Here is a 144,179-nt window from a genome sequence, read left to right as displayed (position 1 = left end):
CAGAGGGAAGCTGAGTCAAAATCGATGTTTAAGGGTTTTTATCTCATATATCTGTATGCTGACGTTGTGTAGGTATTGTTATTGGTATTGTAGAGTTGGTTTTTTCCTGGAAACACTTTTATTGGAATGCCGATGTATAAAGAGCAAACTGTTGCTAAAGGACTGGGCCCTACATGTTTTATGGAGAAACTCAGGATATCTTTAATTGCTGCTAAGGCAGTTTGCTAACCAGCCTCTCAGTGTACTAGCAGATTGTTGCTAAATTAACCAATATCTGCAGCTAAATGTAGCTGCCGTTGGCATTCCTTAGCTGCACAGCTGGCTATCCATTTGCTGGCTCAGCCACACAATTTGACAAGAAAACCACCTTGGTACTGTATTCCTTGTTGCCAAACTGGCCTTCATTTTCTCTGAGGATGTGTTATTTCATCCCGGTTCGACTATGTTAACTGGGAGCCACTAATAATGCACATTCAGGGCTATTCGCTAATGCACCAATTCATATGCAACAAGCCCCTCCCTAGCTCCCTAGTTTTTACAGGAAAAACATAATTTCCCTTAGCAAATAGCACACAACTAGCCATTTAGGATTACCTGGTTTCCATCACCATCTGAAAATACCATTTTCGGCCTGTTGGTTGGCTAGGTTGTTGCAGGAAGTAACCCATGACTGTAATCATGGTACAATTTTTGATCGTGGCAGCCAGACACCAGACTTAGTCTGCAGTCAGAGGCATAAAAACTGACTTAAAAGGAGTCAAAATGTGTCTTGGTGAACGCATTTGTTGACAACAAGTGTATCGGATACCTCTCCCCTTAGCCTCACATACTGGGGTTTAGAAGCGATGTAGTCTATAACTTAAGCAATAGTGATGACATTAATGTTACACAACCTGAGCCCTCTCAGCTGAGAGCCAACCTCATTAGAGGTGACTGTTATTGCGGGGCTGGGGATACTATTAGACCCCTTCAGGGAGAGACTTCAAGCTCAGCAGAGAAAAATCGTGTTCTTCAAACCAGACAAAGAAGTAGTTAGCTTCATTAGCACTGAAAGGCCCTTCCTGTAACCTAGCAATGGAAGAGTCATACAGTATCTGTGATTAGCTTCATGCCATTCCACAAATGAAGATCTCTCAGTGACGAACTATGCGACCTTCGTTGAGACTTTACCTGCCCAGCGGATACAGATGTTTCTTTTCCACACTCTGAATTCAAATTTCAGCATTTTTCTTATGATGATATTCTCCTTAGTGTCTCTCACCAGAGAAACAAATGAGTCTTCTGTATATTGTAACATTATTTCAATGTTGTTTAAAAGAAATCATGTTTTTCTGGTCTGCATAGCAGATGGCTGTAAATGCTACAGTCCCCTCGGATCTTTCTTTTACCATGCGATGCAAATTCAGTTTACAGTAGGTGTTGCAGTTGGGCCCAGAACTCGCCTAAAATTTAGTCCAGATCAGTGCTATAAATAGTGTACACTTAAGCTTTTAGCTGTCATTGATGATGTACGTAACAGAAATGTAAGCTCGGTCTCTGAATGTCTCTTGTCAAAATGCACCTTGTGAATCGTAGTTGTCTTCCTCCTGTCCTTTTTTATGTACACTTACTGTACTTCCAACATTTCTCAAAGGACCATATATTTTCTAATGCTGTCACTTATTGTTTTTCTTTCATTCATCATTAAGGATGCAATGTGTAAGAATTTCAGTCGAAGAAATAAAAAAAAACAAAATAACTTGAATTTGACAAAATAACAGAGATATCTACTGAAATTAGCATGATAACAGCTAGCCCCGGCCCATCCCAGTCCAAAGCTCCTGCGCTAGAGGTGTAAACACTCCCCTGGTTCCCAAGACCCTTCTGAAATGCCAGCTTCATGGCTAACGGAGCAAATTAGCCAAAGGTAGCTAGAGTTAGCAGCAGTTAGAGATTACTCATGATGTGCTGCCACCAATTTGTTTTGAGTATGAATTCAACAGATGGCCAATTCTTACATAGTGCACCTTTAAAATCTGGAGCTTTTCATCCACTCCAACTATCAGGCTCAGACTATACTCTATGTATAAACTGACTGAGTCTTCCTTACATAACCAGGAGGGCTCTAAATCACCAAATTCACCAAATGTATAGCTACTGTGACTGCCATCATCATGATGGGGGTATCAGGTAGATTATAGCAGCAACCCATGCCTGACTGCTTCATCGTGTGAGCAAAAAAAAAAACACTCGTGCCCATTACATCGTACTTCCTCGCAATACTGGAGGAGATTGGGGGAGGGAGTTGATAATATCACATCTGTGGTAAAGACCTTGTAAACCAGAGGTAGACTCTCAGATAAATCAGCACCTAAATGTCAATACGGCCTTTGGAATACAGTATTTATAGCTCGGCCACGTCACCAAACGCACTCTTACTCACTCTGTTCACTTCTAGTGGGCACCATCAATTGAAAGCCCAAGGTTTTTGTGTTTGAGAGGCATAATGTGCCTGCAAGCAAACACTTAATTCAAAGAATGCTGTACCTTAAGCCTTTCTCTCACAGCCATTCCATTTATTTTTCCAATTTACTGAACATCATATTTTCTCAATCTGATGAACCTCTCATAATCTTGAATCTGTTGAGTGGAACAAGCACCAATACACTGCTTGTTTTCCATTTCTATTTTATTAAAAAATGGAGGCCTTGAGCAGCAACGATGCTTATATCATTTCTCCCGTCTTCAGCTTGGATTAACAATTTCTTGCTTCGTTTTCCTAGTCATGTTGTTTGTGTATTCAGGGAAGCTTTAACCTTTTTCAGATGTATAGGTCTTTTCACATGTTGCTCACATAGTTCTAGCTATGAACTAATGCCTGAAGACCACATTCTGTGATAACTGAGACTTCTCACAGTCAGATCTGTATGACTAGAGATATGGAGCCTAAAGCTTTACATAAAATTATGGAGCCTATGGTTGCTCCTGCTGAGTTACTTGATAACTTGTGTTGTGTACATCTCTTGCTCATTTTAGGAGGTGAATTTGACTTTGTCAAAGTGTGGATGTGCTATTAGTATTAGTATTAGTAACAGCAGCTGGCTTTGCCCGGATGAGCCTACGGCTTTAATCCCTGCCTCCAAATAGATGTAAAGGTTGATAAAGGTCGTGTCCATGAGGAAGCTCTCTGTACTGAAAACAAATTATGGTTTAACCTCAATCTTTGACCTCTTTTCTGAACTTCCCTACACTTAATGATTGTAGCTGCCGTTAGCTAGTTAGCCTGGTTAACCATGTAGCTAGTGGTCCAGACAGGGTAGTGTTGGTGTTTTGTCCAGGAGCTTTGGGATGGGCCAGAGGTAGCTGGTTAGCATCCTAACTTCAGCAGATATCTCCACAACACAAAACATAAATGTTCTTTTTTTTAAAACTTAAACTCTTACATATTGCACCCATAATATTAAAAGTAGTTAATGGCAAAGACGTATTTAACAACCTGACCAATCTGTTTGATGTTGTTTAATCTGTCTGATCAACCATACTACAAGCTTAAATTTCTATCTTGCTTCTCCCAGAGCTTTAAAAAAAAAAAAATATGAGATTATGCAATGAACCACTGCTTTGAAATATCTGGGATCAGGTCCAACTTGGTACGGACATGATGAAGGAACATGAGGTGCGGACAGTTTGAGGACGTGATGTGTTCACCTCAGCCAACACTGCGTAAGTATCTGTGTGCTGGAGGAGCCTTGGCCAGTCCAAACAGACCTGAAGGCCAACAGAAGTGTCCCCAGATGGGTTGCCTGAGGCAGAGGAAGGAGAGAGTTGCAGCCTTGGCCAGGCTGACCGCAAAAGCAAGTGAGGAGATTCATCATGCTTATGTGATCAACATGATAAGTGAGGCAAAGTGTCAACCCCGCTACCGAAAATGGAAAAAAAGTCACAGGGGTGTGACTCTGTTAAATAGAAATAAGTTGCTGTATTATGAGTCACTGGTGGCTTGTCTGGGAGTAAATCTTACATTGATGAATGTTCACATACTTTATTTTGGCTGGTGCATTCACCTGGAAAGGGGAATGGAAGTTACTGTATATTGGCCAGTAATGCAAAAGAAGTAAAACTCTTGGGTTTTATTTATTTAAAAAGAAATTTAACCTTTGAGATAAATCTATAAAACACAAGCTTGTTCGAAAGGCAACAACACGCAAAGGCAAATAGTAGTGAAAGAGAGGAAACAGTTATAAAGCAGATGAAAGGGACATTAAAAATAGACAGGAATCAAACCAGATGCATTCATGGTTTACTGTAAGTTCTGCTTTTAATAACATATAATTAGTCGGATCAATTCTAAAGGCATTAGACTACAGAAAGGAAGATGGAGATGGAAAAAGAGCAAGAGTAAGTGGTTATGAGGGAACGGGATGAGAGGATGTTGAGAATATTGACTAAACAACAGGACATCACAATAAAAGCTTAATCAGATGGCTGAAATTGCCTGTCAGAAGCAACAGTGTGATAACATTGAGACGGGGGCATCTGTCATTTCAAACCTTTAGCACCCGAAGCTATGGGATAAATCATTTTGAATGCATGCCATCAGTATTCGCTCAAGTTAAACAGGACTCTTGTGAGGAGGCTTTTTCTCTAGTGGAGACGTATTAATATTCAGACAAGTGCACTTCTGTGGATAAAGCCATATGTTTCTATGTGTTGGGGGAGAGGATGGAGCATCTGCTGACACTCTGGCTCGCCGGTTAAGATGACACAGGAAATTAGCTTTTGTTAAATAATCTGTGAAGTTTGAACTGTGGGAAACTTGAGAAAGAAAGATGAACTAAAACATTCACATGTACGACAGATTGTTTTTCAGTGTTGGGAAAATTCCTTGAAAAAATGCAATGAATCACTGAATAAATGAAACATTTCTTAAAAAATACTAAGCCTTCACACCCTTGTGTTACATAGTCTGTGTGCAACAAGTGTGAAAGCAGAAAACAATACATTGTGGTTGGACACACAGCCAGCCTTCATTTTGTATGTACTGTATTTAGGCTACTAACCATCAAAAGCTAGATAAATGCTAAGGTTACCCCCAGTGACTCCACGTAGCAGCACTTGGTTTAAACATTATCCAACTAAACCAGCTAAATTTTCAATTATGGTTTAGTTTTTGGGAAACAGCAGCTAGCTAAGAGCACAATGATATAAAAAAAACAAGAACTTTGGATATACCAGGAGACACATTTGTCCTCTTTTTGATCGAGGCTAGCTGCTTCCCTGCGACATACTTGCCATCGCCAGGAGTGCTAGAATTGGTAGCTAACCCTGTTTCTCCTTGCCGTTAACGAGAGGTTCCTCTCTCTAAACGTTCCCCGAGCAGACAGGACCATCACTTTATGGAGGGAGGTGGAGAGACGTGGGCTACCGACCAAACATAAACGAAGAGAGAGCTATTTAACATGTGTTCTAATAGGCAAAATACTTATCGTAACTTTAACCTTTAAATGTACATATGCATCAAGGGATCGTACATTACCAACAAAAAGCTACGTGCAGGCTACATTGGGTACATCATAGCTGGCATATGCTGGTGTTAAAATGTAACAACTAATGTGCCGTGGCCCCTGAGTTATGCTCCCAGGCCCACAACAACTATGATTGGCTGATTGGTGATTGTGAAGCCAACAATAAGAAATGTTTTCAAAAACGTTACGCAAACACGCATCTAGGTAAACCATATTGCCAGCAAGTTGCCTGTTCATGATGATCTCGGCTCCATCTTTGTCTCTTAGATGTAATTCCAGTTGTATATGCGTGCAAAGTCTACAAGTCTATGTAGTAAAGTGAGATGAGTAGTGTGGGGAATACGGTTCAAGCACATCACAGCCTGATCACGTATGATAGCCCTACTAAACAGCCACCCAGTGTAATTGTTGACACGGATCTATAAATCAAAACCTTTGCCGCTCATATCCATGACAGGACCACGTTACCCCTTTGCCTCAGACATTAATCAGGCTTACTCATTATGTAACACTTAACACATTTCTTCAAAACTGTGTATTTTTCTCCCTGTCTTTCTGTCCTTGCCTTTGACTGCCCTTCCCTCCTGGTATTCTTTGTTCTGCCATTTCTATCTCACGGTGTTTGCTATTTTTCTCCTGTAATCAGACACACAGATTCATCTCTGTCGCCCTCAGACACCACCTAAATCAATTTCCCAGCACTCTCCCATCTTGGAGGGCCGCTGTCAGGGTTGGCACCTTGCAGCTTGGAACACACCTATACGTGAACGCACACACACTTTCTCTTTCATTCACCCACACAGTCACTAAAGCACACAGACAGGCACATATAAAACACACACAGTCGCGCACACACACACACACACTCATACCGGTGATTCACAACATCACTGTTCTCTAATGTCTTACTTGCTTCATCTTTGCAACATCCATTTGTCACCGCTGACAGGTCCTGGCAGCAGCATCTATCCATCCTACCTTTATCCTCACTCTGTCAGCCCACACTCTGTTTCCCTCAACAATGACCTCCTCCCCCAGCAAGGTCTCTTTCTGAACTTTGGAGGAAAAAAGTGAGGATGGTACACAAATGGTAACTACATTGATGCAGGGCCATGTCTTCAGGAGGCACACGGCTTGATGCCAGCATGTTCCAATCCCAACATGGGGCTTTGGGTTGAGCAGTCAGCCAACCAGCCAGTCAGCCGTGATCGGTGGTGTCAAGGAGAGCATGTGATGCATTGGCAACGAGGACTCAGCTCAGGCTCGCATCTGGGGGAGAATCACTTAGACATGGTGTCATGGCTTGTACGTACGTGAGTGTGGTTGATATGTGGCTGTTGTGGACAAAACATTTTTTCAGAGCCACACACATATCAAACTAAAAGAAACCACTTGTAAACTAATAAAATGAATGTAATTGATTGATCCTAAGTGCTGCCCGCTTGGTCAGACAAGCTTGACAGTAACACACAATGTTAATGCTGTTGCGTTGAGGCCGAGGATGACCAGATTATCATTCAGCATTGATCCTTTTCCCCTTCTTGGGATCAATAAAGTACTCTATATATTTATTCCTGACTACAGAGTAGTGCAACATGTTGCTGATGATGACGTTACGTTTGCTAGCCTTGGTGTTCATGTTCAGCTGTTGGTGAGGTCTTACGGCATTATCCACTCTATTTTAGCCCAGTTTTTCAAACCCAGGAACATCCTTTCAACATCTCTTCTTGTTCATTTACATAAAAACAAACTTAATCACATAGCGCAAAATTTACCAAGTTTCGTCCGGGTACCAAGCATGCACAGCTGTTCAGGGTCAGTAGGGTTTTCCATTCACTGTCAGTAAACTCTAGATTTAAGCTTGGAAAAGCAATACTGGTTGGCTGGTTCACCACTCTGGTCTTGACTGAAATATCTCAACAACTTATGGATGCATTTGCATAACATTTAAGACATTCAAGCTCCTCATAAGATGGATCCTACCAACTCTGATGATCATTTGGGTTTTCCTCTGGCGCCACCATGAGCTTGGCATTCTTTTGAGCGAAAGAGGTTGACAACTTTCGAATGGATTGCCATTAAATTTGGTTGGCAAATTCATCCCCAACTATTTAATTTGTCCAAATGGTCTTCTTTGATTTATGGCTAAATACAAAACAATGCAAAACTAATGACATTCTGCTCTACCTTAGCTGAAGTCTCTGGTTATTATTTAGCAAATGTTAGCATGCTGAACTGAAACAGTAAATGCGGAAAACATTATACTGTGGAGGACATATGCATGTTCGCTTTGTCAGTGTGAGGATTTTAGCATGCCTATGTTAGCATTAAGCTCAAAGCCACTGGGCCTCACAAAGCCGCTAGTTTGGCTATAGTAATGTGTCCTTTGGTATAATGTTATCCGAGAGGTATTTCTGTCTGTTTGTGTGCTTGTAGCTACATTTTTTGAGTGTTACAACTCAAGCATACTTGGTACTTAAAAGTAGAAAAACCCCTACTGACTGATCCATTTTTGGCACACCTTTATGAATAAATATGCATCTTAATGAGTATAAAATGGTTTTCTTGAAATTACTTTTAATGCTTTACAACACCAAGTTCAATTTAATAGAGACCGTGTTTTGTGTGAAGTCATTAAAGAATTTGTTAATTAATGCAGTGTATGGCTTAATGAATGACCTTATTAGCGTAGCTGGTTGGGTGTAATATATCATGCTGATTATACCCATGCATTAGATGGTTCGGTGCCCCCTTAAATGTGCTCGATCCTGGAAAACATACCCAAAGCACAAAGGGAACCTGTAAAAGGGTCATTTAGAAGGAGAGGAATACAAAATGAAAGAGTTATCTCCAGTCCTGACCATAAGAGCAATCCTGCTCTGCCGGCTCATCCATCTCTTCCTGGTTCATCCATTGTTTGCACAACTCTGCCCCACATGTGTATCTGAGTGTGTGTGTGTGTGTCCACAGATGTGGCTAGCCTTGTCCTAATCAAATATTGATTTGTAGCTCAAAGACGGGAAAAATATTGTTTACAAGGTTTTTTTTTAAATTATTATTCTTATTTTGTATAGACAAGTCCTGATTCAGGTTAAATGTCTCTCATGGGTCTCTGGATCCTCTCTTATCTGAAGCCCTTTGCATTCCTGATGACAGCTGCTTTGTCTACTATGATGCCAAAGTCCTTTGAAAATAACAAATACACAGAGGCAGTGTTGTAGTTATATTTTCATCCCCTTTGAACTGCTTGGGGTGCGTGGCATCAGAAGCCACTTCACTGAGGCTGTGAGTCATCAGTGTGTGCTGAATGAAATCTGTCTACTAGGCTTTTCAATTCTGCTCACGGTCATAATACTTGTCAGCACTGAGGCATTTAACAAAGGAGCCTTGCCTTCTCTTAACTGTTGGAGCAACAACAGGATAGCATCTAGTCTTTCAGAGCACTCTGCCCGCTTGCCACGCAAATTAAATATGATACAATTTTTTTTGTGTTTGATCCAGCCTCTTTTGAAACGCATGGCATGAGTTTTCCTTTTTTGTCTCAATCATATTCTATACCGTAAAGAAAGAAAAAAAAACATGGATTTAACCTGAAGGGGGAAAAGCCACGTGCAATGCAATGTAGTGGCCTGTAATTGTGTTGACAGTGATTAATAGTGATGTGTTGAGGCAAAAAGGATCGTAAATCATATGTGACAGCAGTCATGGAGCGTGTCTAGAAAACACGCGAGCATGCCGGCATCTTACAACCTTAGATTTTGTTGTTGGCCAGCACTTGTTGTTTGTTCTCCGTTTTGGCAACAATTGATCCAGAACCCACTGAAGCTTTATGGCACCGTTCTGCTGGGGTCTCAATGATTTTCTACCGTTTATCGTGCAAACAAGTGATCTTGCCATATCTCCTGCTTTATGGATTGGTTAAAGGACAGATATGCGTTTTTTCAAGTCTTGTCTGTTAATACAACACTCAAATGGCCACGAGAAGAGATGCCTTCGTGGGATGATTACAGTCTAGGAAGCGGGGATGAGATGCACAGTGCTCCTTCTATGCAAAAAATGAATTTCCCTCTCAGCAAATATGAGGCTGCACCAGTGTGATATATTCAAATTGAGTCTTCCATAGTCATGGTCCTTATAACAGGAAATAGCCATTTTGTATCAGTGATGATTGCATTTTGGTTTGTTGCCAGTCTTGTTTCAAAGTCAAAAGTTTCTTTGTCAAATTTGTTTTTTCAGAGTGGGCTTTTTGCAGTTCTGCTCTCCCTGGTAGGGGTTAAGCTTTAGATTAAGTCATGTTAGAGTAATAACTTCTTGGGAATTCATTGTTTTGGTTACCTTTGGGGGTTCATGCAAGAAGCCACTTCATCCAGTGTAGTAAAAATGTTGTTTTAAAGCAGCAATATGTAAAAATTGGCACCCTGTCAATGTTACACTCTGCTGGGGAATTGTTGGTGTTGTTTATTGTCTGACTATAACCTCTTGAGTTTTGGTAGGTAAAAGGGGTTTACTTGTTAGCATGCTCAATTCAGTACGTATCTCTACAATACCTAAACATCTTTGCCATGAGGCCAAGACTTTTCTTTCTTGATTTTCTGGTAATAATCCTAATTACTGAACATTATAAACTAAAATTCTTACATTTTGCACCTCTAGTCATCACAGAGGAAGACATTTGTTACAATGTAGTCGCTTCATGAAGGCACTTACTACATTAATATGAAAGTAAAACATAAATCTTCAGTGGTGAAAAATTATGATTTGAGAGTCAAACCAGAGACAACATGAATGTCTGAATGAGATCATTTTTTGTCTCTATCTTTCAAATTTATTTTAATGTCAGCCATACGCTTTGAAGCAAGGTAATCCTACTATCTCAGTGTTTGGCGCGCCTTTCTGGCAGTGCGGTTGGCAATTCAAATAAGCATATATTTGTCCTTGTTATTTATGTTTACAAGCCTCAGATTGTTGGCAGATATATTTCTGTGTGTGTGCGTGTGTGTAGGGTCTCTTGTGTGGGAGAATGACACACTTGTTCTTAAACTAGCAACACAATTATCCAGGAGCATTTTAATGTACTTACTGTAATGCTCAGGCTGTTGAAGCAGTACGTTGTCCCACATGTGCTTTAAGACAAAACACCTACCAAAATTCCTCTGGCTCATGGTCCAGACAATGCTCTCCAAGGATTGAGAGCTGCGAAAGTTAAGACATCTTCGTTCATTATCAGGAGTGCTGGTCTGAGCAGTTTTGAGATCAACTTTCGTACTTTTCACTCCTAGCGAAAGAACACAACAGAGGGACAAAGACTTACTGGATTTATTGGCACTGTAAAGACTGTAAAAACTTAGTCAGCTTTTGTGCCAACCTTTGGAGCTCGTTATAAATTTCCGGAGGTGACCTTGATGCAGTCTGATGTTTAAGTGTTGTGACCAGAATCTTTTTTAAAAGTCTGCAAAAAGTTTTCACTGCCTTAACCTGCCAGTGACTCATGAGACTTTGCCTCAAAACTGGATAATGTGGAAAGGCCGCCTCTTTTATTCTCAGTTCCTCTTTTCACGGAATGGGCCTTGTGTGCCTCATTGTGATGCGGAGCAATAGACGTTCATGGGTAATTTCACACACTCATAAAAATGTTAATCTGCAATGATAATACTGCAAATGGAGTTCAATAATTTGATCTGGCATGGTAAAACATCTTTGTCTGCTCAGGCTTCCTCGCCCTCAGCCTGTCTCTGCGTTATTGCTGCCCCTGTCTGTCTGCCTTCTTCCTGCCTTTTTTCCACATGTGGAGCCCAGTATAAATTCGGCTGCAGAGACCACTGTCGTGCATGAAATTGCATTAGTCATAGCTTTGCCTTCCTTGCTGCAGCCACGCTTCATAGTCGTCTAATAGAGGCTTTTATGCAGGGTTACTTTCAAATGGTCAGCTCAGGTCACAGGGTCTGCGAGACTGACTGTAACGCAGAGGTCAATGTGCAGGTGTCGTCCAGCTTCCATCACCATTAAGTTTACACAGCCAGGTCACACAAGGTAGAAGACTAGACTCACAATGGTGATTATATAAACACTAGGCACAAGGGTCATCAATGATTACATTTTGACTGAGGTAAGATTTTAAGAAAAATGTGTACAGTGATCCATGCAGTTCTGAGGTTGAATTAACAGCTTGTAATCACATGGATTAAGGATGACAATAGGCCCTAATTGCTTACTGCCTGCCTACCTTGAGTTTGCTGGCCATCATCCAAAAGGGGTGTAATCAGCCTTAGCTACAAAAAGTTCTCAAATCTGCTTGTACCCATGAATTGATGCTTTAGCACATCACCCTGCCTCATGTCTAAAGCAGAATGGTGTGAGTTCATCAAGCCATGGCAGTCACTATTGGATGGATTTTCATCGGATAAATAGACATTCAGGATTTCCGAACCATGAATGCTACCGATGTGAAGCCCTCACCTTCCTTCTGCAACATGAGGTCTGCATGTTTGGGTGTCATTAAAATATCTAAAAACTGTTGGATGGATTGCCATTAAGTTACTTAATCATAATAACTTTGATCTCCTGACTTTAGCTCTTGTGCCGTCTTCAGGTTAAACGTGTGACTTTTCAACACAAATGTAGAACTAATGATGTTACTGTCAGCTTTACCTGTGATCTTTTGTTAGTGCATACTGACACACAAAGAAGAAACATATTCATTGTCCCCATTATTATAATAATGTTGGCGATCTCCTGACTGTAGATTTTTTTCCATCCTTGAATGGCAAGCTATTGACATCGCCATCAGCTTTGGCTATAATTTGTCTTTTGTGCTAATTAGCAAGTATTAGCATGCTAACACAAGAAACTTATTTTGTGAACATGGTAGCACTCTACGTTTCACAAAACATCAGGGTGTTAGCATTGTCTTTGTGTGCATGCTAATATGCTGATGTTAGCATCACAGGGACTATGAACAGCTCTGCTAGCATTTTGTTTAACATGGTTTGCTGAGCTTGCATGCTAAACAAGCTCTGGCAAGTTAAAATATTAACTGAAAAAGTGACTACTGTATGCACTTGTGGTGCAGTTATGTAGTGCTTTTATCATATCGTGAATTATGACCATAGTTTACATATGTTGAACTTCCGGCCCAAGATGCTCTGACCTTTGTAAATGCAATTAGCTGTAGGTAATTTCTGCAGTTCCAAATGCTGTTTGTGTCTTTGGTGATCTAACGGCTGCCTTCTTTCCAAAAGACCTTCGTTTTTAACTCAGTTCGCTCAATCTCCAACCAAAACCCTTGTTTTTGTGTGTGTGTGTGTGTGTGTGTGTGAACACTGCTCGATCACACACATCTGACTCAGAGGTGAAGCGAGGCCAGTGGTTCAGTTCTGAATGTATAAGTAAACACTAACTGTTTCGGACTACGCTAATGGCAATACTGTTATAGGCATTGCAGGTGATGGTGTAATTATGGATGATTGGTTTCCTGCAGTAAGTAAATTAATTGCAGCTATCCGGCAAAGGCATCTAAGTGAATAAAGTGAACAGCTCCTGTATTGATTTACTTCCACAGGACAGCTTGACAAAACTGAGTTACTTAAGAGAATCAGTCCTACCATAGGTACGTATTAGGGAGCACAGTGGTTTATGTGTAGCACAGGGACAGCACAAGACAGCAACACATTATGTCTCCTAATAGTCATTGAATTGGATCACCAGCCACAGTCATTATCAGCTGTGTGTGTGTGTGTGTGTGTGTGTGTGTGTGTGTGTGTGTGTGTGTGTGTTTTAAGGGTATAACAAAACACACAAAGTGCTGGAGGAAGGCAGAGTAGTAGAGGAAGCTGTCCACACAGAACACCCAATTAATATCATATTGCTTCTAGTCGGTAAGCAGAACAACAGAGGTAAACACAGTTTCTTTGAGTTACACAGAAAGCAGTTAACTCGGCGCTCTTCCAAACGCCATAGATCTCACTCCGGCATCGTCAGTGATAAGCACAGATTAATTCTGATGACATCTCTGCCGTAGTCAGTAAATGTAAATGGGGGGGGGGAGGAGTGCTCTGTGGTCCATACATGATAAATGAGCATATAAAAACAGTCCAGAATCAGAGCTACCCTGGAGATGAAAACAGAAAAGGATGCATCATGGGTGATTTGGACTGGTGTGTTAGATCACTGATTCATGCTCAGCTTGAGGAATGGTTGCAAGTCAATTACATTATCTCAGTGATATGTCACCAGCCCCTCATATTCAATAATAAAAAGCCCGAGGTGAGAATTATGGTAATCAGAGGGAAAAAAGAACATGCCACTATTATGGTTTCATATTGTGGAACATTTATTAGTAGGTCGATGGACCCTTGAACTCTCGCTAATGTGGTGCTTTTTTACCAGAGACAATAAAGGGAGACAGCTGATTTGTGAATTTGACTCCGGTTTCAATTAAGACTAGAGCATGTGATATATTTTCTATTCTCCAAAGACATACGATTTCGCTATTCTTAGATCACAGGAAGAAAGAGATGGACATGGACTTGAAGCCTGGACGAAAGTGTTGGTAACTTATAACCTTTGGACATGACGGTTTTGTCATACAGCACGTCAGGGAATTGCCAAATGAATCAGAATTCGTCCTCTTGAATCCATTAGGCTATGGTCACACATACACAGACCCAAATTGGGTTCCCATGTAGCAAAACTGTACCAGACACCCTGATTCGGCCTGTAAACCGTGTGGATGGGCGGTCCACTCCTGTTTGCCAGATCTGAGCCACAAGCAGGCCATAGCATGGTCACATGTCAGCCCAGAGTGAACTGAATAAAGCCATCATTTTGTGGGGTATTTGGGCCGGATGAACGTGTGTGGGGTGGGCCAGATCTGGGCCGCAATGCCGCAACACCGCAAAGATCACAGCCGACGGCCAACAAGGTTGTATGTTCTGTGCCTGCCTGAAAGGAAGCACCTTTCTGCGGATAAACAAACCACTGTTATGACTGACACCTGTAGCCTGGCCACTATCTTCGAAGATATCTTTCTTTGGATCAAGTGCCAAATGTCCTGCTACAAGAAACTTTAGAGAATTTCTGCCGCAAAGAGTTGTCAGATTTATCATGTGTAGCTTTTCAAAGTTCCCTGCTGTACTGGGGTTGAGCTTTCAAGTCTGAACGCAACTGAATTGAAACCCTTTCAGCTGACCAAATATTGTTTGACGGACTTAGATTGGCTATGAGTCACCAAGCTGTCTTTCTTCCTGAGAGGTTGAGCTGCAGTCGCTTAATGAAAGCTTCTCCAGAACTCCACTGGCTTGAGCGGCAGCATGACTTTGAGTCATGGCAGTGCGACGCTACGGGGCGGTGTGCAGTCAAGTACACCTGACTAATACATTTGGGTTTCAAATGGAAATAATTCAGCCTCATTGTCATTAGGCAAATCAGGAGAAGAATAGAGGGGAAAGTCTGGAAATGGTACGTCTGATGTGATTGATGAGAGGTGGGATGAATGGTGGTTGAGGACAGACAATATGAATTTTACCTCCTCCAGCCAAACGCCAGCAGCTTGCAGCAGAGAAGCAGAGCTGCTGGGTTAAAGAGGTGAGAAGTCTCCCATCGTGACAGGAGTGCGGCCATTATCACGCAAAAGCCATGGGTATTAAACTGAGTTATTTCTGCAACGTCCAGCTGCCAGCTGGAGATAAGCGCTGTTTGGCTGAACCTGTGAACCCAGCAGCATCTCTTGGAACCTGTCCTCACTACATTAATTGATGTAAGCACCTTCAGCACCGTTGCCTCATATTAACACAACAAAAATACTGTAGCCGGGATAAGTGGATTGCTAGAATTTGATTTCAAGTCGAACTGAATTATTGTACTGTACGGGCGATGCATGTGAAGAGGCTCTGAGCACCTACCTCCAGAATACTGATACAGGAAAAACATAGAGCTTCCAAATCGCTCGGGCTCATTTTTGGTGTCATTAAGATTCAACATAATTGAAGGGGCTTTTTTTTGTATTACTCTGAGAAAATACACGTCATGTTTATTTACTCAGGCATAAATATGACAGGTCCCAGGTGGGAGGACTGTGTACACTGCAGATGTACCTGCAGAAATAGGATAACTAAAGAGGATGAAAACAGGAATCTGTGTTTTTAGGTGTTATGAATCTGTTTAGGGATTTTACCTCCGCTCAAGCAGATAAAATGTACCCATGATAATGTGAATAATTTGCCGTAAAATTACACTAAATTACAGCACGTTCACTTTTCAGTCAGTTCCTACGTGCCAGTGTAGAAGGTGTGTTCACCATGGTTATGCTGAAACTACAGGATTGTTGCACTGAAACATTGTCAGATTGATAGAAGTCCAATGTTGGATGACAGATTTTATAAGGTTTACATTTAAAATGTATGGTCAGTGTAACCCCAAGTGGGTAATCAGGAGCACAGGTGACTGTTTAAATGTCACTTAATTATCTCTGCCGAGGGGGTTGTGTGTTCAGCTGCATCCATTTGTTTTGTCATTTGGTTGGTTTGTCAGTAGGATTACACAAAAACTACTGAACGGATGTGCAGGATGGGTCTCGTCCCAGAATAAACCCTAGTAATTTCTGTTGATCCAGACAAAGGGATGCAGGACTTTTTTCTCAGTTTCTGATTGAAAGACAACGTTTTTTCTTTTTTTCCTTTTTCTAAATTGTCGATAATTTCCCAGAGAGTAATGGACCTTGATGGGAAAACAGATTCATCACTTTGAAGTGGTAATCATATATCTTAAATTACAGTATACAGCTCAGATGAGTGGTTTCCAAACTTGTTTCTGTCATTCCTCCCTCTGGAAGGGAAAAAAACTCTCCACCCCATTTTATTTCAGTTGAATCTGTCAGTGGGGAATAATTAAACACTAAAACAAAAACGGTAAAGGGGAAAGCTGTAACAAAGGTCTGGCCTCTTCCAGATCTTGCTACAATAGCCTCAATCTTGATAGGAGTCCAGACCTGCTCAGTTTGGGAAGTGTCATGAGATGTTCATTGTCATTGTTGTGAATTGGTATTATCCAAATATTGACTGATTAATTGATTGCTTTGCTAGCATCAGAGCCCTCCTGTTTCTTTATCAACCTTTTTCAGAGAGGCACAGGTGGAAATATTTACAATAATTATATCTCCTCTCCAGCAATTATTGCATCGCAATGCAGCAAATACGATATAATTAGCTACACCTGTAAAAACTTTAGTTTCAATCTATCCATTCCACCGCAGACATTTTGACTTGTCATAGGGTGCAAAACACAGGTGGAATTTATAAGATTAACGATGGCTGCATTCTGTTTAGGTGATCTAGTTCCAGGGTTCTGGTATTGTGCGTGCTCACAAACTGACATGGCTTACTGGTACACTTTATATCATGGAGCTATTGCTGACATGGACATCACCCCTGTGCTATTTCCTGCTATGGCAAGTCAAAATGTCTGCTGTGAGAAGGCTCTTCTCTGCCCTGTCAGTGTGTGCCTCCTGTAGAATGGGGTGTCCGCTCCCCAGTTTGGGAACCACTGTTAGACTGATGAACTTTTAGCCTAACATCGACACAGAGTTGAGTCTAACAAACTGAAAGCCTGAAAAGTATACTAAAGTAAACTTTTGACCTTTAGACCACTTCAGAGAGGATGAGCCCTTTTGATTTCAGTAGCAACACAGCCTTTTCCCTGACTCCACTCCCAAAGGTAATAGTGTTACTAAAGATAAAACAGTTGCCTCTCCAATCTATATCCATCCACCAGTCTTTGTTTTCTGGTGTGTAGCGAGCCTTACAGCTCCCTTCACTTGGATCCACTGAATACAGTATACTCGCAGTGTTGCCCTCCTTTGATTTCAGCCCAAGTGTTTTGTAACTGTCTGTCTGTCAAGCTCCCAATTCTCAGGGTTCGTGACCCGTAGCAAGCAATTTGGACTGACTGGACCCTGACGCTTGACAAACGTAAGTCCTCTGTAGACTCACCAAACTCCAGCTTCCTGCGACCTTATACAGGATAAGCAGTTACAGATGATGGATGGAAGGATGGATGGATTATAAAGTTAGTGAATAAACTGTATAATCTGCAATTAAGCAGCCCGTTGTCACTCCCAAGGCGCCAAATACAGAAGCCTGGTCAGTGGCTCCATGCTTCTAGGTTTGACACCGTAGTCACTTGTTGAAGCGTCCCTCTAGTGCAGTAGTACAGAGCGGTAAAAGGTTGGATGAGTTATACAATGGACTTTTTCTCTGGAATTAACGGTCCTGTTTATGACCAAAGAATTTGTTATATAAGTAAGGTAACGTAGGTGAATAATGTAACTTATGTGAGAGACATACTTACGTCACTTACGTTACATGACTTGAGTTATAACACTTCCTACCAGAACATAGTCATTTTATCCCCTTGTGTGATCTTTTCCTAAACCTTACTGAGTAGTTTTTGTACCTCAACCTCATCAAACTGCAACCATTACATTAAAAAAACAGTCCAAAAGTCATAATATGTTTATGTGAACTGTTAATCAGCAAGCTTTATCAGGAAGTTTAACTGGACGTTGCATATCATGCATTTTTGCGATCTTGACTGCAGAGCTCTTCGCTTGCTAAACTGCAGCTAGAGGAGTAAGTAGAGTGTCATAGTTTGAAGCCTGTTTGTATTTGACGGAGAGTGAGAACACGTCGGGGTTAAAAAATGCTCTACGATGTCTGAAGTTCGTGGTAGGTGACATTATGGACAGCTTGTTATGAGCAGTTCGCCCCTCTTCCATCCAAGACAAAGGAGCTTGATGGGTGCACATGCCCAAAAACAGCATTTATCTGACTGCAGCTGATTGTCCCACAACCAACCTCTCGGTGGCAATGGACAGCGAGTGGCTTGTGGTGTCATAAAATCTGCCAGAATGAATATACGGTCAATTGATACTAGGCGGCAGTGTTGTTTAGCGGGAGCTTGGCGAGTAAAGCTGCACACTGGGCTCCGCTAGAAAACTACATGTGTGTTGTTGGTCTTTTAACAAGGTTTTGAATTGTACTGGTGCTGTGCTGTGCAGAAAAGTCGGCAACATTTATTGAACTTGGACATTGATAAAGTAGTGTTTATATATTGTCATTATATAATGTTTTTTGATTTATTGTAATGTTTGCTTAAATCCATCCATCAGATTTCTTTCACACTTATCAAGGTACTTTATCTAACAAATTGTTGTATACAAGATAATTCAGTTTATTATAAAAAAGAAAAGCGTTTGTTCAGATCTGCAAAAACAAAGAAAGGGCTGTGCTTCCATACTTACTGTATGTCTGCTTGATGTTTGGTGTAGCCGCCCCTGGAAGAACCAGCTGCCACTGCATTTGTAAATTAGTGCATCAGTATTAGGGGGTTCGCTGCTGCTTCTAGCCTTAGGGTACTCATGGTAAGACATGGAAATACAGTAGATTTATTAATTAGAAGTAATTAAGTGTGTGACATTGAGAGTATTAATCGTGATGACGACAGAGATGATGATGATGATGATGATGATGATGATGAAAATTTCAGTAATGCCTCTAACATACAAATGACATCAATTATCTCATGGTGACACAGTAAGAGCATTATTTATTTTTAAATCAATCACCTCAGTCGCAGACTCTGACCTCCAACTGAACAAATACCCTTGGGTTTATGCTTCTTCAAAGGCTGTACTGCATTTTAAAATGTAATGAGGTGTTTATCTCTTCTGTCCTGATTGGTGTAATATTTCCTATTTATGTTCCTCTTGATTTTTAAAGAGCCTCTTGTTCAGAGACTGCGCTCATTGGGTTTTAACCTTCACACCCTGTTGTCAGGCTAAGAAGACAGACATCAAAGAAACTGTTTTGTTTTTAATTTCCATTACATTAACCACCCTGTTGATTGGCTCTGTTTAAACCAGCAATTATAGCCATGGCTTCAAATGCCATTAACTGTTTCATGCTCAGCTCAACCACACTGACTGGGGAGTAGTAGAAATACACTCGGTGAGCAAAATGTTCTGGGTTTCACACATGCTTTGTATGTTTTTTGATGGAGATGAGGAAGACTGTTGCTTTTGATATTTTAGTCCAGGCCAAGGCTAAGCCTTGGGTTAGGCTCTTGTAAAAACAGACAAAGCCAAGTCAAGGTTGAGGATTTGCTTGGGAGCAGGCATAGCTACAAGGTTAGCTTGCGAGGCCAATAGCTCTAGAACGGAGGGATTAGGGGCTGGAGATTAGACTGTAATGATCCTCAGGTCTGTGTGGAGCTTCAGCACAAGGAACATTAAACTTACTCATGGCCTGTCATCAAAAACAGTAAAGGGCTTAACAAGCTTCGCCAGTGAATTCCAGCCCACAGGCTTGTTTCCTCGCCTTCCTCTTCACGAGGATAATATGCTGATAAAATGCTTTAAGTGTTGCAAAGCACTCTCTTGACCTTGATAAGGCAACCAGCCATGATGAAGGGCTTGGGGGGAATTTATACATCAGCTTATCTAAACAGCTGATTGCTGAAGGTTGACGCACAGAGAAAGGAAGCAAAGACAGAAAGGAAAACAAAGAAAAGTAAACAGAGAAGGAAAGAAGGACGGAGAGAGATACATAAAATTAGTAAGATTTGATGGAAGAAAGTGAAAAGATGCTACCTTTGTTTCTTTTTGAAGAGTTTCTCTTCCTCTTAACAAACACTGTATTCATACACGCTGGTTGACAGTATATAAACCATTGCTGGCTCTGAGGAATGAAAGCATTTTAATTTTCCCAAGTGGAACAAATTTAGAGGGCGGTGAAAATCGCACCCCAGACGTTGATCATTACAAGAACAAACAGGATGTGCAGCCGACCTTTCCCAAGTAAAATCTGTAAGAACAAGGATGCAGAACCAAGAGAGAATCCCACTGGAACATCTCTTGTCTCCATGGACCACTTATGGAAGCCCAACTAGTTTTTGTTGTTCAATCGTGGACATCACCCGCTTACCTGGAGTAAGTTGTACCACTGCACATGACGATATACAAAAATTAAAAAAGTTTCCCTGTAATGATCCAAGAGTTAAAACACTGTTTCAGGCTGCATAATGTATCAGTGCTTTCTGATAACCCTCTCTAGTTTTGGGGGAGATTGACCAGGACTAGCAGCAGCTGCATCTTTGTCATGTACCCAATAATGCTGCTGTGAATGAGGGGTCATGTGGCTATTGTTTGTGACCCGTGCCATTTTTCTGTCACATCAGCTGGCCTGGCCCTAGGACGCTTGACTCTGCGGCATGGCCAGGCTTTTGCATTTCCACCACAACTGCGCTGCCTGCTTGAAAGTGTGTCTTAAACCAATGATGTTCTTGCAGTACTACATTGCCTACAGAGTGGCTCCGCTAATTCAGTTACAAACATGTTCCGTTCACTACAACTTCACAATAAAAGCCGCGTTTTTACCAGCAGTAACTAAACAGGACAGTTGAAAACGACGAAACAGTAAAACACGGCAGATGTTTGAAAGAATAAAGAGGATGAGAGAAACTAAAGAGATTCAGTTAGAAGCTACAAAAGTAATGAAAGCTTAATACAGACTCAGGTTTCCTGCACAGACATGAGTTCAAAATCTGTTTGAGGGAGAGACAGGTGCTTGTTAGGGGATGGTCACAGTCATAAGTCCAGTCAGAGGGGCGGCCGCGGCATGGCCCGAGCAGTAAAACTGGTGATCAAAAATCAAATCAGCGCAGCTCGGTTTGACTGGGCGCAGCCAGAGGTGCTAGTTCAAAAACACCTCAGGATAACGGTTTCTCCCATCAGACTTCCTCCAGGAACTGGGAAATTGGATCAAGAACAGGAAAAGGCATAGAGCAACCCTTTTGTCCATGGCAAATATTTAAAGATGAAAAGAAGGTAAAGTTAAATAAAGCACAATTCTACTCACGGCTCTAGTTGTCCTCAGCCTGTAAGTGTATGAAACTTGACTCATTCTTTTAAGTTAAAATAGAGAGTATTCAGCTGGAAGTAGACAGGCATTACCTACCTGGTGCTACAGGGACTTGAGCACTGTGTCCATGCACTTTGAGTGCAATGCACTAGGGACAACAGTAAATTGCTTTACTCCTTAAAAGGTAAAGGGAAGGAAACTTGATGTGCCTGGGAACCACTGATACATGATAAAAGTGGTTTTCAAGTGTATCTTTGTAAACCAGTTGGCCGGTGAAGGAATCCTTGTGAAAGTCAAGCGTTCTGTTGGTCAAGTCGAAGTATGTCTCCCATCTCCTTACTAGAAATAGTGTGTATTGTCAGTGCTATTTAATTCAAATTGATCAATTACTTAATTGGCATCATGTCATTCAGAGCCAACTTTCTCTTGAAAGGACACAAGGCAATCCAGAAAGCAAACTTTGGGAATCCCTGAAAGCAGAGGTAGACAAACACTTTACCATGGGGCTGAGGCTGGAGAGCCCTCATGTTTCCTTCTTCATCATCAGCCCCAGTGGCTAAGATAAGCACAAGGAGGACTGGAAATAAGTGAAGTGCTCTTGTACAGCGACCAATGACCCTCTCAGACTACAGTGGCCAATCGCAGGGAGGGCTGCAAGAACAAGGGAGACATGGATGTAGGACCATCAACAGGCGAAATGAGCCCTATGTAGGAGAGGGAAAGCCCCTATGGCTTTCTCTTTTGCGAGCCACAGCATGTACTGTTATCTGCACAAGGACTGAACACATGACTGATCTATCTTCAGGCAGGGCTTTCAGTGACAATTCTTGCATTTGACTGGTGCTTGGTGGCTCAATTGCCTGTTCAACCTGAAGTTCTGAGGCAGCAAAAAATAAGGACATGATTCCCATTAGGAGATTCAGTATCAGTCTTAGCATCGACCTCATTACTCTCTGTTAACCAACAAATGATTTAGAGAGCCATGCATGATTTATAGGGTGGGAATCTTAAACCAGGACTGCAGGAGAGGCAGGATACAATCAGTGTTTGCCCAAATAATACCCCTTCACCTCCCTTGAGACCATAACCTACTCAAAGACCATAAGGGAGCAAGACAAACGGAGAAGCTATGACCGTAACATTACCATTACCATTACCACAAAATTATGCTATTGTATATAAAATGAACTGAATACATTTGGTAATTTAGTCACCAATACCACATTACTGCAATTTGCCTTCCACCCTGGAGTTTTACACCCCACTAGGCATATTAATTCGGGAAAAAAAAATTGCTTCAGGGCTTTGGGGGGAATATTGCAATTAAACCGGCATTACTCACTACGAATGTGTCACTTTTGAAGATGAACAAGGGTAAGAGTGTACTGTATATGGCTTACGCAAATATGGGAAATATCTGACATCCTCGCAGCAAAGCAAGAGACAAAACTCAGAGGGCATTTTGAAGTAAAACACAAGTGGAGGATAAATGTTTGTTTTTGTTTTTTTTCTGTTTTTCTCCTCTGAAAAGAAGCATGATTATTAATTTTTTTGTATCAGTCATACCCAAATTATCAGTAAACATTCATCCATCACTTTAGCGGGTGGCTGCAAAACAACAAACGCTCGTGGTAGGAGAATGAAAGAAACACATAAAAGAATGGGCTTGCAGAGAGGCGATAGAACACAAATCTATAACATCTGCTCGAACAAACCCACTGTAATAGCACCTCCCGACTATTATCACATAACATACAATGAGGCAAACTGTTTTATTGCAGCAGCAGTGTTATTTTGTGGCTCCGAGATATAGCCGATGAAAGATTCCTAGATTCATGCACAACTCAAAGGCTGTTATTGTGTTGTGTGCCAGCAGCTGAATAAAGAAGTCATCTTTTTGTCAGCCAATGGGGATTGCCTCTTTGTGCAAGTGTGTGCATGCTATATACACACACACAGTGTGTTTGTGCACATGCGAGCCGATGCATATTCACTCCCTTTTTTCTGCATTCTCATGTGACAACAATTTATGCATTCAATAATTCCATGTATATGAAATGTGATGCCTTCATCCAACTCTCTGTTCTCATGTCTTCTTCTGGTTAGTGATACTTGTCCTCTGTGGCCCAGTGAGCTTATCCCTCTGTTATGTAGAGTGTTCATCCGAACCATACGTGTAGCGGTGGCACCAACCCCCGTGAGAATAGGTGATGAAACATCCCCCCTCAGCAGCTTAGAGGAGAACTGCAGTTTCCATAGGAACAGATCTAAAAGCAATTAGATATGACGCGCAGAATGAAGCTTGATGAGCCATCATTCAGGAATGGCCCTCGAAATTCCATCTGAGGCGCGTTGAATCCTCTCCGCGACTCCCTTTCTTTCATTTCCTCCTCTCGATTGCTTGTGTTTTCCCCCGTCTTTTCCTTCCTCTCCTCGACAGATGCTTCTTTAAAGCACACTCTCTGCATTGAATCTCATCTTTATCGTGAGGGCCCTATTCATCTTCTGATCAGCCAGCATGTCTGGAGTGGAGATCGATGACACAGTCTCGCTTTCTGAAATGGAGAATGGGACGATGAGGATGGGCTGGTGAAGCAAAAACACAAGGATGAGTTGAGGGGCGATTAGGAAGTAAGGGGAAGGCATTAAGGAGAAAATTAAAAAAGAAGAGGGGGGAAGATTAGGGCGCAGACGAATTGGAGGATGACGAGGACAGAGGGAGAGAAGAGGTGGAGAGACGAAGAGGAGGACGAGGGAGACTTGGTAATCGGTGACCCTGCTTTGGGGCGAGTCCACGCTCCATTAAGGCTCATCTGCATAATGTTCCCCCTGGCCTCATTAAAGATGATCAGAGGTGCCGGCAACATTCTGCCAGGTAACACATGTGATAGCATCTACCCCTCCGTTCCCTCATCGCTCCCCCTCCCCTTATTCCATCACCACCTTCCGTCTTCGCTCCTCATCCCTCCCATCCTTCCCCTGTCCGACCTTCCCTCACTCTGCGTATCAAAAACGCATAAGAGAGATAAAGGGAACATCTGACAGTCGGCAACCCTCTCCACCTCTCATCCATCATACATAAATGCTTCCCTCCCCTCCCCTCCATCGCTGAGCTGCCACCCCCCTACTCATTTGTTGGTATATGTTCTGCCTCCCTTTCTCTCCCCTCCAGGATATCCCTGCTCGCTCTGGGCTAAAGCACGACTCCACATCATGACCAGTTTAGCTAAGTACACATCTTTCCAGGAAGAAATGAATGGATTTCATCTTTACCCCTGCTTCGCTCTCCCCCTTCCTCTTATTAGGCTTAACATAGAGTGACACCGGCTGGGGCGCCACTGTTAAAGGCCACTGGTAAATGGATGGCATGTGGAAAAATATATGTTTTTCGAGTATTAGCCATCATATGTGTGCGGCGACCGGTACAAATGAATGGCCCCCAGGAGGAGAGATTCAAAATCGCATCAAATGCCATCCATCACATCCCCCTCCTTTATTTGCTCTAGTCTCTTGACTTAGAGAATAATGCCTGCTGTGGCAATCAATAGATTTCCTCACAACTAATGTCACTCCCTGTTCTGCTCTCTCCCATACACCTCCTCACTTGTTGAGAGGCAAGATAGCACGGCACCGATTTTTTCTCATTTTCCGCTCACACACTCCATTTGTTTTTACATCTTTGTACTTTTCTCTCCAGTTCGGGTCCCTTTTCACTCTCTCCTCTTCTGCTGCTCCCCCTTCTCTCTCCCTCTCTCTCTCTCTCTCTCTCTCTCTGACAGCTGTTGTTGCTTTGCTGTGTTTGCAGCCCACGCCTTATCTGGGTATGAATTCATTTAGCTGCCATTAGATGCCTCTCCATAGACCCTGCCCAGAGCTCTTCTAAAGGAGGGAACCCATTTAAACAGCATAATTCATAACACAGAGAACAGCAGTGAGATGGAGGAGTAATGTGCTTTAATGCTGTCAAGTGTGAGTAGACAAATAGCTGGTCATTAACATCCATATCTACGCACGGGTGAAAAAAAAAGAAAAAAAAAAAGTAGGTGCTCCAGTGTTGTTATCATTTACATAGAATATGTTACAGTAAGCGCTGCGTTTTTGACATCAAAGTATTCCCCCAGCAAAACGACACATTCCACTGGATTTATGCAGAAGTGTAGGGTGTTATTCTGCTCCCACTGCCTACGTATGCAAATTCTGCTCAACTTCTAAACCTTTTATCCGACAACCCTAGATTCTCTGGCTCTTATGCTTGCCATCAACCTGTTTCAGCAGTCACCTATCCAGCTTTGTGCACCATATGTCCCGAAACCATAAGGAGCGTGCCTGTTTTTAGACTCAATCGCTTCGACTCTCCCATCCTTCCTTCCCCTATTCCTTCTGTTCTTCCCCGCTTACAGCGAATAAACGGGCAGACAGGAAAACTGAGTGGGACTTTCTGGCACAGTTCTGAGCTTGCCCTTTTTGAGCCCTAGTTAAAGGACAGGGACTGCTAAGTGTGGACTTGTAAATACATATCGGAAAATATGCGAAAATGACACAGTGGAGTTCCCCAAGGCTCAGCTCTTGGGCCTCTTCTGCTCAACATCTTCATGTTCCCACTAGCCCAGATTACGGAAAACAAGAAATTATTTTACCACACAGATCTCACTGTGCAAAATCACACAAGAGTAACTATTGAAAGCAAGTTCTGAAGTTAGCATCAGTCAGCAATATAAAAGAACATAAACAAAGCCAGACATTTTGGTGTAGTCATGGACCTAAATTCCGATAGCGTGTTCTTTCATTTAAGCAAAATTTTGTGACATAATGACCCCACCTTCTTTTGTAGGTGCCTTTGTGAATGAGATTCAACAAACAACTGTCTTTACCAGATAGTCAGATACTGATGCTTTGGGTTAGTGACTCAGATCATCATGTGGATGAGTCTCAATAAACTTTCTCCAGAAAGTTGCATTTTATCGGTTTAATTAAGAATACATCAAAAAGTAAAATGACTTACATCTTAGTAGGATTAAATAAATATGTCCATGTGTTTGTCTCGGGCCCGGTTCTAGGCATGGGCACGGGGGGGCAATGCCCCCCCAAATGCTTCGGCTGCCCCACCAAACCGACCCCGCTTCATTCCGAAAAAAAAAAAAAAAAAAGTATATTCAAATATATAATATTGTAACGTATTCCCATAAATGCTGCTCAGAGTAATCACAGTCCACGGCTCTTCTGCCAACAGAGCCGGTGTCTCTCTCTCTCTCGTACCGTGCATACAGTCAGTAGCAGCTTCTCTCAGTTAGCATCACATTAGATACTACGGACACTCCAGGCTTGTTAGTTGTTAGCATGTCGGCTAGCAACTGCTTGTAGTAGCCTAGTCCCATCGGCGGCTGCTGCCTCTGTCTCTGTCTCTGTCCCATTGTTCATTGTGGTAGATATGAGGGGAGGTTTGGGAAATTTGGTGGTGGGGCAAAATGTATTTGACAGACTGACAATCTTAAACATTGGCAGTTACCAGAGGAGCCACAAGCCCTTATGGGCTGGCTGACTAATCACTCTGTTCCCTGTCTAGTGTTATTCAAAAGCTATATGACAATTTAGTCTCTTCAAGTCCTCCACATATGCTACAGCAACAATCTGATCACTATTTATATACCACATAGAAGTCTCTATATCACAGTCATGGTTACCCTCTACAGTCACGAACTTTTACATCAGTCTGCATTCTTTTGTAGCAAATTTCTTATTCAGATGTTCAAAAACGTGCATGGTTTGAAATAATACAAATCTACCTCCATTTTTTTATTTGATTATTTGTTTGCAAAAGTTAAAAATGAAGCAATGCCTCCTGGGAATTTCAAGACTGAATCGAGTGGACCGCGTCTGCGTGGTTGTTGGAAGTTGGAGATTGAAAATTGGAAACTGACTGAGATTAAGCTAGCAAAAAAAAGAATCGAGGCATCAAGCGACACAAGGGGTGAGCAGAGAAAAGAGAGAGAGAGAAATCTGAGAGCACTGTAGGCTGACGGTGAAAAATGCTGCAAACCAACTGATTTGTTTTTAAAATCAAGTGCAGCTTCATCTAGAAGAAGTAAACATGGATAACGAATAATGGCAAGACATTTTTATTATGGAACGGCTGGCTCTGATGATTTAGTTTTTTTCTATGCATTGGGGTTGTGCATTCATATGTCCATGTTTTGGTGCACTTGTTTATAGCATCACTGGGGCTCAAAAGTGTGTGTTCTTTCCGTGCGTCAAAAGTTCTATCTGCCAGTTGCGCAATATTTAGGTTTAGATTCCATTTAATATTAGATAACTAATTATAATTGGGCATTGATAAAGTTGTCCTACATCGGGGAGGTGGAGGTGGGCTTAATATGTAAAATGCCAATTACATTGTAGCTTCAAATTGAAATAGAAAATATGTTAGTAGACTGACATCAATAATTTGTTGGCCACAGAATTTGTTTTCTTCGTCAATCCAGAAAAAGAATTCCCGTTAGAGCTTTGCCGATGGAACCACGGCGAATCTGCGATGCTTATGTCTGGGTAGGCATCATAGACTGGTAGGCATACAAAAAAAACGTTATCTCTATGGCACTCAAAACAGTAGCAGTTGGTGACCCATCAACATTTCTTACTGCCCCCCCAATCAAGGCAGTCTAGAACCGGGCCTGGTTTGTCTTCAGTTGGCTCGACTACTGTAGTGCTGTCTTCACAGATCTTTGTGAAAAGTCGATCAGAGAGCTACAGCCGATTCATGCTGCTGCCAGACCAGGAAAACTCAATAAGACCAGAAAAGTAGATCAAATAAATCCAGTTCTCAGATCTTTACTCTATCTCTCTATTGTTCGAGGAGCAGCCCAGTGGCCAAGATTTAATGGCGATGGATAATTTATCTGCAAACCACAGATACGTCTAAGGTTGACAAACATTGCATATCATGTTCGGAAATATACTTATTAGCCACCTGTTGCAGCAGGATGTGGAGGGGAAGGTGGTGGTGGTGGTGGTTGGGTCATTACAAGCTAGCAAAGCTACCAAGTGGCAAACTGTAGTTGCAGTCACACCCTGGAGTTAATTACCTTCTATCTTTGTGGTGACCAAAACCAGTTATTCCTCACCGGAAGTCGGACCATCTCCCTCCATGATCGCGGCGAACCAAACCAGGTATTTAAAGCCAAACCATGATGCACTCCCAACCCTTGCCAAGTGGTTATTGTGCCTAAACCCAAAGAGACCATGAGCACAGTGTCGTGACAAGAGAGAAACAGAAAAATCGACCTAAACAAACCAAAAGTTGGGACACAAAGAATACTCCAATTTTAACTTTTCTGTGTTTTTTGCAAAAACTTACCTGGCTAACATTTATTCTAGTAATTGGGTTGCACGGAGCAGACTTGAATATACAACTGTTGGTTTATGAAGCACTAAACTGTTCGACTATGTGATGAACAGCTCAGACCTCGTCTGTGTCTCCTTCCTCTGTGTCATAATGCCTTTAAGTCTTATTTAAGGCACTTTCAATTCCCTTGTTGTTGAAAGGTGCTATTCAAATAAACGTTCTTAGCCTTACCTTGCTCCTTGCGCTGCTGTATCAGTGGTGAGACCATTAATAGGGTGGTCACTTCCTCTTTGAGCCAAGTCATCAGATAGCTTTGTCACCACTGCTCAGCTCCGATAATGTGTCTTCATTTCATCTCTCTCATACAGGTACTCATACATATTAATTGGAAATCAAATTGAAGAAGCTCCTCCAACCCCTAACCCCCCCGCCTTTGCCGAGGTATTAATGGAAAGCCATTAACCTGTTAACGACCAGCATACTACAATGGTCAATTAAATGGCATTATACATGCATTTATTTAATTTGTGTTGCAGAGTTCAGTCATTAGAGCGAAACACAAAATGAGAGGCCTCGAACGTGCAACAAATGCAGATAATGTTAATGGTACATGAAGTCTGGTGTTTTTCATTTTCACACCTTAACTGAGTGTGTGTGTGTGTGTGTGTGTGTGTGCGTGTGTGTGTGTATCTGTGTGTGTGTGTTTGTGTGTGTCTGTGTGTGTGTGTGTGTTTGTGTGTGTGTGTGCGTCTGCTCTCCAGAGTGTGTGATGTATTTGTCTAGTCCCAAACCCAAACACTACACTTTTCCTTCCTGCAGGGAGGTAGAAAATGAGGCCGTTCTCCGCTGAGATGTGTCCCTCGTTGCTGTTGTCATCACTTCAAACTGCTGGGTCATTACTGCACCACAAGCAGCTTGGCTTAATGTCTTCTGACTTAACACTAATGACTGACTCTGCATCTGTCCCTGCGGGAACGAGAGCGGACGGGAGCACTGTGAAAAGTCACGCTAACTCTTATTTGCTACAATTAAGACGGCGATTCTCATTTCATTAGTTTTCTTAAAGTGCTGCCACGAGGATGTTTTGAGTTTTCATATGGTCGTTGACAAAGAAATTATGTCCCATTAGAGGTGGGGAGAGAGGGGGGAAGGAGATGAGAGGAGTGCGGAGTAATAGAGTGGAGATGGAAATAATGGAAAGAGAAGGAGGGGAGATAAGAGGAGGGAGGAGGGGAAAGGGAGAGGTTAGAAGAGGCGACAGGACAACCTGATCTCCTCTTTCCTTTTCGCTCCCAGCCTTCTATCTTTATCTCCCCCTTCCGCTTTCACCCCTTCTCTCCCTGCTCTATGCACTGTGTTGGATAACCCATGCATATTTAACATAGCTGCATCTTCAAAGCTATGAACTTATTCATTAGCATTTAGAGTACTAATGAAAGCACACTGAGTGCTAGCACCCTAGCTGTTTCCCCCTCTACACCTCCTCTCGACTCCGCTCATCCAACCCTGCGTCGCCCGCTGCTTATTACACAATCTACAGCACCTCTCCCCCAACCTGTCCAAGCCCCCTCTGTCTTTCCATCTCTTTTTCCCTTCTGAGCACTAAATTCAATTACAGAAAGACTGACTAACAATTTAAAATAGAGAAATGTGTGGGAGAGCTAGCAGAGCCCCACTGGGTTTTCTTTTTTTCTTCATCCGCCAACACCAACATTTCCACCCAGGGTTGCCCCTATACCTGTTTCAACCATTTATTGAATTGTTCCTTTTTTCCTCATCGCTCCTCATTCTAGCCTGACTGAGGATGCAAGGAGTTCCCAGGGGTCATGACGGTGTGTTGTTTGTTCCTTCGCATGCCCTCATTCTCCCTCCGTCTCTTTCTCACTGAAAACACTCGCTCTTAGCCTCTCGCAGAATAGACAGGAAGCGGCTGGATGCTCCGCTAATTGGACAGGCAACCATATTCGCCTCTCCCATTCAGTTCCACTCATTCCTCTCTGAATGAAGTGGAAAGTGGGGGCCTTTTTCTTACAGCGGGCCGAACCCAGTCGAAGCCTTCCCTCAGCCTGTGGCCTCAGTTCCATTCTGTCCCCTCACTATCTCTCTCACGATCCCCCTTTCTGAAGAGAGAAGCTTTTTGAAGGCGAGACTGTGCGCACTCAAAACGGGGGTGGATCTGAACGCCGCCTCCGCGGTTACAGATTCATCGCTCTCCCACACAAATACACAGGAGCCCATGCAGGTAGCCTGATTGACAGAGAGACGAGGAGAGTATACGGAAGCAATAAGGGAGAAGCTGGAGGGAGTGATGAGGGAGGGGACGGACGAGGAGGAGGTGGGGGGGGGAGAGACAGACTCTGGAGATAGTGGGTGTTTTGGAGAAAAGAGGGGTCTGGAATGAGAGAGTTAATCTGCAGAGGAACAGATTGGCTCCCCATCCCTCTTTCCCTGTCCTTCAAAGCAAAGCACAAATTCAGCACTCTGAGACACACACACACAAACACACACACACACACACACACACACACACACACACACACACGTGAAAGAAAAAAAAACCCACATGGTAATCATTCAAGCATGCAGCTCATCCTGTGGAAGGTAACGGAAAACGTACAGGGCTACACTAATATCACAAGAAGGTAATCCAATTCCATGACATACATGAGCAGGTATGGATACACAGGCGACATGCCGCTCCATCTCGTCCAACAGACGTTCTCTGCTGCTCTCTGTTTTTTTGGCACCGTAAGACACTCGGTGTGACCAGAGAATAGGGTTGGGGACTTGAAAGATATGGGTCAATAAAACACAAGGGACATTTTAGCTCAAAAGGAAATTGATTTCTCGGCAGCCACTGTGTGCTGTGACCTTCACAAACCCACGCAGACCCTTTTCTTGTGACTTTATGAGGACTGAGGTAGATTCCGTCCATTTGTTTTTTTCCGAAACAGGTCCCAACCGCTGACCCCCCCCAGCATTTCATAGTACATTAGTCAATACTTCGGACTCATATGCTCACGGAAGAGCTCGATCGGCTTCACTGTATGGCTCGAACCATGGGAATCTATGTGAGTATGCAGAGACACTTAAGGGCTCTATTCCTTTACTTTGTCCCTTCACAACAGTATCTTCTACATGACAAAAACACCAGTAAATCCATATATGTTTACATAGAACAGATTTTGAAGATGTTAGTGTGTTATGTCGCAGACGGAAGATATCGATACCACTTTAACATCTGTCAGTTTATTTAAGTTGTACGTCACCCAGAGAGTCTCTGTGAGTTAAATTTTAAAAATGCACGCAAATTCACTAGCACTCTTGCACACAAATACACAGGTGAAAGTGTCAATGAGACAATGGTCGCGTAATTAAAAACAAGGATCATACAGTGTATTGTTAACCAGACTGAAAGTGAGAACAGTCAGTGATTTGAGCTCCCAGCTGGTGAAGTCAGGAGAGGTCATGGTGAACAGGAAAAAAACAATGTGTTTTCAGTCTGGATTTGAAAATGTTAACGGAGCCTCCCTCCTGAATGTGCAGTGGTAGGTTATTCCAGAGCACCGGAGCTCTGCTGGTGAGCACTCTACCGCCGAAAGAGATTTTTACTGAATCGGGGGAACAGTTAAAATTCCACCATTAAGGGATTGCAAAGGACGTGATGGGGTATAAGGGGAAATAAGGCTGGAGGTACACGAGGGAGCCAGTCCATCTAAGGGGGAGGATTTTGAAACCAGCTCTTACACCGAGTGGTTAGCCAGTATGTAGGTGTTATGTGATGCGCTTTGTTGTTGTCATAGGTAGACCGGAGAGAAGTACATTACAGTAATCTATTCTACAAGTCACGAAGGCATGAACGATGAGATGATGCAGCATTTTCTTTGCCCAAAGTTACTGCAAATGTAAAGCGAACGTTATCTGCTGCTGCTTCGTGCTTCACCTGGATTTATTATGAGAGTAACTGAACAAGATGAAGGACATTCTTGTTTTTGTTTTTTGTTTTTTGCTTGTAAAGACACAATAGTTTGTTTCAGATAAAGTCACTGCGCAATTCACATTACCGCAGTGGTAAACAGCTCCTCAAAATAGGGAAGGCTCCTCTGGAAAAATACTGTCAAATACCAGTTCTTTGGGTTAAAATCTCAGGCCGAATACTCACCCAAAGTATCGGCATTTGACGACCTGTGAATGAGACTCAGATGTCATTCTCTAGAATCGCCTTCACCTCCTTTAAGGATTGTACTTCGTGAAGATTCGGGAACAAGGTAAAACAGCTAGTCCGGCTCTGTCCACTACCAGAACCTCCGAGAGGATGTTTCCTTCATTTTCTTGTGCTTTATTACTTGTGTGTATTTCAGTAGTGACATGTTTTTCTTAGTTTGTTAGACCTGGTTTGCTGACCCAGCGACGGTGAGAATGTTCACCTGTATTACTCACACTCGTCTGCTCAGCGCAGCTCGAGCAGCCCAACAGCAGACCGTTATCTATCAAGCTCACCGCTGAATCACAACTCCAACCAAACCGCGGGACACCTTGGGGGGAAAGCGCCGCTTCGAGTGTTGCTGTAAACAGTCTCTGCCGTGTGATCAAAGCGGAGAGAGATGTGAGCTTGCAGATGAGAGGCTGCGATGTTTAACAGGCAACGAGCAAGAGTGATTTTTCCATACGACTTGACCAGGAGTCATGTTTTGGAATGCGATGAAGTGTTTACTCCGCTCGCTAGGGATTTGCTTGTGACCGAGCTGGAGCGTTGTGTGTAAGGAGTATGAGGGGTTTGGACTTTCCGAAATGTCCCAAGTTCTGCTGTTTTTATTCTCCCCCAAGCCCCCCCCCCCCCCCCCCCCCCCTTTGTCTCTCCACTGTGACTCCTCGCTGACCTTTCCTCCTTGGCTTCTCTCTCCCACTTACCAAGACTTTCTCTGCGAGTATCCAGTCAGTCAAACTGCATCAGGCGGCGGCGATTGAGATCATTAGAGCTGCTGATTTAATGAGCTCACACAGCACACAGTTCAGCTGCGGCAGTAAAGGTTGACATAAACACACACACACACACACACACACACACACACACACACACACACACACGCCCAAACTGATTGGGCCAGCGTTGATTTCCCTGGGCAAATATGTGATGCGTGGTTGCCTTCATGGGAAGGAGCTGTCAGCTCCATCACCTGCAATGTATACTGCAACACATGAGCCATGATATTGAACCGCGGGCGTGTGTGTGTGTGTGCGTGTGTGTGCGTGTGCGTGCGGGTGTGTGCGTTGGTGTGCGTGTGAGACGGAGGAATAAAGAGGCAGGGAGGGGTTATTCAAACCAGCCTCAAAGCTCTTAGAGGGATTTCTTGATTAGAAAATTAATTACTTTGCATCCAAATTTTTTCTTATTCTATTTTTAATGAAGAATTTGAAAGGCCAGAGCGTGTGCATCTCCTTCATCACTCTCAGGCCACCGATGCCCGCTGCGTGCTATAATTACAGTTCACCTAGCTGAAAAAGTTTTGAACATTATGTGTTTTGTTCTCCCTCTCTTTCCCTCTCTTTCCCTAATGAAAGCAGTTCACGAGTAAACACTGGCTGGCGAGATTGACAGCTCGAGGTCCCGTTAATCATTTATTTTTTCCTTTGGCCGTCCCTGTAAGCGCGTCTGATCTCATTTGGGCTGACCCTGTTTGCCGCGCGGAGCGTTAATTTGTTTTGATTGATCCTAAATGCTTGTTAGCAGAGGCAGAACATTCATACGGATAAGGCAGGCTTGCTATTCAAAATTATTAGGTAGTGAGACAGCGAGGTAACATATCAATTTGCACCCCTCAAATGTATTGTAGTTACAGGGCATTCACCTGAAATGAACCCCTACTCTCATTAGGTAACGTGAAAAAAAGCAAATCTAACTAAACAGATACCGCACTTAAAGGTGCATGGTGCAGATTTGGGGAAGAAATAATAGAAGAAAGTTTTTCATTTGCTGAATTTCATATCTAAACAAACTAAATAAACAAACTCTCTTCATTTTCATGACTGGATAAACAAACCGACCTTTAAGGGCAACTCAATTTCATACTCTTTTGCTCCTTTTAATATGTGGCAGACCCTGCCACCTTTCTAGTGGACCGTATGTTTCTCTGAGAACAGGTTGTTGTTGTGGAAAAAATGAATATTTCTTACTTTGTCATAGTACCTCAGTAATATCTAAAATATTGAAATTCTGAGATTGAATTTCTTCTCCCCTTTAAAGTGACAATGAGGACCGCTGGCATGCGCTAGCAAAGACATTTACAACAGATTGTACTGCGTTTGTCCAAAGGGGGCGCTACGATCAATAAAAACTGAAAGTTCCTCGTTTTCACCAAATATAATGATTTTTCTCCAGTTGTTTTTCTCGCAATAGCAGACGGGCGAGGGTCTGAAAGGTTTTATGTAAATAGCAAGACGTTTCTATCCCCCTCAGTGAAGCAATTAAGGAACAACAAGCAGTCTCATTTGTTTATACTAATTAAACTAAGGTGTCATAATTAATTTGACCATTCAGCAAACACTGGAAACAGCTACACGCAGGGCAGTAGTTGTCATACGTAATCTCGAATACGCTTCAGTTCACCGGGTCTCAGACAGTAACAGAGAAGAGAACGTGTTTTGTTTTTTTTCCTCACTGAAAGCCTTTTTTGACATACAGGTCCAGAGAAGTTTCATAAGTGACTAGTAGGTGTTTTTCACAGGAGACATTTTGACATGTCACAGTATGAAGGGCACAGATTCGGGGTGCTGGTTTTGTTCACGCTGGTTGACTGTCACACTGCCATGGTTTACAGAGACACTTGAATAGAACAGAGCCATTGTTAACGTTATTAGTAACACCTGTGCTTTTCATACTATGATGAGTCAAAACCGGTGCTGTGAAAAGGGACGCCTTCTTATTCCCCACTTATCAGTCTCAATGTAAGCGTGACGCCTCTGTATGTGTGATATAAGCAAAGTTTCTCTGCCTCTCTCTCACTTCTTTTTTCATTATTTGATTCAATCAACCAAATTTGGTCAATTCAACTCGTGTTTACATCATAGAAGTCATGGTACGTTGAGGTGCACCTCATTAACTCAGAAATCTTTTTTCAGATGGCAACAAATAAATAAAAATAACCTTGACTTTCTTCTTTCACAGCAGCACTTTTGAGAATTAGATGTTAAAAGAGCAATATGTAATTGAATGAAAATAAAATGTAATAAATTGTCAGTAGAATGTGAGGAGCAACAGTTCTGACTTAATGACGTCTTGTACCGTATTGTAGAGATATCTTCTGAGGCTAGTATGCTAACCAGCTAGCCCCGACAGTCCCGACCGCTAGCTGCATTGCTAACTGGCTAACTGCAGCTACAGCAGGATGGATTTAGCGGTTACTATGGTGATATGCTGCCCATTATTTGTTATGAGTATGAATGCTGCAGGTGGCCAATTATGACATGTTACACTTATCTTATTTATTTCTACACAGACACATTCAAATTCTATTGATGTTTTATATTTTTTTTGTCAAACTGTTATTAACAAACTCAACCATATTCTTTTACAGCAACCTATCATTTTCAATTTGTTTTTCAACAGCAGTTTTAGATATAGTCACTAAAGACTTGAGATGTGAAAGATGTGACATCAATTAATAGAATATTGAATGTTATATTTTTATTGCAAATTGTTTCGGACCCCTGATCATCTGAGTAATACATCTGAGAACCAGTGATATATAGTTTTATAGAGTGGCACATACTCCCAAGCATTTTAAGTTATTAATGTAAAACATAAATGCATTTAACATTCAGTTGAAAAATATATGCTTTTTACTCCTTTACTTACTTACTATAAGATCCTGTATTGGTTGTTATATTACACAATGCTGCTATAAATCTTATTGCCTCGTCAATATCAAACTTCAGGTCAGTAAGCGTGTGTGTGATTGTGATTTTGGGCTACAAAAATATTATTGATTTGATTTGATTTGAAGCCAGAATGACAGAATGTGATCACGCTGTAAACTGACAGGTTACAGATACTCAGACGGGTTTGAACACAAAACACCATCTTTACACTGATTTACTGTCAACCGTGTGACTATTCCACCGCAGTGAGTTCCTATTAATCAGGAAGAGAACAGTAGAGAATAATTTCTCAGGATTTAGAGACTGATGAATTCCCAATCATATCACAGTTTTTTTTTAATTTGGCTGATTTATCAATTACTTCCCTTTCACACATTGTTCGGCAGCCCTAGCTGTGAATTTCCTCTGCGTCATCCCTCCTTGTGTCTGTGCAGCTGAACAATGGACACAAAAGCCCCCTGAGTGTGGTCCTATTGTACTGCTCTGTGTCCTCCATGAGTTTATAGGTATTCACAATATTTCCATTTCCCCAGAGGGGATTAATCAGCCCATTAAAATTTGTTCCCTGGAATTTGTCATGTCTGTGTGCGGTGATGCTCGATGTTCTGGAAGAGCACGAGTATCGACTCCATCAATCAGTATTACCACGGTAACGTTGGGAGAGCTCCACTTCCCCCGCGGCCAGTAGAGGGGAAAGACAATTATGCAGGTAGCACATGAGAGCGAGCGAGTTAGAGACAGAGCCGGAGAGAGAAAGAGAGAGAGAACACCTGAATAGCAATAAAAGGACAGGCAGGAAGGGAGCGTGTTTATTTCCCACACCACTTAATGTTTTTCTCTTTGTACTGTATGCCTGTTTGATTATTGACATTATCTGATTGACTGCGCTCTCTGTGCACAAACAGCCTCTCTGGGGACGTGAGGCTGATTGATACAAATATTAAGTGTGACCATCTGCAGCACCTTTGCATAATTTGGTAACTGAAAACTGCCCAAAGGCAGAGACTGCCTTAAAGGACTGTGCTAGAGTTTTGTCACGGTGTGGCTCACTGGCTACAATACACAGTACTACTGTCGTGCTTTTTGCTGTGAATGTTTTTCCTCCTCCTACAGACATCGACTGATATTCACTACGGTATAAATATCAAAGAGGAAGACAGAGCAAACACTCTCTCCAGTTCTTTTACTTATGAAAGTATTTTTTTTAAAAAAACAACTTGGAGATACTTGAAAATTGCAGCGAATCACAGCATACATGCTTTTGTTTATTTTTTCTAAAGCTACGTTATGGTTGTGTAGGAATGCATTTGGGAGCGCAAATACATTTAGAGGGAACAGAGTTTCAACGTAAATACCAGCCAAGGCAGGGTCGAATGAAAGTGTTTTTACCTTGTGAGTGTGTGCGTGTGTGTGTGTGTGTGTGTGCGTGCGTGTGTGTGTGCGTGCGTGCGTGCGTGCCTGTGTGTGTGTGTGTGTGTGTGTGTGTGTAATTGTGGGAGGAACTACCACAGAGGCAGTTTGAGTACTTTGCAAAGTCATTTTATCCTGGGTGAACAAGCTAAATTCAACATCCGGTGGTCGTGCTTAAACAAAGAAGGAATTTTGGATGTGGCCTAATTCAAGGACATTTTATTACTGGACACTGTGTTGGAGGTGGAGCCCTGTTCATTACTATGAAAGCTGCTCAGTGGTGTTTTGAAGCCAAAAAAGCTCAACTTCCTGGCTATGAAAATACCTGGATTGCCTACCGAGCCGGCTAACTTTCCGGTATTAGCATCCGGCTAACCTCAGTGGGGATAGAATAATTGAACCCTGTGGCTCTTCTAGACTTTCCAAATGTTATCTGACCGGTTGGCTCAAATTATGATAGTGAAACGAGTAATTTCCCTGAGGTTGTGACACTCAAAAGAATGTATCCATCCAGAGTTTTACTTTTACAATGGGTCTCTTCTTGTTTTCTCTTCTGTTACAACTGTTTCCAGCTCGTTCGTGACGTGAAACGGTGACGTCCGGGATGTACAAAGTAACGCTTCAGATAAAAATCACAGATTTGCCTGCAGGAAGTGGGTTTGATATACCCTTGTGGACCCGCTAATTTTGGTTGAAAAGCAGTATCTTATTCCTGCTTCTGTGCTCTAGAGCTCTGCTGCTGTCCAAAAAAATACTCGAGCTCTTGCAAAGGATGATAATAGTGCCCGTGGTTATTGTCAAGAAGGGTCGTTACAATGGAACAGCCGATCCCTTACACAACATCCTGCTGCTGGAAAATGCTCAACAGTACCCAAAAAAGCCGGCTGGTAAAATCAGAGAGCACAGAGGAAGGGTTGACTCACACATTGCTGGCTTTAGTCTTTTCATGGAATTTGTTAACAGTGAGATAACAGAATACCAACTGCCATATCCTTTACAAAAAAATAATTAAAAATGTATGCTACATGGGGACAATGTGGAAATGTTTGATCAAATGCGATTTTTTTCTTTGGGCTTAAATTGAACATTATGAAATGTTTACTACCACTCATGTCAAAGATATGCTTAAAGGACTAAAGACACCTTCTCTTGCTTTCATACACATGGCATGTGAACTCTCGTGCAACTCTAAGATTGTCAGTGTTTTCAAAAAGTCCTGATCCTCTCCTACTTCTAAAAGGCACAATGCCTCTCTGAGCAGACCTGCTAAATCGATTATGGGGCTGTCTAATTAAGCAACATGTCAATAACTCATCCCAATTAAGGTACAGAGCAGAAATCAGGCATGCACTGAGTCTGGGCCGGTCTGCTTCCTATCGATTCGGCCCTAATGCCAGGCATTTGTCCAAGGCTGGTGTGCTGCCACAGTGTCTGTCAGTCAGTCAGTGAAGTGCTGTAATCAAGTGTGCAGATAAAGCAAGTAACAAGCCAAAACCATCAGAATCCATTACTGATTTCTGTGTATGACGTGAAGATTGATCACAGCTGTGCGACCAAGAGATCTCACTGAGGGAGATGGGAGGACGATTCTCACACTGTCGCTTCATGGATTGCATTTTGAGATGCTTCTTTTGATTTGTTTGTGATATAGGATATGAAAGAATAGCACGCTCAATCAGTCGAGTCTGCTACAGTTACGTTTTCTCAGAGGCAAATGGGCTGGAAAATGCCATAGAATTGGTGAAATTTATGATGAAATGTTTGGGACGCTCATTGTGATCTTTCTTTCTTTACACCGATTTGCTCAGAGTTCAGATAAACAACAACAGAACAAGACACTTGTTTTTATTCAGTTTACCGAGGGGAATGTTCATAACACACCATAAACTACTGTTACTACTGTAACACAATGTTAACTAAGCATGGTTAGTGTGATAATAATTATTTTACAGGATTAAGCCAATATCATTTATATTTGGGCCTTCTTTTGCACCAATTTCGACTCTTTGCAGGCCAAGAAAAAACAAAATAGGCTTTTACATTCATTGATTGACTGAATTACCTGATGAACCTAGCAACGGTTAGAAAGATAAGATAGAAGATAAGAAGACATTTGATTTTGTTAAGGTTTTTTCAGACAGTAAACAGATTAAATTTAGCCCGTTTTCTTTTTTAGATACAATAAATCAAAGGTTTAAAGTGAAACTCAACCGAGGCTTTATTTGTGATTGTATATGAGTCAAACCTTTGTGTAAAATCATAATTACAACGAAAGAGGCACTTTTAAGATTTACCGTAGTTTCGTTTTCAGGCAAGCTAATTTTCAATAAAGTGCGGGGGCTCTGGTACGCTAGCATCAAAATTGTTTTTTTTAAAACACTAAGAAGGCTCGACACAACATGAAACTTTGCTCGTAGTATCACCAGGGTCTCTACACATGAACACGAGCATTGAGAACATTGTTTGTGTACACAGAGTTTAAAAAGAAGGTTTTTGAACAACTCACGTTAGCAGCTGTATCTCCGGCGTGCTGCCGTCATGGCAGACAAAAAGTGTCGATCCCCGAGTGCGACCTAACAGGCAGGAGATTAATGGTGGACCACTCCTCAAGCCTTCCTGTTAGGTCGCACTCAGGGATGTTCACCAGCTAGCTCGTTGCCTGCTTGCAAATGCTTTTTTTGGCCGCTTTGAGCACCTCGATCGGTGCGCCTTCACGTTTCATTATATTCGCATCATCAAAACAATCTTGATAGATAAATAGCACACATGTTACAGGGAAGAGGACGAATATGTATTTTTGATTTTGGGGTGAACTGTCCCTTTAAGCACTATAAGGGACATCATATGCTTGCATTTAAAAATATAGGTGTAGATGAATTAAGCCACACTAGGCAATGTTTCTCTGCAAAAATGACAAAATAGTTGTACTGTGTATTTTTCGGCCATATCCAACAACATCTCTCCCAGCATGCTCGCTGACAGTAGTCCCTGTGGTCGTCCCTGGAGAGCTATCCATGGCAGGTTGACATTATTTTTTCTTATTCCACATCCACTCCTTGCCCTGCTTGACATATTATTGTTCTTTTGTCACCTATGCAACAACAAACTTTTTTTTTATAGTCGTGCCTCCAGCAGTGTGACGTACACAAGCACTTGACAGCACAAGTGCAGTGGCTCAATTATAGGAATAACACGCTGGGGAGGTTTTCTTTTTTGTCACCCCCTCCCTCCCCGAAAACTGGAGTGGAACCAGCAGATTTTGACGGATTAGCCTCATTATACTCTTCATATTGACTTCTATTTAAAAACCCCAGACAGACACTCACATTATAATCTATGATGAAGACATCTTTAGGAGCAAAAAAAAAAAAAAGGCAGTGTATTCCCCTTCTTTCTATTGCATAGTGTCTGTCTGATGGTGGATGATATTTTTAACCTAGAACAACAAGCGTGATTTTCATTCCTCTACTTAGCACTACAGAATATTTAGCCCGTCGTTGCTCATGCTATTCTAAGATGCATTTGCATTAATCAGGGTTTAAAAAAAAAGACCGCATGGCACTCATTTCACATGGGGCACTGCAAGCAAACACGCTCACACCCAAACACTGCAACAGACACTATGAAACGGGGTGGAAAATAACATGCATTAATCAAAGTAGTCTCACACGCAGAGAATGAAACATTAAAAGATGTGAGAAAAAAAATCTGAAGTATTGTAATGAAAGGCTGCCCAGCCGTTCACGTTTGAACTAAACCCTCATCATTCTGAACAAAGGCGAGGAAAATTGACCATTGACCTTTTACTTCCTATGCTTCTGTTGCTCAGGAGTGTGAAGTTCTGCAGCCAGAGTCATAGATCGTATCAGAAATGTCTCTGCTTGATTGGAAACACTGGAAAATATAATTTGGCATAAGCTTCCAATCTTCTAAATTTCATTTTATGGGAGAAGAGGGTTAATGCCTGCCGTCGTCCTGTGGAAACAGTAAGTCGGGAAAGTGATTTGAAAAAAAACACAAAGTACCCTGCCTCGGTCTGATAAGTGAGCTCATCCCAAATCCTAATTGTGTCAAAGGTCGGATTTACCACTTCATTTTCTAAACAAGCGCCGGGCCATCGCACCATAGTGCGGTTGTGATCAATCTCATGTGAATATTGGGAGTGTGTTGTTAATGTTGCCGCGTGCACACAAAGCATGGGTGCCGGCACCTTTCCTTCAGGGAATAATTGGCTGTAGCTGTCTGTAAATACATGGTTTAAATCATAACCTCGCTTATCAGCTGCCCGCCAGTCCTGCACTGTGTGAGAAGGAGGAGGGCGAGCTTGCAGAGCAAAACTCCTCTCTCACATTCACAATTCTAAAATTTCATTTAAAAAGCAAACCGGTTTGAAGGATGAATCTTGGAATGTTAAGGCCATTTTTTATTGTCTACTTTTTTTAAAATAGCCAAAACTCTCTTTTTTAAACTTGCTTTTCAAAATGGACATATTTCTTTTTAGCTCCCACTAATATCAAAATCACACTCCGAGGTGGAAAACAAAGTGCAATAATCCCCCAGTGGAGACATTTTCATCCATGTATTGTTTCGTCTAATCCTGTATGACTGACCAAGCAAAAGGCAAGAAAGAATGATTCTTGAGTCTTAAGACCTCTGATTGTTTTCTCAAACATATTAAACTATTGGACTTGGAACCGAGAGCAAGAAAATTATAATTAGTCCACTTCTGACTGCATTTGCCTTTTCAGAGGTGCTCTATATACCAATTTGTTGCACTTTACATGTATTAATCACTTTTTTAATGGCCATACGTGAGCTGGTTGTGATGTGACCTTCCCTGTATCTATCAGTCGCCTGCACAGGCCTGTGGACGATGTGTTTAAGTTGTTTAATGCTGCTGGACTGTAGATTTCTTTGGACTTGAAGGATGTTTGGCAACAGTCCAAAGGATGTGACTGTATACACGTTCTCGAGTGCCTCTTTTTGCTCCGCTAACAGAGAGCAACAACAGCTAACATCATATTAGAAATGGAGCCCGCAAAACACAAATTAACGACCGGCTTCCAGCACAAAACAGACGTTCCACAGAGCCCCTTTGAATGGATCGTCTTAATGGCGTTCATACACATGAGGTTCTTATTATGCCACCATAGCTTTAAGTCAATTCAAATGTAATTAAGAAATGACAAATTAAAACCATCCTGTGGAAATTTAGGAGTACTAGAATAATGATGAGTTCTTAATGAAAACAACCCACAGACAGAAAGATGTGCATTGGATATCTAACAATGACCTGGTTGTTTTTGCAGCTGGAGACAAAATTGAGGGTCACAATTCAGTTGATTTTGGAAACAGCAATCGAGACAAACAGCACGGCCAGAGGGTCCATTTTAGAAGCTGTTTGGGCAAATTATCATGAAATGTCCATTTATTACTGAACACTTCGCAGACTTGTTGGCTTGAGACCCCCTGAGGTTCATTCTTCACCTTGGAAAACATCCTAAAACACCGAGAATTTACATCTAAGACGGATTACACCGATTTACCCACATTTTTAAACAGCCCCCCCCCCCCCCCCCAAAAAATGGAGCGACATCAAATAAACATGTGTTTTACTGAAACCCTCTGCTGGGGTCTTGAACTGGTCTAAATTGTTCCCACATGAGTTCATTTATCACTGTGCTGATTCTCCTCTGGGTGACTGTGTGACCTCTGCGGGACATTCAAAGATGCTGAACGCCCTCTGGCAAAAAGTGAACACCTTTTTCTTTTTCTTTATTATTATTGTTTTGAAAGAATGCAAACACTTTTTTACTACAAAATAAAAGCACGTCGTAAACATGCCGTGGGCAGTAACGTGGATCCTTCGTGCAGTGCGGGAGAATGAATGGACATCCGTGAAATCCCGGTGCGTCTCCTGAGAGACCTGTGGGTGCACACTGCAAAAAATACCCGCAGATTCACCTGGAGGACGGATCAGTCCGACTAAAATTTCCAAGTATTGTGTGTGTAAAGTGCTCTTTTTTTGTTTCTGACAAAGACATCGCTGGTTGAGGTGAGATGGGGCCATTTCCTCTCAGTGCGTGACAGCTACTTTAAAAAATATATATATATTTAAATACATTATTCATTGGACGATTTGTCAGCTCCTCCGTGCGCGATCTGCTCTCTCTCTGCCTTGTTTCTGTGACACTTACGTGCAGACATGTATTTAAATAAGCAAAAAAAATAAATCCCCTGCAAACAAGGAACAGGTGGGATCAAGCCGTAGCCCTGTGAGAGAAAAACGCTGTTTTTAAGAGAGAGAGAAAGAGAGAGAGAGAAAGAGAGAAAAAAATCGACATCGAGACTCAACAGCTTTTCCAAAGACGGGCATATTTTTTGCAGCGCGCCCTAACGCTGAAGTCATTCTCCGTCTCATACAACAGCAGCCAAGGACAGGAGAGCATCAGCAGAGAGAGGGGAAAGAGGAGAGAGAAAGGTGCCTCCTCTCGCCATTGCGAAATTCCGCCTCGCCGTTTTCGTCTCCGCGTCGCTGTGAAACGGCTGCTCTGACCGGGAGCCGACCGGAGTTTCTCTTTTTTGGAGGGGGACGCGGGGCATCGAACTTCACCACACGGGAAAAAAAACAACATATGCGTGGATTTCGGCTCTTTTTCCCTTCGCCAATGCAAAAGGAAATATGCAGCGAAGCCTCACCATCCTCTACACCAGTTTACTGGGGATATGCTTGGGTTCAAGCTCAAGTTTCCCAAGTAACATCAATATAGGTGAGAATGGCGCACACGCGTCCGACCTTTATGTCTCTATCTCTATTTCAAGTTTTACCTCATGTCTATTTTCTTTGTTCGCTGTGTTTTTTCCCCCGTCCATTGTGTCCAACATTAACTCCTCGTTCTTTGCTGCTCAACAGGAGGATTGTTCCCCACCGAATCGCACGAATATGAGGTCTTTCGTTTCGCCCTCTCTCACCACCAGGACATCCCCAAACTGGTGCCGCAGGTGGATATGGTCAAGATGGGAAATAGTTTCTCCATGACATACGCCTGTAAGTAGGCTCTTGTATCTTTGCCGGCTTTTCGCACATTCTGTCTGTTCAGCCTCCTTCCCCCTCGGATCTGTTTACCGACTTCCGTAAAGAGCGAACAAAAAAACAAACTCCACGGGTGTTAAAACCCGCGCAGGCTTTAGACGCACATACAGTATTATAGGCCTTCTGCAAAGATTGGTATGTGTTTGGAGGGTTTTCTGAACTGTTGCGTGGGACCGAGAAGGACTTCTGCTCTCATGCTTTCCTCGGCATGATTGCGCCGTGATTTTTGCGCTCCGGGGAAGACACGGGGATCTTTTTAAAATCAGCCTCTGCAGCAGCGACAGCAGCAGCAGCATCAGGTCCTACAGTCATGTAACATCAGCGTTTACAACCATGTGAATTTTTAAAACGGCTGCCAATGATCCCTGTGCGCCTTACCTTCCTTAAACCGAGGTGGAAAACAATGAGCCAGAGTGCAGATCAGGGCTCTCAGGCGATGTGAACAAAGAGGGGAAACGACTCTAAATGCATTTCTAATTAGCCACGGATCACAATCCGATTATCTCTTTCTGGCTGAACACACACTATTAAAACTCTCCCTCCCTAAAACCTTTGCAAAGACGTGCGCACGCAAAAAAACCCAAAAAAAAAACAATTTAACTTTGAGGACTTTAGGATTACCTGCCTGGTCTCGCTGATCTGATCTTCATTAACCTTTAATTAATTCATGTGAGGAATAATTGTGACATGGAGGATTAGAAAAATGGCATGTTGGCAGCAGGAGGACAGATTCATGGTCAACAAGCAAGTTGCGAAAATCATTATCCTGAGTCTTTGGTCTGAGCAATGGGGAAGCCATTCTCCTGTGGGTGATAATGTGTGCCATTACACCAGACACACAATTACTCCATGTCTGCGCTTTGCAAAAGAAATGCCAGTCTGAATTGTTTGTTCTTTGTTAACACTGCATTTATCCGTCCTTTGTATTCTGACAAGATTTTGGTCGCCCTCGAGACCTTTCAGCTTTGTTTTTTCCACGTTCAATCCTCGACTCCTCTGAATATGCCTGTGGCTCACTCACATTCACCATCGTGAAGGCGCACACTTCCAGGAGATACCCTTTGACAACCAGCCTTTCCTGTCTCCCTGCCATGGGTGTGATGTTGCCTCAGTGACAGACATTTGATTACTTCTTTCAGACACTGAATGTTGCATCTCTACTTAGAAACCTGTGTGTAATTTAGAAACGGATCTTTATTCCATATCCGCTTCTTTAGAAGCAGTCACAGTTATCAATCGTAGCTCACAGAATCGGCAATCTGTTTGTGTGTGTGTATGCGTGTGTGTGTGGGGGGGGGGGGGGGTGATTTATAAAAATACATGAAATACACACATGGCTGACTCAGAGTGAAAGCAAATCTGAAGGACTTCCTCCTTGTAACCTTTAAATTTCCTTCTTCGGTATGTTGAATAGCCCCAGATGTCTGGTCAGGGACGAGGCATTAAAATGCTTTTTAGGTTGATTATTGAATACTGTCACCACTCCAGACACTCACTCTATTTGTCTGCTTGTTGTTTAGTTTGCTTCTATACAAAATAACAGATAAGGAAAGCTAAACCAAGCACGTTGAGCCTTAAGAAAACAAACCCTAATAAACATTAAATCTCTGTATATACACACAGTTGGAATAACATTATCATTGGCGAATTAATTAACTTCAAATTTTCACTTCAAAATATATGACACACACAGTCACAAGGCAGTCAAAGCCCTATGCTATTGTTGTATAGTGCGAGTAGCTTGCAGTAGAAACCAGGAGTTAACACCATGTTTGTGTGACCACCCAACTTGGAGTTGACAGCCTGACAAGTCTCTTACCACAAGGGCTGTCGTCCGTGGAGTTGTTCTTTCTATCGAAGTACTGTCAGTGCTCATGATTCCTCAGCTCCAGGATTTTGGGTGCTAACAAAAGCCTTGTATTGGCACGACTCGCCTTAAGCCAAGTTAAGACAATGGAGGAGCCAGGACACAGCTTAACCTGACGGATGGGAAAGCTGAACCCTGTCTTCAGCACCTGAGCTAATTGGGCACCAGTTAAAACAGTACACAGTTCTAGCCTTTGGACAGACTCCCGTTTTTGGGTTCTACGCTAGATGTTGCTGTAAGGACTGTGACCGGAACAGGTGAGCAACTCTCTGATGGTTGCAAAAGACATGATTGTCTTTCTTTTTTCTCTGATGTGTCCATACTTGGGCTGTCTTTCACATTCTCATTTCCTGTCTCACAGACATTGGATCAAGATCTTAGCTTGGGTGGTAAAGGGGACAATATACCCTTAAGGGCCAAAGTGGCTCGCTAAAATCTAACAGATGCTACTACTGCATGGTGGATGTGTTTTCATCAGTTGGGTGGTGCTTGTCCATTTGACGCCAATCAAAGTCAAATTTGGATTCGTTGGACCCTATATCATCATGATTCATCCAGACGTCACTGCTGGTATCTGGCATACACAGGAAGGTGGTTGAGGACAGATGGGTTACTTCTCACCCACTGCCTCAGGTTGAAGCCTCCAGTGGCAAAGAGATTGCAGTTTTCCCTGCCAAGACTTTGGACTCTTCTAAACCTTCTCCCTTCTAGAGACAGTTGCCCACATAAAATTACTTTTCTACCATCTCACGAACAGACTCTCTTGGTTGGCTGTGATAACAAATGTACTGTGTGACTGTTCCACAGAACTTATTTTGGACAACATGGGCTGTGAGTGGTCTCAGATTAGAGCACCTGCAACTCTGGGTGTATTTTCCATCAGAAGATCTGTCCATAAAAACCAAAGAAGAGTCTTATCCGCAGGGAGAGGTCTCAAATGGTAGAACCATTTTTTGTTCTGGAGATGACCAACTTGTGTTCACAAAACTGTGTTTAGTTTCCTCCTTGGTTCTGGGATGAGTAGTTGAATACTGTTGTGTTCTTGTGTTACACAAACTGGTTTGGGCTTCATAGTGTGCCCCACAGGTTCAGGCTACAATCTAACAATGCTACTACAGCCCAGTTTATGAATTTTTGCCCTGAATGCTTGACTTTGGATAGGAGTTTTGACCAACCACCTCAGTTCTTCTGAGAGGTGGCAGTGTTGCATCTTGGGGGCTTGTGAGGGAACAATACTCTGTACTCGCAGGAGTGGTGTGGCATCTTACTGTCCTTGTCTCAAAGATGCCCACAGCCTCATTGTCCTGTCTGGATAACTTTGGTGTTGTGACAGCTGAGGGAGAGTGAAAGGACGTAAAATAACACTGCTGGACAATGGGACTTATATTCACACTCTGAGCAGGTACTAGTAATGCCCAGCCTGAATGGCTTTTGACTTGGTGGGCATCCATGGGAGGCACTATCCGGACAGACTCTGAATCAGCTCTTTCTTCTGATGGGGAAGAAAATCTTTGCCAAGCTGCAGTGTTGCGTCGTTTTTGGGGGAAATTTTCACCGTTATCGAAAAGATTGAGAGTGAAGAGACAGACAGTAAATGGGAAAGAGAAAGGGGGGCGGGGGGCATGACACACAACAAAGGTCACCAGCTGGAACTGATGTGCTGTTATGCAGCATGCTCACAATTTATTTGGTGTTTTGTTGGTGATTGCAGTGAGGCAATAGGGGAGCAGCAACTGGCTGTGTTAGCTCTGCGAGACCCAGGGCTCTACCTGTGAGAGATTTCTCAATCCAGAATCCTCTTGTGGGCTTTAATGTTGGGGAGGTTGCAAAGATCACTTTAGCCCCGTGAATGGTCTCCGTATCTTTCCTGATGTTAGTGTGGAGGACTAACTCCAATCGACTTTGACAGGCTGCACTGTGTAACAGAACTTTACTCTCAGTCCCATCAGGTACCAGAGCATAATCCTCCATACGCTTGTCTCCATGAGTCAGTTAAATCTTTGCAACAGAGAGCAAAACCTTCCATTTCCCCAAGGAGCGCCCTACACGAGAGTCTACTCGACTGTATTTATGTCTTTGTCTGGTGGCTTATTTTGCTGTGTCTTGTCTTTCTCTGGCAAGTTATCATTTACATCATGTTGTATTAAGAGATGTCTGCAGCCTAATGTCTTGTAGTTTCCCTTTAGTGTGCATTTTGCAGCCGGATAACTTCGACCAAAGTGTCAGCACCGGTCATTGCTCTTAATCTATGTCCCCGTTTCTTCCCAGGCCTCCCACTTAATGACTGCTTTGGTTGCCGAAACTAAAGATTGAATGTGACTCAGTGGCACCTCATTAGGTTCCAGGGTTTCAGGGGGGACCTAATGACGCACCTTCCACCTTTATTGCAGTTTGGTTGGCTTCCTGGTCCCCCATCCTATCCCTCTGTAGTGTGCGAAGCCGTGGCTTTGGGACTAGAACCTTGGTTGAGTTAAACTCCTCCCCAGTCAATGTAGAAACCCTCAGCCAATGATGGAAACTGCACTTGTGTACGGTACAGTTCCATAATTTCTTTCCTCATCTCATCTTTGCTCCTTTGCGATCTCATCAGTCACTCAACAGTCCTCATCAAATTCACTGTTGTCACAATGGAAGTGTGTGCTTTGGAGGGATGACAGACATCTGCACTGTCCCTTGTTAAGGTCAAAGTCTTCTTTATAACTGGGCACATGGATATTAAAGGCTCGAAGGATCAATTTAGATTTAACCAATTTAAAGAAAGTTGTACAAACCGACTCTCGTTAACTTCCAAATGTTCTGGTTCTGAATGTTGAATGGCCATAAACGTCTGGTAAGGGTTGAGACATTAAATGGTTTTCCGAGATATTTATGTATTATATGATACTGTTACAACACCAGTGAATACGCACTTGCCCACGTGTTGGTGTTTGGTTCTACACAAAAGAACAGCTGTGTACGAAGTATACAGGCGCTGAAGTAAATAAACAAATGTTAACAAATAAGCAAATCTCCACAGCTACCACGGAGGTTTAATGTAATGTGGTTGTTGCAGTTCTTATGCGATGCAGTTATGAGCTCAGAATTGGATTTGAAATAAAGCATTATGTGCAGCGGCACCAATGCAGATTTATAGACATTCAGTGCTGGCTGCTGCTGAATGTTGAGTCCAATCACTAAAAGAGAATTTACTCCTCTCCGTCAGAGTATAGTGCCTATATCCCTGCATTTTCCCTTTATTTAGTGTAGTTCTCCTACCTGTCCATAAAAAAACACTGACTTTATGAAGTTCATCCTGTCCAGAGTTGTTTTTATAGTACGTATAATTTTCCGGGGTATCTTTGAAAATACAATAAGAGCTGCAGAAACCTGGACCCCCCCCCCCCCCATCCATTTAGGACAGGGAGCCAGGCAGAGCTGTGTAATGAAATTAAACAAACCCAAGATGCCCTCATTAAGGAGATGGTCCTGTGCTCAGAAGGGAATATGATGTGAATATGAGGGTCAGGCTGCTGCTGAACATTTCCAGGGATGTCGCTAGTGGATCAAACATGGTGCCTATAGCAGCAGAGAGGGATGTGGAGAGGGAGGCGCAATGATGTCTTAGTCACAGCGTACACTGAGTGGAGAGACAGCAGCAAACATACAGGAGGTCGGTAAAGAACAATATGCTGCATGTGCCGTCTATTAACTGCTTTTATTGTGTCCTTTCATGCAGTCAATTGCTGTCAAACTCTGTTTAACAGTTAGGTAAAAGTCTGAAAGATTTCAGGAAACATCTTGAAACTGATTATCTGATCAGGGATCACTGCCGATATTTAGTTTTTACCTGATCTGAACTACATCTTGAGACTTTCAGCACTCCGGATGTCTGCGGATCTTTCCTCCGTCGAGTCACCCCTCTCAGTCCTCCACACGATGCCATCAAATATGACATCTTTTCTTCATCGTGTCACGCATATCACTGCAGTCCATGGGTATGATGGTGGGCTGTGGTACAAGCATGTCAGAAAGATTCACTGCAGAGGGTGACGGCTTGAATGAAAGTGACACCTCTTCATGCTGTGTGTCACTCGTTCTAACAGAGCATTGGATGTGGAGGCTATAGAGACATGTTTTTGAGGGAAAAGTAGGGCTCCAGGGCCTGTTTATAATGAGTCAGAAGAGAAAAGCAGCCTATTCCTGGATTTCTTTATAATGCGACCAAGTGGAGGAGTGTGTGCGTATGCATCTGGGTGCCCGTTCTGGTATCTGTGTAGGATGTCTTGACTGAGTGACAGTTCACCTCTGTAAGTGTGTGTGAGTGTGGGAATGTGCCCGGGGCTCTTGGGGGTCCACAAGTGTGAAAAGCAGCCCTTGTGGGGGTATGAATGGAGCTCCGGATGAGGGTGATACTCATCAGCTGGCTCTTATGACTAGCCACTTCCTCCACAAGCAAGCCCTCCCACCACACACACACACACACACACACACACACACACACACACACACACTTGCTGGCACCTGCCTAAAGAGCAGGAGAAAAGGGGCGAGAGGTCGGGGATTTGGGTGGACTAGGGCAAAGGTGACAGAGAAAACTAAGAGGAGCGACGAAAAAAAACATGAGAGATAGAAACGTTGAATGTTGATGGTGAAGTGATTCATTTCATTTCCAGCCTGTGGAGTCATCAGGGTAGTAATGACGACGGCAACACTGTCTGCATAATGTGACACTGAGTATCGGAGCTCATTTGCATTCCCCTGTCTTCTTTATGGCTTCACATACACAAAACAACTGGTACACCTGCATTCTTGGCACTTGTTTGTATGGATCATGGCTCACTTCCTATATGCGCCTTTGTTTTCACATTTTCAGTGAAAGCACTTGCTGGATTGACTCATTTTACATGTTTCCTGCGGTTAAAAATAACTGCCAGGGATGCTGTGTGTACACGGAGAATATTAGTCACAGTCCCCCTCAGTTAGATATCACATTACCATAATCTGCTATTGACTTGGTTTATAATAAGGACGTCACTGAATCGCTAGCTTCATGTCAAATCCCCTGCAGGCTCACGCCTATATTATCTACTTTTCTTTTTGATATCCTACATGTGTGTGGTGAGATTCAGGCTAAGCTTTGGCTATTTTTGGTTGAAAAACTGCCTGCAGAATATTGCACCTGGCAACAAAATGTAACATCTCACACTATGGAACTTTGAATTATATGTACATTTAGCGCTGTGAGTCACTAGCACGGTCAGATTTGATTTTGTGTCCAGTTCAGCCACCCTGATCATAAACCTTTCATTAGAGACTAATTAGTGTTCATGGAATAGACAATTTGTGTTGTCACTGTGTTATAGGCAGCAGTATTTCCTGGGGTCTATGAAGGCCGGTTAAAGAGGACTGGAGGAAGATCTACGAGGCAGTCATGATCAATGAATTGAGTACAGAGGCCTGCTGAGCTGATCAATACAGCAAGGCTGGAAGGAGGAGGGTTTGTTTCCCTCCGGGTAGGCCTATAGGATTTATATGAATTACTGTTGGGTGATGAGATGTACGTAAGTCTTTGTCGCAGAGAGAGTGTACAGGTAGAGGTCAAGTCCAGGGGTGGTCTAACATCCGTGGTAATTCAAGTCCTGAAGGGTTGGAAATCAGTGATATGAGCGAAAATTACTTTTAATGTTTACAAACAATTTAAGTTATAATTATATTTTCATGGTCTTGAAGTTAGTTATGAAGATATCAAACGCATTGGATGTCTTAAGTTAAGTTTTGCCTGCAGAGGAGTACATTTCCCAACTTATCGCAAAGAAATACGATGCGATGTTGCAGATCGGATGTAAATAATCAGGGAATATTGAGCAAAAAGCTGCAGTTAGTCTTGTAGTGTAATGTTGAATATAGCTGCACACTGGTCGCATCAATCACTCTGAAATATAAAAGGAAGTTGAGCTTGGCGTCTATACATGTTTTGAATTCTCTTTACGTACTGTGCTAAATCTGCAAGTCAAAGTTTATGTAACAAAGTGTTCATGGAAAGTCTCCAAGAGGCGACAAGAATACTCTTTGACTGCTGCTTCTTAGACGTGTAACTCAACATAAAAATGATAATTCCAGGTTATTACGGCTTATTTCTGTGATTTTGTCTGTAGTTCCTTTCAGTAGTAATGACATTGTACCCTTCAAGTTAAGTGCTGAGAGCCGGGAACCCTGCATCATAGTCAGACAGTTGGGCAGACTTTAAACACACCCCAAGGTTAACCAAACCAATTAGACAGAGAAAAGGGAAAAGGAAATGGTCAAATTATTACCCAAACTTCTGATTCTACTATGAACCATTACACTCATGTGATTGTACTTTCAGTTTTACCTCAAAATAAATTATTTTGGATTAGTCGTTCCAACCTTTTAGCTTGTGACCTTTCAAACACTGTCACTGCTTCTGTTAGTGGGTTATTACTGTCAACCAGAAGAGGTTATTTTGTCCCTTTTTCACTTGGAGATGTGTGTATTTTTTTTCTAGTTGGATAAATGTTCTTTATCCTAGCCTGTTTCTCTTCTTGTGACTGCTCAGATTCATCGTCGAGATTGGGAATCACTGTTTTGCATATCCTAACTTAAATGTCGGCTTTGCTGACTGCTCAGCTTTTTTGTTATTTAAAAGAGTTTATGTTTTCACTTTTGTGATCTTGAGATGTATTTAGGTGGCTGGTATCTATGAGTGAGATGGAACGAGCTGTTGGGCCTTGGTGGAGGTATGCACTCTACTGGATGCCATTATTTTCCCATTGGACTTAAGTGTGGCACTGTAGCTATAAAAATCCAAGAGTCCGTGCACCAGCCCTCAACACAAATGAAAAAACCTTTGTGGCCATGTTATGTTTCATCGTGCGTCCGGCTACAGTTGCCTTGCATTTTTCCTCATCAGAGTCGTTTCGTGCTTTAACAACTAAACAGAAACGGGTGCGAGCATGTGAGTCTGCTTTGTGAAGTTGTGTGGTCGCCCACTTGCACACACACAATAGCTAACAAGAGACAGAGCTGGAGCAGATGCTTTTAATGTATTATTCAATGCAACGCTTCCAAAGCTATCACTCCATGGAGTTATAAGCATAAATATGTAATAATATCTCTAAAAAAGAAGACATTTCTACCAATTCTGTTAAGCACCGAAATGCTTAAAATTAGAAGCTATAAATATCCAACATTTAATTCTGTATTTCTTACATTTTCTCCTTTCTTTTTTGCTCCATTCTTACCCTCCAGGGGCAAACAACACCACTGAAAGGAGTGTGTCAGCTGGGGTGTATGTGTTAAGAGGAAGAGGGCGGGGGGATGGAGGTTAGGCCACATTTCCAGACCCGGTGGCTGGTGTCAGTGAGGCTCTGGGGTGTTGTATTTTATTGTGTAGCTACTGTGTCAGCCATTGAGGTACAGCTGTGGCGACTGACTTCCACAGTGCATGCATGTCAGAGGGATTACCGACAGTTCGACGTGTTATTGAACAAGTTGGACGAATAGCAGATCACCACTCCCTCCTGACTCTTTGGGACATGACAGTTATTTGTCGAGGAGAAAACAAAGAGAACGGGGAGGGTGGGGAAAAAAAAAAAAAAAGAAACTGACGGTTGTTCTCCAGGGCTGGAGTCTGGCAGGTGCTAGTTTGATGAATGAGAAGGCTTGGATTTTTTTGCTCCAGAGCGCCAGGGATAGAGAATGGCCCATAGCAATCAATGTAGATCAGCCAAAAATGGCTCCCCAAGCAGCAGAGTGATAGAGTGTGGAGCAGAAGGGCGATAGAGATTGTTTCTGTGTGTGCCCCTTTTTGCTTTGCAAAAGAAAGGGAAGAGGGGATGTGCAGACGGGGCAGGGGTGACAGAAATGGTTAGGAAGGGGAAAATAAGCAACCTGTCATTTAATCCCATCCGCTTCTAAGAACCACCTGCCACATAAAAGTAACCCCGTTGGCGAGCCGGCGCCTCGAGGTTGGGGAATTCTGTGGTGTTGACAAGAAACCAGTCTTTATCTCACACACACGCCTCCGAACACGCGCACAATGCTGACGGCAGTGTCCACTCAGGTTCTATTTGTTCCCCTCATTGTCTTTCTAAGCCTGCTCCGAGTCCCTCTCTGTATGCATGCGCGCTCACCAAGTATTTAAAACAAATCTGTCGTCCCTGGAGGTAATGGCAGCTGGGACGTGGAGGTCTGAGCTAAGACGTGTGGGGTTGGCAATTAGAAAACAATGTGTTCGGGGATGAGGACCCGCATTGGTGCAGCGGGGTGGAGGGACGAGCAAGCGCCGGATGATGGTAGCTGTCATGGTTTTGCAACAAAGACAGAAGCGGAGTCCCTCTTTTTTTTGTCGTACAGCACATCTCAGGAGCTTCTGTGTACTTTAATGAGGAACAAAGCCTACAAGCATATTAAACTGCGAGACATGGTGTAACTGCTCTTATGGTGACAGCACAAGACGGCTGTTGTCAACTGCACAGTCCCGCAGATGCTCTCGGTACTAAATGACTGCCTTGCCATGTTTCTGCAGGTTGGAAAAGCAAATAAGATGAAACACAGACATCCAAACATAGGCGTTATGGTCGGACAATAAGACATTAAATTCCGTGACGATAGGTCTCATGGATGTGTCAGACCTTTGTTGCTAATTTTAAAACCTTCACTGAGACGAAATACTGCAAGATAAGATTTGTAGTGTATATAATTGACTGAGCACTAATGTTGTCAGTTTTTCTGTTTTTACACTTTTCCTCTACACTTTTTTTTTTTTAAAACAAAGGCTCCTTGACCTCAGAAATAGGTGGACAAAAGCAGGTTTCTCAGTTCTAAATGACCCTGTTGTGAGCACATTTTGTTGTAGCTAGCTAACACGAGTATTGGTTTAAAACTCTGTCCACCTACGTTAAAGGAGAACACCAAAAGTGGAGTTGGACATTAGAACACTAGGTACTTAGCCCAGCATGCTAACATATGCAGCTGATTTTCATAGCAAATAAACGTAGCTTGCTGCTTACTTCACACAAAGGACACATGCAGTTTTCAGTTTTAACAGGTACAGCTTTACTGTTTGAAATTCTAAGAAATGTTTCATTAAGTCGGCTGAAATAACCCTGTCGCAAAAATACTTTGTCGTTGCTAGCCAACTCATTAGCTACATGAGAGTTGGTTTAAAACTCTGTCCACCTGGCTTATGTTAAAAGGATTGATTTAACATAGCTGATAGCTGACATGATAAGCTTCTTGGCTTTGGACGTAACTTTAGCATTACCAAGGAGTTAGCCAGTAAGCCCTGCATGCTTTTGCATTTGCAGCTTATATTGCAGCAGATAAACATAGCCTACACTTTTTGCTCTTGGGAGTTTGGTTTTGTTAATATCGATAAAACAACACCCAACATAATTATTTGTATAGGCTAATGCTCCATTTAAACATGTGGAGAAACCCAGATCTTCAGGCTGGCTGTACTACGGTTGCTAAGCTTGCTCTTTAACCAAGGTTAGTTGTAGTGCTGGAACAAGAAGTTGATTCATTGATAAGTTAACAAGCAGAAAATGAATCGCCGTTAATACAATTTACAATAAAACTTTAAATAATTAGGCGAAAGTGTGAAATTTGAGCCTTTTAGATTAGCTTTTATAGCTAGAAGCTTTTAGCTTCTTTTATAAAGATGTAACCTTGAGGAATTATCTGTTAGTTATGACAACCATTTTTCAGTGTAACTGATAAATAAAAAAAAAAAGATGAACAGATTATCAGCGAAGATAATAATTGTGACTTGCACCTCTATTTGTTGCGTTTCTGGCAGGGGCGGTTCTAGGGGGGGGCCAACAGGGGCCAGTGCCCCCGTAACTCTGAGTCTGGACCCCCCTGTGGCCCCCCCGACAGGGAGTCTGCATCAATAATACAATGACAGATTTCTTGCAATGATTTTGTTTTTAAGGGAAAGGCAGAAATAAAGTGTCTCAGCAGTTTACTACCCAATCAAAATTGCTGAAATTGTAAACACTGTTTTGTCTGAATGAGGGATTTATCTTTTTTTCCGGGTTGTATGTGCCCCCTAACAAAAAAGCCGGCCCCAACCTGGCCCCCCTATTAAAACTGGTCTAGATAGCCACTGGTTTCTGGCCCTAACTCAGAGATTCTGCTCAGGTCCATCACGAACACCTCTCATTTCCCAGAGGCCTCGCTGGAATTTGCTGAAGACAGTTGTTAATTTATACGCACAGTTCCTAATGAATTAGCATGCAGATTGTGTGTTTGCCTCTTCTTGCTCCACATATCCACCTCCATCACTTCTTCTGTCAGAGAAATGGAAGTGTGTGAGCGCAACTGTCCCTCTGCACCTGTCGACACTGATACACAGATGGGGAGATAATTGCTCAGGGATGATTGTTAAGGAGATAATTGGAGTTTCCATACCCCCTGACAGGAGTCGGTCCGAGCTGGGTTTCTGACCCGCTGCCCAGGTAAGTATTTATTCAGCAGGCGGCGGGGCTTCTCTGCAAACCAGATTGGAAACGTGGCAACAAAACAGTGAGGAGGGGAGACAGTGGCCTTGTGTGTGAGGGTTGGAGAGTGAGGCACAGGATGTTGGGAGCTGAGGGGAGTGCTCTCACACCCTCGATTACCCATTTAATGAGGCAATGCCGTGCCATTGTTTTATTACTTTGAGGAAATAGGAGAAATCTAGATTTCGCAGTGTGGTCCCTGCGTTCCCCACTGCTAGGCTGGCATCTGTTCTCTTTGTTCGCAGCAGTCTCCCTATCATCTCCTCTCTCAGACACTAATGCTTCTGTTTCTTCTCCTCTCAAGCAACCGGCCTCGCCTTCTGTCCGCTCTCACCTACATTTCCAAGACATGCTTGCTTTTTGGCTCATCCTTATTAACCTTCAATTACCCCCCTGTTTCAACTAATATTTCCCATGAGTGTTCAGTGTTACCCGGCTTTAGTCTGAGATCTGTTTGGCTGGTCAGCTGCTCTGATCACTGCTATCCCCAGCAGTGGAAGCTGACTTCCTGTCATTTTCTCTTTTCTTCACTTTTCCTTCTGTCTACCTCCAGTACCTCAACCTCTGCATCAACTCCTAATTTTTTCCTTTTCTCCCCTTTCTCTATTTTGCCACACACACTGGTACCAGCAGAGACATAAACACGGTTTTATTGCTCTTGCACAGGTACTAAATCTCCCTTAAGCTTGAGGAGCTAAAGCTGTTTATTCCAGGGAACAGCGAGCGCACCTCTATGGAGTGCAACATACCGTGGGGTGTGGGTGCTCAAGAGAGGTAGAAAGGTAGCGAGGCAAAACCGACCTCCACCTTTAAACCTCTAAGACCTGTTTTGCGTTTCTTGACAATATCCTTCGATTGAAGGATCTCTTTGATGTGTTATCGTTGAATGAATCATCTCTAGAATAGATTTCAAGTCATTAGCCGGGGATCCCAGAGTACAAACCCTCCCACTCAGTCAGGTCTGGGGACATTCATGCAGATCCACGTCGTTGGTGCTGTGTTTCCGTCCCCCGGGTCCCTGTCCTCTGAATGGAAGCGGATTGATTGCACTGTGTTAGTCACGCTGTGTTGGAGGCCACCCCCGCCCATCACCTGAGGGATTCTTCACAGGCAGAAGCTGTGTGTGAGACGCTCTCTCATCAAAACCAGCGAGACATTTTTTTTTATTGAGATGAGGTGTCGGGGAGGGTGCGTTTGCACCCTAAGCAGCTCCAGAACGCATGTGCATGGGCCCGTGAGCAAATCGGATATCAACTTCTTTGGCTCTGCCTCTCATTAACATAGCTGATTAGCTCTCCCGAAGATGGATGGGACCTGAGGGACCACAACATGCTCTCTGTTTTTATTACACACATCATCTGACAGTTATTAGCCATGGGTGGCTGAGTGGAGGATGATTGTGTGCGTCTTCCAGTGTCTGGTGTCAGATGTGTTTATCCCCCCTCAAAGGGCTCTGTGGTTGATTGAGTGACCCTTCACCCTTGAGGAGATGGTGTATATTACTGCCTGATGTGACAGCAACCTTCCTGCCACTGTTAGCCCTCTTCCATCTTTCAAAAGGATACCTTAAACTAAGTATGGACAAGATAGTATAGCATCCCTTGTGATTACGAGCCAGCAGACTAAAGGAACTGCCTGCCAGCCAACATGAAAAATTGCTTTCATACCTGCACTAGGCTTATTTTGGGGGAGCATTTTATGCCTTTATTAGCAGTATAGAAATGACAGGGAAATAAGGTGAATGGAGGTTCCCAACCACACTGTTCACATGGTTCAAGTTGGCGTTGTAACCTGGGTGCACACTTGTAGTAGTTCATGGAACCAAGGGCATTACTTTGTGTTGAAAAGTGGTGGGTACATAAGGGCTCATATGAAAAGAGTCTATTGAAAGGTCTTCAACAAGTGCAATTTCATGTGATGGTTGAGCGTATGAGGTCAAAGTGGATGTTTATGGTGGGAAAAAAAGAAGAAAAGAAAAGAAAGAGAAGAAAAGAAACTGGTCTTTGAGCTGAACAATTAATCGAAGTTGAAGTTGATTAGTTGACCAATTTGAGACAATTTTGATAATCAACTAATCGATTCAAGCTGTACAGTAAAAGTGTGATACATTTTCTGCTTCTAAATTTAAAGATATGAGGATTTTATTTTTGTCTCCCTTTTCTATCACAACAGAGCTGCAATGACAAGTCAAATAATTGATTGAGTCTTCAACTGTTAAATTGCTCACTAACTTTTTTAATAATGATCAGCTTCTCAAATGTGAATATTTTCTGATTTCTTCACTTTATGAAAGCAGTGGTGAACTCCAGATGTTTGAGGGGCTGGGGCGAAAAAAATAAAAAGGCACCGGCTAAATGCGAGGGAGTCATCGGCACGCAGAAAGGGCACTTTATCACACAATGTCCACTGGAAGGGACACCCCAACAACTAATGGATTAGTCAAGAAGATGGTCAACATATAAATCGATAATTAAAAAGATAATCGCTAGTTGCAGCCCTATTTCATTGTCTTATATGTATGTCTGGGTTTTGGACCAGTGGTCAAAATTACAAGACTTTTGTAGTTGTTGCCTCAGGCTGTGGGAGTTTGTGAAAGACATCTTTCAACAAATTTGATTTACTGTTTATGACAATAGTATTTGCGGTATATATTCAAGGATTGGCCACCTGTTGAATTCATACTTAAAGCAAATAGGGGGCAGCATATCACCAGAGTAACTGCGAACTGTAGCTGCCGTTAGCGAAATTAGCCATGCAGCCAACGATACTGACTGGCAACTCAGGGACCAGGGGAGTGTTGGTGTTTACAGTGCTTGCACAGGAGCTTTGAACTCTTAATGGCCAGGGCTAGCTGGTTAGCAAACTAAATTCGTAAAATATCTGTGTTAAACTACATAGACATCATGACATGAAATCTGTTATTTATTCACATTCTGTCGACATTTCTTGGTTATTTTATTTTTATTTTTTCAACAAAGAGTCTTACACATTGCACCTTGAATATAGCATCAGCAGTTTTCCTTGTTGTGTCTTATTTTGCTACCAGTTTTGACTGAAAAAGACATTGAGCTCCCCAGGGATCAGTCTGATCCACAGTCTTGTGGTGTAAAGGTGACACTGGACGGACAACATAAGCCCGGGTGTGTAGTAGTTGGAGTGAGACTCACTGTATAAAGGTGGTGTGTGACTCTGGGAATCAATCTGACAGGGTTATGCCGGGGTGGAGTAAAGCTGGGTTGGATTCAGCTGCTCTCTCTTCCAGTCTATGTTTTTTGTACATCGATGCCCTCAAAAAATAAAAAATAGAAAAACAGTAATTTCTTATCTTCGGAAAACAGAGTTTTGTGGTAAAAGTACACAGAATAGTGAATGGCTTATAGCCGATTAGCGCATAAGATGAGCAACTTAATCGGATGTCCTATTTTGAGGACTCACCCAACATGTCAGTCCTCAGTAGAGGGGCTCTATTAAAAAAGGACCTTTATACATGGCTGAACAAGAACCCTCCAATCAGTACGCTCCCTCCAGCTGAACCCAGCATCCTGCTGCTGTGAAATTCCCTCTGTACTGCTGACCTTAATGTTGCACAGGATAATGGCATGCATGTCCCAGGGGAGGAAAATAGTAGAAGCTCCATGTCCCTTCTGTGTATGTGTGTGTGTGTATGTGTGCTCTTGGAGGCATATAATGTATATAACATCCTTACAGAACATTTGCGGTTTGCATGCGGTCACAGTAAGCCCCGTGAGTTCAGAGAACATGTGTCTACTGAGCCAACATTCTAAAAAACAGCATCCTCGTATTGATTCTCAGAAACCTGATTAGAGTTTGGCTTCCCCAAAAAATACATTTGAAAAATTGTTTTGCTACTGCACACGGTACAATTCAATCCAGCGGTATTGATTTTCTTGACATATCAAGCAATGCAGAGATATTGAAAAACGAATCACACACACCGACATGGAGGAGCTGCTCTGTAATACCACAGGCCTGTGCACAGGTTGGCAATCAGCTCCAGTGGAGCAACTGGGAGTCAGCTACCATGCACAAGGGCACCTTGGTACCTTTGACTGATACAGCTGGCCAGTGTATCTGGTGAAAAACAGAGCTGTATTTGCATATTGCCCAGTCAAATGTTCTCACTTATATCAGGCTATTGTTCCCTGTCCACAACTAAAGAAATCGGTGCAGTACTATGTATTCAGGTCCTTGTAATAAGCATTAGTTAAAAGGTAATAAGGCCCTAACTAAACCATATGAGTGTTAACATTAGCATCATCGACACATTTCTTGTTAGATGATAAGACAAAAAGCACAGAAACAGGTGAAAAGTTAAAATACTGCTTAAGAACCTTACCTATTATGTCATTATTAAACTTATACTTAATATATGCTTTATCATGGATTTATTATCATTTAACCATGTATGATCAATAAAGGGACCCAAATGCAAGACACACAGAAGTAGGCAGGTTGAACAACAAAAAGCAAACTCAAAAACAAGCTGAAGTCATGCAGAATCCAAAATCCAAAACTCAAGCAACAAAAAGGCAACAAGGAGAGCACAAAAAAAAGCTAACCAACAAAGAGAGAAGAAAAACACAGTCTTAAATACACAGGAACGCTTTAACGAACAAAACACAGGTGTACACAGAAAAAGTGTTGGAAGAAGACAAAGACAGGAAGTAGAAAGCAAAACATGACACGCAAGGATTTAATCTACAAAATACAATGGAAAATAGCTGAATCAAAAACACAAACCATGACACAGTTAACTACACTTTCATTGTGCAAGCTACCAGATCTAAAGCAAAAACAATCTCATTCTAAAGTTAAGAAATTCTTCATTCTGCACTTTTCTGCACAGAAGGATGAAATCAAACCTGAGCTTATAAACAGTTTGTAACTGTTAAGAAGTGTGTTAGAGGTGCTTCTCAATTACTTAGACTGTGTTATTCTATTAACACTTACATAGTCTTATTATTGTTTATAACAGTTAGGGACTTAAACAACCTTATTTCCAATTAACTAATGCTTACTGCAAGACCCTTAATATAAAGCGTTACCAAGTAAACCTGTGTATTATAATAAAGGAATCCTTATAATCCATCATTATTTCAAATATATGGCCGAGGTTTTACAGCTTCATTAATAATGTAGCCATCAGGTCTACCTCTTATTTTGAGACGTGAACCAGTGATGTCCCAGTGGCATTGTGTGATTCTGTACTGGGCTGTAAACATTCATGGACAGTATGAAGGATGCAGCTACCAAAGCTCTCGCAGCCCTCCCCATCATCCACAGCTTCAGATGCAGGAGCAACTGTCACAAACACGCCCTATTTGTACAGCCGGCACAGACACGTCTGTCATTTGATGTTTGGCTCATGCTAAGCAGAGGAACAGCTGCAGGGCACAGGAAACAGAGAACAGGGAACACAGTAGCTGCGCGAGTTGTTTCTGACAGCTCCTCCTGCTGCGCGAGCATCGGTACCCTTTAGGAGTTTTCCTCTCTTTTTTGCTGTGGCCCAGACCTCTTTGGCCAAAATGCAAATCAACTTGTTGTTCATTCATAGAAGAAGTTTGGAGAGGGGTGAAAATGTAAAGTCTGGAGAGCTTTGCAGCGTCATCTGTATGCACGCGTCGAAGATTGCTGTTGACTTTTTCGGAAATGATTATGGTTTGTTGTGAGTCTAAATAAAAAATGCGGTGCGGCGAAAATGTGCTGCAAATTGTTCTTTATTTTAGGAAATATCGAGGGATTTTTGCAAAGCCAAGCCAGTTTTGCAAATTTTGCTAATTCCTTGAGGTGCAACCTAATTATGACAAAATGTCCAAACACTCACAATTCCCACTCCGCTCTGAGCTGCTGTAATCCCTGCCAGAGAAACTGACTGTTGCCCGGGCAACCTCAGTCCTGCCGCCATGGCAGCTGTAACTGTGGCGAGGAGACACGTTGTGCCAGGGTGGACAGGTGTTGCTGGGGTCTTCGAGATCACTTTAGGTCTCTCATCCCTCCCCCAAATGTCGTTACACATGTGGAGCGGCGCTAACAAGCCGCTTACGCACACAAACACGCTCAATAGGCCGCTCCTCTATCGCCGACCGAACCAGACCCGAGACTGCTGAGTTACTCTAATATTCTGTGTCACGCCTCATGTCGAATTAGACGAGCGCATGGTAATCTTTGCCAGCGCGGAGCAGGCGGTCGGTGCCACATGGCTGCATGTTTCTTTTCTTTTCTCAGACTGTAGGTATGAAAAAAATGACTCATATTCAGTGAAACATGGTAACCTGCTGTAGGGCACAGTAATGGGACACCGCACAAAAAGTCAAACAAGCTCTCATTACCTTTTATCCAGGCAGAACATGGAGGCCACTGCTGAAATTGGCCCTAGAAAATTGTAAGGGGAAATATAATGTGTGCTAGAGGAAAGCAATAGTCGGAGAGAGTGTCGATTTAATAGCGAGAGCGTGTGCAGGCCGTGAAGGCAAGATAGTTCTGTTACTGAGTCAGTGTGGCGAGGCTCAAAATGTCTATTTTAGGGCTTGCTTTAAGTAGGGTGAGTCACCAGGCCTTTGGAGCACTAGAGGCTGCATATGTGTGTGTGCATCCATGTGTGTGCACATGTATTTTTATGTGATACCGCCGAATTTCGCTCCCTCTCTCTCCCGTTCTCACCCTCCCTCTATCTCCGTCACACACACACACGTGCCTGCCCGGAGGGTGCAGGTCTGTGACAGGTTAGGCGTTTTGGGCGCGGGCCATCCTCTCACTGTCTTTCCCGCAGCTCCCAGCGGAGAGCTGGCCCTTGCACAGGGACAGGCAGTGGCTTCAATCTGTTTGGTAAATAGTGAGATAAGTAAGGCCCACCCATCGCCACGGCAGAAAATAGCCCAGGCCAGACCTGCTATGGCAAAGATAGCATGCCATGCTGAAAGCACACAGAGGATATACCTTCCAAAGAGACGCAATGGACATAAACGAGCTATTTTAAGAAATTAGAAGGTGTGAAAAGGAGTCAGAGTGACGGAAAGTCAGACAATGGGCGGATGGAGAGGGTGAGGGAGGAAAGGAAATGAGGGATGGATGCCGCCTCCAGCTGTCTGTAAAATGTCAATGGAACCCCGGGGATGCATTGATTAACCTCTTTACGCCTAATCTGCCTTCACCTCCTCCACCTCTCACTGAAGGCAAACACACAGACTGGTGGTACACAGATGGACAAAACTGGCCAGCTTTGCACAAACGTGCCACAGAGCGGCGGAATGGACGGAGCAATTAGAGCTGCTTTCAACTGAAAATTCAAAAGCCCTGTCTGATGACTCAGCTTCGAATTGAAAGGGTTAACAAAGTCTAATGACAGATATCTCAATTTCTATCTGTTTTCGCCCCCTTTTTTCCCATCAGAGCACACTTCTTTTTATACATCTGGGTGTTTAGGTGTCAGATGAAAGTGCGATGAAAACTTTCACACTATCTGGAAATCAATTTAGCTCAGTTCAGTTCAATTTAATTGATACGGGGCTGCAACTAACGACTACTTCATTGATTAGCTGTTTGCTCTATAAAGCATCAGAAATACTGAAATTGAACGTCATAATTTCACAGAGCCCAAGGGAATGTCCCCAGATAGCTTTCTCTGTTCAAAGTTTTAACACTCAACACATTCAATATCCTATATTGTACGATACGGCACTTAGAATTGACTGTAAGATGGAGGAAAAGCAGCGCATTGGAAAAGCTGTTAACGACCGTTTGATCAGTCGCTTTGCTAATAATTTTAGCTTTAACTCGACACATCTTTGTTTCACAAACACGAGGAAATCTATAGGTCATAATTTCATGTCATATCATTACAAGCCTACATATAATGTAGATGTCATGTAACAATGAAGGACAAGACGGACAGTTCAAACATTATTGATTTTATTGCATTGTGCAAAATTGATTGTTTATGCAGTTAAAAGCAGATTACATTCGATTTTTGCACTATTTTGATGTGCACCAAAGTAGCAATTGCCTCCTCGTGGAACTATGTGAAGTGGTTGTATTCATTTCGTTTTGCTCACTATAACAGCCCCGGCCTTTACTTTCACTTGTGCAAAAAATAAATATGTGAAGTATATGAAATCTTAGCATACTTGAGTATACTAGACAGACTGATCATCAGTGCACTTTAGAAAACATATTCTGACAGTGAATGACAAATAATATACTTTCTAGTAAATCATTACAGTAAATTACTTTTATAAGTACTTGAAATTTAGAATATTTTTTAGAAGTACACACAAGTAAAATGAATTGACATTCAAGTGCACTGTTTGTAAATCTTATAAAGTATACCTATATTGTACAATTTACTTACACCAAGGCACACTTTAACGAACACAAAAAAAACACTTAAGGTATTGTTAAATTAGTATATTTGTTTTTAGTCCATTAGAGTTGAACTTAATGACGTCTATGTCTATGAGTTCATTTTAAACTAAGCACAAAAAGTAAAAGTATGCTTGTAATACATTTTCTATACCTAAAATACATTTTTAATACAATACGTAAACCAATAAATAAATGTTTTGATATTTCAGTTGGACACACATATTCCAAAATCCTGCGATCACTTCAGAGACTAATCTTCTCCACGTCCCCTCCCTGTTTTCTCTTTTGTCTCCGGCAGTCTGCTCCCAGTTCTCCAAGGGTGTATACGCCATCATCGGCCTGTATGACAGGAAGACTGTCAACATGCTCATGTCCTTCTGCGGAGCGCTGCATGTCTGCTTCGTCACACCGTCCTTCCCCATCGAGACGGCCAACCAGTTTGTTATCCAGCTGAGGCCTGAGCTGCAGGACGCTCTGGTGGGAGTGATCGACCACTACGGATGGACCAAGTTCGTCTACATGTACAGTTCTGACTCAGGTGGGAAAACGCGTTCACCGTCTATTTCATTTTCATTGTTAGTGTCTTTGGTTTATACAAATCGTTTGAGCTTTGCCGCATCATTACGAAAAGGATTACACGTGTAGGTTCTTCTCTTAAATTATCATCCTCGCTTACATTTAAAGTTTCAGTTTAAATGTCTTTCTAAAATGCAGTTCCACTATACTACATGCACATGATGATGTTTTGGAGGCAGAGTCAGTCATTAAAGCAACCCCCATTAGCCATCTTCATATTGCCATGGCGACAGCAAAAAAGGGTCAATTGTAGCCATTGTGCTGCAATGAGCAGCCATCAGAGCATTTATTGTAGACGGCCAAAGGAAGAAAGAGGGAGAACACAGAGAAAAAGCATTGACCAGCACTGAGCAGAAGATAAATCACACAATAGAACAAAAGATTACACTTTTCATTGAGCTGTCCTCAGCAGTAACCCGTGTTGCAAATGTCCCTTTGTCAGTAGCATGCCAAAAGAAAAAAAAAGAAAGGAATAACACAGGCAGGCCTGTAGCCTTCAATTTAAACGTCTTAATAACACTCCTGCAGAGGCTGGCAGAAAATAAAGCAGCACACCTGTCAGCCTCCTGCTTCCTCCTCTGCCTCTCCTCTCTAGCCAATCAGCTATACTCTTCCCATAATGCCATGCCATCTGTCCCAGGTGTTGTGGGTTTTGGAGCATGACTCAGAGGGGGTGTATTCTGTGTGTGTGCGTGTCCAAAAAGCAAGCACACTTTGCTTATTTTGAATATGCACGCAGTAGGACGGCTTATTGCAACTTTCGTCTGATGGGGTTTCTTTCTGACTTGTGTGAGAGAAAAAGAAGAAGGCTTAAAATCAAGTCAGCTTGAAAAGACAGATGCCGGCATGTCACCCGGAGCAGTGACAGGGGAGATTTCACAGTCTCCAGCCCTATTGATCCATGATGGCCGTAGCGGCGCACATGTCTCGCAGATTTTTTTTATCTCGTGTGATCCCTTTATTATCCACTTGCAAAAACTGTTGTGTGTGTTTGTGTGTGCGCGTGTGGTCAGGGTCACCCCTGTGTGATTGAAGGGTGGGATGAGGCCAGTAGAATTCGTATCAGTAGTCCTCCTGTTGCCTGGATACTACGCTGTAGTCACCCCTCCTACCAGGTTATTTTAAGCTTTTAAGAAAAATTGCATTTAGTTGTGAGGAATGTCGGTGCGTGTGTGTGTGTGTTTGCTTCTTTTATCAAAGCATCCCAACCTTATCTTATTGTCCTTTAACGCACTTGTAGATAATAGTGCGTAGGCAGAGCATGCACCTCATCCAACCTGTGTCCCTTTGCTGCACATCTTCCCACTTTGTCTCACCTCCTGTCACTCTACAGCTGTTCTATAAATAAAGCCATCGAACGGCCAAACAATAATGATAATAATACCGAAAAATGGCATTTCCAGCCAAAATTAGATATGCACTTATATTTCCACGTGTTTTCCGGCGTATTCATCCATCATCTGGAGTTGACAGGGAAATACAAATATACCATAGGCAATGTCACTTTCCTTACATCTCAGGAACCTTGATTTGATTTTTCCCCCCCTTTTTTTTTCCTATCAACATTTGCATTTCCGCGCACCATCCACTAATAAAAGTGCCTTTCGTCTTTTTTTTTTTTTATTTTCAAACACAGAGAATGGGAAAACAAATTTGATAGCCCATTAAACCCGTCATAAACAATATTCAGGAAATAACCCCCCCCCAAAGTGTCATTCTCTCTACTCTCGATTGCCTCGTGCCCAGGTCTCCGTGTGTTGCCTCTGGCCAGAAGCTTTGCTCGTGACAGCCAGATTCAATTATGATGTTATTCTCTTCCAGGATGCCTTTAGAGGACCATATTTACCTTGGTCTATCCCGCAGGCCACCCTGTCAGGCTGGCTCTGATTTATAGGGGCGCATCAGCCGCATAGGTACATTTTTTTAAAAAAAGCCGAGAAGATATTCAGTATGAACATAGTGAGACCATAAAAGGGAAAGAAAGAGGGGAAGGAATGTAATGTTTCAGCCTACAGGTCTGACTGTGATACAGTACGGTACGGAACATTCTCAACACAAAGTGATAATGAGATACAAGCACTAATTTTAGCTTCGGTTGACTGTTGCCCAGCTGTATGCTCGAGTGCTGGAACATAATGTAATAAAATAAACACAAAACGACATGAGGAAGAAAATAAGATGATTAAAATAAGGAATAGACGGTAAGTGGGATGGAGCCTCCTTCGCCTGGTGCTGTCCGTGGTGCTGAAGTCCCCGGCACCAGGACTTAACTCCATTCAAAGACAGTTGTCCAGGCTCCTCAGGACCCACTGGCCTTATTCAAGGCCGTGATTAACTGCCTCCTTTGTTCCCATGCCTGTCATCAGTTTCACGGCTACTATTAAATCTGTCAGCACCAAGGACCACGATTATTCACTCATGGGCAGCAGTGTAAGGAAAGAGACCCCGTGAAAGGTGCCATACGTCTCCATGCACCTTTTCCAGCAGTGCACCTCCGCCAGCTTTCAGGGTGTCTAATTTATTTACATGTGTTGTATTGTGGTCATATGTGGAGGCGAAACGCCATCCATCTTTGTGTTGCTTAATGACCTGGTGTCAAACAGCCAGCATGAATTGCCTGGAGAGCAGCTGGTGTGCATTGTAATAAGGCCAGGCAATCATCTTTCAGAGGCTGTCACTGCATTTCTCATCCTGTTTTTGACAGAGTCTGTGTTGTTGTTGTTGTTTTTGTTGTTGTTGTTGTCGTAGATAAGCCATTTTTGCATTTGCTCAGTGTGCATAAAAAAGTCTGTATGAATATGAACAAACACACATGGATGGATATGCAAAACACACCATGTATAGGCCCACGGTGGCTTTAAGAGTGTTTGCCAGCTTAGTGGAGGAAAAACAAATACGGCTACATCGTGTATTAGTTTACATTTCTAAATTTTGTAATTGCTATAATTCATTTGGGTAATGGCTGCCAGTCTGCTGCGGGTGAAATTACTTTATTTACTCTGTGAAACAACTGTGGGCTGCCAGCTCGAGAGAGATCTGATTGGTCCACAGCCAGCAGCGAAGGAGTACAACAGTGAGTCAGATTGTAAATCACGGCTCAAGATCAATGTGTTCTCTAATCGCCTTTTATTTCCTGTCTTAGCATGAGCCTTTATCTCACTGGCTGCTCTGCCTTCTTTTTTCTCCGTGATGCTCGAGCGTCTCTGGCAGCGTATAGGTGACAGTGTAATTGAGTAGCCCCGCCTGTAATTGGCGCTCGGAGGACGTAAAGCTAGTTCGGCGGGTCGTCTGCGGTGATGCACGGGCTGATTATTTGTTAGTGTGAAAGTGGTGATTATTTAGCCTGCCGCTGTACGAGCTGGAAAACCACACCTGTACGTGTCGGTGTACTTAATGGACTGTCCCACTCGTTGTGCTTTATCACAGACGCTATGGGGGGGGATTCTGATGGATAAGCTTATCAAGAGCGTTTTGGTTTTCCGCACAGCTTCTGTTTGGTTCCCGAGTTATCTTAATTTATCTTTGAGCTCATAACGCCACTACACACAGCACAAGATTAACCTGCTCATAATTTATGTCTCACGCTGCCAAATAAAATTCAGACGCTTGAGAATTGCTCTCAAGTGGAATCCCAACAAGTCATTCATCTCTTCATTTGTCTCTTTCCAGAACTTTACAAATGTCTCTCTCGCAGAATTCCTTCATTCTGCAATCCCTAAATATCATATCTTCCTCCACTCCTCTGTCCAGGCCTGTCAGTGCTGCAGAAGGTTCTGGACACAGCGGCGGAGAGGAACTGGCTGGTGACCTCGGTCAACGTGGAAACCATGACGGAGGCCTCCTTCTTGAAAGTGTTCCAGGATTTGGACAAGAGAAAGGAGGGCCAGATAATCATCGACTGTGAGACTGAGAGGCTCACCGGCATCCTGAAAAAGGTAAAAGAGCTTTTCTCTGCTTTTTGCTAAGATAGGGGATTATGTAATTATGTTGAAATATGTAGTGCAATATCAGCTTCCAGACTGCAACCTCATGATATGATAAAACCAAAGTGTGTTTTGTGCTTTAGCTCCAAATTTAATAGGAATTTCACATTTATCAGTGAAATTACCTTTTGGACACATACTTAAACTTGAAAAGGAGTTGAAAGCACTACTTCAGAACAAGGTTGCGCATGTTTTAAGCAGATGAACAAAGGAGAGACGGGGTGGATATAAATGGAAAGTGGGGGGTTGGGTTGGTGGTCTGCGGTGGTGTTTAGTCTCCCGGTGCATCAAGGACAGGAGAGATAAATAAAGCAGCTCTGGCATTTGGAGTCGGCAGTTTGTCTGTGATAGCATCATCAGTTACTCACCTCTGTACTGTTGAAAGGAGAAGGATCTCGGCATCACAATTGCTTGTTCGCCAAACCAAACAGAAATTGTCCGATCGTAGCTACACGATCAAAATAAAGCATTGCAGGTGAAGTTTTATGGTTATTTTTATATGCACAAATCAACTTTACATCTTATGTACTGTGTAGTGTAAGGTATAGTTTGTTTTGTAGCCTTTATAAAAGTGTAAGATTGACTTGTCCAGGCCTGTTATTAGAATTATTGTATAGTTGCCAGTTATATAGTTATTACGTGAGCTAACAAGCTAACGGCAGCCACAGTCAGAACAGAATACAGTTAGCAGCAGTTACCAGTTAACTCGGTTGTACGCTTCTCCCTTTGTTGGAACTATTCATTCAATAGGTGGCCAAATCTTACATATTGCACCTATAACACATTACGTTATGAATAAAAGTCTGATCTTACATTTTTACGCATCATATTTATAATGCTAGGACTAACAATCTCTGCACTGCAAAAAATAAAAACAATGCTGTTTCTTTGGTTGCTGTTCAGTTGTTTCTTCTACATCAATCATCGATTGGTGATGACATAGACTTTTTGCCAGGACACACAGCTTTTTGCTTCAGTCTCTAAGTGTGGTATCAATCTTGGAGCCATCAGCTGCCCTTCTCAGACCTCCTTCAGGGTTCTTGCTTACAGCAAGAGGAACATTAAAAAGTCAAAAATGGAATTTGCTGGGGCCAGTTGTCTTTCCAGCCAGCGAAAATTGATGGTCCCCAGCCAGAAATGAGAAGGCTGCATTTATCTACTGTGTCTGAACTCAAGCACCCATTGTTTCAAATATTAGAATAAAAACATGAGTGGTGAAGCTGCTACCGTTATTACAGACCGTGACAGAGCAGACATTTTGGCAGGAACAGCAGGTGTTTCAAATAACAATAAAAACGAGTGCATTCGTTTAAGGTGAGCCAGTTTTCAGGGTCGTCGTATTGTGAACACCGGCTCACTACTGGCATGGCTTACTGAGACTCTTAAAGGAGGAGTTCAGACTGGTTGGGGAGCTGGGCTCTGTGTGCAAGTTCCCTGAGCAAGTTGGCGAGGAGTTGCTCAGAAGAAAGTTGGGAACAGATTTAACGTATATGCAAGTTCAAAAACTGTTTGAAAAAAGGCAACGTGCAGCATTTCGTATCCATTTTTTTTCCTGCACAAATCCCTCTGCGCTGAGGAGTGATGAGATGTAGCGCTTATTTGGTGAGAGCCGAGCATCTCTCAGTGTCAGCAGGATGGTGTATTCACAAATGCATGACTATATCGGCAATCGGTGATTGACGGGCTGACGGTGGCCGGTTGGAAAATGTTAACATATTGCCCAACCCTAATTGGGACTTGATTTAAAACATTAAAAAAAAAAAACTAAAATGGCTCATGAAATGGCATTGTGCAGCTTGCCTAGTGCAAGTCTCCAAAAGCCCTGAGATTCCAAAATTGGTTTGAAAAGACATTTACACCCTTTATAAAGATGAAATCTTCACTGTAGCTGTCAAGCAAAAAGTGTCAGCTGGCTCAACTTGACAATGACTGAATTTTCATTATTGTATGAACTTATCCTTTAACAAAATTTGTATCACTCGTGCTTTGTCCACCATGACATGTCACAATGTCTGCCGAGAACGCAAATGTGCCGTGTGAGAATGAAAAATCCTGACAGACGTAGCAACGGTAACTAACGGGGACAGCCAATTAATGTAACACACTTAGACACCCACAAACATACAGGCAAATTTTCCTCATTCATCGTTATTTGTATTGTTCTGCTCATTTATCAAATTACATTATTTGTTTTCTGTCAGATTTGTATTGTTTTCTTCTGTTCCAGTAAAAAAAAAAAAAAAAACAAAAAGAAACCACACACATGCACTTTAATGATGTTCACAACACACACACAGTCCCCATCTGTATGTGTAGGACACGGCTGCTCCATGTGAATGTTATTGATGGCCTGGTGTCTTCAGTTAAGGTTATTGCATCAGTTCTCACCAGTTTACAGGAGCTGAGCCTGAGAACTTCTCCATTCAGACGGCCACCATCAATCATCCGCTCCCTGCCTCCACATTTCTCTGCACCCAAACAATGGCACGCACACATACACACACACACACACACACACACACACACACACACACACACACACACCTCTGCCCTTTAAACTCGCCCCTGTGTTCATCTCATTCATCTGATACAGTACACAGATTCCCTTACGATAATGTCACTGACAGTATCCTGAGGGTGACTCCTCGTAGGAGCTGAATATTGATGTTGAACGTTCATTTTGGCAGAAGAGCTACCTCAAAAAAACAAAGAAAAAAAAAGCGTGACAGAAAAAGTGACCTGCCCTCTTGGGGATGAACTCTGAGTGACTCCTCAAATTTGCATGTATAATTAAAAAGCTACTTGCATCCAAAACATTTCCATTTGAAGCTCACTGTGGCAGTAAATGTGTGTTTTCCCCCAGTGTCGGGTGTATTGGTGTCAGCATTAGTGCCCCCCCCCCCCCCCCCCCCCCCCCTTCCTTCCTTCTAGTTTTTCCTTGCCTGGGGCCCGGCTGCAGGGCCTGCCTTGTGCCGGGGTCACCATTAATAACAAATGCCACCTTCTGTCATGACCTACAGCATCATTAGACACACACACACACACATGCAACACATACATACAGCACGCTAACAAATGGGCACACTCTGCGTCGTATACACGAGGGGGGAAGGGCTCGCATGAGAGGAAGAGGAGTGAATAATGTGTGATGTCATGCGTAGTGCCTGAACAGACTCGGTCTGCTGTGCTTGGGCTATTAATTGGATGCAAGACGTTGAATAAGTGATAAGTTTGCTGTGCGACCGCCCAGTGTGTTTCGGCGACACACACACACACACACACACACAGCGGATGTATTTGTTGCACAGTACAGCAGGCTCTTTATTTAGGCGTTGGACCAGACTGCTTGCTTCTAGTGCCACCGGCCCTCGGATTTTTTTTTTTTTTATCTTGCATCACATATTCACTCAAACGTCAGTCAAAGTGGTGTCCGGTGAGCCCATTTCATGTATAAATAAACCAGCTTTGGCACCACAGTACACCCCTAACCGTTGTGTTCAAACTGCCCTGACCCTCAGTGTTTGGCTGACCTGCGACGCCCGCAGTTACTGAATGACAGCAGCACAGGTAGAAGAGAGATGGAGCGTAGGCGAGGGAAAGGGGCTTGTGGCACAGTTCAGCGCAGACCGACTTTTTTATTTGAAGATATTGTTAGACCACGCTGGAGTTCCAGGAAACTAGGATAATATATCACAGTTGTTTGAATATTAGATCAGAGATCAAATCAGAGCTCTCAGGGGAGAAATACTGAAAGTAGAGGACGAGGAGGAGGGGAGAGAATATAGTAAACAGCATTACGTTTACAAATTGATGACTAATTGCAATTTTTATGACGTGTAAAAGTCGAGAGGATATGAAGTGGAATCTGCAATGAGCACTATTATATATTCCGGCAGTCCTGAATTAGTTAACTTTATGCGTTGATCAACTATAAGGTGTTCTTAGTAGGTTTGATTAAGTTGCAGTCAGTTGAAGGGTGAAGAAAACAAATTCACTTTTGTTTTTGAGTGACGCTAATTCGAGACAATCACCTGACAACAAGGTAAACAATGATGCTTCTACACCAGTGTGAGGTAGCAAGGCACTAAACTGTGGGTAGTGAAGAAGAGCGTGAAGAAGAGCGTGTTTTTTGAATGCACACATTTTTCAATATGAAATGATTTAGTATTTTGGGATAGTCATATATAGTTTTGGAGAAAAAATATGTGTCTTTTCCATTACTGAATAAACAAGCTGTTACAGAGGAAAAATAAGGTCCCTGGAACACTGTTTGAAGCCAGAAAGGTGGCAGGGTACACAACATAAAAACATAGTAAAACAGTATGAAATTATGTTGTCAGTTTGTTCATTTAGTTTATCAATGAAGATCTTTCTCTTCCGATTCAAATTTCTTCACCAAAAACAACATAGTGCAGCTTTAAAGGTGCAAGGTGTAAGAATTGACCTCCCAACAGATAGGGGGCAGCATTTTACCAGAGTAATGTGAACCGATGCTGCTTTCAGGCCCGGGGCTAGCTGGTTAGCATACTAACTCGAGTAGATATCTCTGCAACACAACACGTAGACCACTTTGACAAAACATCAAAAGTGTCGTCTTCCTCACATTCTGTTAATACCGTTTGTTGATTTCTGAATGTTTTTTAACTCAAATTTAAACCTTTATAAGTAAGACTCGTTAGAATTGACAGTGTGCATTCAGCTCATTTGACTGTATCTCCAGAGTGTTATTTGTAAATCACAACTAAAGCATTTTTATTTACTTATGTTAGTCAGAGCATTTGTGATAATGGCTTAAAATCAGTACTGAGAGGAGCACAGAAACAGCTATTTACTGTTTCCTCTCTCTCTCTGTCTTGTTAACTGTCCCTTCGTGTTCCTGTCGTTTCCCTCCTGTCTGTGTTGGATCGCTTCAACGGTGGAGAGAAACCGAATTAAGTTCTATTTACAACCACGGAAAGCGGCAGGCTAAGAAAGTGACGCGTTCTGTCTGTCTCTCCATCATCTCCTCCGCTATGTCTCGGTACTCTGGACAGTTCGCACCTACACAGACACACACACGCACACACACAAACAGACACTCATCCTGATTTAGCTATATTCCTTGAACCATAACACAGCACAGACACGATCATGTGCCAAAATATTAAGACGCTAACACTTAGGATATTTAGACTCTCTCTCTCTACATCTATTTTTTAAATCCGATTTAAAATGCATCCATAACATGCAGACGGGCGGATTTTTACGAGTCACTTCAATAGGAAATAAAAGAAGGACAGAATGGATAACATCAAATATTACAAAAAAAAATGTAGTTACTGATTTTGATAGAGACAAAGAAGGTGCCAGATCCGATCGAATAGGTGCCGGTCCCAGCCTGGGAGGTCCCTGATCCTGTTCCAGCAGTATCCACCACAACCACAAGCCATGTTTGTTTCTTATTTCCAGTGACTAGTTTGTTATTTTGTGATTATGAATTTCATTTCTTGTGTCCAGCTCCGGTTGTTTCATGCCTTTATTTGTGGGTTACACATCATGATCATGATAATGAGGTGAATTCATCAGTTTAGCAGCCGGCCGTCTTCGGAGGGTTTGTGCGTGGTGGATAGTGTGTGGCTGTTTGGTCAGCCAAGCTCTGCAGTACATGTCATTCATTACTGGGGATAGAGGAGAGGGAAGGATATTATGTTCTATAGAACTATATATTCTATATTGCTCAGTCCCTTTACTCTGCCTTCTCTCTGTTCTGCACAAGGTCAAGCACTGTACACTGTAGCGGGTTTACTGCTGTGACAATGTCAAAACATCTCTCTCTCAGTTGCGAAAACACACACAAGTGGGAGCTTTTGGTTTGTGTATCACGGGTGTTTTATTCTCCCTCTTTCCTCTGACCTTGTCTTCCAGATTGTCGAGCAAGGCAAGAATGCAAAGAGCTACCACTACATCCTGGCCAACCTGGTAAGAACTCATCATTGTATCTCTGCATTTTAGATTTCTCAGAAAATGTTTTTAACGTGCTCGTCTGCATACTTTCGATGAAAGCTGCGTCGCCATTAAACGTGCTTTTTAACAGGATTCCAGACTTTCAGTACTTTATTGCTAATTTAATAGACTCGCATGTGCCGAATAATTTAGCCTAAAACTACCGGGTTTTTATGTCTTTTATGTTCTTCTCATCCCCATTTTCCTCTTCAGCGACATCATATATTCAGCTGCTGCACTGTCGAGCCCGCAGACATAACAGCACAGCACAGCAGTAGACTAACAGTAAACCTGTGACAGTCAGACAGAAACCTCTGCAGACTCACAGTGACAGAAAAAGGTCAGGCGGCCAATGTGTGCGAGCTTATATCCATTAGCTCTCCTTGTCTGCTGCCGTTTTCTTAGTGCAAATGGTATGTAGGCCCCTACAGCACTGCTCAGACTCAACTAAATGCAACCAAATGAAAAGAAAATTGACATCAGCAGCAGCTGTAGTAATAACAGCATTAATATGCAGCTGCTGGCGTGAACAATCTCTCACTGCCGGACTTTTAGATTGGCTCAATCTCTCTTGTCTGGACCGTTTGCCAGATTTAATTTAAAATGATAAGGCCTCGGACGTTAATAACAGCTGATACGCAAAGTGGCCAACAGTCATTTATAATGGCTCCGTTAAAAGGGTTTGCGCGAAAAAAAATTACTTTTCTTTGTCCTTGCACCTTTTTTAGAAATGTCTCTAATTGACTTAATGTGCATGTGTGTGTGTTTGTGTGTGTGTGTGTGCGCGCATCCGCTGCTGCGCGGTGTGTGTGAAAACAAAGCACAGTGCGACAGAGAAAAGTAAAAAAAAGAGTTTTGAGTTAATGCCCAAATGTGGTTAAAATATCTGTCGGAAATACCCCCCTCCGTGTCCAGCGCTCGCAACTGCTAGTTTCTATAGTAACCTCTTCAGCTCACTGCGCTGCATTAGCTCATACATGAAGCAGAAAAAAACACAAACTCTTGTCCACTCAGCCGTGAAATATGGACACCTGGCAACACACGCAGGTACATTAGGGAGACGGCGGTGAGAGGAGGGGGCCGGGGGGACTCGACACCCTTTTTTTCTTTGCTCGCATTTGTCATCTGAAGCTCGAGCTCGCCCTTCATTTTCTACCTGTCACCGCGCGGACCCTCCCCGAAAACCAGAGGGGCCGTGAAACAGTTTTGCACTTTGCGCGAGTTAGCAGCCATTTGCCTTCGCCGCGTTTGATATGAAGATCAGAGCGCCTAAGCAAGGGAGAGTTTTAAAGCAACGAAACGTGGCCGAGAGAGAGCCGACGCTTCAGACGACATGAAACGAACATCAGAGCGGAGAAGAAAGGGGAAAAGGATGGAGAGGTGTGTGTTGTCAGACAGATGCCTGGCGAGTGGGAGACGATCTGGAGAGGCACCTTTATTCCTCTCATCAGTCAAAAGTTTGCTCTTAAATCTTTAGACAAATCGCAGACAAATCTGCTCACCCTCCCCACCAGCGCCGTCTCTACTCCCACCCATTCCCCACTCGTCTGCCTCTCCTTCTCCCCACGCTGACAGGCAGCCTGCAGAGACCGAATCTGCCTCTCCAGCTCTCTGAAAAACAGCCGGCATCTCCACATAATAGTCAGGGGAAAAAAATACAAGTAGGAGAGATACCATTACAGTAAATCGCTTCTGTCTCCATTCTACTCTGCCTGAGGCATCCCTTCAATTGTTCACAGTAGCCTATAAGGTTTTGATCCTGCCTTTGTTAACAGTGCAGCCTATGAGGACTCAGTCTATCAGAGATTAGCTCCAGCCTGCTCCAGCCATAAAACGTTTTTTTTTATTTTTTTTATTTCCTTTCTCACCATTTTTGCCCCTTAGGAAAAAGACAGAGATGAAGCCCGCTCAATGGGATAACCCCTCTAAGTAAAAAGGAGGATTTGTCGTTTTCATTATGCTATTAACCCTTACACTTTTGATGGTGGAGTTAAAGAACAGGAGCTAGAATACACCACAATCTGAGAATAACCCTCTAATGCCAGGCCACTGGTCTGCCACCGCTTAGGCTTATGACCATCTGAAATGGATCAGTGCCTACTCCGACGCCTCGTCGGTGGTTTCGGACCAATTCAGCCAAAATACGTTTCAGTGTAAAACATTCACAAGAATCACAACAAAAGGTGAAAATAATGTCTGCTAACCAAACAGTAATTAGTGCAGCACTAACACATACAGAATACAAAGTATATAAATGGCTCCAATCTGGTTCACAGCCTGGGGGTCGAGACCTCCTTGGGGTCCAGAGAAAAATCAGGGGTTGATTGAATAGAAAAAAAGTGGTTGGTTGGTTTATTCAGCAGGATTACACAAAAAACAACTGAACAGATTTCTACGGAACTTGGTTGGAAGATAGACGATCATATTTATGGTGCGGGTCCGGATAAATGGAAGGATCAAGGAAGTTTTTTTCCATTTTTGCTTGAACATTTCTCAGGGTATGAGTGCCACTCTGTTCAAAGTTATAACTTTGGTGCAGTATGTAAGAAATGGCCTGTTACATTTTTACCTCCAACAATTAGAGGCAGAGTTTTCCCAGACTAACATGTAAATGATGCTAACTGTAATCTCTTTGTACATTTTACTCTTAAGCTCAGTGGAGTGCTGGACCTATGGGAGAAAGAGGTTTCACGCCCGAGGCTAGTTGGTTAGCATGATAATTTTTTATAGCTATCTTTGTGACACCGTCCATAGACACCTTTGGCATTACGTCAAAATATTTTAGAAACATTATTTCTTTACATCCTGCTGATAATCATATTGTACCTTTAAATGAAAGAATCTATGAAGACCAGTGACCCCGCAGATCTGTCTTGTGTCCCTTATACTGATGAGTGGAGGGCCTGTCAGTTGAGAGATAGATATCATGGTCACATATTACGAAATGTCCTTCACTGAAACGGTATTAAGTAGACCTGAACCTGATGAAATGCAATATTCTTCTTTAGGTGTAATCAGTGTCATCGTGTCACATTAAATCTTAGTTTTATTTGCATGTAAGTACTATCGCCTTGAATGTCTTGGTTCACCCCTCTGCCTGCCCACTTCCTTGCCTCAGGGTTTCCTGGACATCGATCTGACAGACCTGAGGAAAGGCGGCGCGAACATCACCGGCTTCCAGCTCGTCAACAACTCTGAGCCCAGCGTCAGCCGCGTCGTCCAGCAGTGGATGGAGTTCGACAACAAAGACTCCAAAGTGCCCAAGAGTGGACTCAAAGTACGACTCCTTTTCCCTTCTTGTTTTTTGATAAAAGAAGTCTTAAAGCAGCACAGGATAATGCCACTAAAAATATATGCTAAGCTAAGTCATCATTTTTCCCAGAGAGAGCCATGACCGCCGATTCTCTGTGAGAGGTTTTGGTTACCAGCCGAGGAGGTTGTTATTTCCCATGTCAGTGAGTTTGTTTGTGACCGGCAGCAGCTTATTGCAGAAAGTTATGAAAGGGCTTCTATTAAATCTGGTGGACTGATAACCCCTGATCCTACCCGAGATTGGTGATTCAGATCTGGGATCTCTGCTGTGAAATGATTATTGATTTTTTTTGCCGTAACAACTGTCCAACCAGCTGAGACAGAGGACTGTTTGCAAATCTACACACTGTTTATGTGAAAGTCAAAAGTAACAGAAACAGCGTCAGTGGGCGGAAAAGCAAAGCTGGAGGATATGAAGCTCCTTTTAAAATTCATAGATTTTTATCACAACATTATAACTGCCTCTGATTGACTTGTGTGCTCTCTATTCGCAGTACACGGGCGCTCTGACATACGACGGGGTGAAAGTCATGTCCACAGCCTTCCAGAACCTAAGGAGGCAGAGGATAGACATCTCTCGCAGGGGCAACGCCGGAGAGTGTCTTGCAAACCCACCAGCTCCCTGGGGACAGGGCATAGACATCCAGAGAGCTCTGCAGCAGGTCGGCACTCATTGTACATTAAAACGTGCTAAGGCTAATGCGTGCGCACACGTGCAGCTATAGCCGCCAACCCGCACACACTCAGGCAAATTCTTGAGTGGCACATTGGCTAACAGCTCCTGAGTTAGGGCTGGCTGAACAGATTAGGTCTCATTCTGTCGTGTAAAGTTCACATTAAGTCGTAGGAGAGCTCTCCAGTATCAAATGTGACACGGTGGCTAGTAAACAAAACCTGCAGGCAATAACACAGCCGCCGTGATCGTCATGAAATATGACATCAGCAATTGAGTTTAGGAATGTAATATTTGGCTATGTAAATAGAAAAATGCTGGGCCGGCTGTGAGACTTCTTGATCCCGGCGAGACACGCAGACAGTCCCGCACGTACGCGGAGCAAGGATGGGTGATTGATTATATTCAAATGTGTATCCAAAAAAAATACATGCATGAATAGACCTGCCAATTAAGAGTCAAGTATGTTATTTACTTACTCTGGAACATCACTTACATGAAGTATGGATGTATATTAAATGCACTATATTTGCGAGGGCATACATATAATTGTATGCGAGTGTGTGTGAGTGTGTGTGTGCATGTGCATGCGTGTGTGTGTGTGTGTATGTGCAGCCCGAGGCTCTGTCTGCAGAGTGGCTGTGCAGAGGCCTGCTCAGAGTCAATCTAGCCATCTGCCTGCGGGTAGACTGGAGATTGAAGCCGTGTTCGCTCAATTAACTCCATCACACGGCCAAGACAAACATGCCGCACTGTACACATACACGAGCGCTGTCCGTCTGCCATTCACCGAGAGGACCCAGGCGCTTTTCACAAATGACTCCCCAATACGAGCCGTGCTTAACATGCATCGCGTGTAAGTGTGACATGCAAATGCCTGCCGCCAGCGCAGACATGAAGAAAATTGTCTGCGTGAATGACGTACTTCACCGAAAGCCATTATTTACTCTTCCCTGTGAGTCGCTCACTCGATATCTGTGACACCGTTACAGGTCCGTATTGATGGATTGACAGGTCACATTCAGTTCAATGAGAAAGGCCGCAGGACCAACTACACCGTAAGCGTCATGGAACTGGCGCCCTCTGGACCAAAGAAGGTAGGCCTGAGGCAGAAATTTTAGATGTTTACTCTTTCTGTTAGAGAAATGTGCTTGCAAGCTTTTTACAGGACTAACACTGGGGCCCATATTAGATCCAAGAAAAGTCCAGGCAATTACGAATGCTCTAAAGAGACAATTGAGGAGTAAAATAGTTCTTCACTGACTGCAAATTAAGACTTACTCATCCATACACTGATGTGAAAGAGTAACCTTTCAGTGCAGCTCTCAAGTGATCACATGATTTATCACAGAAATGATCCGAGCAGGAAAAAAGGAAACAAGGATCTATACAAAAATCAGCCTTGATTTTCATTATTTGAAAGAAACAGTGACAGTCACACTTTTCTGCTACAGCATGTGTGATTGTCATTTCTAAAAGAGGTTCACTGTATTCATGTGAAATCTTGACCATATCCAGTTATCTCCACTTAACGTGTGAAACGAACAACCGTGTAAACTTTTATAAGCAGCAACATCAAATCAAACTTCAGAGAGGATTTTTAAGCCACAAGAAATCTGAATCTGAAGCTTTTATAAGTAAAAGCGGATTTCTGTCGCTTTGAAACTGAAGCTGGTTTGTGACATATCCTCTTTGTCTCAGGTCGGCTACTGGAATGAGGATGAAAAGTACGTGACTACGGCCAGCTTCATGAGAGGCAGCAACGAGACTTACGGCCTTCAGAACAGGACTTACATAGTCACCACTATTTTGGTAAGTCTGTGTAAAATAGAAAGGTGGAAGGGTTTGTGTGTGTGTGGGGGGGGAAAGGAAGGGTAACATTTTTCATCTTTCTTTTATGATAGAGTTCCTAAAAGTTCAGGCCCCTGAAAGAATTCAGCAGACATCTGTGATTATATCTCGCTCCCTTCCCAACCCTATTCCGCGAACTTCTGTCCGTCGGACCAAGGCCTGCCTCGAATCAGAATCGCTGTATTTGGCAAGTGCAATACATCTAACAAGTTTTTGTCTTGGGGACACCAGATTACAGGACCGCAGAGTTCTACTGTACGAATCTCCAAAATAATGACAGATAGCACAAGGAGCGATGAGACACGAGGAATCAGATGTCTGAAGTATTTTTTCCACAAGACTACTACCATTAAAAACTAATTTTTAGAGGAAGAAAAAATTTTACAGTACCAAAAATGTAAACTCCCTCCGTTTTACTATAAACGTATCATGGCTTTCTTTTGCAGGTGCCCCACCTTGCACAACCCTGCCCCTCAAAAAATCCGGAGCCTGCCACTGATAGCAGTAGTTATTAGGCACTATACAGCACTGGAAAGCACTCATTTCCGAGGCTGTGTCAGCGTGTCCTCCATTTCTCTGTGCTTTAATGTTCTTTATTTGGCTCAGGCGATACCATCGGGGTGTTCGACGCCACTCGTCCAGGTTGTTGTGAGCGTCCTGTCCTACATAACACAGACAGAGCTCTGTAAAGGCTTTGGAACTCGCTGGCAAAGATCCAGCCTGTCCAGCACACATGGCAGCTAGGTTATCATGACATTCTCTTAAAAATTAAGTAACACGGCTGGTAATATCTGACTCATATACAGTAACGGGTCATAAGGATGGAAGTATATCTTCACAGGATGTGCGGTGTGTCTGCATCTTGTTCAAAATGTAATATCAGAGAACACTGAGATGTCTGTAGATGCCTGGAGCCCAGCGCTGGTTCTTTTTGTGCTGCTAGTACATTTTTTTCATGTGAGAATTTCTTTTATCTGTGGGAATCTCTGCAGCTATGTAATTTTGTAGGACTTGAAGCAGATGTAGCTTTCCAATATATGGATGAATGAATGAAATGAAAAAAAATGAAACCCAGCTGAATTTAGAAATTCTGCTGCAGACTTCAGGTCCAGCAGGGCAATGTGTGTGTGTGTGTGTGTGTGTGCAGCTCTGCTTCACTGTGTGGGTTTAATAGGGTGAAAGATTTCATCTATGTGCTTCCTCTTAAGAGAAATTCACTCCTCACCAGATAAAGGCTTTGTGGAGGTGATGGAGCTGAGAGACAATGTGGAATAATGGGGGAAAAAAGCATTAGTAACACTGAATCTGTGCAATCTTTTTAAAGAGGCTGGCTTTCTGTCGGGGACCTTGTAGCATCAGCAGGAAGCAGCTCAATGCAACAATAAATGGTGACATTAACAATGTGACTCATCATGTAACACTGCATTCATGTCGTGTCATGCAGAGCATAAATACAGGCGGCCCTGGTTGGAAAAGCTTCACGTCAGAATGTTAGGTTTAATTAAGATATGGGGAATCTCTGATGATAAGTGTATTTCCTACTCGGGGGGGGATGAATTGAGAGTCAACAAAATGGGTCTAAAACGGCTGCGATGGTGAGTGTTCCTAAATAAACCCAGCAATAAAACTAATCAAACCAATTCTGCTAATTACAAAGGAGCTACGTAGCCTAGCTTACACAGTTTGTTTACTCCCGATTTGACTCAGTCACAAAGGGGTAAGATAATGTTCGTCAATAAAAATTAATTTAAGCTACTTACTACTACTTGTTTGTTGTAACAAACGTTTTGTCAGACTTCCCACTCTGCCAGCATGCGTAAGCCGTGATTCAAGAAGTCCTGTGCGATTCTGAAAATGTGACAACATGAAAAATGATTTGATAAGAAAAGAATATCCAAGTATTGAGTCAATCACAAGAGCTAAACACCACATTGCAATACGACATTGAAAACTAGATAGCAAACCGAAAAGTGATAACTGTTTAAAAGTTCTAAAATTGTTTAAAAGTAAGAATTTAAATTAACTGCTTTAAAAAATGTACTAAAAGTATAAACAGTATGTGAAGAAATATCAGTTTTGACAACGGACAACAGGGGACTGATGGGAAAGCAACTGAAGTTAGCGTGTTAGCATTAATAAACAAATGCTTAAAATCAGGGCTGTAAACTAACTTTTTGGATCACCTGCCAAGGGGACCGGTAGATGAAAGAATCTACCGGCCAAGTAAATTTTTTACCGGCCAAATAATAAATTGCCTCTTTTTGTTGCATATACATCTGTTTCAGTACTTTTCATGGAGATAACAGTATTATATAACAATACATGCTTAGAAAAGAGGCCAAAGTATTATTTAGAAATACATTTTAATATTATTAATTACATTTCATAACATTGCAAATTGAAAACTTGAACAGTGCAAAACTATGACAAAGGAAATACTCATTAATTACCTATCAGGCTCTGTAATAGACTTGTCAGTGGCGACTGTACCATAATAACATTTACACTGGATTTGATAGACCCATGGTTTTACACGTTTTGTGACGTGACAACTGTTCTCATATTAAGCCACTTGATTGTCATACTGATAATTATCATACTTTATCGCTTTACAGCTACTACAATGTTTTGCTATATCATGCATAATTAATTGCAAGAGCACGACCATAGGGACATTTACCTGCCCCGTGGCATGTATCCCTCCAAAATTAAGTCGCCAGGGGAATATTTTAGTCGCATTTGGCGAGTGGCGACCGCTTGTTTACAGCCCTGCTTGAAATAGTTGAAAGATTGCATTTAACCTTAAAGGGACATTGTGTAGTTTTGGAGAAGAAATTCATACTCAGAATTTTGATATTTACAATATTAATGGAGCTGTAATACAAAATGAGAAATATTTTTTTTGTCCATTACATCCAACTGAGTAAACAAGCAGTACTCAGAGGAAAGCAAGGTCCCAGAACACTGTTTGAAGCTAGAAAGGTGGTAGGGTCCGCCACATATAAACAAAGTAAAACGATATGAAATTGTGTTGTCCTTTAAGGTCAGTTTGTTTATTCAGTTTGTTCAGTCATGAGAACAAAGAGAGTTGTTTATATAGTTTGATAAAACATCTTTGTCTTTTGATTAAAATGTATTTCCTCCAAAAAAACATACTGCACCTTTAAGATTGAGAATAAGATTGTATGAAAACAACAAATATCTTTTAAAAGCATATATATAACTATTTATGTAATAAAAAAAATAATAACACATTTGTCGAACGACAGGTGGTGTTGATGGCGGGATGCTTTACAGGACTCGGAGGTTCATCCGACAGAAAAGTGGGAGCTTACCATCCACAACTCAACATGTATTCTAATGACATCTAATTTAAAAATATATGTGAAAATCCTCATTTAAACCCGAAGGATGCAGTCTCCCAAGAGTGTGGACCTAAAATAACTCTCTCTGACATAATCTCCTATCAGTGTCCCCTTTTCTAGGAAGATAAATTGGTTCTCTGTCTTGGAACCTAAGAGAAGAGATAAGGTGTGAACAGTCATTGGGCTGTGGGGCAGCGGCAGAGTTTTTACACCTTATAACTTCTGTGCTCAGTGAGTCGTTGCCTGAGGGAGTGCGTTGTTTTGCTCAACGTGAAGGTAACACTTCTTGCTTTCCCACAATCCCTGCTGTCCCAGCCTGTGCATGCAGACCAGGCCTGGGTTTAGCAGGAGATCCTGAGGGGTTAAGCAGAATATGTTTAATGGAGCACCCGAGCTCGGTGCCTTCACGATTGGGGCTTTACGCTAAAACCAGGCCGTGACTGGAATGTTTTCGGTTTTAGTTCTGCCTATGCTAGGGGTTAATGGCGTACTCGCTGTGTGCAAGTATTGAAATAAGTGCAGTTATTTTGATATGCTTTCATGCCAGAGCAAGTTATGTAATTTGTAAAAATTTGCTCGAGGTCTGGTAAACTGGTCTCATCAGAGGAATAAAAATAGAATATTTTTTACAATTTTACAAATAGTAATCCTTATCAAACATTTTATGGATTTTTTGTTTTACTCAGTATAATATTGTGAGCTTGAATGTGCTTCAAATGAATTCTTTCCTGTGTGTGTGTCTGTATTATGTAAAACATAGCTGAGTGACAGCAGATCTCAGCAGAACTGTTGGAGGTCAATGAGACCGAGTCCTGCAGGACCTTGTGTATGCCGTGCCATGTCTCTGTGTGCATGTGTGCCTGTGTTCAACTGTGTCTGCAACTGTGAGCGCATGCGTGCATACTCACGCGTGTGTGTCTGTGACCGCCAGAGTGCCGCATGCCAGACCTTTCTCGCCAGCGTCTCCCTTGGGTGCTGTTTCCCTACCAGTGGGCCTCGGGTTTCCATGTGTAACAATGATTACCTTCACCTCAACCATAAAGAGCAGGAGAACCCAGATAACTGTAACACACAGAGGAACCCCTCCCCACCCCCCTCGCCTCAAGACCCTGATGAAATATGATGGCAGGATTTGCTCAGCTCAGCACAGCCTTAGCTAAAAGCAGGCACACATAACAACTTGTGGGAATTGAGGCCTCTCCGTGTGCTGGTGGACAATCCAGAACGAGTTGACTGGAATTCTCTATGAAATACAGTTTTCTGAGAGTAAACCGGGGCCCCAGGTGTCCTGTCAGCTGTGATTTCTCAGGACACCCAATCAGTGTGAGATGTACAAACGTTGGTATGATATAACAAGAAGAGCAGCCCGACCTGGAGCAGAGGTTAGCAATGTCTCTGTCGCCTTCTGTAGAGTGCACACACACACACACACACACACACACACACATGCTCAGCTGTAATGACCTCACCTTTTCAATCCGGCGATGCTGTTGTAATGATCATACCTCCGCACCTCTTGTGTCTGGATTACGCACCACATATTTTGAGGAACAAAACCAATTTAATACCTTGTAATATCCTACTATTTTTTTCTACTTTTTCTTTCTTTTCTTTCCTTGGCACGATTGTATTTTGCACCAAGTACTTTTTTTTTCCCCCCAAAGCCTGAGCCATGAACAAGTAGTAAAAGGACACGTGATGAATTGCCTCAAGCATAAAATGCATCCATAACTCCCCTTCCAAAATGTTTAAATAGTAATATAACATTAACTGCATCCTAAAGCTTTATTATCAGTCATAATGCTGTCTTTGACATAATTAGCTTAACAAACTGCCCTGCTGTCAAAGGTGTGTTGCTTACAGTCCCCAAGAGGCTGCGTCAAGAAGTGATGGTTATCACTGTGCATTTTGCTTTAACAGCAGTTAAATCAGAAATGTGTTCAGAAACTGGTCAGTGACTTTCTGTTTGCCTTGTGTAACTGAAATAAAATTGACTCATGGTTGTCCTCCATCCAATAGGAGTCTCCATATGTGATGCTGAAGAAGAACCACGAGCAGCTTGCGGGGAATGATAAGTACGAGGGCTACATTGTCGAGCTGGCTGCAGAGATTGCCAAACATGTAGGCTACCAGTACAAACTGAAGGTTGTTTCAGACGGAAAATATGGAGCCAGGGACCCGGAAACCAAGATGTGGAACGGCATGGTGGGAGAACTGGTGTATGGGGTGAGCGGGCAGAGTTTTTTTTTTTTGTTTTATTGCACATTTAAAAATGGATACACGGTGCAGAATCAAAAGAGTTAGGACACTGTTTGAAATAAAATGAATCAGAATGTGATCATTGAATTCTCCTTTTTGAGATGAAGACTTAATTGAAAAATCTATAAAGACAATACTGTATGCAAAACCCAGTCAACCACCATTAAGTCTTTGTTTTAGTTTTCTGTCTTGATCTTTTATCGATTTAAAGTGAATTTGTGCAGAGTTGCAAATGTGCTGACTTCCTCCCTCACTGGCAGTGTCAAAAAGACCAGATTCAATCCGGGGCCCGGGGACACTGAGTGTTTTCTCCAGGAATGTCTCTTTGTTGCTGCTGCAGCCAAACATGTATTGTATATCATGAGAATGCTTGAAAAGATGCTGCAATCACATAACACGGGTTGTGTCAGAAATCACTCACTCATTCACTACTTCCTACTTGCTATAGAGTTCTATATAGAGGACTGTGTAGTGAGTTCATCTGTCAACTAAAAAAACACTTTTGGAGACCACTCTGGTCATTTCTTTTGTCTCTCCAGCACAATGCATAATGCTTGGTTAGTGACCATAAGTTGTATACTACTTTGCACGACTCACTGTTGAATAACTTGAGTCAGTTATATTGGATATAATAACTCCTACTTTACATTCAGGCTACGAAATGGCAAACTCACTCTATATGGGACACAACCTGTATGTCTACAGCCACACTAAATGCTCTGTGAGGCTGTACTGAGGCACATCGCAGCCGACAGGCGGAGGGGAGACAAGGTCAGTTGTCACTGGCCCAAAAGGGCTGTCTAACCCTTAAAATAATCCATTCAGGAGGCCTTTGGAGAACATCTTTTCCTGGGCACGGGCAAGACTTTGTTCAGCCCTGGTGAGGCACAACAGTACAGCTAAATGCTAATGTCAGCATGCTAACATACGCACAATGACAATCCTAACATTTATTACCCTGTTTTCTGTTTACCATGGTCACCCATCTGTTTGGCATGTTAGCATGCTACCATTTGCTAATTAGCACTATATGGTTGAAGTCATATCAGGGTTTCCAGGTATACCGTTGTGTGAAGATCTCATACTTTTGCAACCCTAAACCAAGCATGGCTGAGGCTTTCTGACTGAAAGACACTGCCTTACCTGACATTACATCACCATTCATGGAGCCAGAGGACCAGTGGGGCAAAAAAATTCAGTACTTATTACTTACTTGAATCTTTGCTATAGGTGTTTTGATAGTGTTCTGATCTCATTCAGACAATGTAGACCTTACAAGACTCACCGATTGATGATGTTGAGTACTTATATGGCTGACTTCTCTGTGTCCCTCCCACAGAAAGCAGATGTGGCTGTGGCTCCTCTGACCATCACCCTGGTTCGTGAAGAAGTAATCGACTTCTCCAAGCCCTTCATGTCGCTGGGTATCTCTATCATGATCAAGAAACCCACCAAATCCAAACCTGGTGTGTTTTCCTTCCTGGACCCGCTGGCTTATGAGATCTGGATGTGCATTGTGTTTGCCTACATTGGCGTGAGCGTCGTCCTGTTCCTCGTCAGTCGGTTCAGCCCGTACGAGTGGCACGCTGAGGACTACGAGGAGGGGGGTGAGCCGCAGTCTCCGACCCAGGCGACGGCTTCCAATGGGGTGCAGCAGGGCCAGACGCCGGCGCAGCAGAACCCCAACCAGCAGAGTCCTGAGCAGACCAATGAGTTCGGCATCTTCAACTCCCTTTGGTTCTCACTGGGGGCCTTCATGCAGCAGGGCTGTGATATTTCACCACGGTAAGAGACAAACAGGCCTCAAATTTTGAAGCGTCCACAGCGCTTTGAGTCTGCTTTTGTTTGTTGGTACACAAAGAGACACTAAGCACCACCTACGTACAATATATTTCTGTCTGCCAACGCTTCGGCATGCTGCTTTGCTTTCTTGCTCAACTCAGTTGGGCTCTGTTTATTGAGATTTTGTTCTTTGCCAGTCACTTGTCATACAGAGCAGCGATAAAAGTTTGATGAAGAGCAGCCGAGGGAGTTTATGATGTGGTCATGTTGCAGCATGTTGCGTTTTCATCCTCCTGTCTCCAGATGCCTCCTGTGGTGATAGAAACATGCTGAGAACTCCTCGGACGATAAAAACTTTGCTTCCTCCATTGTTTGCAGAATTTAAAACTATCTGTCTATCGATATGGTGGGTAAAGTTAAATACCAGCCCCTTGACAGAGTGTTATGAAGGATCCTGGTGTGAGTATTGAGCGTTGCGAGATGGCTCCCCTCGAGTGCTCTCATGAGCTGTGGCATGAAACCATTCTCTAAAGGTCACCAATTAAAAATCTCATTAAGTGTCTGAAATTAGAGACACTGAGGTCGAATTTCTGAGCTTTCCAGAGGGACCAGCAGAAGGAGATGAGAAGATAATGTCAGTATTATCACTGTACGCTGTGAACCAGCAGAGACAGGTTAGGTCATGGACAGACACAGAGCTTCTTGTCTCTTTAAACTTTAAGCTACATATACATTATGTAGAGGTGCTTTGTGGTGGTGCACGCATGCATAATACATCTATACTGTAGAAACCATACTGTGAAGAGAGAGAGGCAGAGGCGGTCGCTTTCAAGAATAGTTGTCAGCAGGTTGGGATGAGGATCTGAAAAGTAGATTCCACCATTTCGTCGCCGATACGGATGTGAACTTAACCATCCCCTTTTAAAAAACGTATATACGTAGAACAGATTTCACATTTCAGGGATATTCTCTCTCTTACTGAGAATTAGATGAGAAGATCAATGCCACTCTCATGTCTGTACGTTAAATATAAAGCTAGTCTGACTCTACCCTAGACTGTGGGTATAAACCTGCTATAAGCTAATTATTTCTGTCGGACAAAATCCCTGTCTCTATGGAGAACAACAACCACCTCCAAACTAGCAACCTACATGCTGAAGAATGGCAAGTTCTCTTTAAATTGGTCACTAATGGTGCTAAGCTGAAAAACGTAGCAGTCGTAACTTTAATTTTGCGGGGATTCAGAGAAGGTTTGCTTAGTGTAGCATAAAGGCTGGAAAAAGCTGGCATGGCTCCATCCAAAAGTTAAAAAAAGTAAATCTTACTGTTAAATGTGTTTGAAAAAGAAAATTTAAAAGACAGAAAGTTGTGTTTTTTTCTGTTTTTGGTGGGATTAAAAGGATCATGACATGGCTGTAATGCAATGGCAGACTATCCATTTTCTAATTGATTCATACAAAATACAAAAAAATTAATGAAATAAAAATCACATCAGGTCCAAACATTTTGGGTATCTATCTCTGGTGGTATTTGGAGCTGTGCAGATACTGTTGTGCTTTAAACGATGTCACCCAGATTTCTGCCTCTGCCCCAACGCAATAGAAACATTTCATGAAATGGCCAATGTGGCCGTTTACAATCACTGCCAATCACTGCACAGAAAGGCCGGAATGGGCAGAAAAAAATTACTTGCAACACCTTTTGTGGAACTAGGGGGCAGGGGGTAAGAAAGCAGGGTGTAAACAGCCGAATTGTTGCCGTTCTCAATTTTCCGATGCTTCCAGCACCACAAATGATACCTCATTCACCTCCATTGTATTTGGGAAAATCTCAATCTCCAAATCTTTGACTCGGATCTTCAAAGCCTGAGCATATAAAAAACACCAACTATCAGTTGGGCGGCTGTGGCTCAGGGGCAGAGTCTTGTTATGTTATTGGAAGGTCGCTGGTTTGATTCTCCTGGTCTGGATGTCAAATTGCCCTTGGGCAAGATGCGGAACCCCAAGCTGCTCCTAATGGGCTGGTCGGCCCCTTGCATGGCAGCCGCCGCCATCAGTGTATGAATGTTTAAGTCGCTTTGGACAAAAGTGTCAGCTAAATGCCCTCAATGTAAATGTAAATGTTTCTGCATGGCTAGATACCACCAGATGAAGGTTAGAAGACATGTGGCCTTGTAACTTAGTCAAACAAACCTCTGCATCGTATCCAGTAAGCTGTTCAGTGACCAACAATGTGGTAGAGTTCCAAGGCTCCCAGAACGTGATTATTTGTCTCAAGGGGTGTTACTGCAAAATTGCAGCAGTGCTCAGTCAGCCTTTCCTGATTGAGTTGCTGAAGGTTAAAGAAATTATAGCAATTTGAGGCACTCCCGACATTTTTTTTATCTCAGCTTCCATCCTGTGACATTTACAAAATGTATTTTCACTTTGCTGTTCCCCTACACAAATATCAGATGGCAGAAAATCACCTACAAGCCCGCATGCTGCACGTTGGTGCTCAGCAATACACAGTGTAGGTACCGGATCCCTACTCCCACCGGCCTTCACCTGACATTTACCATTTTCTACCTGTACACTCTGTGCCTCTTGCAGGATGAAGCCCATTGTCCCAAGTCTTCTTCTCTTACAGCCAGAAAATGCAATCGGCAATAACTATCGATTTCCTTGAAAGAGAATGTCACCATGCATCGGCACATTGTTCGTTCCCAGTGGTTCATCTTTGCATGCACACACACAATGTGTGTATGTGTGTGGATTCTGTGTCTCTGTATGGGGGCTTGACCACACATGGGTTCGTGCTTATTTGCACAGTATTTGCATTTGTTTTGCTTGAGGGGGAAGCAGTGTCTGCTGATGCAAGACCTTTCTCAGTTTAAGAGGACAAAACAGATTGTTCCTGTGCCCGAGGTGATTCTGCTTATCCCACCTTTGACTGCAAAGTATTACACATATTGTATTCCATCATTGGTTGTAAGAACTGTATCAAGACAGTCGGCCAAGGTTCCATTTACAGATAAAGTGGAGGTGAAATGCGACACAGTAGCAATACAATAGTTATTGTTTTGTTTGTCAGGTAACAGGACCAATTTTACTTAAAGTATTGTGGTATATCTATATATATGCACACAGAGAGGTACTGGTCCATTTAAATAGGTTCAGTAGGAACTGAAGATTTCCTTTGTGTCACCAGTGAAGGGTGACAGCTATAAGGACTCGTTTCCTCCAAGGACTTGAGTCAAATATCTTCCTTTTCTTCCAATGTCCTTCCAAGGTGACTCTCTTTGTCTCCTTTCGTGTCTTTGTGAAACACAGTGTGGGAGTCAGTGTGACAGCATTTAAAAAAAAAAAAACACACATCACAAGTGGGCAAGCAGGTGTTGCAGTCCGGGGTGTAGCGATCAGGGTGGTTGATTCTGCTTGGTGTCTTGAAAAAAACCAACCCAGTGAATGTTTCACCCTGCTGAATGCTGCCCTGAAGGAAACATCTTCCCCTTGAATATTTGGGTGACCTAGTTGCTCTAGTTAGCACAGCGTGTATTAACACGCGGAGGTGCATGTTGATGCGTTTCCTAAAGTGCTGTGAGTTCCTCTGCTAGATTTAAGAGGATATGTGATGGTGTTGCTTGTGTTTTGTCGGATGAAAGCAACACTTGTAGCCTCACATATTCTGTTGCCGGAGTCTCACATGAACCCAGTGTGCTATTGCATTTGGGCTACTGGGATTTGAGCGAATTAATAATTTTTTTTCTTTTTTAATCATGAAAGGCTTTTGTGGGAACATTTTTGTTCTCGTATGCGTCTGAGAGTGTGCTCCTTTCTTTTGATATTTTTGGTCTAAGCTCATTTACAACCTTATGCACTTTCTCTTAACCCATTTTCAAGTCTGTAATTGGACTTTATTTTCGAATTAAGTTTCATACTATCAGGTCATTGTTACATCAGGACAGTTTTCATAAAATAAATATCAACCACCATAAATGAAAAATTATCAAATTAAGATACGGTGACCTGCATTCAAACTCTTACACAGGTATAGTTACTAGTGTTTTTACAGAAATGAACTCGAGTGTCAAAAGTAAAAGTTCTCATTATGCGTAACAATATTGTAGTAAATGGGCTTTGTGGAACTTCTGTATCCTACTGGAAGTCGGTTGTTAGCTTACGTTAGCGGACTCCATTTCTAAACTAATATGAGCTTCTGTTGCTCTCTGTTAGTATTACAAAATGTAGTATTGGAGTGTAAGTATTTGACCTTCTCGAAGAAGGAAATCCACAGCTGAGCAGCATTATTCCACTTAAACAAATTAAAAATGAAATATTATTATTGTACAGATCAGAATGATGAAACCTCATTTTACAGTTTTTTAGGCAAGTTTCAATCATTTCTCTCGTGTGTCACTGAAATATCTACCACACATAAGTGTGTGTTTTTTTCATTTTTATTTAGTCTTTATTTAAAAGACTTTGCAGCAGCACACTTATCAAAAACTGATTTGAGGTTTATTATAGCCTCGCTGTGAAAAGAATATTAGCGAACAAAAATGTGTGAAATATCGTCCTGTTGCTGGATTTGGTGACGTTTTTTTTTTGCAGAGCAGGTGGTTGTGAAGCGCTTGTCGCTGAGCCTTTTCTAAGTAAAAGGTGAGAACAGAATGTTCTGGAGGTGCATTCAGCCCGGAGGTAGGCAGCTCAAAGCACTTCACTCTTTGTGCTTCTCCATTCAATCGGAGACAAAAGGCCAAGGAAGAACACCGACGATCCACTCCGTCCTGGATTAATCAGTAGGCGTGTTTAATTTCCTCGTCGGCCTGTGTGTGTGTGTGTATAGGCAGCTTCTACTAAAGTTAAGCCCTTATTGCCACTTTCTTTGTCTGCTGCCTGACAGCATGTCTGCGTCAGGGTTTACTGGGAGCTCTGTGTATGTGTGTGTGCGTGTGTGCGCCTGTGCTCATAAATGTGCGTATTTATTTATATATTGACGTGATGCATTAATGTGTACAGTACCTTAGTGTGTGTGTGTGTGTGTGTTAGCCACCCTGCTCCCACTGCTATTTATTCTCTGTGAGACCTTGTTTACTTCGCTCTTTCTAAATGTCAGCACTGTCAGTCAGGCCCTCCCATAAGCCCCGGTCCGTGCTGTTGGGCCCTCCCTGTGTTTATCTCTGCAGACAGGTGGACTCTGAGAGTGATTCCACCCCCCGCTACACACATACACACACACACACATGCGCACACCCCTCCATCCAACCCGTCCACCCATTAACTTTTTTCCCAATCACTTCTTTTCAGTCCTCTTCTTCTCTCCTCAGCTCGGCTCTCTCATCTTTATAGATCACTCTGCCTCTTCTGAATGTATCACGTGCCGCGTATCCCCCCTCACCTCATAGATTCACCTAAGCTTCCTGTTTCACCTGGCATATGGAATAACACTATTTCTGGCTTTAGTAAGTTATACAGCAGTCGCCTCAATGCGACTTCTGGGATCAGAATCACAAAATACTGATCACATCCAGATTTTAAAACATGTTCTGATGCCTTAGGCTCGGATTGAAGGAGCTTGTGCAATATTTAAAGATGTTTTTTGCCCCAATTAATTCACATTTGTATTTTCTTGTTTATATTGCAAAACCTAATGGGACCATTACTGGGGGAAGTACCAGTGGAATACTTTAACTATGAATCAGCTGCCAGGAAAAAAAGGAGGTTAAAATATGTTTACTGAGAGCCAGAGAGGGATTTTACTTCCAATAGTTTATGGCAAACGTTGGTAAACCAGAAAGAAATGGCTTGTGCTTGTTAGCTGAAGGTAGAAAGGGGGAAAGTACAGGAAAAGCAGCAGCATGTACATTCAGAAGGACCCGAATCGGTGTTGACCTTGTGGATTTGAACTTGTCTCTCCGTTTCTGTACGAGTCTTGCTGGTTGGGAGATCTTGGCTGGAAATGAATTTGAGTAACAGGACGTGGGTTCACTATGTTCCTCCAGTGAATGTGTTTTGAGGTTTTTATATCTGTGTCTGACGTCTGTGTGTGTGTGTCTGATGTCTGTGTGTGTGTGTGTGTGTGTGTACATGATGGCCCCGTGGAGTTGTCTCGTCTCCTCGGCGCCTGCGTCTCTGCCGTTACATGATTGTAGACCTAAATAAATCAGCTCTGCCACTCACACGCTGCCCGCCACAACAGCAATTTCTCAGCCTGGCGGCCAGAATCATTCTATAATGGATTGAGTATGTGGTGTATTATGGTAACCCGGGGAGGGTCAGCATTGCTCAAACTGAGATTTTTGTCATAAAGTGATGCTTGTTTACCTCTTTGAAGCTATAAACAGGAGAGGGCAAAACACCTCAGCCTCCATGTGCGCACATTTAGGTATTCATTTCCAACAAGTTTTTGATTTTTCCACCTGTTAATTTCATTATTCGAGCACTGCTTCAGAGGCCTAGCACCTCATTAACTCAATATATTTTGCATTAGGGCTACATATTATATTAAACAAATAAATTGTTCATTTAATTTTATGAGCACATCCACGGTGTAGTGTGTCCCCAATGTGTGCTATCAAAGTTTAAGCTAACGTTAGCTGCTCTGTCCTTTTTGTCAGGATTTGGGGAAGTTTACACTCAGTTAACAACAGCCATTATTACCATAGCGTTATATTTACCGGATAGTCCTTATTCTCAAAGTCTCTCTGTTGTTGTATTTCAAGTAAAATGTAGTAGTGCAAGAACTCAAGGAGCAGTCGAACCAAAGCTAACCAGACAGTGTGATCCTACATTTTTCTTTGTCAAAGGCCACTTAAAATACTGTAACTAACTAACTAAATGAATAAAAATAACTAACTCCATGAATCATCAACTTGTGAGAATGTTTATCTTCCGCCTTCTAAACCAGCTCATGGGGCTGATGTTGGCTTAATTAGCTCGCTAGCCATAGCTGAACAGATCAAATCTCTGTAAATACAAATGATATGAATCTGCCACTGTTGTCCACATTGAATGTTTCATAATGTGCTCTAGAACAGAAGGCTTGAAAGATGCAATAGTAACAAAGACAGATACAGTAGTCAATTGTGCAGTAGAGCTCAAAGGACCTGTTTGGCTTGGCTTGTTTTCATAGGCTACTATAGAATTTCTGTCAATATTACATAATTGGCTTATGGTAATGATACCCGAAACAGAGGCTGTCGTATTTTAGATGTCCGTGTCCTTGAGCAAACCGCCATGTGGAGCTCTCAGAATGGTCCATGCTTGAAACTGCATTAGTGCTGGACCGTAATGGAACTTTGACAAATGAAAACAGAAGTTTTCAGTTCCCTTTGCTTTGATTTTCGTGGCGTGCTCAGTGGTATGGAAACCACTGGCTGTCCAAATAGTGACAAAAAAAGACTTGTTACAGTTTAGTTAATGAGCTAAAATATGTAAAATAATGCAAGTGATCTCGTGAGATATAACTCACCGCTGCCGTTGCTGCTGCTATTTCGACCAGTTTCATTCCTGCAGATTTCTCTTGTTGATGGTGTACGTGTGTTTGCTTTTATTTTGAGACACTCACCTTGTTGCATAGCAGGTGTTTTTCTTCCTTTTACTTAAATTTACACACGGTTCTTAGCATATCTCTGGAAAAAATCTCCCATCTGTTTTTTTTTTAGTGCAGCCGAACCCTGCATTGCAAACACGATCGAGATGCAAATGTACTGTTGCCTGGTGTTTTGTATGATCTGATGCTAGTGGCTGTTCAGTCGCTAATCAAGACCCCAGGGAGGAGGGAATATTGTGAATACAAGCGACTTATTGATCTTGCACAGATATCAATTAAATATCAATTTGCGTCATTGTTGTCGTATCGTCAATAACAACAAGTAATTATAATTTGCATTACACACCACTGTGTTAAATACTTGTTATTGGGTTCGTGAGTTGCTGTCAAAGCAGTTGGGGAAGACTCGGTAAGAAGGAATCATTTATTCATAAGGCGACGGTTCAGTTTAGTTCACGGCATCACTTATGTTTTATTTATCTGGAAATTGCATGTAGGCAACTTTTGATCATACATGCATGCTCGCTCACCAGCAGAAAAATAGCGAGACTCACACACACCCCCCTGCAGGATCTCACTGGGGTATCTCACTTTGTACATAGACAAAGACACCAGCCCCTCAGAGGCGTATACGCTTTCAAATCTGCATATAAAACGCAGTCGCACAGAGGCGCACATATGTTTGCAGCAGCAGAGAGGGCTATGCTGTAATCAAGCTGTGACCGATCTGAATGTCTTTTCCCTCAAACCATGAATTATACACCAGCCCTGGGGCCACATGGGAAATCTACCTGCACCAAAGTCAACAATGCCGATAGTTTGACTGGAAAGATGTGCATTGTGAAGCTCGGAGGCCCATCAGTCAGGCCGTGTGTTGCGTGCGAGTCAGCGACCTGAAAAAAATTGAAGAGCTTTCACTCTGTAATGGCAGTTCTGACCTACTATAGGTCCTGATGCCCTTATAGAGAGAAACACAGAGAGAGGGAGAGGAGGAGGAGGAGGAGGAGGAAAAGTGAGATGACTAAAGTCTCTCTCAGCTCAGCTGTACTGTTTGGAGTGCAGAGTGTGCTGCCATGGCAACCGTAAAGAGACACAGATTTTTCCTGTCAGAGCGCCGCAGTTTCACATCGAGTGCCTCTGCTCGGCAAAACTGCACACGCATGTCATCCCTTTTGTGTTCCCATCCAGCCAGATTCGGTGAACTATAAGTCGCCGTGTGTTTGCGTCAGTGCTATTGATTTTTTTCAGCTGCGGTGCATCTGCGTTCGGATTGCCTGTTTTCTCGCCGGAGTGACTAAGAGGCTGTGCGTATGTGTGTGGGCGCTTAGCGAGCGCTCTCTCACAGCTCACCAGCGCTGACTTCTCTCAGGTCACATGAGGCTAAGACAGCATCCGTGATATCAATCAGAGCTAAAAACGTGCACAGCCGAACATACAGTGATTACAGTCATAGCTCAATCATATCAATTCCTCATATCAAAACGGCCGGGAGCTAAATTGGTGGGTTCTGTTGCAGAACCACTCAAATGAGCCCATATGTTCGAAAGCAGCCACTTAACTCGGCTGCTTCTAAATGAAACAAACACGCATTAAACAATTTCATAGCGTTTTGAATCTTAATGCTTTGTGTCAAATTTTTCTGTAGCCTACTTGAATGAGTGTAATAAGCAGCTGTTGGTGCTGCTGCTGCTGCTGCTGCAGGCTGGTAACAACATTACCATAATGTTCTCTTTTCAACTCAATGGCATGGTAATGCTGACCTTTAGAGGGAGAGAGAGGGGGAGAGAGGGGTGTTTTAATAAATCATTATTTCTTTTGCTCCCTGCGTAAAGCTCGCATGTTATTTTGGCCTTGAAGATGAAAGCGCTTTGAGAAAGTATACAATCTCAACAGTCGTGAGCCTGTCAAAACAAAAGCACGAGCAACCGTGCAAGCAAAGTACGAAGTAAACCCACCACTTTGCAACAATATTGGCCATAACACATTCTCATTCCCCAGAGCCTCATTTAGCAATATTGAGTCAGAGACGGACAGAATGAAGTGGTGGGAAAGCTTCAAACACACCGTTAGTGTCAGATAAGTGCAATTTCAAAATGTGTCTTTTTGTTTTCTGTGGCCAGGTTTGCACTAAAAGCATTGTGTGTTGCACATCAAACCAATTTGGCGTGTCTGTGCAGAGCTTAGTTCAATCTTCGAAACCCCGGCAGAGGACCAGAATTGCCCTTCTGCTTGTGGTTTCGGGAACCACGGTGACCAATGTGGCGTTAGAATTACATAAAAAGATAATCACGGTTATAAATATTTAATTCTGGTTAATTATCCTGACACGCCCACATTGTTTGGAACGGGCGTTTTCTTCACTGAGGATGCTTTTTGGAATCGAGAGCTTAATAAAACTTTCATCAACTCACAACATTTACATGCAGCCGAGGAAACTGTAATTGAAAACAGCTCTGTGAGATGAGCTGTCTATACGTTAGAATATAGTCGAGATGATATGGGTAGAAATATATAGGTTTTGTTTGAGTGACGGATGAAAGATAAAACATTTTTGCTGTAAATCATTCAAAGGGTCGGCTCCAAATCATCATAGGACATTTTCAGACCTTAAAGCTGTGTTTTCATGCGAGGGACAGGAAACCTCTGGAGGAACTTGGCGTCTAAATTAAAGGGCAACTGTCAATTTTACACATTTAACGGTGTTTACAGGTATGAGGGAGTACTTCATGCATATGTGAGAAAATTAGCATGAATCTTTTCGTGCACGTTATGTCATAAACTGCCTCCAGTGATGTCACTCAATGGCTAGGTTGCACTGTGGGTAATGCAGGCACCAGGTTTCAAAAAAGCCATCATTTTAAAAAAATCTGCTGCTACAAAGCAGTTTTTTTGTTTATTGTGCTCTGGCACTTCAACATGGCATAAGAAAGACAGACCGACATTCATTGTTGTTGTTGGCGTAAAACTTTTATACAATATATCTGTGGACTAATTTGCCCTTTCTTTGTGGGACAACAATGTGCTGATAGAATCTTTTAGTTTAATCAAAAAGTAGTCCCTTGAACCAAAAGCTACATGTATTTTGGGTGGAAATGCGGCTGTAGATACTCTAAGAGAGAATACAGCCACTGTATACACACAATGTAGAAATACGTCTGTAATGCTTTGTGTGGAGTAGCCCTTGACTCTGTTGTCTGATGTGCCCACAAATACAGCATAAAGATATTTAGTTTTCATGTGGCTGAATCTCCCAAGGGGGTCTTTGTGTGAGGGCACATGAATACACACAGTCTCACTGTATCTGTGATGTCATGTGGTCTTGATATAAATACATCTGGTGTTGTGTTTTTGTATTTTCGTCGTAGCTGTGTCATCATTTTCACATCCCAGCTGTGGTTGCTAAGGACGTTTCCTGCAGCTCACCTCACCAGCGGCCAATTAGTCAGCACATGCTTCCTAATACTTAAGACTCTGTCATTGCACTGAGTCTACATGTGTGTGTCTGTGTGTGTGTTTCTACCTGTGTAGGTCATCCTGCTTCTCCGCATAGCTTTTTCGCCCGCAGGCTCCACTTTGCCACCGGCCTCTGTCACACTCGTTTCGTCTTTCCTACCGACTTGCGCAAAACAAGTCCTGTCCGTTCAGACATGTCGGTCGTGGCTGTGCCCAGTCACTAAGAACCTACAGCTGTCTCACTCATTTTTAAGAGGCAAAAAAAGCAGTGTAGCAGAAAACTCCTTTTCCATCCATGATTTGTCTTAGAATCACACCATAATTAGAGACCATTTTCTTTCTCATTTAAACCTCTGTAATTCCTAATCCATTGTAATGTGGCCATTACTGGCTCATTTTTTACACTTGCTAAAGTCATTAGTCATTGCTAATTACCATATCGAATAGAGGAGGCCAGCCAGGGGAATTCTAATGAGAGTTTAGTGCTACAGCAGATTCTCAGGGAGCTGTGGGTGGAGATCATATAGTAAAGGATGAAGATCTGACAGAGATGAGAGGGAGAGGTGGTCCAATTCGCTTTGCTGTCCATCACTGCTACGTGTGAGCGCACAAGCATGTGCTATAGTAGTAATATATAGTGTACATACTGTACTCGTTGTTTTTCTTTTTCAGTCCACAACTGCACTGTTTTGGTTCAGTCCCACTGCTCTCATCAACACCGTTTCGGAACACAACATTTGGCCTGTTTTCCCTCATAGCACTTGTTTTGATGATGCTTTGTTGGGTCGGATATGCTCCCCCATCGCACTCATGTTACTCAGAGAACCAGGGCTTCCTAAGTAACCTATAGGTTTGACTGAAAGGACCCACGTAGACCCTCTGTGGGCGACCTGCGCAGCATTAAACGGCTGACAGACAAAGTTATCGACTAGCTGGTTAACATGGCGGAGTGTTTAGCAGCTTTAGAGACACGTGTCCCTCAGGGGCTGGTAGAGACCAAAAAAAGAGCCGAAGGGGATAAAACTTACACTGTGCTTCATATTTGCTGGATGTTTAAAAAAGCACTTGTTTGCTAACATTTACACCATATTAATTTTATGATGTGATGATATGTCAGCATTACTTTATGCACTGCTCCCAAGTGGCCAAAAAGTGAGCTAGGTCTGAGGTTTTGCTCTCTTTTTTTGTCAACAAAGGCTACTGTTCAGTATGTCTTCACTTTTGCATTGCAAATCTTCAAGAGGACATATTATGCTCATCTTCAGGTCAATCATTTTATTTTGGGTTACTGCTAGAATAGGGCTAGATGCTTTAACGCTCAAAATAACACAGGATGCTCTGTTTTAGCTCCTGTCTCTTTAAGGCCCACCTCCTGAATACCCAGTCTCCTCTGACTGGTCAGCTCACACACGCCTGAACTGCTCACCATGTCTCCGGTTGGCTCTGTCGTGTTTTTAGCTTCCATTTGGCTTCACTTGTACCATGAATACAGGCACCGTTCAAATGTGCGTCATGACGATGTAGTGTGATGTCAGGAAGTCACAGAATTAAAGGCGGGACTACTGACGAGGAGTTTCAGGAGCAGTGTTTTCTGTGAGAAGAGGAGCTTCTGTTGGTGCAAACAGGCATTTTAACTTTCAGGACCTTTTACACGCATAAGAACCTATATAACTCACTTAAAGAAAGGGAAACATGAAAAGGTGTAGTTATTTGTACGCTATCACCTGAAATTGCGAACAGCTAAACAAAATGGATTCAGCAACGGAGTTGAAAGCATTTCCATTTGATAAGCAGATTTGTCACTCCATTTAGTGTGAGAAATAACTTCTATTTCATAATCCATCGAACTACAGATATGACCTTTCTTTTATTAATCACTCTTAACTCTTAATCTTGATCACTGAAACGATCCCATAGCTGGGACTGAAGTCTTAAAATTTTAATCCAATGGAAAAAGAGAGAAAAGGGCAGATCTCTGAGGAGTTTTTAGAAGCTTAATGTGGCATTCCTTTGGTAGGGTTATTTGTTACATCGGTGATGAGAATTCATCTCAGCTCCAGCGATTTTGCACGCACGCAGTTGCAGTGCATTCCGGCAGATACATCACTGCTGTTGAGCCGGATCCTCCACTGCTCCCATTACTATTCCTTTTCTTCCTAATGCAATAAAAGAGGCAGAGTGAATAATTGATTAATCATTGCCTTAACGAGACCTATTGAATTGAACACGACTACTTGAAATTACAGTGCTACTTGGAAGATTTCCCTCACTGTAATAAGACAGCTTAGTTAATGCTTTACCGAGGCACCGAGGTCGGCTGCTGTGCAATAATGTATGAGGAGCGGAAAGGGGGCTCAAAGGAAGCGAGTTCAAAAGGAAACAAACAGAGACAAACAGGTCGGTGTTTGCCAGTCGCTCTGCTCAACGAGGGAGGAGGACTGCTGCAGGAGAACCAACACACACCTACACACTCGTACAAACATCTCGCTCCCCCTCTCTCTCACACACAGCACAGTAAATGGGGACCCGGTTGTTCTCTTGCACACATTCACACATTGTCCTCAGGATGAAAAGTATGCATGTATGTGTGGGTGTGTGTGTGCACGCATACTTGAATGCATCAGTGTCAGTGCCGAGGTGTAGGCCATTGTTGTCTTGGCCCCAAACGAGCCTCCGTCAGCCACCCATCCCCCCCCCCCCCCCCCCAGCACACGAGGAGATGGGCAGGGAGCACAGCAGCGACGTAGGCAAAGGACAGGAAGAGATGAGAGAGAGCGAGGGAGGGAAAGAAAATAAAAAAGGGACGATTGAAGGAGAAGGATTAGACAGCTGTTTACTGCCATCTCTGGAGGCCAGCAGCAGTCAAAGCTAAGGAGTTTGTCAGCCTCTGGTGGTACCATCTAGTTTACTTTTCATCTCTGCCATGTCTCTCTCTCTCTCTCTCTCTCTCTCTCTCATTCTCACCCTCTCCCTCTCTCTCACTGCTGTTCCATCCAAACACACTTTGTCTCTTCTCCCTCACTCTTCGGATGGTTCTTTGTTCACGGCCCAATCGGCGGGATAAATGTTGGCGTTTCTGCAAACCACAGATGTGTGGAAACCTTACATTTCTTTGTGTCGTAACTTAACGTTTCTTGAGGTTTGATATTCAATTTTATGCTGTGACATTGCCAAGTTTCTGATCTGGTTATGGTAAGGGTGAAGAAAAGATTGTGGCTTACCTGAAGGAATCTGTGGTTTGCATAAACTTAAAATGCTGACATCTCACTCTGGCGACTAGGCTGTTGTTGTGTCACTGTGTTCCTCTTTTCACTTAATGCACGAGGACTGACAGGTCACTCAGAGGCAATCTAAACGCATAGTTTTATAGTATGCAGAGCGAACAATGTCAGAACACTCGCGCGCATAGAAAGGCGACCATAACTGTGAAAGACACAAATACATCAGCTGTGCGTACTTTATTTGCAAAGTTTCAGTCCTCAAACCACCTTTGGGTAAATATGTTTGATCTGCTCCTGAAAAGACGAGAAGATGTCAGAAATGATCAATTATTCTCAAGCCAAAAGGTGTCAATTAGCACTTCTCTCTAGGTGTGATGCTGTTATCACACCAAAAGCCCAACCAGGGACAAGGACTGCAAATCAGCCGTGGCAAGAAGTCCTGTATACGTTTTAATAAGATGTAACAAGGCCTGTATGCATTATCCCCATCAGATACACTGATAAGTAAATGGATACTCTGTCTGGCCGGATGAATGATTGTTCAAAAAATTGAAAGGCAACTACTGCATTTTGATAATTGACTGATGGTCATCAGTTTATTTTTCAAGCAGAAATTCTCAAACTTCACTGACTGCAGTGGCTCAAGTGAATTATCTGCTGTTCTTGATAAACGTTAAAAATCGTTAAATCGGGTTTTGGACTGTTGGTCGGGCAATCGAGAAATCTGAGGATGCTACCTTGGACTTGCCGTATAGACAAAACTATTGATTGGTTAATTGAGAACATGATCAGCAGAATTCATCAATAGTGAAATAATCGTTAGTTGCGGCTTATTATAGTCTTGTTTTTACATTTCAGTTTTAGGGGATATTTACCTGACTTTACACTATTGGTAAGTATTTTCACATTATTATATAACTCAACCACTTTTGATGTTTTGAGCAGCCCTGATGAAAATATCCATATACACTGTCCACCCTTTCAGTTCCCTTTATTGGATGATATGCACCTGTTTGCTTCAACCTCTGGCCCTGTGTTTTCTCTCTCGGTCTCCATTTGATTGCCTCTTTTCTGTGCAGTGAATCTATCCGATGATGTATGTGCACTTTATCTTTTGGCATTTCTACATGCGCTACTCTTGTTTACAATTAAAAAGAGCTCATTGACCTGAACTAGTCTGGATGCTGGCAACTACGATTTGGCGCTATCAATCTGTAAGTATATACTGTATTACACTACCAGTGTTCTGTTCCCGTGTGAGTTTAAACTGAAGCAGCTCTGGAGACGGAAATGTTGTGAATTTGTGAATGTAAGTGGATCTTCGTTCTCTAACTGTAGAGAGCAGAGATGTCGGAGGAGTTTTGTCGCAGGAGAATCAACCGTTTGCCAGTGAATCGTTTTGCTGCAACACTAAATACGCACTGAGGTATTTAGAGAAGCATGTTGCTTTCCTCACAGCGCCGAAAAAGGCTTAACCTTACCCACACCCCTTTTGAACAGTGATCAGTGAACAAGTCAAACACACACACACACACACACACACACACACACACACACATACACCCTGCAGACAGCTCTGCATTCTCCCCACTGATTTTCAAAGACTCGGCATCCATTCTGTGTTTGCTCTCCACTCGCTCCCCGGCTGCTCTTTCATCATCCACCCGTCATCTGAAAAGCATCTTAAATGATTTTGTTTTAGCTTCTCCCCCCTTTTTTTTTTCATACTTAATCTCGCCTTCATGTTCACGCTCCATTTGGCTTGACGGCACAAAGGTGAATCATGAAAGCCTTTTTTGTTTCAGATTTGTGTCATTTTCATTGCGTAAGCTCCGCTGCTCCGCGCCTTGCGCGCTTGTCGGGGACCCGATATGTAACGCAACATGATTTCTGCTGTTGCTGCTCGAGCTGGCTTCTCTTGAGGTGAAGAGATGTACAGAGAGAGAGAGAGGGAGAGGAAAGACGGGGATTTGACTCAGGGGATTTTGCTCACAAATCATCCAGTTGTTGTTAAAATAAATAAATAAATAAAATAAAACTTAAGTGCAATTAGAGCAGTGGCTAAGTGTTCTCCTCTGCCTATTAATCCCCAACAATTAATGTGCGTGGTTCCATGAAACATATTGGCAACTTTCTTAAAGTGAGATTAATTTGGCAGGCAGGAAGCTGAGTGGGCCTTTGTGGAGCTGGTTATCTTCCCTTAGCACATTGGGCTAAGCTCTCCAAGCATGGTGGAACGAGAAGAGTGTGTGAGTGCAGGGGGAGTGTGATGCAATGTAGGTCATTTGGATGGTGCAAACATCACAAGGCTTGTAGATTGCTGTTCTTGATTGTCTGCAAAATTGGCCAGGAAGAAACGGAATGGTGCCATTTATTTTTCCAAGTGCCTCCGTTAACATAAAATTGTTTCTGCTGGAATCCAGCTCTGCCTCTTTTGACCGAGCAAACATTCTGTCCTGTTTTTTTTAGCTCTCTGTCTGGCCGCATCGTCGGAGGCGTCTGGTGGTTCTTCACCCTCATCATCATCTCATCCTACACTGCCAACTTGGCTGCCTTCCTGACTGTGGAGAGGATGGTGTCTCCTATAGAGAGCGCTGAGGATCTGGCCAAGCAGACAGAGATCGCCTATGGAACGCTGGATGCCGGCTCCACCAAAGAATTCTTTCGGGTGAGGGACCGACTTCAGAACATTTGTGCGTTCCACACTGTGTCTGACAAATACTTTGCGTTACCTTCGCAATGAAATCCGACCGCTTCACCAGCTTTTAATGTGAGGAAGCAGGAGTCGAGAATTTTGAGGTTTGCATTATCAGAAACTTAATAGACCAGATAAATGTAACATTGCATTAACAACAACAGCTGCCACTACCGGGTAGTTTACAGGATTTGCATTGTGGGTAATGTAAGTGCCAGGATTATAAAGGAAGAAGAATGCGTAGAATATAAAAGTTTATATCTCCTGTTCTGCTATATTGATTTAGATTTTTTGTCTTTAAACTGTCCATAATAAGTCATAAAAACAGTGTTTAGGTCAGAATTTAAAATGCATTTTAAAGCAACATTCTGTAACGTTTTACTTCAAGATAACAGCTTCAGAATCATGTTGATGGTTCAGTGTCTTGTAATATAGTGAATGGTGTCTCTGTCTCAGCCCCTCCGCCTCCCTATCATTTGTTTCTGGACTGTGTAACTTCAGTGGGAGTGCAGGATCACAGCGTTACATACGTTTTTACTTTGAGATCCACGTTTTAAACACATACCATTGTTATGATGTAACAAGTTTTGTTTGTAGTCAGCAACTACATTTAATCTGAGGTGTAAACAAATGACATTATATTGCTTTGAATGGCTGTTTTTTAGCCTCAAATAGTATCTAAAACAGGGTACTATTTCATGAAAATCTATCAAATCATAAGTTACACAGTATGATACAGGATAAAGATAGATAAAGTATTCCCACTTACTCCATCTCTTTCTCTCTTCTTACCAATTCTTGCTGTCAGAGGTCCAAAATCGCCGTGTTTGAGAAGATGTGGTCCTACATGAAGGCGGCTGACCCGTCCGTGTTTGTCAAGACCACGGACGAAGGTGTAATGAGAGTCAGGAAGTCCAAGGGCAAGTATGCCTACCTGCTGGAGTCCACAATGAACGAGTACATAGAGCAGAGGAAACCGTGCGATACCATGAAGGTGGGAGGAAACCTCGACTCTAAAGGTTATGGCATCGCCACACCAAAGGGCTCCCCGCTCAGGTAAGTCCCTGCCACTCCAGCGTGGCTCGATAAAAGCCTCCCAGCGCTTTTATTGGCAGCATGTGCATGAGCACCATCTGATCATCTGTCACCTGTTGATTTCTCTATCGAGCTCAGATCCTGCACCATGTAACTCAAATGGATTGGTTTCGGATTTTTGTTAAGTTTCAGTCATTTTGATTCATTTGTGTCCATCATTTCTTTTCATCACAATAGCGCAACATATCAGTAATTGTATCGTGATCTGCGTAGTTTGAATGCATTTTAAAGAGACTAAAAAGGCATGGCATTACTTTCAAAGCATGTCGTTATTCGTTTTCTTTTTGTTCAGCGTTTGCATGCTCTCACAAGGACATTCACAACTTCATCATGCCCATTATCAACACTGACGCTCGTCCGTGTCTGCATATCTACTTAACGTATGCAGCGAACCTATTCATAGCTGACTCGTGAGCGCTGGCAGAAGTGTAAAGTAGGACTGCGAGATTTCCCAACCTCCTTAAGCAATACTTGTCTTCCTGCTGCCCTCTAATTACATCCTAAACCTGCTTGATGAGCATTTGTCATGGTCTCATGCAGCGTGCTTTCAAAACTGAAGCACCCCCTCGAACGCACAGAAACACACATACGAAATGTAAATGCGCCTCTCACAAACCAACAGGGCCCTTGAAGCGGGATTACAGCTTCGAGGGCCAAACCCATATGTCTACTTTTCCACTTACGCCGGGGCTCACACCTTGAATGTGAAGTCAGCAGAGTTGAATTTATATCTGCGACATTCAATGTGATAATTGACGTAATGAATGCTTATTCATACTGGATGTACTTTTTTTCTGCCATCGGTGTCCAAGAGCAGCAGCTGTCTTTTCACATTACATTAACACCTTAACCAACTTCCCGTTCGTGTTTCTCTTGCAACTACAGAGAGAGAGAGAGCGCACAGTAGCTGGTGGCATCTGAAGCTTTTAATCTATCTCTAATAGGCCTCATTCATTTTAATGAAACGAGCCATATGGGGAGATTTTATTCAAACTCGCTGAGGATTCATTCGGGGTTCCACCTTGGTTGACAGCCAAAGGTCAGAGCTCGCTGGCTAGAAAACGCTGCCTATGTCTTACTCCACTTACAGGCTCCATTTAAATTCCATCCAAATTCCATTTTATACGGGGAGTAAGTGCTGTATTATTGACAAGACGAGTGGTGAAATGAGTGTGCTCCCAAGTCATAAAGACAAATTGGTCCAAAACCTACAACAGTGGAATGAGATGCATTGCTGATTGCTGAGGATGGCCCCATCATCCCTCTCTCTCTCTCTGCTAATTGTTATCAGAATGATATGTTATTCTCAGGTTGCCATTCACACACGTCTGATACCGAGCTTCATGGACAGAATAAAGAACATTTAGGCCCGGAGGTGTCGCATTGAAGGAGGTGGAATTGGGAATGCTTCAAAGATTTTTATTTGATGAAGTGGAATGACTTGTTCACATGGAATCAGGCATGGGTGAATGTTCAATGAATGCAAAGAGTTGATTTCGATCATACCTGCAGCGCATTGTTTATGCATCAGTACTACTGAATATTAGTCTGTCAACGATTCGATTTTTCTCTCTCTATTCCAATCCTCTTCTGATACCAAGCAAAGATCTGCTCTCTTTTCTTTTTGTTCCTTTGCTGTATGGAACTCATTGAGTGTTCTTATTTAAGTTATAATGAGTCTGTAACTAAAACCTAACTTCTTAACTATAGTGCAAGTAGAGACATTCTTACACCACCGTTCTTTTGAGAAATATTAATATTTGTGTTATGTTAAGTCTAAAAGTGCGAATTATAACATGACAATCTGGAATTTCAAGTACCAAATATCCTCATCAAACAGAGGGAATAAGAACAGTGCAGCTAGCTAGCTATTTTGCCAACATTGACAATGAAAGGGCTCGCCATTGGCCGAGCAAATGTTAGCTTCAAACATTTAGCCATAGACACTTCACACTTTCTAATTCAGAAACTCTTAGGGTAAGAAAGTAAAGTGTATTGAAAAAGCTGAACAGCTTGCTTCATCAACCTACAGCATTGCTTGCACAATGAACTGGAGCATAGACATAAGGATGGCTCGCAAGCCATTGATGGGCGTGGCTTGAGGTAGGCAGACGAGACTTTCAATCAAGATTAAGAAATGGTGTACGTATTACGTGATCCTTCCAGGAATTAATATGGAAAATATATATTTGAATAGTCAAGATTAAAGTTAAGAGGAATATATGTATGTTGCAACCACTGAGGATGAAGATGAATTATAAAGACTTCGGTAAATCCATCGATTTTCTTCCAACGCCATCAGCAGGTCACAATTTCACTTTGTGCGATACGTTAGTTATAATCAATACCTACCTGTTCTATCAGACCTAGCTGTATTTATATTTATTTCTAATTCACAAATTCTAGCATGCAGACATGCTAAACTATGGTTGCGTACATGATGAACATACTTTATATACTTGCTAAACAACAGAATGTTGTAAAAGCACGTCTGTGCACAAAGCCTCAAACAGGCTGCAGACTCTTGCAGACCGAGGACAGTAAGCCAGCTCGTTCAGCTTTTCTAATACATGTATGTAACACGTGTAGTTCTTGAAATCACTGGTGATGTGAGCAGATTCAACCATGGAAGAACTGGAATTGATCTGTTCCCCCGCTGATATGTGTTTCCACTCTCCACTGGGACTTGAGATGGTTCAAAACTGGCATTTTTTAAAAATTTAATCAGTAAGTCAGAAAACCTGCCTACTTACTAACACAACGCTGTGTTTTTCTCTGCTGTTTCATAGCAGTGAGCATAGCAAATTAGGATTGTTACAGTCATTTGTTTTGCTTTGGACAGCAGCCACTTTGCTAACGCTGTCTTTGTCAGCCGAGCTAAAAGTAATACTACAAGGAAATGCTAGGAGGAAGGAATTTGAAAAGTTGAGTGTGTCATACATCAGTATCACTATGCATTTATTGTGCTTCTCAAGTGGAGAGCAATAGAAGCGAGTCCAATGCAGCAAAAGAACAGAGCAGAACTGAAAACAATTTAGTAAATAATGTGACTTGTTAATTCCAGTGTGCAATAACAGTCCGACAGATCTGCACATCCCTATGGAGCCAGAACAGTCTCATAATGGATAAATGCACACAATGCACGAAAAAGGACTCACAAATGTATTTGGGGAGTTGCGTATATATATATGACTCGATACACAAATGCATTTTCAATGCAAACACAAATATGTTTCAATCCATATATAAGTAAAAAAAAAAAAATTCACATATAAAAATACGATTTGTAAACATATTTGTGATGCGCACACAAATAATTCTTGTTTTAAATATGTGCAATAAAAATTCACAAATGTACAAATCGTCAGTTATTTGCAATTTTCATCAAATACATATTTGGAAGTTGTTAAATTGGTATATGAATTGTGAAACGCGCATTTGTCTCAGTACTTTTAATTTGTAAACCTCCCTGCATTTGTGTGCGGATTTTTGAGACTCATCTAGCACGACTCCGATTCACAAATGCGTTTTTTTAACTGATGTCATTACGGATCTCGGATGATATGGATTTAGAGTCCATAGACATATACCCATGGTTCATAGCGGTAGTCAGCTTTGCTCTTCTGCTTGAACTGGTTGAACTCGGTGTTTACGCTAGCGTAGCTGGCATGCTCGCTCTAAAAACCGGCTTTTAATACAAAGAAAGCGACAAATTGGACAAAAATCGGAGGAAAGTTGTGAGGAAAGTTCTCACAGTGCCTCACCTGTCAGTTTTCACGGAGTGGGCAGATGACATTAAGCAATGGCCCGACGTTAGCTACATCGACATAGTTTATTATCTTATATTTTCTGAAGGTGTTGAAGGCAGAGAATTACGCAGTTACAAAAGCACAGAAGCATACAACTACCTGCACAGTAATAAAACAGGGAAAGTACTGTTGAAGAAACACAGCAAGTTTATATTTCTGAAGGCAGCAGTAGAGCCCAGCCAGAGTTCCAGTCAAGCTAAACATACAGCGTGGATAATGCTGAAGGAAAGTGGAGTCGTGGAGACAGGCGGCTGCTCGTGCATAGCCGGGTTGGGGAAGTCATGTAGTCATGCAGCAGCTATTCTGTGAAAGATATTCATAAACCCAAATATTTATTGTAGTGTCAAAACCGCGAGCCATGCTAGTGTCAGTTCCTCCTTCCTCAGCATGGCATGTAGGGAGCAGGGCACGGACATGTTTGTTGAAGTTGTTGATGTACTACACAAGACGTTTCTGAAAAAACCTTCAATTTTCATGAATTGTTGTGGCAACCAACAACAGCACATGTTGTACCTGAGCTAATTTTAAAAACAATTTAGCGTTTATGACATAACGTTAGTTGTTTAGGGCTAGCTTAGCGGCAGCAGTCAGTCGTGCAGTTGCAAGGCAACCGGAAACAGAAAACCGCTATCTGTCATGGCAGCCCCCATAGGCTGGACTCTAGATCCATATCATCCTAGATCCGTTGCACGCTGTAATGACGTCAGTTAAAAACCCCTCGTGGGGAGGCACTCATGTGATCATATATCAATGTAACAACTTCCAAATATGTATTTGATGAAAATTGCAAATAACTGATAATTTGTAATTTTTATTGCACATATTTGAAACAAGAATTATTTGTGTGCGCATCACACATATGTTTACAAATCTTATTTTTATATGTGAATTTTTTTTTTACTTATATATGGATTGAAGTATATTTGTGTTTGCATTGAAAATGCATTTGTGTATCGAGTCATATATATATACAACTCCCCAAATACATTTGTGAGTCCTTTTTTGTGCATTTATTCCTTTATGTGTGCATTTATCCATTATGAGACTGTTCTGGCTCCATACATCCCTGCTGGATATATGAAAATATATGTTCTAATATTCAGTTTGTAGTGCAGGCTTGATTGCAATTAGCACTTTTTTATGTAACTGAACTCTTCATTTAACAGGATGTTCTGATTGCAGTCTATGAAATGTTCTGTTTATATTCTCTGCTTCATTTCTTACACGTATAATGTCCTGTCACCCCCATGACTGCCTATTTACCCCATCCCACCTCACATACAGCACAATGACCTCCCTGACATCTGCACAAACTAACTGACCAAACTAACCAATCACCTGCAGGTCACCGGATCATCCATCTCCACACACTGTGACTTCTTTCTTTCTGTCTGACTCCACTGGGCTGAGAAAGAATTCAGAGGTTTTACCAGCTCCGAGGATACCTGTGTTCCCTATAGCTGTGTTGTGCACTTGAAGTTGTGGACAAAGACTCTCCTGGTTTCACTAGTAAGAAAGGCAGAACGTCACCAAAATAAATTGTTGCTCCGCAGAAGAATAGACGCTGATTCGAAGGAAAACGACAGTCTGACAAAAGGCTGTAATCTTGACCTCTTTTACACATATTCTGATTGCAGTTTCTGCCTTTTGGTAATTTGTGGCTGGAGAGAGTCTTTGTCTGCAGCCAGTCAGCTATAGGAAATGCACACACACACTCGCCAGAGAAAGAGAGAGCAGAGCTTGGGGAGATGCTTCGGGTGAGGTGGCTCGTAGTCAGTCGCATGGCTTCCTTTCAGAAAAACAACTCGAACAAAGTGAGAGTTAACATTCGTCTGCATTTGTCTCCACTGATAGTTGTAAATTAATCAGCACAGGCTTTCTATTCACCAGGATGCCGTTATGGGTTGAATATTGATAGGTTTCGTTGCCATAGCAATCTGTATGCTGGTGCCACTGAAAGGAAATTACCATCTGTAGACAGACTTCCGCATCCAAGGCATCTCCATTTATAGTGTCTGCTCTGCCAGCCTCCGAGGCCCCTGCTTGGTAAAACCTGACTCTGCTACTGTATGGGAGCTCAGTACTACAGTCCCATCGCAGATATACAGCTAACATGTGCACCCAAAGCCAGTGCTCCTGCTTCATATCAGTAGTTACGCAGGAGTTTCTAACTGTATGAGTCAGTGTGTCATAATCACCACCACCGTGCGACCAATCTCTTTATATCTGTCCCATAGAGTGTCTCCTAATGGCTATCATTTTACATTATTTTCAAGAAACCCAGTAAACCTGGCAGTGTTAAAACTGAACGAGCAGGGCCTCTTGGACAAATTGAAAAACAAGTGGTGGTACGACAAGGGAGAGTGCGGCAGCGGGGGCGGGGACTCCAAGGTCAGAGCCAGTTTGATAAACCCTGCGGGTAACCGGCAGGCCCACGCTGCACTACCACTCAAGCAACACTTAATCTTTCTGCGGTGTGGCGAAGGGCAAAGGAGAGGTGCCAAAGGGCCGGGAGGGGGGTGATTATTTGACCTGCGGTGGCTGAGTTTGAGAACCACAGAGGGGTGTCGTCTCTCCTGCCTGAACAAAAGGAACACCGATAATTTTAAATCGATCAATGTGTGGTGTTAAATCAGCTCGGCCCCTTCGTGCTTGATGATATTTTGAGATGAAGTACATCCATTTTGTAGCCTCTTTACTTTTGATAAAAGATACGATCAAGACATCCGTGTTGTACAAGTGAGGGTTAGCAGTGTGCCGGTTACCCCGAGTGATATAGTAATACACATCTACTGCCTTAGGGAGCCAGCCAAGCTAGATGGAGTATTAATGCATATCACTTTGACTCTGATGTTTCTAATGATGTTGATGTTTTATATATACCTGTGTGCGTGTGTGTGTGTGCTAAGTCGTATGTGCACATGTATTTGCTGCTCTTGCTGTTTCTGAATGAATAACATAAAATAACATGGTATAATATGTTATTTATGTTATTTCCTTACGGTTGGAAGAATCCCAGTAAACCTAGCGGTGTTGAAACTCAATGAGCAAGCCGTCTTAGACAAACTGAAAAACAAATGGTGGTACGATAAAGGGGAGTGTGGCAGCAAGGACTCCGGAAGAAAGGTTAGTCTCCAAGCAGAAACTGTCACCACACAGCACCTCCCAGCACAACCCCCTCCGCCCCTGATCCTAGACCAGCCCCAGGTCCAGTCCTCAAGCCTCTTTCACAATGAGCAATTTTTCCCCATGTGACTCCAGCGGTACTGCTGAACTGGCCCGAACATAAGACGACTCGCAGCACACAAAGTGTAACAATGTAGGCAGATACACTGTGTTAATATATTTTAAATGTGTAGTTGAATCTAAGTAACATTGCAGTAAAAGATCATAAAAAAACAAAGGAATCAAAAAGTTATTTATGAAAAATATAATAATCTAAACTTTGGGGTTATTTTATTCATTTATTGAAAATGATGGAGAGCCAATACATAAATCTACTGAAGCACATATTTTGATTGAATCGCTTTGGCTTCAGCTTTAATTAAGAAGGGTTTTTGGCCTGACAAGTGGCTGTCCAATCCAAGTCCGATGTAACATTAATGTGAAGCAGCGGAAAACCTCGATAAGTTTAAAGTGAGCCGATGTAACTTTTGCTTAACAGCAGCCAATGTGGCCACAGGTCTCAGTTAGAAGACCACACTGTACAGTAAGCAAGAGCATAGCGCAGCAATAGTACATATACAGACAGGTCATTAAGGCCCAAATCTCAACACACTCCTCCGTTACTTAACCACTATAGGGGAAGGGTGTCCTGACTGAAGAGAGGGGTACGGTGAAGTGTCGGGGCTACATGACCCTCCAAACGGAGAACGTGCAGAAGCATACTCCAACAGGCCACAACCGTCCTTTTTCCCAAAAGAAACAGGAAACGATTGCAACCAGTTTGCTTATGTCTCGGTAGCTAACTAGCTAATGACGGTCCCTAATTCTGACTTATTTCAATGTTGCATTCACCTTTTGATTAAGTCGCACACAGTGATAGGAAGTGTTTCTGGGCTTTGCTAACATTAGCCTCCCAAAGCTGCTGGCCATGCCAGACCAAATAAGGCTGTAGCAGGAAAACTGGCAAGTGTATTTAAAGGGATATTCCGGTGTAAGTTTAATCCATGGTCTAAATCACCGTGAAACTGTGTTAGACTTAGCAGACCGCTAATTTACGGAGTTTTATCAACCTCAGAAACGACCGCACGACCGCAATACATTGCAGTAAATGGGTCCAAATATAAACCGCCACCAAAAAGCCACAAATAATGCTCAGAACAGCACCAAACTTCAGCAACAGTACAAATGGGGTCTCAGCACATAGTCCGGGGCATCTGTTTGTATTTGGACCCATTTACTGCAATGTATTGCTGTCGTGCGGTCGTTTCTGAGGTTGATAAAACTTTGATCTCTCGAGAGGGAGTCTAACACAGTTTCACAGTAATTTAGACCATGGATTAAACTTACACCGGAATATCCCTTTAATTGAGGAAAAAATGTGCCATGTTGCTTATGAATCCAACTTTTGATGTATAGAGGAAAATATGTTTTAAGTTTCTTTAAAAAGTTACATAGTCTCAGTTTAAACTACCCTCTGGGGTTTGGGCTGCTTGTTGATGGTTGGCTTTCTCTTAAAGCAACAAGTCTGCCGCACATGGGCCGTTGCAATAGTCGAGCAAACATCTGCTGTTGTAAATGCAAGAACACGTCTGGTTTTCTGATGTGATACGACTGCGAGGAGAGACATTGTCTCATAGTCGGGCCAGTACTCGGGTGGTACTCTGGAGCCTATTTGCTCCCGCTGATTAGCTTGTGTTGTCAGAGATTTAATGTGCATTACCAGCGTGCATACATGAGTATTGTGTTGTGGATTTCTTTGGATTGTTCCATTGGCTTGTTGTACACACAGTGACTACACTTCACCATCTAGGTGGGATAAATCCTCTTAAAATAGATTGTCCAAACCCTCAAATGCACACAGACGCAAACACACAGATCAAGTGTGATGATAACCTTGAGTCTGAATATGAATCATCCTGAAACCAATTTGTTAGACTGCGAATCCTCCCCAAGGAGAAAGAGGAGGAAGAGACACACAGACAGACACGAGGGAGACAGATGATGACATTGGGCCGTTGGGACTTTGCTGAACCCTTCAAACATGTTGAGGCGTGACCTTTGTATTCTAGCCCTAATGATAATCCTTCCCCAACTGTCTCACTGTAGAGTGTGCATGTATGGATGCTAACCCCGTCAATCTGCTATATCGAACCCGAGCCGTAGCAAGTCTGACACTGTGGTTGCATGCGTTCGCTATTTACATTATCCACTGGTAGCTCTTGCTGACAGGAAAGCGTTTGCTCTTTAGCTCAGGTATCTCTGTATCTGTTTAGAATGTCAGCTGGCCTTTCGAGCCTGTCATTACAGGTGTCAGGGTTTTTTTCTTTCTTCCCTCTTGCTTATTTTTTTCATACTTTATAGCAGGAGCAATCTCGGAACCCATCGGATATCGTATGTTGACTATTCAGCCTTGTGGGGCAACGGTCATTCGGTGTTTCAGGGCTTCAATTGTGGCCAGTAGATGGCGATAATGGATGTCCGGGCCAAGACTTATTCTTTCGTGCGATGATCATTGTTTATAGTCCATTTAGCAACGTAAGACCGGAGACTGGACTTGGAGTTGAGGAGGATAACTCTTAATGTATTCTGCATTCGGATGCAGATTCATGTTTTTTAAAAGGTACTAGCAAAGTGAAATAACCGTCAAACCACAGCCAGTGAGTTCCGAGATTGCATATCGCCCGCTGCGTTCAAAATCTTTTGCTCTCCACACGGACTCGTCACCTGCATGCAACCCAAGTCAGCTCAAACGAGATGAGTGCAGGGGTGTCAAACCATGTGCCTCATAGGGCTCAGAGTCCAGGGAATATACAGCACATAGTGCACATACACTACATACAAATGTTATCTGAGAGCTCTTCATTCAGATAACAAATTATTGCCAAGTCTGGATATACAAGACAGTTTCTGATAAGTGTTTTAGAACAAGGAATCATTTGAAACTTTGGAACATTCGCTTTCCTGATGAATGTTTGGTGGCTGGTGGTTTCAGTGGCCAATTGGATTAATTGACTCAAAGACTAAGAATAGGGAGACTGCTAGCATGGTGCTGTCCAAATATAACAAAACCTACAAGCACCTGTAAAGCTCACATATTAACACATTGAATCTGATTTATTTGACTTGCACAAAAGTGTGTAAGAAATAGCTCCTTTAGCTAGTTCCCTTGGTCTCCTGCTGTGTGCTAACCTAAGCTAACGGGCTGCTGGCTTTATATTCACCATAGAGGGATGGTATCAGTGTTTTCATGTAGCTCTCAGCCAGAAGCGAATAAGCTATTCTTTAAATACTTGAGCACCGCTCGCAGCTTGAATATGTGGTCCTTCATATTTTCAGCAATGTTATCATGTGCTTAGAAAAAACTCCCTGACTCTCTGAAACAACTCCAACTCATTACTCTAAACATGTATTAGCTGTGAGAAGGGCTAAGACACTTCATTAGCTATTTCCTTTGGTTGGTTTTAATTATATTTTTTAAGGAGGAAGATTTAACGCACACACGTCGACTCTAAAACATTTCAATAAGTGGGCCACTAGGACCAACTCTAGGAAGCTTTCTGAATACTGCTCCAGGGAATAAACATAAATTCCGCCAGAGTTCTGAGCAGAAACCTGCAGACTCTCAGCCCTCTGAGGCACATAGTTTGTCACACATGAGCTGTATAAAACCTTTATTTACATTACATAATGTTAGTAAGTGACAGGGATTAAAATACAGGCTAAATATATTGTAATGCAAATTTGCCCTTGGGGTTGCATAGGCGTTATTTAAGTGGCTAGAACAAATAAAAAACATCCTCACAGAACTATAACGCTTTCCTCGTGGCATTAATCTTTTCTGTTCTGTATGAAATAACATCCTCATTAGACCCCATCGTTCCTCGAGAGCCCTTTAGATTGACTGATTTAAGTGATTCCATTTCATTACTGACTATAAATAGGCATCAATGTAAGTAGGTAACACTGTAATGGAGAACAACGACCCACAATAAGGAGCAACGTTAAACTGAAGACGTGTCTGTGTTGTTGCTGCATGAATGCATGTGTTGTGGGGCATCTGTGCACTTTACCTGGACCTCCTCCCTCACGAAATTACATTTTAAGGAAACAGTCATGTGTATAAGTATTCTAAAAGAGTTAGTCTAGGTGTTGTGTAAAATGTTTAGAATTGCATAAATAGTCTAGTTAAGCATCTATTTTCAACATCTGGGGCCTGTCTCACAAATGTCACACAGTCTTTGAATTAGCGTCGGTTTGACTGATCCAACGTAACAGCGGTGATCGGCGATAACTGGTCACAGATACGGGTAAGCAACTAGCTTCACATGCAAAAGGTGATGTGCCCAGCAAACAGCCAATTAGATCACAGTTTAAGAGCACTGACTTTAGTATAAGACCAGCACAAAGTAAGCAGACGTGACATTGAATATGCTCAAATAGGATATAAAAAGCGGTAGAAAATAAGTAAAGGAGGAACAACAGATGTGAACCATTAATGTTATAAAATAAGCCTTAAAAATGTGGCAGACATTTTCATGTGTCTCTTGGAATAAGTACAAAAAAACAAGTATGTTTGTCTCTTTCCATTATCGAGGAGAAAGTTCAGGATGAATAAGTGTATGACAAAAAAAACTGAACACTCAGATGTTTCATTAATGTTGCCTCCTTTGACGTAGAGAGGAGCACTGCAGGAGGACGATTTGTTAAATTAAAAAGAGGCCTGATAAAGGCCTGTGACCAAAATTTAGCTTGAATAAATCACTGGGAGCCCATTTTCAGCATGCAGACATTCTTCCCTTTTTAAATTAAAACGTCTGATGGCTGCTCGTCATTAAGGGCGCCGTCAGAATACGTCTTATTTAGATGACAGTGTCATCACGAAGGCGCCTCATATCCTCTGTTCCCACGGTGATGGAATACGAGTCCAACAGTCTACATTTAACTAGGCGCTGAGAGAATCTCGATGCAATTAATATGCAAGAGTAGATTTTATTAATGGCTTCTCCAACCACCCACTGTACTTTCTGTTTTTGTGAGAAGCCCTGGTTTATAGCCAGAAAGGGGGACTAGCTGTACTGACGATTTATGATATAATTTTATCAATACATGTGGTTTAATGTGGCAAAAGTTAAGGCAGCAGTCCTATGGCAGCCTATTATTCATGTTAATAGATGTTTTGACCTATCATTGTGTATCAGGCTGTGCCATCATAAATCTGACGGGCGACACCTTTCTCTACTGTACCCTCGCATTTCCATCGCCTCCGCCTCGAACTTGATGTTTTCTTAGAAGCTCTGTTTTATAGCCAGAGGAGAGCTCTGCACTACAAACCTTTGATACATATATTTCTGATAAAACAAATTATCCTCAGAGTAATATAGTAAAGCCAAAGAACCGCGGTAACGCTGTGTTGTATAGTGTGGAGGACTGAAACTACCAGAAATAAATGGATGGATCAATAAATGAATTGATATGCCATAACATGCATTCTTGTTCTGTATATTTATGTATTTGTTTTATTTCTGTACATACATTTCATACATACAATGAAAAATTAAATGGGAAAGTTAATATATTATTGAATTAATACAAAGGTAAATAAATACATAAACAAATGAAAGCAGAATGTTTCTGTATGGCACATTTTATAAATTGATTAATGTCGCCATTTATTTTCTATTTTATTTTGGTGCATTTAATGGCATATTAATTCATTTATTTGGCTATTTATGTATTTCTTTCAGATTTTGGCAGGTTCAGTCCTCCATTCTTCAGTAACTGCTGGGACTGTTGATATGTTTTCAATCCTTAGCCTGGAGAAAAGTTTCTCCCCGTTTTAGTCTTCATCGTTAGTGAAACTGAAAAGCCAGAGTGCTATTATTCACAAAAAGTTGGGATGCTGTGCGAAAACATACATGAAATGTGTGTGATAACTTGCATATCTTTGTTGACATATTCTCAATCGAAAACACTGCAAAGACAATATATATATAATTTTTTACCAATCAGCTTAAAAGTGCAATATGTAAGAATTGATCTCTTGTCGAATTCAAACAAACAAGTGGCAGTGTGTATCTTTGGAGTGACCGCTGACTGCTGCAGATACTGTAGGTTAGCTAGTTTGCTCAGTTAGCCATGCAGCTAGCAGTCTGGACTGGGAGTTTAGAGGACTGGCAGAGGGTTGATTGGGACGGGTCAGGGCTAGCTGGTTAGCATGCTAACTTCAGTATATATCATTTCAGCACAGTACATAGACGCCATAACGTCAGAACTGGTAATCTTTTAATTTTAAAATGTTTAGTGAACATTCTTACATATCGCATCTTTAATATATATTTTTATAAATGTACGCTTATTCAGAATTTGATTGCAGCAACATGTTTCAAATAAGTCGGGACTGGGGAAAAAAAAAAAACTGAGAACGCAGTGTGAAGCTCCAAAAACACCTGTTTTTCCACAGGTAAACAAGTTGAGTGGTAACAGGTGATGGTTTTATGACTGGGTATGAAGGGACATCTTGAAGGCTCAGTCATTCACAAGCACAGATGGGACGACGTTCAGCACTTTGTGAAACACATGACTGTATAAAGGATATTACTGCAAGGGCTCAGGGACACTTGTCCAAACTGTTTACTCGGTAAACACAGTTCAATGAAAAATGATTGCGTTCTGTTTTCATTACGTTCTACGCAGCGTCCCAACTTTTTGATCCAGATCCAAGTTTTCCAGCTAACATATAAAATCCTAGTTTGTGAGACAGGTCTCTGAAATATGTCTTATTGTTAATGTTGGTTTGTGTGGAGTTATGTGTGTGTCCTGTACTATTCATGTACCTGACATGACTGTGTATGTGTGTGTGCGAGTGTGTGTGCGTGTGTGTGTGTGTGTGTGTGTGTGTGTGTGTGCGTGCATGTGTGTCTGTGTGTGTGTGTGTGTCTGTGTGTGGGTGCTCTTGATTGTGTCTCTGATACTTTTGAGTCCTTGCACTTCCTGTATGTAAAGCCAATGTTAGTCTGTAAGTACACATGTGTGTGAGTCTGTGTGTCTGTCTTCAGTTTTGGGTCACATGTATGTAAAACTGTAGAGTTCTGTTTTGTTGCCACTCTCGCTCCTCACCCCTTGGCTGACCGAGATCCCTGTCCCTCCCTCTCTCCCTCCCTCCCTCCCTCCCTTCCTCCAGGACAAGACGAGCGCTCTGAGCCTCAGCAATGTGGCGGGAGTCTTCTACATCCTGATCGGCGGGCTTGGCCTGGCCATGCTGGTGGCGCTGGTGGAGTTCTGCTACAAGTCCAGGACCGAGTCGCGCCGAATGAAGGTGTCCACCGCGCGAGCTGCTGCTGCCTCAGCCGCTCAGGCCTTTCACTGCTCAGCCTTAGACAGTGGTGCTAGCGCCCCCTACACAGAGCTGCAGAGCTACGGCCTGTACGCCAACAACACTGTTAAGATATAAGGGCAGAGCACAGCCACGGGGTAGGAAATGCTGTGATCAAGCCATGATGATGATGATGATGATGATGATGATGATGATGCTGATGACATCCGCCTCCTCACCCCCCGCCCATCTAACCGTGATCACAGTAGGGCCTCTCACGGCTTCCACCGCAGTGCAAACGCTCTCCTGTACCTCTCTCCTCCTCTGCCGCTCCGTCTTTACATCACCGATCTCCTGCAGTGTTGTTGAATCACTTGATTTTGAAATTGCCATTACGCCTGTTACTTCATGTTCTAAAGATGACATGTTAAGCACAGTGGCTGAACAAACCAATCATTTTCCTTGTGTTAGCATTCAGTTGTTAATATATTGCTTTTTCTATCAGTTTGGCTTTCCAGGGAGAGTCAACCAGAAACATCTAAACTACATATTTTTCTTTTTACCTTTGGTGCTATTTATCCTCTAGATTGTTATAATTGTTGTAGAGTGAATATAATGGAAGTCGACGGCATTTGGCTTGTGGTGCTCGGAGCATCCGTATAGAATACACTTGAAAACTCGAAAAACAGTAATGTCTCTTTCCAGGAATCCAGAGCTTGTTGTGAGCAGTTTTCAACAGGAGGATTATGATAATAATGTTATTATTAACAATAATTTGAAATTTGTACTATTTAATTTGCAATTTTGCACTACAGCAGATGGCAAATCTGAAAACCAGCACACTATAGGTCAAGCAGCCAAGAGCAAGGAGATGAAGAGGGAGAGAAATTCCCCAGCCTTCCTTATAAAATCGCTCAATTTTGTGAGTTTGAATTGGAGAAAACTTGTTCAGTGTTTTCTATGACAAATTCTTAATTATATGGAGACTTTTCGTAAATTCGGCGTACATTATACATTATATTTTTTCTTTCTTTGTGCAAAAAGCATTGTGTCTGCGTGTCCTTGTGAGGAATGTGTTTATTTGCATATAGAATGAGGAAGCGCGATCTGATCACAAGTGGGTCACGCAAGATGCATGTCGAAATGCCTAATGCCTGGCGAACCTTTCCCTTGTGATTGGATCACACGTTATTGTCACACGTTTATACCAGGAACACACAGCCTCATAGTTGCAGCACACTGAGGATACAGCATATGTAACGCAGATCTGCCCGTGTCTGTGTCACTGTGAACAGAGACTCCGGTCTGCAGTGTAGTTCATAAACTTGATTGGTAAAAACATAGAATAGTAGTGAATATTTAGGCTTCAGAAAGAAACTTGTTCCTACATGAACTGCTCACAACGAAGTCTCTAGATTCTCTTGAGTATCCAGGCCAGGATTTTTGGAAAGACATGGCGCTACTGAGTTTCTGAAATGCCACCGGGTTCCATTATATAAACAAGAAGGAAGACATCTCTATGGCCGAAAACTGATAAATAGAACTGTGGGTAAGAAGATAAATATGTGTTTTTGGTTTTGGGTTTGAACTGTCCCTTTAAAATGACCTTTGGATGTCACTAAACAAACACTGTATAATAATGACTGTAGGTAATATGAATATTTCATTTATATCAGAGTATTTTAATGGTGAATAATGCTGAATCTGAAATTCTTTAGCAAAGTAAACACAACTAGTTCCTCTTACAAAACTGTTCCTCTCAGGCTTTTGGTTCAGTCCCATCACGACACTCATTACAATAATCTTGTAGCTCACATTCACAAACCCAGACATTTCCCTCTGCAGCACAGGTATAAAGGCAATTTAAATCACAGTGGTACATCTATCTGCCTCTGTCGCTCTGAGCAAACCTCTCCCCTGCTCCTTCCTCTCTGTTTGCTGACTGTCTCGCAAATGCAGGGCCCATTGTGGTGAACATCCTTTATATGTATACCATAAGGCAGGCCTGGTGCGGCTCACATGTGTTCCATCACTGCTTTAACCTAGAACAGTCTTAACTCCAGTTGTTGTGTGTTGGGAGATCTGAAGGCACGGACTTGTTGCTTGTAATGCTTTCGCCGGCAGATATGAGGTTTTGGTCGTCCGCTTCGCGGATCAATTTGCAACAAACAGCCCTTTCGATTCATTCCTCTGACATCAAAGCCCCATGCTGCTTGACTCTTTGTGTAAACAGCAAAGGAAAAAAGGGCAGGGCCGAGGCGAGGACTGATCTTCTACATGCATCTCTTATGTTTTAATCAGCCCACGAAGAGACACCTGATCCGTATGCTGATGAGATTGTTGAGGAGCCCTATTAGTCTTAGCCTTTTGCGCTGTTTGGCTTGAAAAAGAAACAACAACCCCCGCTCCAATTAGAGGACGGTGTAGATCTCCAATCCCTGTGCACTTACCGGTTGCTCCAGATTGCGCTCGCTATGACCAATTTAATCAGCTGTAGCACAAGGGATGCGGGTGAGGCCCCAAAAAAAGGCACATACACACATACCGAGCACACGTGCGCCACACATCATTACGCCGGCTTTCGGGCCCACTGGCTTTTATTGCGCTAGACTGGAGAATGGAGCTATTAAAGCAGTGAGTGAAGCCTCAGCTCCCCTTCTTACTGCCCACACTACGCTCTGCTCCTCCTGTTACAAATTAGTACATTGATGCACATCAGCCAGCGGCACGGTTTACCACCCGCGGTTATCACTCAGGTCCAGATAAAGAGGGTGAAAAGCAGCACCCTAGGACTCCTAACAGCTCATTTTGCTCCTGGATTTCTTGGCGCACCAGCACCACATTCACATAGTGACACAAACAGCTGCTTATGCGCATTCTGCAGATAATTCGATGCGCTGCTACCTCTAACTGTTGCATAAGATCTCTTTGTCTTGATTGGGAGATGATGTGTGCATGAGACTGAAATCTGGCATGTAGACTAATTGCAATCTGTCTGCTCCCGACAGCAATCCATCAGCGACGCCATGCGCTGCTCCACCCTGACCAGGATGAGTGGCAACGGGAGCGGCGGCGAGAACGGACGAATCCTCACCCACGACTTCCCCAAGACCGTTCAGACGCTGCCCTGCATGAGCCACACCGCCAGCATGGGACTGGGTGCCTCCGGCATGTGATCATCACGTGACTGTGCTGGTGGCGAGGAATAGGCAGGGTGGGGCAGGAGACGGAGCACAAGACTCTGAATGACCTCCAAAATCATGGCTGTCCGGTTTGACCCATCTACTCTCCTGGCTGTCGTCGCGCCCGACTTGAACAAGACTTAACTTACTGCCAAAATGCACTCTCGAAAAAAAAAAAAAAACGCTCCTTCAAAACCACAAACAGAGACTCGCAACGTTTTTTTAAGATAAATGGATGTTTGACAAAGAGATATCTGGGGGGGGGGGAACAGAAGGGAAGTGTGCTGCAATAAAGAAGCCGTCACCAGGGGCGTGTTTTATGAATTTTTTACAGTGTTCATTTATGTGGGGGAAAAAAAAACTTTAATCTTCGGTGTGACGCCTGCGCTGTGCCATTTCGATGGAGCTGTTGACGTTAGTCTGCGTGTGCAATATCTTCACCTCCTCTGCTGACCTTGTACTACCTAGATGCTTTCCGATGGCCGACGGAACGCGTCTTTGCACGGATGTGTGGCAGAGGAGGACGAACACTTTGATATTGTTTTGGGACGTTCCTGCTCTCTTTCACTCTCACATCCACGCGCCATTTTTGGAAGGACAACGTGCTCTGTGTAGCATAGCCCGTTTTTATGATATAGTAAATGGTTTACACTGTTGTAATAGCGCAAAGGAGCTTAGTCAAAAGTAGTCTGATCTTATTGACGCTCGACTGAAGGTTGACACTGTTAACCAGACTTACGACAAACATGCATTGCTGCTACACCTCATTTAACACATCATGCCTTGTCTTTGTGCCATATGACCATTCTCTCTCTCTCACACAAACACACACACACACACACAAACACACACACGCTCTACACATGTTGCTACTGGGTCGTTTGTTCTGCTAGCAGATAAAGAGTTTTAGTATTTAATGATGACAGAGACAGTCAGAGGGCAGATGTGCTCACTTTGACCTGTGTGAGAAGGGTGATAAAGGTTATAGAGAAAAACACACTGACACATTATGTACAGTACTGAGTGACCTTACACTGTATTCTACTGTTGTGACATTCATAGCATATCCATTGATATACTAGGGAGTCTCGTTGCAGCACATCTCAAAGGACGAAGGTTGACGAACAGTATTCCTCAGACTTTTGTTCAAGCTGTTGCTGCATTATTCACTTTACCCCTGTGATGTATTTTTGGCGGTGTTCGGTTTTAATGAAACGGGCAGCGCAGCTATTCGCTCTCAAATCGCTGAGAGTTGGCTTATACCCTCTGCAGATCGTGCGTGGCCAATAAAAGGAGAAGGGAAAAACATTGAACAAGTTGGCCTCTCGCTGTTGCTAGCTAGCTCAGGAAGGAGGCGGGGTTTGAACGGTCGGTGCGACTGACACATTCACAGTCACTGTTATCTGTGCTCATTGGAGGTCAAGGTGACGGCAGCGGCTGCAACGCACGGTTCTCCCATTCAGATCATGTCAAGAAAACAGAGGGCAGGGTAGCAGGCACTGGACGGTAGAAGGCTTTAAAGGCCTTCAAGGAAGATTCCACCTGGACACAGTTTGGCTCCTGCAAACACAGATTGACTGTTGGTGATGCACTTTGCATTTCTTGGCCCTTACTGTCGATATTGGTGTATCTCATACTCATGCTCATGTTGAGGGTTAGAATCAAAAAACAGTTTAAAGGATAGAGGATGAAGTAAGGTGGGGCAGGATGATATACTTTTCTTACTGTCAACAAATCCCATGAAAGGGCGATGACAACAATGCATTTGTTCCCCACACAAAGGCCCTTGAAACCTGTTTTTCTCAATCAGCTTCCCACAATGAGCAACAGGGTCCTAGATGGACAAACAGGTGTCTGACCATTTCAAACAGTTTTGGTTATTTCACATGAAATATTCCTTATTGCTGGTCTCACATGTGCTCTACTCTCTTTTCTGTCGTTAGTGGGACTGTAGATGATGTCACGTGTATCTGTGAATTCATGAATGTGTAACACTTAAAGATACAATGTGTAAGAATTAAGTTGAAATTGACATTCAAAAATTAAAAGTATCAACAGGAATAACAATCCTCACGTTATGCAGCCATTTTATCATGTTGCAAAGATTATTTCCTGAAGTTAGCATGCTAACTAGCTAGCCCTCACTGGTCCCACTCTGAAGCTCTAACGCTTCCCTGTTCTCCAGACTGTTAGCTGCGTGGCAAACTGAGCTTACTAGCTAATGGCAGCTAGAGATATAAGCAGTTAGCGGTTACTCTAGCGATGTACTGGTTGAGTATGAATTTGACAGGTGATCAGTACTTACATACTACACCTTTAACAACGTTTTTTTCATCATTTAAACAGGGTACATTTTGCAATAAATGTGTCATGTATTTAAGGGGCCTTAATACTTATTACGTATTGACGAGATTTGAACTGTTAATAGAACAGTCCAAATTCAGTTCTGATTCCTCTATATGACCAAGCCCATTAGGGAGATGATTAATTATTTCTATGTATTAAGCTAGTTAGTTAGGTGCTCATACTGTACCTGTTTTGTCATCAGGGGCTGCCAGAATCAACAATAGTTCCTTGTAGCGGCTCTAAAATATGCTCAGTAATTAGAAAATGTTACTCAAACAGGAGTGAATAGTTAATTTGTTGTGGACTATTTTCAGCAGTGGATTAATTAACATTTGGTGTGCTAATGGCTGCACACGGCAGACTGACAATGCGGGAATTATCCAAAATAAACTACAGTGCCCATGTTCAGGTAGTGAAGGAGGAAAAATATCAATGTGGCTCATCAATATGTTCTTATTAGTTAAAAGCAGCAAACAAAACGTTATAGAATTGGTCGCACAAGCTATACTTTTTTTGAAAGGTCACGTTATTGTAGGTTTTGGTATTTTCATGGGATTTGTTGACAAAAAAAGAGAAGAACAGAATGTCACCAGCCGTTAAACTCAGCAGTCTCGCAGGTGACAATTGTCAAAGCAGGAGATAAACTGATAACAGTTCTTCACGGAGCCTCACAGCCCGAAGCGAAGTGAAGGGTACACTCTGTGCCTTCTCCGACACGAACACCTTTTTTTCCTCTTCCCTATCCATCTCTTTACCTCTCTCTCCGCCTACACAGCTATTCCACTGCAGAGCACGACTATTTCAGCAACCTGGATTATCAGACAATAATTCAAAAAATACAGGAGAGCGTCAGGTGAAGTCTGAGCGGGTTGAGGGTAACGTGGGTGCATCAAAAAAAAAAAAAAGAAACACTAAAATACAGTCCTTAAATGTACCGAACATCACCACGCGTTACGGAAAGAAAATCCGACAGTGTCCCAAGGGCGTGATTTTATTTTAAGGTGACTCGAAGGTTGCTGCTTCAAGAAAAAGGGATTCTCGCTGCTGTCGGATGCCAGAGGTCGGCTTCAGATTGCATACCGCACACTCTGGCCGACCTCTCGTTTTCGCAGCAGAAGGCCAAGCGCCTGTACAAAGGCAGCACTCATCCTCTGCTTCCACAGCTGGTCGTGTATTATTTCTCTTCTCCTCTGAGTTTCTGCTTTAAAAAAGGAAAAAAAAAGAAAAAACACAGTACCAAATCTAATGTGTGACCTCTCTTCTTTCTCCGCATCGTCATACAAGCGAGGAAAAATGGGCAGTCAGTCAGAGATTACTGAAATCATACATATCTCCACCAATTATGTATATAAAAAGGCTTTTTTTCTCTTCCCCAGTGACGATGTTTGTTCTCCCAATCATGCCTCAGTGTACCTGAATTAGTTACCTACCGCGTGAATACTTTTCCTTTTCTTCCCCTCATCTCTGCGTCTTCTTTTGCTGGTGTTGTATTAATTAGGACACAGCACAGCACTCTTCAGTGGAGGCTTTGCCCCCGGAAAGGTGTTTTTATACGCCATAACAGATTTGTAAAAAAAAAAGGAGAAAAAAAGAGACACTCAATGTTTGTATTATAAAAGGAGAGTCGAGGTGCCGGGAAAGAAAAAAATAAAACACACACACACACACACACACACACACACACCGTTGTTGAATAAACCGTAGACGCTAATGTTCTTTGAGTTAATTCCATTTGATTTCGTTGCAGTTTCAAAAACGATTTCCTGTTGGTGTTTTTTGGAGTGTTGGAATTCAACACCATTTGAAATATTTCTTTGTCGCTTTTATTTCCTTTTACACAGTATTTTACTACTGGAATAAACGGCTCACCAGAGGTTTAGTTCACTGGCGACGTCATTATTATTATTGTTGGTGTTTTTTTTTTTAAAGCTATGGACAGGGTGTTGCTGAGTTTTTCAAAGTAAAACGATGGTCAGTAAAAAAACAAAAACAAAGGGTTCGCAGTCTTAAAAAAAACATGTAAAAAGGAAATTCAAATACTAGGAATCAGACTTTTGAGAATAAATTTGTTTTCTAACCAAAGTGTCCTGGAAGGAAGTCATCATGCTTTTGTAACTGAATAAAGGAATAAACTACGTGTATTTGTTCTTTTTTTTTTATTCCCACGGGAGTTGTCCTGTATATCTTCCACCGGCAAGTGGGGTATGACTTCAGATTTTTTTTTACAAGAAAAGAGAGAAATAAAGTGTTGCCCAGGTCACAGAGGAGTGCGGTGATCCAAAAAATAATAATCACTGGCTCTTTTCTGTCTCGCAAGAAAAAAAGAGCAGCGAGGCAATTCAAAATGAACCAACTTGTGTCGGTTTTATGGTCGTCGACAGGGTCATACAGATTAGGGAATACAGACAACACTTAATTAAGGAGGACTTTCACATGCATTCCACTCGAGCCAATTAGCATCTGTAGGTGTACATCATTTGCATGTGTAAACATAGTAAACGGGCCCGCATAATGAAGACAACAGAAAAAAGGAAATCAGGAGAAGAATATTCCACACGGATGAAGACAGGAAATGTTGTTAGAGAGAGAGAGAGAGAGAGATGACATACAACAAAGGTCCTCAACTCAGCACGGGTTCAAATTGGGGACATTGTGGTTTGTGGTTGTTTTGTTATTAAAAATTCACCAAGTCCCTGTTAGTCTGAACTCAAGTTTATTATCTTTAATCTTCACCTTCTCTGACATGTTTGAATAATCCAGATGCAGTCCGGCCCAGTTTCTGCCACTTAAGGCAACGCTATGTAGAGATTTGCAATTGTTCAATTTGGCGCCCCCTGCAGTTTCTGTGTGTGACACCACATATTGTGTCATATATACAAATCCCAGGTCTGTTACAGTTTGTCAGGCGTGATGTAGGCGCTGACTAGAAACAAAACTCGTCACGTCTTAACAATGGGATGTGTTTAAAACATGTATGTTGAAGTAAACATGTGTGTAACTCTGAAGTTACACAGCAATAGTGGGGCGGAGATGGTCCAATTACAAGACACTGAACCATCCACATGATTTCGAAGCTGTTGTTTGAAGGATTAAAAAAGTTACATAATGTTGCTTTAAACTTGCATAAATTGATTTCTGGCCACATGGGGGCAGCGCAACAAGCTTTTAATACAACAATAACACATGACCATCATATAAATTTGATACAGCAGGAGTGGTAGCAAGCTATGGCCCAGCTTAGAGTAATAAGAACATTCATTTTGAGTTTTATCATTTTATTTCTAGTCACCTGATGAATTTAAGTCAAACGTTGCCTCTACTCATAGCTCTCTCAGTCTTGACCTGCCCCAGAGGGAAGGCGGCTCTTTTGTAGCTAAATGCTCCACTGTGTTCAACAGCTAGTCGCTAACTTTGTCCGTCTGAATGCAGCTAAGTACTGCAAAAGGAAACAAGACCTATGAGAACTGTGAGTAAACCAAAACAGTACATTTTTTGGGTTAGACAAACATAATATTTTTTTAATATATATTTTACATATATTTTTTTTCTTCCCCTCAGCCATCTTTACTGCATTTGATATGGACGTCTGTGTCATGTCTCCATTTTAGTGCAACACAATATCATACTCTACTAGTACCCTATACTCTGAACTGTTGGCGGTGATGCATGACTTCTTCCTTTAATTCAGTACAGCAAGAGATACGGCATAGATGGTGAATATGTACATTATGAATGTTTATTGGTTTGGCTTCATCACTCCCCACAACAAATGGCAAGCTCGGTGCAGCAGGGAGTCAAGTTGAACTCGCTGAACTCGCTCCACTTCGCTGATGCAAAAACTCGAAGCAAGTTTTTTAATTTATCATTTTTTAATGTAATTTCTGATCAGTGATTTTCAGGATTGTGCTCAAAAGTCAGAAGGCCCCAGTGTGCTTGTCTGCGCATTCACAACATCGATGACTACAATTTGATGCAGGTCACATCGACGACCATTTCGAGTTTCATCAAAACTTGCTTTTGCAAAAGTTGATGAAATCCTTACCTTGTTCATTATGAAACTTCTGCTGCGTGGCTTCTTTTTGAAAAAAATATCGATTCGCCAGACTGCTATTACTCCAAACACAAACTGATTTTGATGTGACAATGAAGCTGCTGGCGCCGGCACACAAGCCTTCGTGTGTGCCTACGTGTCTGCCTGATTATTTATTTATTTATCTGTTCAGTTGTTTATTTATTTCCTCGACTGTATTACACGCGCTCGGCTGTTGCAAATTTCCGTCCGTGTGCACGAGGGCTGAAACAAGAAATAACTTTCATTGCTCGGCGGAGACATTTTCACGCAACAGTCGTTTCTCATTTTATTGTGCGGCCCCGGAAGAATCATTATTACGATGAAGATGCAAATATAGAACGCGGCATTGTGTGCAAGGGTGCTCGTCTTGTACATTGGCGTCGGTGTGTGCGTGCCCGCGTGTTACACAGAGATAGCAGGGTGTCATGCTGTGTCACACCCCATGATTAGTGACATCAGCTAGTGGAGAAGCCCGACTCTTTCTCACTCTGACAGCCAAGGACCCGCTGTATAATTAACATCTCTCTTCCTCTCTTTTTCTGTCACTTTCTTTGCTTCTGTTTTCCAGCTGAGGTGTTCCTACTTTTTTTTTTAACATCTCTCACCTAATTCTCAAGATTCTTGTTTCTGACTTTGAAACAAAGTGTCTGAAGATGTGATTTCCCTGCATCCCTTTACATCCCATAACCAGAGCTCTTAACTCCCTGCTGTCCCTGCAGCAGGTCTCGGCATAGGATTTCAGTAGTGGCCACACACTGGCGCTCTGTGCACTGTGCGCACCTCTGACTAATTTCATGGCAAGAGAATTAAATTCGTGTCCACATGTTTTGAGAGCCCAAGTAATCAGTCTGTATCTAAAATTAAATCTGGATGCCTCACCTGTCCTTGATGTTTGAGGAACGGGAAATCACATCCGCAGATTACAACGTCCTTTGAAACCGTCGAATGTCTTCAGGAGTGCAAAAAGAAAAGACAGCTTTCAACGGCGAAATCATGAAGATTCTCAAAAACACCTACAGGTGGGCTGATGACAGTGAGCGCGTCAGATATATCACACAGGAGAAGAGGGAATTTAATGAGAAAACTAAAAAAACATGAAATACAGAGACGGAGAGAAAAGGAAGCACGGGGAGGGATCTTCCAACAGCCTGGAGAGCTGTCAAAGTGAACGCAGGTTAATTGTGTCCAGGTGCAGATTTCTCACACAGTGTCTGTCCCTCATTAGAGACGTGTAGGTGAGCTGCAGCTTTATATTTAAGTGGACACAAGCATAATGTACATGCACTGAACATGTTCACAGTTTCTCTAGTAGAGCGGTGTAGCAATGGCGTATTTTTGGAGGCTAGTTAGCATTGCCCCAGTCCTGCTCGACAAAAGTTTTGACATTAACTTTGGCATATCGCCGAAAATAAGCTCTGTGGCGATTATGATAGTTACACGTTTTGTTCAGCGATATAATCTTCACAAATGAACACCGTGTGATTTTCGATTCGAAAATTAACACGTATAGATGTATAGAACAAAGCCATAAATGCGTATAAAGCGTAAATACCATAAGCCTGTGGAAAACTCAGGCCTTCTTTCAGGCATTTAACCTGAAATCGCTTTAAAAAACCTCAGAGACTTTGAGACAAGGGAACTGGATGAGCTAGGGCAGTACAAACTGATTTCCTGGTTTTAGGACTACAAACTACGACGCTCTACAGGGATAGTTAATAAGCAAGTTTCCAAGAGACCTCAACAAACACAGGTGTGGACACACATGCCAGTAAAATATTCAGGTTTTGACAGGTCATGAAATATTTACTATGTTACCAAATTATTGAATTATAGAAATTATCATACCCATTGGTATCATTGACTGTCCAGATTTCCGGTCTCACCATTTGCAGTTTACAGTGATAAAAGTTGCACATTTCATTCTTAGTTATTCTCAAAAAGACTGTTTTTTTAATTAGTTAAAAGCAGGTGTATTATTTCTAGCAAAACCATCGATTAACAGCTCAATTGACAGATATTGTTTGCTGGTTTTATTGACTGTAGTTAACTAGCTAACCATACAAATCTTCGCTCTATGCTCAATATTTCCAGCTTACGAATTTTTAAACAAGAACCCTACTACAAGGTCTCAAATATGCAGTTGAAATTCGTAACTGGAAATGGTAAAGAAAAATATCAGACTCTATACACAACCCATTAGCTGCTCAGCTAACACACTAGCTAACCAAGCAAGCTAGGGGGTTAACAAAAACTACCCAGCTGGCACCGAACTCAATGTAACGTCAGACAGATACTGGACTCCAATAGTGGGCTGATGTAAAATTTTAATTGGAATTGAAAATAGGGTTGACATCAGAAATTATCATCGACTTGACATTGATGTCCGATGTTGGATAGATGGAAATTCAGAATCAGATATTATTGAAACCCAACGCTGAGCTGACATCAACCTCCAACACTGGACAAAAGTTGAATTACCAACACAACTTAAAACCAACCAAATATCAATAGGCTGGCATTGCACTTACCTAATCCTCTGCACAGTGGACATGTTGTGAATGGGACTGTTTTTAGTACGAAATGCTCCTTGCCCTTACTCTGGCTTAGCTTAATTACCTGGACGTCCTCCCAATCTCACACTGTTGCTAATGTATTTTTGGATATCCTTATGAAAAAAAACCACCACCCTTCCATGTCTTTTTTTTAAGGACTACTGGTCTTACTTCCAAATTTGACACACGCCTTGGGATGTGGAAATATCCAACGTTCGGCAGGCCTTTCCATTCCTACACGCTCTGTAATTTGACCTGTGACGACAAGGGAAGGGGTTTAGCAAATCACCACCAGTAGACTGGAGAGGTTACACCAGTGGTCCCACTAGCTCTTTATGATTAAACAACAACAGCAAAGAGTTTGGAAATATTAATTCTACGATGTGGCGAGCGTGCAGGTGGATACACTGGACTGTTATTAAGCTGCACAAGGATGACTTGATATTATTGTGGCCCTGTCAACTTAATTGTAGCTGATGCTGTTGGAGGCGTCAGTGTGTGTGTGTGTGTGGGTGGGCGCGCCTTAGTTTTAGTGCTTGCACAAAGTCATAATTTTGGCTGGTTTTACTTTAGCTGAAATATTGTTTGTGTATGTCACAACGGTGCTTACTATTGATTTTTGCCGCGGGGCATTTTGTTTTCCAAATTAGATCTGTTTCTCAAACTCTCCTCTTCTCTTCCTTTGCATTTCAATAATGCCGTTATGAAGAGAGCTAGTCTAACTCGGTAATAGTGTCTCCACCTGGCATGTGAGCCATGTTTTTCTAAATGGAGGAGGAAAGGAAATCGATAGTGGTGAAGGTGCCGCTGCCAGCTCGTATTGGGGGGACGGAGTAAAGTCTCGCAGCCATCAGGGAGGAAATGCTCGCTCCTCTTTAGAGCAGCTTGAGTAAACTGCCTCAGTCACACATAGCATGTAGCACATAGAATGTTGACTCCTCTTCATTTTTTTTATCTAAGAAGTCACTTGAAATTCACCTGTCTGTCTTTCTGTCCTCTCTTGCGCCTGCCCCTTGTTCACTCCATGTGTGCCGCGTACACCCACATCCAGCTGCAGGCAGTGGCTGTACACATTTCTACGTGGGAGTTTTCTTCCGCTCACATATGAGCGGAGACATACGTAAGCACACACACACACACACACACGGACATGGGTGCACATAAGCCCAAGAACGCACTCTCCGCCCACAGAGATGTTGCAAGACTGAAGCCCCCTTCAATAGCGTGGAGCACCTCTTGTCTCTCATCCATCCAGCCCTCGGGCTGCTTCTCTCAGCCTGAGTGACTGGCACTCACAGCGGGATGAGATCGGAGGACGGCATTTCAACGACACATTGACAATACACTGAAATTGCTTCAGGACAGTCTTAGTGCTCGCTTTGCAGCACACAGACGCGCACATGCATATATAGTTCAGCCACACAGCATCATCAGCAGTGTTTAGTCTGCATCGACCAGCTGCAACAATAAAGAATACTGATTACGCTTTAATGCATCAGCAGCAACGAATCAATGATATATAAATAAATGACACTGACTGGGTCCAGTGCTTTACTACTTTTGATACTTTACTACTTAGTTGTGGGTCGGAAAGCTAAATGACGAGCCAAAACTCACTCGGCTCAGTAAAATTGATGGAAGCTGCCAAGTCAGGTGAGAATTCTCCAACGGCTTACCTTCTTGACTATGACTATATGACAAAGATGTCGATTAAAGCCAAATGAAATTATGTTTTGATGGTAATTGCTAATTTTGCCTGAATAAAGCATCTAAATTCTTCTTACAACACCAGCGGAACTCACTCCCCTGACTTCTGTCAAAGAATCCTTTTTTTGAGTAGTTGCACAGGAAAAGCCTCGTCGTCCTTTTTTTCCTTTGTGGATTAAATTATTCTTGATGCAAACGTGTAACCAGTCAGGTGTCTATAAAGGTGACTAGCTAACCCCTCTCGTAACGATGCAACAACTAGCATTGTTAGGTTGTGAATGTTAGCTAGCAGAGGGCTGTCATGAGTCAGAGGAGTGTGTTTAGGTACCAGTGGGTACAGAATTGTCCGCTGAAAAAATCGGCTGATGCTTTCTTGAAAAATTGTGATTTTCTTTAAGATATTCATGAAAAATAGGAATTCCACCAGAATACAATAGGAACAGGTGTGTCTCATTCAACTAGTAACCAAAGACATTGTGGCACTGATCTTGAGTCGAGGAGTCAAAGTTGATTGGTACCTATTTGTAGTGACACTTTTTTTTTTTTTTTGAGATCACACATAGGTTTACAGACAGTGAACTGACTTCCCCTTTATCAGACTATTGTGACTGGTTTAAATAGATTAAAACAAGCCAGAGTGCTCAGGACTTGTGACTATACGAGTCTCTTACAGACAGCTGACAAAACAAAAGGCACTGGTGGACAGATACGCTGGCCTGAGGCAGGCTCTTCTTAAATATTACCTTGCCACTTCAGTGGTCAGTACACACATCAAGGCTCACAATTTGAAGCTTCACTTATCCCATTAGCTTTTGATTTATAACGGGTAATGCAGTTATATTGCTCTGTAAATGAAAACGTATGAGGGTTTGATAAGTTATTATCCAGTCGGAGCTTTATTGGACCTCTCCCATCGCTGTGGTGTTGAGGGTCACCAAGGGACCGGCCGAACGCGACAGTCAATCAAGAGACAGAGCCTGTTAGTCCGACGCTCTCAAGATTAACGGTCCCTGTTTGAGATATGTGCCTTTCTCATTGTTGAGGGAACAGAAAAATTTGCTCTGCTGCCAGACCCTCCTGAAGTTAAGGGAAAGCTGGCGTCCTGAACCCTACTCCTCTTCCTCTGTTCCCCATCTGTCCGTCTCGGTGGACAGAGGCAGACAACGGCCTTGAGGGAAGATGGATGGCAGTAGTAAACGTGCGCTGGAGACACAAAGAACAGGACAGCAGGAGAGGGAGTGAGCGAGAGATGTATGGCAGCACACATCGCCTCGGACAGAATGACAGATGAGGGGATTATGGAGCAGGGCTACATTCCACAGTGATCAAAGTTAGGGAGCCTCCCCGCACAACCCAGGTAGACTCCCGGCCAATCACTCTGGCGGAGTGGGTCAAAATCCAAGGAGCAGGAAATACCCTCCATTTCAATGCAATATTCCACTCAATAGGCCAGAATTCCCTGCTTACATCTCTTCACTGCAAAGCAATGCATCAGTTGTCATTTCCATTTGCTGGAAAGGAACTGTTTTTTTGACAAAGGGGGGCATTTTTCATTCTCCCGCTGGAGATGCATTTGCTCGAAGCTGTGAGCGGGTAATCTCTTCAGTTTTTTAGCAGACAGTTTTTTTTTCCGGTTCTCATTCTCAGTGTCAGGGTTCACTCGAAAGAAACTCACATCACTGTAGAAGCACTCTAAACTCTAAACTCTTTCATTGTTCTCCTTACCGCAGGTCCAATGCATATTTAGTAGGCCCACAAATCAAATTTGCAAAGACAGTCGCATTACCTGAAATGCTTTACCGCAGTAATGGCACATTTAGACTTAATGCATTTATCTGAATTTGCGTGTGACTGTGCATGTGTGCTTTTGTGTGTGTGTGTGAGCATCTGGAGGGAGCCTTGCTCACATGCAAACGAGTGCACGTGCAGGTGTACATGCATCGGTGTGTGAAGCGTGCAGGTGTGATTTCGGTAAACACACGGCGAGAAGTAAACCCTGAATAATGGATTCAGCCCCGGTAAGAGTAATCAGTGAACCCTGAGCTCAGCCTATTGAAGTTTAATAACATTCTGAATGTCAGAACACATGACAGCAGAGGAATATAATCTCCTCTCCCTGTAGAGAGAGGCCTCAAACTAACTCTCCCTCTGCTCTCCCTCCGCTCGCTCTCTCCATCACAAAGTGTACACACACACATCAACGCCGCTAAAGCCTTTCAGATTAGCTGGTGCGATTTAAACAGCGTTTAAAGAGCAGTAAATAAGGGAGAGTTCCAGTTGAACGGAGTTCACATGTCCCCTTCGCCTGCAGGGTTTTGTCATATTATCACAAGATTTTCCTCTGTTTGATCATTGCAATGAAAGGGGGCACGATACCCTGCGCGGCGTCTTTGTATTTGTGCACCTGCTGCTGTTTGCGTGGCTTGTATCAACGTGAAACACCTTTCTGCTGTGAAATCAAAACTAATTGATAACTGAAGCCTTGAAGTCCAGACCTGAAAAAGGGCAGTTTTCCTCTTGTCGTGATGCTATTTATCCATGTAGATTCCCTCAGTGTAAGTCCCCAAGTTGTTATGGAGATACAGACCTGTCCGCCTTTGCTCATACATAAGGGAAGCAGATGACACTGCTGCCACATTCTCTAAAAGCTCATCAGCAACAATTCCCAGAAATGACGACCCAGTTACTCAAGATAATTTGAGTATGCTAGCAAAGTAAGGTAGCCAACGTTATAACTCTGCCGAGGAGGACGGCATTGATGTTTACTTCCCTTGCTGTCACGAGCCGCTTGTAAATGGGCAGAAGTATGTTTCCTTGTGAATGGTGATAAATTTTTTGGATGTGGTTCCTTAGAAAGTAATGATAATAATAATGATAATAATAATAATAATAATAGACAGTAATACTGCGATACTGAGCAAAGTGGAAAGTAAACTGAACAATTACAACTACAACGAGCGGGCCAGTTTGAACAGGTGAGTTTTGAGGTGGGATTTGAATGCTATTATGGTTTCAGACTGTCAAGTGTGTGGGGGCAGGGAGTTCCAGAGCTTGGGGGCAGTGCAGTTGAAAGCTCTAGCACCCATGGTGCTCAGGCAAGGTGTGGGGGTGTTTAGAAGACCAGCAGAAGAAGAACGCAAGGAACGAGAAGGGGTGTAGTCCTGGAGGAGGTCGGAAAGATAGGTGGGGGCTATGTTGTGGAGGGCTTTGAAGGTGAGCATGAGGTTTTTATAGGTAATCCGATATTCAACAGGGAGCCAGTGTAGTTGAATGAGAATGGGAGTGATGTGGTCAGATGATTTGGTGCAGGTGATGATCCGGGCGGCAGAGTTCTGAATGATTTGAAGCGTGTTAAGCAGTTTGGTGGGAAGACCAGAGAGAACAGCATTGCAATAGTCAATCTGCGATGTGACGAAAACGTGGACCGAGACTTCAGTGGTTGATTGAGACAGGGATGGGCGGAGTCTGGAAATGTTGAGAAGGTGGAAAAAAGCTGTCAGGGTGATGTTTTTTAAGTGAGGTGCAAAGGAAAGGGTGTTATCCAGAGTGACACAGAGGCTCTTGACTTGGCTAGAGAAAGGTACAGGGAAGCCATCGATGATGATGTTTGTGGCTATGGTGTTTTGTGCTTTGGAGAGGCTGGTTTTAGAGCCAATGATCAGGGCCTCAGTCTTGCTGCCATTGAGCTTCAGAAAGTTCCTGCTCATCCAGCTCCTGATGTCTCAGAGGCAGGTGGTGAGGGAGGAGGGAGGAAGGGCAATGGAGGGTTTGGTAGAGATATAGACCTGTGTATCATCAGCGTAGCAATGAAAATTGACACCATGGTGACAGAGGATTGTGCCCAGGAGAAGGAGTTAAATGATGAAGAGGAGTGGACCCAGTACTGACCCCTGGGAGACACCCAGTGAAACAGCGGAACACCTTGACTTGTGGCTCCTCAGTTGCAAAAGTGTTGTCTGTCGTTGAAGTATGATGAGAACCAAGCAAGTACCACGCCAGTGATCCCAATGTCAGCCAGACGCTCCAGGAGTAGTGGGTGGGAGATGTATCAAAGGCAGCAGTGAGGTCGAGGAGGATGAGGATGGTAAGTAATCCAGAGTCAGCTGCACGGATGAGGTCGTTGGTAATTTTAACCAAGGCTGTTTCAGTACTGTGTTTAGGGAGGAAACCAGATTGGAAGGGTTCATGGAGGTTGTTTGAGTCAAGATGAGACTAAAGTTGAGCGGCAACCTCTCAAGGGTTTTAGAAATTAAGGGAAGGTTGGATATGGGCATGTACTGGTTCAGGTCAGCTGGGTCGGCACCAGGTTTTTTGAGGGTGAGTGTAATTGCCGTCATTTTGAGAGTAGGGGGTACAGTTCCAGAGGTGAGGGAGAAATTCATTATTTTTGTGATCATGGGGGAAATGGATGGGAGACAGGCTTTGACGAGGGTAGTGGGATGGGGATCAAGCTGACAGGTAGTGGATTTGGCTTTTCGGATGAAATAAGTAAATTTTTCCCGCCAGAAGTTTAACAATAGGCTGTGCAGAAGTCACAGTGTGTTCCTCAATAAAGGGGTTATGGCTTGATTTGTGTATAATGGGAAAAAAAAATAAAAAATCCAAATGCGTATGGTTTTTAATGTAATTGTTATTTTTGTTTATTTTCAACTGACAGTAGTGCAAAGTTAGATTGTTCCACCCAGTGTCCACCTGAAATAGTTGGTACAGCCTGTAGAAGAAGTTTATTTATAGAGCACCATTCATTAATTCATTAATTCATTCAAGGCAATTCAAGTGCCTTGTGTCAAGCGCTTTACAGAGGAATTGAAATGGATAAAAAAAATAACACATTAGGAAGATTTTTAAAATTGCATTTAAAAGAAAAAAGAAATAGCAAAATAAATTCAAAGTTTCAAATGCAAATAAAATGCATTTAAAAGTGACCTCAGGTAATCAGGAAGCGTGTTAGACAGGTCGGGGAGCGCAGAAGTGTAAACAACATAAACTCTCACATCAGTCATATGTTTTTGCAGAGCTGATGAAAAACAAATGAAAATGTAAAAGCAAACTGCTTCAATTCTCGTCTTTGACCCTATCTGCGTTCACATCCCAAGGCAGCTGAACAAACAGCAGGGAGACGTTTGTGGGACTCCTGGTGATTGACACATCTGGGTAATAAGCGTTAGTGTGTTCAACGTGTTCTCTCTCACATGCCGTCCGTCAAATAATGGCGACACACCATCCTAGTCCGATCCAACATTTGCTTTTTTCGAAACTTTGCCTTATTTCATTGTGTCCTCTTTTCTTCTGCTTTTGTTGTTTCATTGCGTGTTGGGAAAAAAAGCTTGGAGATGACAGATAATAATGTAGATAAATAACAGCACAGGCAAGAGGATGAATATGTATTCTTGAGTTTGGATTACTTACATTTTAGATTAACATAGGACGACGATATTATTGACAAAACACAATTCTCTGTGTGGAAGCAAAATCGGATTGAAATGGAAGACAGACACATGGTGATGGTGATGTTACTATTTATGACAGAAGCTCTCAGACACGTCTTGAACTTCCACTCCCTCACAAGGTAACCACACAGTGACATTCACACGTTTCATCCCACACAAGCTCTTCAATTAGAGTGGTCAGTTGGGTTTTTTTTTTTTTTTTTTTTTTTTGAGAATCTCCAGCAAAACTCAACCTCTCTTTGGGATTATTTATCCGTGGCAGTGGCCTTTAGGGTCCACAGACGTGCAACTTCACTGTGCTTTCAATCTCCAGCCCAGCTGGACTTTTCCATCAAGCCAAAGAAATCGTGTTCCTCTCTGAGCCTTTATATCAACACAAATTTGTCAGAGAAAAATATCATCTATAATTTACAGGCTCTTGCAGTGTGTTATTCATATATGAATATATGATATTCACTGCCTCCATCATGCACAGCTCAGTTCAAGCTCAATTCTCAACACTGCAGAGGGAATAAAAGACCAGAAGTGAAATTTTCATTTTTTCTAAACAAGTGCAGCACTGGAGTCAATAGGCTGATGTTACTCTAATCTTATTTTCTTCACAGATAATGATCTTCTTATAAATGTTTCTCGTTTATAATTAGATCTGTTGGCAGAATAAAGTTAAACTCAATCTGGCCAGCGCTCAGTGGTAGTAAGACAAAGTTAGCCGCCTTCACAGTGGAGCGTTTAGCAGTTAAAGCGACACATGTTTACCTCTCGAGTAGAGCGAATATTAGACTTACATTCATCAGGTGGCCAAACACGACTTCAAATGAGTGCTGTGTATGCTGGATGTTTTGGGTTTTTTGAGACTCTCCCCTGTCTCTCTCTCGGTCACCGATACAAGCCTGTGGACAATTTGTTAGAGTTGTATAATGATGCTGGACTGTGGATTTCTTTGTGAAAGACTCAGGGTTGGATTTTTTTGTGACAGACTTTTTGTATGTTGTCGAGTGCCTCTCTCCGCTCTGCTAACAGAGAAAAACAGTCCACAGATGTCAGTTAAGAAATGTTGTCCGTCAACATTAATAAAACAACCTGGCTTCCAGCACAACACAGAAGTTCCACAGAGCCCCTTTTATTGATATACTCTTTAATCCCTCTGGTACACACTAAATAGTATAAACAAGATTGTTTCATCCCAGTCTGTTGTCTATGCATTTGCATTGCTAAAAAAGCAAATATATTGCTGCTCTTAATGTCGCATTAACATGTGACATTTACAGGTAACCTAAATGAAAAGCACTGTGATATTTATCCCGCTCACACTGCTGATTTTCTATGATGCAACTCTGAGCCTGCTGTTGATAGTTGACATTAAATAAGGGAACGCGGGAAGTAGGGAATACTGAAATCACTGCGGCTAATGACACCGCTTGTATCTGAATGCCTCATTATCATGAGTTTGCATTAATTCAGCACTTGCGCTTTATCTCTCTCTCCATCGCTCTGTCTGCGCCCCGCGACGCTCTCACATCCATCTCATCTTCTCTCCACACCACCCCCATCTTCACGTTTTTCCTCACTGTCCTCGCTCTAATCTGCAAAACTGCACATTTGGCTCGGTACAAAGAGTGATGAGAGGAAATGTCACATTCCAGTGCAGGCAGTGGACCATCACACTGGAATGTCAATTGGCCTGCTGGCGTAGGGATGGAGAGACGGAGGGATGAATGGGCAGGGGAGTGGAGGATGACAGGAGCGGACCTGTTCCATTGTGTGTTTTTTAAAGACATGGCGTTTTTTTTGATGATTATTCTAATCCCACCAAGGACCTCTCAGCCCGAAACTGGGTGCCTTATCTCCCCTCCGCAGTCTTTCTCTCATTAAAACACAATCACAGGCCACCAACTCTAATAAACCTTCGACTTCCTCTTTGAAAGAGGGTTTGGGGGGAGGGTGTGTGGGTGAAATGCAGATTACAGTAGGTCTGTCTGCCGGTCTCTCTGAACATGACACAGCGAACAGGAATGCAGTTTCTAATCACCCCAAGTGCAAAAAAAGCCATTTAAAAATCATTGGATTTGGCGATTTTTTTTTTTTAAATCCATGCTGAAAAAGGTCACTCTTCAATAAAGTCTATGGGGATTATAGAGTGCCTAGTGGGATTTAGGCCACGTGTACCTTGATTGTTTTTTTGGAGGGGTGACTTAGATCCCACTTCTGAAGTCACTGCTCTCGGGGCGAGTTGTCCAAAGTTAGCATCAAGCCAAACACTGGCAGGCATTGACGCTGCAGCCTGCAATCTTTTTTGACTACCATATTCCACCCTCTCTCTGTGACAAACACACACACACACACACACACACACACACACACACACAAACACACACTCCAGACAGGGTTTTAAACCCTCTTTAATCATGAGCTCAAGTGAATATATCAACCCCTGCAGCTCAACTTAAATCCAAACATGGTGCGGTGAAGTGGGCCATTCTGTCGCCCGCCGAACATCTTGAACATTTGGGTTTATATTATGAGTGGCTGTACGAGGGCTGAGCACTAAGGTGCATTTATTTTTCTAAAAGATCCGAATTTACTCTCTAATAGTGTCCAATAAACATTGAGTCTGTTGCTCATATAAATGCCAAGAAAGTAGCTCAGCTAATGACCAGTCCCTGGACATTTAACCAACCAGTCATTCCAAAGTCCAGTCAAGAAATCTCATTTTTTTTAAATGGTCATGTTGTAATTAATCCAGATAGAGAAAAGTAAGGCAGTATGAGAAAAGTAATGTCACTGATGTCAAAAAGTTACTTATTATGAAGTTTTATACTGTCACAAATGGCGTAATATAAATTGACTTGATCAAAAGTTTGAGTCCTGCATTTGAAACTTTCGAAAAAGATTATGTAATATGTAAATATATATTA

General features: G+C 42.5%; 1 protein-coding gene across 1 annotated transcript; it reads left to right on the top strand.

Annotated features, from left to right (window-relative positions):
• The first annotated feature begins 43,947 nt into the window (after window positions 1-43,947).
• LOC115568536 (glutamate receptor 1) lies at window positions 43,948-129,624 on the top strand. The gene is given in 21 exon segments (XM_075488154.1): window positions 43,948-44,812; window positions 44,956-45,090; window positions 66,188-66,427; window positions 70,216-70,400; window positions 76,353-76,406; window positions 79,549-79,707; window positions 80,237-80,404; window positions 81,408-81,512; window positions 82,117-82,227; window positions 87,651-87,857; window positions 89,230-89,675; window positions 106,349-106,547; window positions 107,383-107,630; window positions 113,755-113,869; window positions 121,824-121,958; window positions 124,964-125,017; window positions 125,019-125,055; window positions 125,058-125,125; window positions 125,127-125,177; window positions 125,179-125,199; window positions 125,201-129,624. Coding segments are annotated over 21 exon segments (2,907 nt in total). The 5' UTR covers window positions 43,948-44,724; the 3' UTR covers window positions 125,282-129,624.
• Window positions 129,625-144,179: the final 14,555 nt, after the last annotated feature.

Source organism: Sparus aurata, chromosome 18, assembly GCF_900880675.1.
Source record: "Sparus aurata chromosome 18, fSpaAur1.1, whole genome shotgun sequence".
Classification (NCBI taxonomy): Eukaryota; Metazoa; Chordata; class Actinopteri; order Spariformes; family Sparidae; genus Sparus; species Sparus aurata.
The sequence above is the reverse complement of the archived record's forward strand: the minus strand, read 5'-3'. Positions and strand labels throughout refer to the sequence as shown.